This window comes from Mauremys mutica, chromosome 3 (genome assembly GCF_020497125.1).
Source record: "Mauremys mutica isolate MM-2020 ecotype Southern chromosome 3, ASM2049712v1, whole genome shotgun sequence".
Classification (NCBI taxonomy): domain Eukaryota; kingdom Metazoa; phylum Chordata; order Testudines; family Geoemydidae; genus Mauremys; species Mauremys mutica.
In genome coordinates this window covers 133,907,793-134,026,441 of record NC_059074.1, presented here as the reverse complement: position 1 = coordinate 134,026,441, position 118,649 = coordinate 133,907,793, and the positions used below count along the sequence as shown (strand labels likewise).

Here is a 118,649-nt window from a genome sequence, read left to right as displayed (position 1 = left end):
AGCATTTGAACTGTGTAAGCATTAATCCAGTATCTCTGTAATGAATGAACCTGACTAGAAGCCATTTTAATGTTTAAAAATAATGTATTGTTTCAATTGACAGTGAATTGTTCCATTAAAAGATGGTTATTGTTTGATGATCTATTAGTCAAATGTCTCTCCCTTTTATCATGTCCTTTCTTCCCTCTTAGCTTTGCCTCCCCCCGCCCCTTCAGAGTCAGGTGAGCATTACCTCACTGCAGTTCCAAACTGACCAAAGGAAGGGCGTGACTCCCTGGAGAGTCTAACAGATTCTTTTTTTGCTGCCTAGGCCAGCACCCTTTGTTCCAGTGAGGCTGGGATGGGTTTTGCATTGGATACCTCACAATCATTTTATAAAGATGAACATGGGGGTGTAGGGTGTTCCCCTGAGGTACAGAGCGTCACACACCTCAGCAAGGAGATGGTGGATAACAGGGCCATTTTCTCAGATCTTTCTAAGCTATGTTTGGCACAAGAATGAAGGGAGAGACCTGAGAAAAGACAGCTTTGTGCCTCCCATATTCTAGAGCCTTCTCTGAGGCCTGGTTGGCCTCCAGTGCAAGTTAGAGCAACCTCAAAGCTGCTTAGCTGCAACAACCCCTTGGGGGACCATTCTTCTGACAAGATCAGTCAGAGCCCAGCATGTGCCTCTGGCCAAGGTGCCTCTCTCCCAAACATGCCTCCTTACACCTTAGGCTATGGGGGGACTGGCAGAGAGATATTCTACCAGCTCTATATCACTAAGGCTACGTCTACACTAGAAACTTCAAAGCACTGCTGCGGGAGTGCTCCTGTGGCAGCGCTTTGAAGTGTGAGTGTGGTCACACACGAGCACTGGGAGAGAGCCCTCCCAGCGCTCCTGGTAATCCACCTCTATGAGGGGAATAGCACGGCTCCCAGAGCCTGTCCACGCTAGCGCTTTAAAGCGCTCAAACTTGCTGCACTCAGGGGGGTGATTTTTCACACCCCTGAGCCAGCAAGTTAGAGCGCTATAAAATGTAAGTGTAGACAAGCCCTAAAGGAGCCCCCTTACACTAGTGTTTCCCCAGAGTAGGGTGACCAGATAGCAAATGTGAAAAATTGGGACAGGGTGGGGGGGTGTTTAAAAAGTGCCTATATAAGAAAAAGCCCCAAATATTGGGACTGTCCCAGAGGCTGCTTCCACACAGTTTACAACTCCTTTTTCTTTCCAGAGCAACAGGAAAGAACACAAGAACACAGCCTATTAAGACTCTGGGCTGGGGAGGGTCTCTACATTAAATTCCTGGTTCTGCCATTCAGTTTCTGAATTACCCTGGGCAAGTCACTTAATCTTGCTGTGGTTCGGTTCTCTCATTGTGGAAGTGAGGGAGCACGACTTACCTATCTTCCAAGTGTTTTTAAGTATTAATAGCAGCAGAGGGAGCTGCTAGCATGCAACAACCATAACTAAAGACACTTCCATTGTATAGATATACTGTAGCTATAAAGGAATGATGGTGTATGGTATGGGAAAGGTTTTATAGACACAAGATTGGGATGACCACAGTTTACAACTGATTCTGAGAAAAACTGCCAAGAGGAACACCGGGTTTCTTCCTCAGTTTGAATCCTGGACTCTAAAATAAGCAGGACTTTTTGAAGAATAGCAGACTAAGGGTTCTTTCTATCCAGAATGAAAAAAATGACCATATCTATATTATTCTACAGCTGGGCTTGAGAAACTAACAAAAAATATATAATTGGCAGAGCCCATACCACCAATTAGTTTTTTCTTGGTATTGTATGTAAATAAAAACAGGTAGCTGTATATGATGCTTTCACCTTACAGAATCTAATTTATCTACAATACTTCTAAGATGTCCTATTGCCTTGGTATTTAACTGTCTTGAGAGCGCTTGTCTACGCTGGAAGAAAACCCAATGGCACTGATTACCACCACGGCAAGCATTCTCCAGGAGAGACCAAGAACTGAAGGAGTACAGAGACTGAGCTACCTTCTCATCTCCAGGTCAGGGTTGAATAGAGTTGGCCTGTTTTATATTTTGAAATAAATCCCTTCCTTTCCCCCCCTCCCCACTTGACATCCAAGCAATTCCTACACAACCAAAGCATATGATCAGATAAAATTAAAGTACGTTGCATAAATGGCTTATTTGGCACCAAGCATTAAACATAGGTGACATGTGATGTCCCCTAAAAAAACCCAACCAAACAAAAAAGCTGTCCAATTTCTTCTACACTTTCTTTGAAAAGCAGGCCCTCACTTTAAGGTGTTTTGGCAGACGAGGGAAAGGGGATGCTGGCATGCCAGTGCTCACTCCTAGCCTCGGTTAGGGTGACCAGACAGCAAGTGTGAAAAATCGGGACGGGGGTGGGAGGTAATAGGAGCCTATATAAGAAAAAGACCCAAAAATCGGGACTGTCCCTGTAAAACCGGGACATCTGGTCACCCTAGCCTCGGTAGGCTTTGCACTGGTGCAGTTTACCCCAGAGCACCCCGCACCGGTACAAATCTTGTCAGCGCAATGAGTTTGTCCCAGGGACTAAAACCCCAGCGCGGACAGACCCTGAGCTCTTCAGGACAGAGCCACCAGTTGGGATTTTTAAAAGTAATTAGCGACTTGGGGTGCCCAGCTTGACCCACCTCGACAGAGCCCATCCCCTGAGCACCGGCTCTCAGGTGGGTGTCCGCCCGCCCACCTCCAATGATCGCCGCTGGAAAGCGCGGCCGGCTGCACGCTGCGACCGTGAGGCGTTTGGAAAGAGGCACAAGGCGGGTGACACGCGTGACGCTGCGCGGCTCTGGACAGCAGCGGGGAAATCCCCACGGGCGAGCTTCCCACAGAGACGGAGCCTTTAAGCGCTAGGTGCTCGCTACCCACCCCGCCGGGGGCGAGGGGGCTGCAGGGCAGGGGGCGGCCCGGCGCGGCGCTGGGGGATTGTGGGGATTGTAGTAGGGAGGCGCCGCTCTCCGGGCTCAGGGCGGGACTTCACTTCCCGGCGGCCGCAGGCAGGCGGGGCGAGCCGGGCACAGCTGTGGAGCGGGCGGCGGCGGCGGCGGCCCGGAGCTGCGGGGAGAGCGCGGGGCAGCCCCCGCCTCGGGAAGCCCCCGCCCGGTTGGGGGAGGCGGGGAAGGGGCCGGCGGCCAATGCGAAATTGGCTGGTGCTGCTGTGCCCGTGCGCGGTCGGGGTCGCGCTGCACCTCTGGCTGCTGCTGCTCGGCGGCCCCGGGAGGCTCCCGGCAGGTAGGGGCAGGGCAGGGCGCACGCCCGGGGAAGGGGCGGGCTGCGCACCACGCTTCGTTTGGAGGGGAGACGATGGGGCGCTGCCACCCCCACCCAAGGCGGGCCGGGTACTTGGGGTGGGTGAGGGTGCAGGCACCTTCCCCTGAGGGGGAGCGCTGGGCAGGAGGGGACAGAGGTGTATGCCCGCTGGGAGTGCGGGGTTCACGCTTCCCTCCCATAGCATGCGTCCCTCTAATTCTGTCCCTGTTTTCTCAAAGAAAGAGAGTCCAGGGGGTGTTGTAAGGCCCGCAGAGCACAGAGGTGAGCTGCTAGGAGCAGACCTGGTCAAATGGTCAGGGGGGACTTGCAAATGATTCATTTGAAGACTGATGTGGGAAATTGAAAAATAAATGTCCTGCACAGTATTTGGCCATCTATAGAGCTGATCATAAATAATTAGTTCAATTAAAATAAGTGATAAATCCATTGGTTAGATTATATACAAGAAATGAAGTGACCAATTCTTCTTATCCCCTGAGTTTAGAGAGCTAGCAATGAGTCCCGTCCCCCTCCCCCCCCCGTCCCCGTGTGTAATTTGATTTTGGGAAGTAGTTCTATTAATACAAACACATTGCATTAAAGATCACAATTTTTCCCCTTTTAGGGCAGGGTTGGATGTTGTATAACTCTTTCACTGATTGAGTGAAGAAGCACATGCTGGGCACACAGCTATTCAGGCATTTCTGTGGTTGAGAAATTTCAAGCAGCCTGCATGAAAATATTTGATATATAGGTTTAGTGTGGAGCCAGTAGAATGCTTTTTGGTATTAGATAATCTACAGAGGAAAAGTGCATGAAAAGCTAATGTGGGTTTATAGGAAAACAATGAAGAATTATGTAGGACAGGAGAACAATTTTGTGCCTGTATTTTTAAACTGGAGCTACTTAATTATAATTCAGCAAAGTGATTACTGGCAGTACACTGGAACTTTCTTCATTGAGAGTAATCTGTTTTTTCACAGACTAACTTTAGTTATGAGCCCAATCCTGCTCCCATTCAAGTCACTGACAAAATTCCTCTTGACTTCAGTTGTGTAGGACAAGGCTATATAATATGAATTGCTGTTTGGACTTTGGTGTGTAATCAGAACCAATAAGGATTTGCATTGCCCTTACTATAAAATGGGTTTGCACTAAATCAAGGTGAGTGTAAGTAGGTTTCACTTTATGTTGATACCTGTTGGTCAGAATAGGCACTTTCCTCAACAAATGAGATTACTCTATTGATGGTGGTTGTTAGAAGTTGATGACCATAAATAACTTTCCATGCTACCTGTTAGTGGGTTTCTGAAACTTTGCCATGGAGTTTTATAATTTGTTGGAAATGTTCTTTTTTGAAAAGAGACTAAGTAAAAGTGGTGTTTTATTACTCAGTAGATCTGCTTGGAGTTGTATTTGGAGTCATGGTAGCTAATTTTATTAACAAAAATATGTTTTTACTAGTATTGACTCCTATTAGCTGGACAGAGTCTACACAGCTAAGAAGGAATGAGATGGAGTCTATTCTTTCTTGGGCATTTTTCTGTAGAATTGTTCACTAAATTCAACAGCCACTTAGTAACACCTGTCTAACATGCAATCTCACTAGAGTTATATATATGTCAATTAGGACCTGTTTTGGCATGTAGAACCTGAATGATGGTGATGCCTGAGCAGGAAAAAACCCAGCTTGGTTTTCCAGATCCTAGGTTGAACTTGCAGGACTGTCTGTCGGGGGGGAAATCTTTTTATTTGATCTGGGAGTCATGGAGAGGCAGTAAACATGGAACCCCATGATACCTTTTTAATAGTCACTTTTCAGCATTGCTCTCTAAATGTAAATGTTTTCAAAAGAATATCTAGGAGAAGTGTCCTCAGAGAGAGAGAGAGAGAGAGAGAGAGAAATGCTTTTGGGGGGTTGAAGAAGAATTTTTTAAACACAAGGGTAAGGATAGGCTGTTTATAGTTCCATATCATGTTGCTGGGCCATTTATACTTTTACTGCTCTACTTTTTTCACAAATTGTAGTAAAACTAATAATTTGTATTGAGTGCTTATTAGAGATTTTCTGATTTCCCTGAGGAAGTGATCCAGCAAGAAAAAGAGATTCCTTTCCACCTCCTGCATCTCAGATTTCTGGTGCTGACTTGTATCCTTGGGAAAAAAGGTCATCCTCTCCCCAGGAAGGGCAGATTCACAGTTTCAGAAATGCAGTGGTAGGGTAAATGATATAGTGTTCGTATGTGACTTTTGTTTCCATGCTGTGGATTTCCATTTCTAGGCATCAGTTGCTACTCTTTCCAGAACAAATCCTAGTTCCTTTCAAGCCAATAGCAAAACTCTAATTCACTTCAGTAGGACCAATATTTGGCCCTAAGTGTCCTACTGATGATGATTTTGGTGTTAATCTATTACTATTTTGGGGTCTCAGTCCTGCAAACACTTCTATTACTATCCTTTATGCTCACCATAGCAAGTAGTCCATGTGACTGACTACTTGCACTATGTCAGATAGTAAGTTCTAGCAGGATCAGGCCTTTAGTAGTCAAGCAAGTGCACAGTATTCTCTCTTTGCAGATTTTATTCTGAATTGTGCAGGGCTTGTTAAACAGTAACGAATAGAATAAAGCAGTGAACCTGAGCAAAGAAAAACAAGAAATTTCCCCTGCTATTAAGTGTAAAAATGAAATCTTTCAATGTATGGAATAGTTTCCTAGGGAAAGCATTTTGGAGCACTCTTGCGCAGTAAGTGAAAGGATCATGCACTTAATAGACCTTGAAAGCTTCTAGAAACACATACACTATAGGAAACATTTCTGCATTGCCAGAGGGAGGAAAGATGAGCTAAGAGATTTCTTTCATCTCTGATGTCTATTGTTCTGTGATTTTTGTTCTTCAAAGTGCTTTGTGAACATTAATAAACTGGCGATAGGTTTATATCACAGAGTAGGAAATGGCCTTATTTTTTAGGACAGTTTTTGAAACTTTAATTATTAAGATGGTCTGGTACTGTCTGATAAAACCAGCCCTGTTGCATATTATTGTTGAGTAATTGTGTGTGTGCGCGCCTGCTGCTCATTTGACTTACCACCTGGATTCTTTGGCATGAACAAAAATTGAATTGATTTCAAAAGTGTTTTATAGTAGCTGGGGCATAAAAATGTATTATTGGTGTGTGTGCTGGCATTTAATTAACCTTTGGCATCAGAGCAGTCCCGTAATTAGTCGCTAGCATGGGTCAAAGGTGGCATGATCATAGTGATCAGTCATAACATACTGAGCCAAATTCACCCTAATGTTGCTCTGTTGTGGTAAATAGATTTACACTGGGGAGTATTTTGCTCTTTGAATGGAGGTTACCTCGAGCACTTGAGCTGCATATTGTGTTAACCGTTTGTTCACATTATTTTGGGGCTGGATAGCCTGCATGCATTTTGAAAGAAAGTGGGGGGAGGGATAGCTTAGTGGTTTGAGCCTTGGCCTGCTAAACCCAGGGTTGTGAGTTCAGTCCTTGAAGGGGTCATTTTAGGGAACTGGGGTAAAAAAAATCTGTCTGGGGATTTGTCCTGCTTTGAGCAGGGGGTTGGACTAGATGACCTCCTGAGGTCCCTTCCAACCCTGACATTCTATGAAATAGATCTGGATGTCTAATTACAAAATGAGGGGATGGATGGATCTGTACTTTTCTCTAACACAGATTAATCTAATCCAGGATATCTTTATTTTGGGTAAGGAATGGTGTCCCTAGCCTCTGTTTGTCAGAGGATGGAGATGGATGGCAGGAGAGAGATCACTTGATCATTGCCTGTTAGGTTCACACCCTCTGGGGCACCTGGCATTGGCCACTGTCAATAGACCTTTGGTCTGACCCGGTGCGGCCATTCTTATGTTTATTGTATCTTATTTTATACTGGAAGCATACCAGATAGTGCTAAACTCTTCAACAAATACAGTTCTTTTTGTGGTATGCATATTGAAGAGGAAACTAAAAAGTGAAGAGAAACTACTGTAAAAAGAAAATAGCCCAGATTCATGATTAACTGCACAATGCCTAAATTAACCTGAGTAAAACATGAATCCAAGGACCCTCCAGCAAATATGTGATTTTACAATTTCCCTTTTTGTTGGAGTCCTGAATTTAATGATTTCTCACTCTACCGAGACATTACCAGCCTGCGCTGTGTGTGTGTGTGTGTGTGTGTGTGTGTGATGTCACTTATACCGCTTTGGGCAAGGGTATGGCAAAGAGGTGTCTGCAGGTAGGGATGAGAGAAGCCCATTTTTAACCGTTCAGAAACAGAAATTATCTAAGATTTCCTGTGTGTTCCCTTTCATGAGTTTCATAGTATTTTATAAAATACATTATAAAAATGCTAAAGATAAAACAGCTTCTGAAAAGTTAATTACAACCAGCTCCCCCAATTTGCTTTAATCCCTACAGATAGACTCAGTGCTAAGCATATGTTCAGTTGATAGCCTCTGCCAGTGTTGCCATGTCTAACAGAGTGAGAAGTTGCTTATTGAGGGACTTCAGTATCTCCTCAAGAAGGGAACATACATTACATTTTACAAGGTACACCTTTGCTGAAATGCCCTCTGAGACATTGTTGCACATATATTTATTTGGGCATTTGGCATCTTTTAGAATTGGGCCTCTCTGTGTGTGTGTATAATATCAATCTTCTACTGCCAAATAATTAAAAAACAAAATACAGCACCTACTCTAGCTCCCACATATTGAACGGCACATGAATGCCATTGACCATCATATGGCCTGGTTCAACAGAATACTTAACATGTGCCTAACTTTAGGCATTGACTTGAATGGAATTATGCACCTGCTTTGTTAGGCTCATGCTGAATTAGTGCCATAGTGTGCGTGGACTAGTCTCTGTGTGACATATTGGAGGGAAAGAAAGTGAGTATGGCCTGTGTTTGGATTTTTAGAGGAGAAAGAATTTGTTAAAAAATATATATACACACAAACAACCTCTGAAGTTGTGAGCAAGACCACGTTCTAAAGGGAGAAAATGTCACTTCATAAAAGTGTGTTCCATTTTGGGTCTTAAGTACTTATTGACAGTGTCATTTTAAGTTTTTCATGCATCCTGTCCAGGAAAAAGTTACATTGCTCACTCCAACACTCGATAATTTGTGGAGTGATTTTTTTTTCACATGCTTCTGAAGGGCAGTAGGCCAACAGCCTTAGAGTCTGAAATCGTCTGTCTACAGAACAGATGCAGCACAGGCAGCAGCCACACAAGCATCCCTACAATGGCTTATGTGCCCTTGGCCTATAGGGACTCTAGGGGTGAGGATGATAGCTCCTTCTTCCTGCCCGTTTAGTCCTTCACCTCTTGGCCAAAGGCCAACGAGAGTACCATCGTAGTGAAGTTGATTTGTCAGAAAGACTCATCCACTGGGAATTGTACCAATACCACCAGCTCATTCCTAAATAGGCCACTGAACAGTCTTGAAATGGTAGCAATCTTTTGAGTTTAATTTTTATTCTATGTCTCGAAAAGGCATTCTGTGGCCAAGGCAACCTCAACTAGTAATAATGGGCTAACCTGCCAAATTGTAAGTTCAGCGTTATTGACAAGAGACTTCACAAACAGGACTACTTCTTTTTTTTTTTTAATCTCCATTCCCTACCCCATGGTCATCGCTGGTGGTAGCAGTCTCTGCATCTCTGATCTCTAGTTCAGGGCAAAAAGATCTTTCCAGAGGTTTGAGAGTGCTGTATCATCACTGATACACTACCAGCTGCTATAGCATAATAGCTTCTCCAGTGCTTTTGTCTCCTCTTTACATCTGAGATGGTTACTAGAATTCCTAATGTTCTTGTAAAGGGGTATCATCCACATAAAAACCTCCCTTCTGTCTAAAAAGTTTTTCTCACTGAAGTAACATCTAAGGACTTACCTCCATCCAGGATTTTTGCACTGGTGCAGCTATGTGAGTGCAAACCTCCAGTGTAGGTGTGCTGCACCAACATAAAGTGGAGCCTATATCGATGTAACATATCCCAGTCTCAGTTTGGGGTAAGTCGCACCAGTGCTTGGCACTTACATGGTGGGGGGTTACATTGGCATAGCTAGATCACTGAAGAAATCCCTAAAGCAGGTGAATTCTAAGATTACTATAAATGAATAAGATTGGGGAGAGAGAGAGAATGTCTTTCTCTGCTTTTTCCAGTTCATTTTGTCCATTTGTCAGCACTTTGTGAATAATGAGTTTCTCTGTATACTCAGTTTGTTTGATTCTTGTACACAGCTAGCACAACCCGTGGGAGAGTAAATCATGTAAAAAATAAGAAAATGCGGTTGCATGCAGTAGTACCTGAAACTACTTTTGGTTTGGAAGTTGATGGTATCCCTAGAATCTTTTGTCTTGGCTACTCAGTTCTCAGAATCTTTTGAGTCCATCCCTTTTTTAAATAATAATCAGTAAGGGGCAGACCACTAGCACTGGAATCTTTTATCTTTTCCCCTGGTGATAATGGCAGTAAGTCTGTATTTGGCCGCTGAGTGTGACACTGTGAATAGGAGGCATGTAGTCTCCTAAAGAAAGTAGTAATACAATTAATCTACAATGGAGGTTGTTGAAATCTGGTTGAGGCCAATGTACTGCCTTCCAGTATGTAACCCCTACTGTGGTGGCCTGACTCAGCTCAGCAGTACACATTTTTACAAGGAGTTCTCTGGATGGCAACTATATAACGCAGCGTAGCAGCTGTGAGTGCAGCTGCCTGTTTTATTTTACCGCACTTATTGCCATGAGTTAACTGGGTTAGGCAAAAGAGCAAAGGGAAAGTACTGTGAGTGTTTTGTGCCAAAAGAATGTAGCATGGGAATTGCAGGGGGAGGGGGGCAAGACTTGCAAGGATTCACTGAGAAGCCTAAGGCTCCATAATGTGTCTGAGAGATTCTGTCTTAGGACAGTTCTCAAACTCGATTTCTAATGACTCTGAGACCAACATACCAAAAATCGTTCCTTCTTCTTAGCCCGCCCCCACTATCTGCAGTTACTATAATGTTTTATTTTTTATTGTGCTTTACATCTTCGGAGCACTTCATAGTCATTAACTAATTGGTATTCACACTGCTCCTGTAAGATAGGTAAGTATTTTCTCCGTTTTACAGATGGGAAAACTGAGCAACAGAGTGTGCCTTGCTCAGGGGCATAGCGAGTCAGTGACACAGCCAGGATTAGAATTCCAGAGACCTGGCTTCCAGCCCTGCCCTCAAACCACAATGATTCATTTCTTGTGTTTAAGCTTTTTAGTAACTGCAAGTTGTAAACAGATAGTTACATAATCAGCATACGGTAAGAATAGCATATTATGAGTAGTAATTAATAATAAGATAAACAATAATAGTGACAACATTGGAGGCTACTGTTACATGCATAAAGAAAACTTGTGAATGCTTGGAAACAGTTGTATGATGATGCTGTAAGTTTGTTCACTTCTGAGCTAAAAATAAAATGATTGCATGTATAAATACTTCACCATGATTGACTCAGAGGTCACTAATAGTTTTTTCTGAACTTTTGCTGCAGATCACTTGTCTGCAATGTTCTTGCTTCCTGACTGGTCCATCATAGGTTAATATCTTTTTCTGTACCTTTAGCTTTATTTATTCTTTATATTAGTTTATATTAGTTTAACTGTTACCCTTTCCATTAGAGCTTAATAAATGCTCTTTCCAACTTACCAGTAGTAAATAGGAAGCTTTGCCTGCCAAACAGGGGACTTATTCATAAATTTGAGCAAAATATGTTTTCATTAAAAAAAAAAAAAGTGACTGTCCCTTATGACTGAGAAGTCAACTTTCTGAAAGTATTGATGCGGTGCTGTTTGACTAAATTTATGGACAGAGAAATTAATATTTGCCTCTCTCTAAACCAGGGGTAGGCAACCTATGGCACGGGTGCCGAAGGCTGCATGCAAGCTGATTTTTCAGTGGCACTCACACTGCCTGGTTCCTGGCCACTGGTCTCGGGGGCTCTGGATTTTAATTTAATTTTAAATGAAGCTTCTTAAACATTTTAAAAACCTTATTTACTTTACATCCAACAATAGTTGAGTTATATATTATAGACTTATAGAAAGAGACCTTCTAAAAACGTTAAAATGTATTACTGGCACGTGAAACCTTAAATTAGAGTGAATAAATGAAAACTCGGCACACCACTTCCGAAAGGTTGCTAACCCCTGTTCTAAACCAAAACAAAGAGAGTCTACACTTTTGTTTTACAGTGATTCAACTAAACTGGTTCAAGAACGCATCATTAGTTAAAACAGTGCAAGTGTGTGTGTAAGCAAGGCCTCAGGTCCAGTCTGTGCTACAAATAGCGTCAGTCCTCCCATAGGTAATAGTGCCCTACATTGGATGGCATGTGTGTAAGACTGCCAAAGATATATAAAACATAATGAAATAAATAGAGCAGAACCAGGTAAGAGACGGTATATGTGAGGAGAAGAGGGAAGAGGAGGAATTACAAGAGGAAGTGGGAGCTGCTACTTCTAATATTGCAGTCCCACCAGATATGTGGCTATTTTATAGATACCAGCTAATACGGAATACTGGCAAACTCTAATTATAATATAAATATAAATGTTGATGGGGACATCTAAAACCTCCAGATAATCAGCATTTACCTATATAAGGGAAAACCAAACAGTGTTCTGATAAAAGATTGTTTGACTTGAGCTGGGAATTCTCTCCTCTAACATGCAACAGGCATTACAGACAGAGCATTTATACACACTTATATGCAGCAAACAAATCTCACTCCTGAAACCTTAACCTGCCAAAACTGCAGTGTATGTTTATTTGTTATAAGAGCCATAATAATCAGCTTTAGTGGAAAACATTCAGGTTTCTGAGGAAGAAAAGAAATGCTAGTCTGTGTAGAAAGAAAATGCCTTGAGAGAGTTTTTGTCTCCTTCAGAGTTAGTTCCTAGGTTATGTAAATTCTTTTAATTAAACTAATATCTTAACTTTCTACCTATGGTATGTGAAGATTGAAAGTGTGCTGGAAACATCCATGTTTAAACAGCTTGCAGATGTAAATTTACTTCAAAAACTAATTCTGTCCTTTCTGTGTGGGGGGAGAGAGGGCTCAGTGGTTTGAGCATTGGCCTGCTAAACCCTGGGTTGTGAGTTCAATCCTTGAGGGGGCCATTTGGGGAACTGGGGTAAAAATCTGGGGATTGGTCCTGCTTTGAGCAGGGGGTTGGACTAGATGACCCCCCTGAGGTGCCTTCCAACCCTAATATTCTATGATTCCTGCAAAATGTCTGTTACAGAGACACAATGGGCATAGGATTTTCAGTTACTTCATTTTACTTCTCTTCCACTTCAGTCCCAGGTCACACATGTCCAGTCACCACGACACATGTTTCCTTCTCGGTTTTTAATGAGGGCATTGGTGTAATGGATAGAAGTCTGGCACATAACATTGTGTACTCTGGTTATAATAGGTAACTTGCAGATATTTTTAGACCCTCTAAAATTAGACATCTAACATGACCTTATCTGTATTGTTTGCAGTAGTTGTGTTAAAGAACTCTGGCACTCAGTGATTTTAACTGTTTGGTTTAGGTCTCAAATTAAGGAGCATGAGATGGAAGTGATCCCTCAGCCCTGCTAAATATAAACCTGTCTCTTTCAGATTTAGAATGACTGATGAACCAAACAGTGCAGATTTGTTGTGGGCTCCAAGCCATACTTCTCAGGTTTCTCTGTAGTCAGAATCTCACTTTAAAGGAAGTACCATTTTTATAATCACTAAATTTTAGAAACAGTGCTTAGCAAGAACTAAATGTTATTTATTTCTAGCATTTATGATGAAGCCCATTGCTAGTATCTCTGGGGACAACTCATGCCCACAACTGATCAAGGCAAAAACATTTACCCTCTATAGGGAGATGATGCCCCCTCTCCCTAACTCTTTTTCCCACTCTCACAACTTTACAAGGGCAGAGACTAGGAAGGCCCTGCCAATAAACTAAATGGCAGTGGAAATTGAGCCAGCATGGACGAAGACGTGTCTCTTAACACACTCTGTGACTGCACTCAGCTTAAGTGGATATAATCTAGTGGTGAAAGCCCGATGTCAAGAATTACCAGGCCCCAGGTTTTGTGGTAGGTCAGAGAAGGAAAGGCAGTCCATGAGGCAGCTGAGGCCAGGATATTTAGGATTTTGCAGATTGTAAGCAGCACCTTGAATTTCACCCAGAAGGTTTCTGGTAGCTAATGCAAAATGTGGACAACAGCTGTGATGTGCTCTCAAGGAGCAACTTGCTCAGAAGGCAGTCTCCCTCCCCCCACCCCCCACATAATTGGCTATCCCATCATTCAACCTACAGAGGGATTTTCTCTTGTTTGCTTTGCAGTTGTCATGCACTTGGTTACTTTGGTCATTTTCTCTGTTCTGTCTAGTAATAATTTCACAGCTCTGTAATGGTAGTTGTGGCATGTTGAAAGCATCTTCCAGGCTTTTGACAAACAGTGTGACACAAATGCTGTTTCTGTTTTTTAATGCTGAGGACGCTTAATACACTTACTTTTGATGTATCTTTTAATTACTGTTTACAACTCAGACATGTGGGTTTATAGTTCTATAGTAAATTGTTGTTGTTTTAAACTTCTAGGTCCACTGGCTTTCTTTCCTCAGTGGGAACTGAAACATTACGATGTTATCGTTGGTGTATTATCAGCTCGACACAATCATGAGCTGCGCAATGTTATAAGGAACACTTGGTTCAAGCACTTGAAACAACATCCAGCGCTGAGCCCTCGGTAAACCTTTTATAAATAATTTATATTACTTGGGCTGGGTGAGAAACTAGTAATCAAATGAGTAAATGTTTGGTTTTTATTCTTTATTTTGAAAAAAATAAACATGGCCTCATGTTTGTAAACATCTTTTATTATGGTTGTCAGGGCACTTTCATTCTTAACTCCCCTTAAAATGTTATAAAAATAATATGCATTCTGGATTGAAATGGATTTTTTGAATGTGATTAAAATTTGTTACTTGAATGTGTGCAAGAGTGTTCTTCATCCATTAAGAAATGCTCACCGTGTTGTTCTGTGTAGTTGGATGACACAAGTGAATTTATTTTACAGTGTAGTAATTGGCATGCATGTAACCTTAGTTCTGTTTTGCTGTCAGGAGAAATTTGGTAGCAAGACAAAACAATTATAAAGATGTATTGCTGAGCATGTGCAGCAAAGCTATTTTTGTTGACTGTGTATAGCTGCACCAAGGTACCATCCTCTGTTCATAAAAAGGCTGTTTCTGATGGTGCATTAATTGAAATGTGCTGTTCGTATACAGCCAAATAACCACACTTTCCATGTTTGTTGTGATCATTCACATACAAACAGAGGCTGGGGGGACTTTAAATCATAGGCCCTGAAGTTGTGTGTCTCTAGGAACAGATGGTCCTTGGCACCTTGAAGGATTGAGCCCTTATTAAAGTTTCATGCAGTGCTTGCGTGTTTTACGTTGAGTCAGAGGAGGAAATTAGCAACATTCAGTGTTAATGCATCATCATGGGTCAGGTTTTAATCACATCAAAATCAGGAAATGCAGTTATGGCTTCCACAGCAAACTTACCTTATGCTTAATTGCAGAGATGCGTACATTACGTGACCACTCTGTGTGGCATATTCTTTAGCAGAGAATACTTGGGCACAGGCAGGAGCATGTTTGCTGAGGGAACTATACATTTTGAATTTCCCTTCTTTTGGAACTGAACTCTCAACCTTAAAATTGCCTTAAATTAGGTTTCTGTTTTCTGTATTGAATTGCTTCTTCCTAAAAATTGGAATGTCTAAGTTGAGATGGATGCTCTAATAGTTACAGAACTTGCAGATCTGTCCCATTATTTAATAAAATGAGAAATTAAAAAAAAATGAAAACAGGAAATTCCTCACTCTGCCTGATGTGAATAGTTTCTTAGGGTACGTCTACACTTACCTGCCGGTTCGACGCGGAGAGTTCGACTTTTTGGAGTTCGAACTATCGCGTCTGATCTAGACGCAATAGTTCGAACTCCGGAAGCGCCGCGGTCGACTCCGGTACTCCACCTCGGCAGAAGGAGTTGGCGGAGTCGACGGGGGAGCCGCGGAGTTCGACCCCGCCGCGTCTGGACGGGTGAGTTGTTCGAATTAGGGTACTTCGAATTCAGCTACGCTATTCACGTAGCTGAATTTGCGTACCCTAATTCGAACCCCCTTCTTAGTGTAGACCAGGCCTTAGTTAACTGCCTTTTAAAATGAACTACTAATCCTCTTAAAACAACAGAACCTGGCTGTTTGTGTGTATCAATACAGTGTTTATCGGAGATTAGTGCAGCTAACTCACTAAAATAAATAGATGGTCAAGAATAGGATGTCTAAGCACAATGTTCTTATTAGCCAAGTTCAGTTTTAAATAATATTTATTCTTCTGTCAAACTCCAAATAAACAAAATCACTATTAAAAGGCTTCGTGACTAACGTTTAAGGTGATCAGAAAGCTCAAACTATGGAAGGACAGATCTTTGCATTGAAATTAGCATGTTGAAGATGAAAATAAATTACTGGTGTTAATAAAAACAAATTATTTTAGTGTCCTTGTGAAGTTTATAATAGGTGCACATGGCTGTGGTGTGCCGGTGGAGGACAGAGAAGATCCTTACTCCTGCAAACTTCTGAACATTACTAACCCAGGTATGAATGATAATCTTTTAAACTATTATATCGTATTAAGCAGAATCCTCTTTGTTGTGACACACTGGTTTAGTGGCTGTCCCAGTTAAGGGCCCAATCCTGCAAATACTACTGGACTTGCTCTCTATGTAGGCACTTATATAGCCCACCTCTGAGCACCACATGCAGACATTAATGGGGGAGATTTTCCAAGGCACGAAGGGCAGACCATTGACTTTCATTGGAGTTGGACATCCTTTGTGCCTTTGAAAATCTCCCCCAATTAATTTACCTTTTCAATATCTCTGTCATGTAGGGGCTGTTGTCCCCACCTTACAGACGGGGAACTGAGTCAGAGAGCATTAAATGACTTATTCAAGTTTGCACAAGTCTGTGTTGCATTAGAGCTGAGAACTTAACCCAGACTGTCCAGGTCCAGTGTCATGGCCACAAGACCATGTGAGGACACTTCTACTGAAATGAGTACTACATCTGATAGTGTTTGGAGAATCTGGAGGGATAGCTCAGTGGTTTGAGCATTGGCTTGCTAAACCCAGGGTTGTGAGTTCAATCCTTGAGGGGGCCACTTAGGGATTTGGGGCAAAATCAGTACTTGGTCCTGCTAGTGAAGGCAGGGGGCTGGACTTGATGACCTTTCAAGGTCCCTTCCAGTTCTAGGAGATTGATATATCTCCAATTATTACCTTACCTATTACCTGTTCTTAGGAGGAGGCAATTGTTTAAAATATAAGTGTCAGAAAATACTTGAAATGAAACACTGTCCTCAATAAAATACATAACTAAACTTATATTTTCTGCTTTTCATTTTCATTTTTCCTCCTTTTGAATATTTACTTTGTAACTATTATATTAGAATTTCACAACTATGATCCTAACTCCTGGTAAAAACCACTTGGCCCTTTTGGAATGAGTCACTTTAAATACCACTTCTGCTAATTTTGTTCCAGTTAAGCAGCTGTCGTTGCCATTCAGCTTCCCAAGGATAAATCAGATGGAATAAAACAGCTGTTCTCATTAAGCAGAGCAAGGTGTTATATATAAGTGTGCGCGCACTTCCATTCAGCGGTCTGTACATACACAAGCACTGACTTACAGTTGCTAGTAACCAGCAGGCTACTAAATCATTCTAAGCGTCTCCTTACAGAAGTGTGCAGTCAGTCATCTTTCATCTGGAATTTGATTACCTTTGTGTGCTTTGCCAGCCATGCTGATTATTCATCAGACATTCCCATGTATATACAATTACAAAACGATAAATCTACTCACATTGCTGGTATAATCCTCGTTCCTTTTTCAAAATGCAGTTTTGAATCAAGAAATCGAAGCATTCAGTCTCCCTGAAGATACGCCTTCAGTGCTTTCTGAAGACCGCATTGTCAGTGTGAACTTCCGAGTTCTTTACCCCATTGTCATTACCAGTCTTGGGGTATTCTATGATGCTGATGGTGTGGGATTCCAGAGGAATATCACTGTAAAACTTTACCAGGCAGAACAGGAGGTACAGTATTATAGTTTTCTTACTGAAGGGGGCTAAAGCACATTTTTTCTTTCTATTGTGGATTGAATTCCCGCAGAATGAGATGTATGTGTTAATGGCCTAGCAAATTAATGATTTCACCTATCAAACACTAATAAGAGTGTTTTCTTTCCCACTGCCCTCTTAAGAACTGTCAGATGAATAACTATAAATCTTTCCTATTTCACATTTGTCATCTGGTGAATGTGAAAAACTGGGATTTACAAACTTTTAATATTAAAAATATTATTTTTTCTGTATAACTGTAGACTGCTTTTTTAGATTAGTAATGTGTGGGTTAATAGAAATGCTTCTTGATTAAATGTTCCTTGTAATTCCAAGACAAAACAGTTTTAGTTGAAATTGAGGTTATAAAAGTTTATTGATAACTTAAAGACTTATATGTGTTCAAACAAAAACCACCACCCTTTGAACCTTTAAAAGTAAGGAAATGCTGTAAAGTTAAGCTAGTAATTCTTGTTCTATAGTCTGATCCACTCTCTAGCTAGACATCTAGAAGTTGTTGCACACTGTTATCATTTAGCACATAACCAGTATAATTATCTCTATGTAGTTTTCTAGCTCTGTTATGGACTCAAAACTTTGGGTCATCTGTAGTCATTGTCATCTTCTTTATTTACCTGTTCCAGGTCGGCAACTTTTATAGCTTTCTTCCAAAACCCATGATTGTATGCCTCTCTGTCATGTAAATTGGTCTCTCTAAGGTCCTCTGATATCTGGTCCTTGTACTAAGTCTTTGCCCTCCTCCTTGGTTGTCTTCCGTCCATGGTCATTTCAAGGGCCATCCTACCAATATAACCCATACCAAAGTAGCCTAGCCTCCCTCAACTTGTCTTCAGATGGGCAACCAACATTAGGCCCTCTCAACCTTATTTTGTTTCCTATCATGGAGTCTCCAACCATTTGACTATCTCAACATCTTCATTTCTCTAGTGGAGAGCATACTGATTTCTTGTTGCTGGTCAAGTCTCTGGTACATTAGGATGGGGGTCAAATTACAGTTTTCTACAGTCTACCTTTTAACTTTATTGGTATCTTTTTATCACAGAGAACTTGGGTCAGCTCCCACCATTTGTACCAAGCAGCTTTAGTACGATGCTGGGCATCACTCAGGAGGGCACCACTACCAGCAACCATTCATTGATTATAGGTATTTAAATTCTTTCACTCTTCTAAGATCTCTACCTGTAATATCCTTTATGGTTGGTCCTTCTCCTTCATTGATCAAAACCTCAGTCTTTACCAGTGTTCTGTGTCCTGCCTGCTCCTAACTGTGTTGCCACCTTCGTTTGCAGGGTTTCACAATCTCCTGCACATATCACTAAGTCATCCAGGAACAGCATATTCTGAGGCAGCTCCCTTTGTATATTATCACTTGTCACATCCATGACAGCCGCAAACAAAAAAGGGCTCAGTGCTGATCCTTAATACAGGCCACTTTACTGAAAATTCTCTGTTGGGCAGCCCCATTTGGCTTTGGCTACAGTAGTCACTCTGTCATAAATATCCTGGAGAAAATGGACATATCCTTCTGGCACACCTCTCCATCTCCTGTTCCACCAACCTAATTCTCTTGGTACATGAGCGAACTCCTTCTCCAAGTCCACAAAGGCTATACCCAGTAGCTATCTCTTTTATCTGAACTTCTCCAGGAAGATTCATATAGCAAAATTATGGCATCAGTGATACTCCTTCCCAGCATAAATCCATACTGACCCTTCCAAATTTCACCTATTCCAGGCAGTTATTTTTCAGTAATCTTCTATGCTTTCATACCATGTGCATCAGCTTAATTGGATGATAATTAGTATACAGTGTAATATCTCCTTTCTGTTTAAAAATGGGTACTACCAAGTTTTTACATCATTCATCTGACATTTTCTTTCTCTTAAGAATATCATTGAACAGACTTGTAAAATACATGACGCCTTCCCTTCCTATCGACTTCAGCGAATCCACTCGTAGTTTATCAAGCCCAGGTGCTTTCTCCTTTCTAATTTTCCTAATGCTTGTATAATCTCTTCTTCCTGTGTGCAACCTGTCATGCCCTGGTTCCGCCTAATGTTGTGAGTTCCTCTCTTGGGTTCTCCTCATTCATCTTTTTTTTTTTTCTCCTTCTTCAAAATAATCTCTTCAGACTTTGCTGATTGCTCATTTCTAATATAAGCAAACTCGTTCACATCTTTCATCATTTTCTTCTCTTGCCTTAGCGAGTTTCCAGCTTGTCTTTTCTCCTTCATATCCTCCTAGTAGTTCTATAGCTCATCACAGGCCACATCTGTAGTTGTTGCAACACTTCTTTAGGCCTCCTTTTTTCCCCTCCATATACGCCATCTTATCACTGCACAAGCCATTGGCCAGCCATGGTTTAAAGGTTACCTTTTTCTTCTCAATGGATTCTAATGATGCTGGTATAGTCTGGTGTATAAAGACTTCCTAAACTCTCTCTGTGATGACACATAGATTTTTATAAACTCTGTGGATTTCTCATAGGTTCGTATCAAATGCATCCTATAACTAAGGCTATGATTTTGTCACGGAAGTCATGGAATCTGTGACTTCCGAAGACCTCCGTGATTTCAGCCTGCAGGTGTCTGGGAGCCGTAGGGTCCCGCCGGTGCCCACAACGGCTGGGAGCTGCAGGGGGTAACTTCTGCAGGGTTGTCAGTTCAGCACTTCTCAAGAGCCCTATATCCAGTGTGTATATGTGTGTCGGGGGAATTCAGAACAAAATATTGTTTGGTTTTAAGGGCTATTTCTGCATGAAAAATAGCTAACAACATTGTTTAAAACAAAAAATGCTAGGGGTTGCTTTAAGAGGTTTGTCCTTTCTATTGTGAACAAATTAAGATCATGTAGGCTAGCATTGTTTTACAGCCCTTGTGATTTAAGAATAAGTTTCTTATTTTTGTTTGCCTTTCTTTATTTTGCACACAGGAAGCTCTCTTCAGTGCTCGCTTTAGCCCACCTAGCTGTGGAGTGCAAGTTAACAGATTGTGGTACAAACCTGTAGAACAGTTCATTTTGCCAGAGGTACGTGCAGTATTTAGTTAATTTCCCATGCTGACTTGATTTGTAAGACTGGCATTTACTTTTCATCTATTTATATCTGTTAGTGGCATGAGATGGTGAAATACCCACACTACACATTCGGGATACTAGTATCTCTCTTTAAAGCTAATGCTCTAGAGGTTTTCATTTACTATTCACTGCCTTAAGAAATCTCTTTAAAATGATTCACTGGTGTGGAGCTTTTATGTGAGAATTTGTCTCCAAATCTTGGTCTGTACAGGAAATGCACTAAGATTCTGTGGGATAGTGTTTCCCATACAGCGGGTTATTTCCCCTTCCTTTAGGGGTGAGTGCAAAGGACTATCCAGGGGGCACAGACAGATCTCTCAGTTGTTCTCTTGAGTCTCTGTTTTCATTTTGAAAAAAGTAAGTCTTTAGCTGTTATGGTTGCAAAGAATACCTTCAGAGTATGAGATGAGTGTAAACAATGCAGAAGCATCTGTCTGAGTTTGCAGAGAGTCTGAAACAGTAGCTCTCAAGTGCAAACTTCCCTATTTACTGCAATAGGTATTAATTTGGATACAGATGATGGTACTTCAAATGTGACCATTGTTAGCTGTTATTTTACTGCTCATCAAAGTATGTAAGAAAGGAGAGGAAGCATCACATAATGAATTACGCTATATTAGCGTTTCTCAAAGTAAGGGGGAGTGTGCATGAAATACTAGCCATAGGTTGGAGAGTGCACAGAAGTTGTGTAAATTAAAACACGTATGCCTTTAACAACACATCTGCCAGGGTGCCAGGGGTGCGATTGGTTTCATTTTCCTGAAGTGGGGACTCAGCTTTCAAAAGTTTGGAAAACACCCTGTGTGGGGTGGGTTGGTATTGCTGGTTGTGAGTAGCATTAGCTAAGCTCTAAAGGCGGGGTCCTAGGTTTTGTGATCCCACTTGGGAATGGTGCCTGCATCTTGAGATTGGATTGTACTGTAGGGATATGGTACCAAATGGTGCTTTTCAGGGTTGTACCGGAAGGAAGTGGTTAAACATCATAAAAAAGAGTGTGGGAAGAAAATAGAATTAACATTATTACAGTTAGGGCTTAATCCAACAGTCCTTACTGAAGTAAAACTTCTATTGACTTAAAGTGGGAATGCTGACTGACTGACAGCTCCCAGCTGTGAGGAACAGTTTCAGTGCGAGTTCCTAATCTCTAAATATTTCAGATATAATTTTAAAATTTTGTTTCTTTTAATTTAAGTGTGTTCTCTTATATTGTTAAACCAGAGCTCTAATAACTCTGTCTTGAATAGAAATAGATTTCTGTCACTGGTTTTAGGTCCTGGAAGAAATATAGTGAAGTGGTTTATATGGAAAATGTGGGAGAGAAAATGAATGGCTGAGTAAGTTAGGCATTCCGGGCCAATTTAGTCCTTGACGTTATTCCACTGACTTCACAAGAGTTAATACAGGAATGAATTTGGGCCTCAGTTCCCTGTGAGAGGAAGTAGCAGTTGACTGGTTAGTTTATCTCAGCGTTTCTCCCCCCGGGGGATCCTGACCCAAAAGGGAGTCGCAAGACTATTGTAGTGGGGTCATGAGAGTGGCAGCTGCTGGCCGGGCCCCTAGCTCTGAAGACAGCGCTGCCGCCAGCAGCAGTGCAGAAGTAAGAGTGGGGTGGTATGGGGGCGGAGGTTGTCAGCCTGAAATATTTTCAAAGGGGGGGTCCCAGCCAAAAAAAGTTTGAGAACCCCTGGCTTGTCTCCTTAAACAGTTTACTAGAGAGTAGCATTTTAGTGGTCTCGCTTGTCAAGTAAGCACATTTCTTGCAGTATTTTCTGTATGCAATTTAATGCTGCTTAAATTTCTTCAGGGGTAAGAAATTTAATTTAAAGTGATGTGCAGCAGATGCTGCACGGTTTTAATTATTAGAACATATTTTGCCCAACAGTATAGTGGGATGGGATGGGTTTCTGCACAACTCAAATTTTATTCCTGTAAATCTTTGATTGTTTTTTTCCACTATATTAAATTCCCAGGCACTTGTAATTTTTTCCTCTTATTAATGCATATTCAAGCTGCGACATAAATTTATAGAAATATAGGACTGGAAGAGACCTCCAGAAGTGATCTAGTCCATCCTCTAGTGTTGAGGCAGGACCAAGTAAACCTAGGCCATCCCTGACAGGTGTTTGTCTAACCTGTTCTAAAAACCTCTAATGACAACCTCCCTTGGAAGCCTATTCTAGAGCTTAACTATCCTTATAGTTAGAAAGCTTTTCCTAATATCTAGCCTAAATCTATCTTGCTGCAGATTAAGCCCATTACTACTTGTCCTATCTGCAGTGAGCGATTGATCACCATCCTCTTCATAACAGCCCTTAACATATTTAAAGACTTATAAAGTCCCCTCTCAGTCATCTTTGCTCAAAACTAAACATGCCAGGGTTTGTTTTTTATCCCTTCCTCATAAATCAGGCTTTTAACATCCTTTTGTGATTTTTGTCACGCTCTTCTGGACTCTCTCCAATTGATCCACATGGTTGTTAGAGTGTGGCACCCAGCCTCGCCAGAGCCAAGTAGCGCAGGAGAGTTATCTCCCATGTCTCACATAATACACCCTAGAATGATATTAGCCATTGTTGGCTCATATTCAATTTGTGATCCATTATAACCTGCACGTCCTTTTTGACAGTACTGCTGCCTAGTCAGTTCCCCATTTTGTGGCTGTGCATTTGATTTTTTCCTTTCTAAATGAAACACTTTTCACTTGTCTTTATTGAAGTTAATCTTGTTGAATTCACACCAGTTCTCCAATTTGTCAAGGTCATTTTAAATTCTAATCCTGTCCTCCAAAGTGCTTGCAACCCCTCCCAGTTTGGTGTTTTCTGCAAATTTTATAAACTAATTCTTCACTCCTTTAGCCAAGTCATTCATGAAATATTGAGTAGTACTGGCCCCAGGACAGAGCCCTGCAAGACCCCATTAGGTACGTCCTCCCAGTTTGACAGTGTTTCACTGATACATTTGTGCGTTCTGATTGAAAAAAGGTCTGAAGCATTGTTTAGAAAAGAGACAAACTCCAAGTGCTTTTTATTGATATATTTACTATGTTGTTGGCATTGTATATCTACAGGATGACATGACATTTCTTGTTTGGATTGATGGGGTTTATGCTTTGTCACATAGTCTTTGTGATATTTAAGATGCTGAAGCATTCAGAAGAGATTTAATGCACCACCCAGAAGAGATTTAATGCACATATATTGACATCCAGTTATCTGAGATCTGTTTGCAGTGAAGTGTTTAAGTGCTACAAGATTGGTGCGAGACAATACCTTTCCCTACTCCTCTACGTTAGCAGGAAAGAGTCCTGTGGCACCTTATAGACTAACAGATGAATTGGAGCATGAGCTTTCGTGGGTGAATACCCACTTCGTCGGATGCATGCTCATGCTCCAATACATCTGTTAGTCTATAAGGTGCCACAGGACTCTTTGCTGCTTTTACAGATCCAGACTAACACAGCTACCCCTCTGATCCTCTACATTAAGAAATATTGGATTGTTCAAATTACTTCATCTGTCTTTTAACTAAAGTGCTGGTTTTTGTTGTGGTTTTTTTGGCTCATCCTTGTAAGAGTGAGGAAGGATGGAGGGAAATAACTTCAGAACAAGCAGTTGGCAGGCCAGATTGTCAAAGACAAAATCAGTCGTTCATTTTCCGAATGATTGTGGAAAGAGCAAGTGAGCACAAATCAGCAAACTACTAAGGAGGAGGTAGGGGTTCACAGATAAGTTTTAAAGAAGCATGTATTTTTTTACACAGAGCTCCAGACCACTCAGATGGAATTGAGACTCTGTGCCATATGCAGACTGTTACTAGTGAGAAATAGTCAGAACAACAAAAGACATGGCACTGTAACATTTGGAAAGGAGTTTAACAAGATTACATTATGTCAGTCCACCTGTTCAGTCTTCATAGTAAGTGCCAATCCTCTCCCATTGCAGAGAGGATGGACTGTAAATAGGGAGAAAACAGATGATGTGTGCTGGTAATGTTCTCCTTTCAGCATTTTTACATATGAAATTTCCGTTAGGCAGCTTGGAATAAGAATCACTGAAGGCTAAAGTCGTTAGGGAACTTGCTCACAAATCTCTCAAGATGTAAAGGAATAATATTTGGCACTTCTCGAACACCTTGCATTCAACCATCTCAAGCTCTAATTGATTAAGTGTCTCTCGATGACCTTTTTGAAGTGGGTATAGTAAGTATTTACATATCCTCTTTTACAGAGGAGGAAACTGAGTCACATGCAGGCTGAGTGACTTGCCCAACAGCACATGCAGTCAAATGGCAGAGCTAGAACTAGAACCCAGATGTATTGATCTCTAAAGCAAAAATTGTTACCGTGGGAAAGGGCAGCTACTAAAATACCTTGTAAATACAGATGCTAGATGCGTGCTGCTATCCAGGTTTCAAAGCCTAAGATGATTGGGAATCCTGCCATTGCCATTAAAAAAATTCTAAGTAATGGTCCACTTGTCATATTAGAATGACAAATAATTAGAAGTAAGCAGGGTGGGGGTAGTGAGCACAAAGATCAGACCAGGATGAGTACTGGTTTGGTCTATTGTTCAACTATAAAACGAATTAGAAGCAACAGACGGTGGAGGATATGAGACTTTTGAAATGCGTGGCTGTGACTGAATGTCAAGCATGCTATGGGCATAAAAGACCTATTGGTGGAGGATGTTAAAGAGCTTGAGGAAGTTGTAAAAAATCAAGCTGCACTATTTTGGATCTATCAGTAAGTGGAGACAATCCGGATAAGAGGGGAAGGAAATGAGTTAGGGAAAGGTCGAAGGAGCGGTAACTGGATCTGAGGCATGCAGCGGCAGAGAGTTAGCAAACAGTTCTGAACATTAAGGATCTGTCTGCATTTGTAAATAAGTTTAAAACAAGGTGAGGTGTTTCTGTGCTTGAATAGCTATCTTTATGTACCGTGTGTCAAAATTTTTGCTTTAGAAGATGAGGAATTGATTTAAAGCTATATCACATATTGCTTTAAACAAAATCATTTGCTTTGGTTTAACATTCATGAAACGAATGTTAATGTATTCAGTGTGTAGTCTCTCGACGAGAACAGGATTACTTAAACTATAGAACTTAAAATTACTTTAACTTTTATTTTTATATTGCATCCCCTCGGTCCCTTTCTAACCATCTTAGAGGCTTTCAACAGAAAATAGTAATATTATCTGTACAGTATATCTCAAATGTAGCATTCAGCAGATTGGTTTAAAGATGGACTGAACTGCTTCTTAAAAACTTTTACACATTTATCCTCTTAATGAGGTAGGCTCTTAGGTTTTTTTAAAGTGTCATACAGTTTAAATAAAAAGGGAAAAAAGACAATAATTTCCTCCTTTATAGTAACTCCTCACTTAACGTAGTGATGTTCCTGAAAATGCGACTTTAAGTGAAATGATGTTAAGTGAATCCAATTTCCCCATAAGAATGAATGTAAATGCGGGGGGTTAGGTTCCAGGGAATTTTTTTTTTGCCATACAGTACTATAATTGGGAGGTGCCCCTGCCTTCCCCCACACAGGCACAGCCCACTGGCGCTGCAGACAATGAGGCAGGTAAGGAGGCTGAAGATGCTGTAGACTAGGAGAAGCACGTTGCACAGCAGCAGCGGCAGCTTCCCCTACTCTGCAAGCCCCAGGGGCAGGGGGCTCAACCCTCAGCCTGCCCACGCCACCCCTTCCCCCAAGCCCCCACCCTTAACCCACCTCTTCTCCCCCCACTTCCCCCTTTACTCTGCACCCTGTGTCCTCACTCCTCCCCCCGCCTCCTGCCCACAGCAATCAGCTGGCTTGCAGCATTCAGGAGGCAAGGGGCGGGTGGGAGGAGTGAGGACACAGCTTACAGGCTCCCCCTGAACACCACAAGCCAGCTGATTGCCGTGGGGAGGGAGGGGGAAGGCGCTGATCTGCAGGGTCTGCCAGCGGGCGGGAGGCGCTGTGGGAGGGGGTGTAGGGGAGCTGATAGAAGGGCTGCCAGCTGTGGACAAAGCAGGCAGCCAAATAACGTTATAGCGAAGCATTGCACAACTTTAAAATGGAGCATGTTCTGTAATTGAGCAGGGACGCAAGATCGAAACAATGTTAAGTAAGAGGATGTTAAGTGGGGAGTTACTGTACTTGTATACCAAGAACTGAGGCGAGGGTTCTCTGATTCTCCTGCTACAACTCATGACACCTGTAACGAGGGAAGAAGGAAATTCCCTGTTTCCCTCTAAGTTTTGGTGATGTCAGTGATTGTTGTGGGATCAACAGAGATCCCTAATCTCAGGTCTTGGCAGATAACTAAGAGGCATTGATTTTCAAATTTCTTATAATTATTCTGTTTGTAATATAGGTTTTTATAGTTAATTTTTAAAAATCATTTCAGTTCACCTTTAAATAAAATTTAAAGTTTAAACAAAAAGGGAAAAAATCTTTCATTACAGACTTCTGTTAAAGTTTAATATCATTCCTGATGTAGAAAAATAAGGTATTTGACTTAAAGGCACATTGTCTGGTTCTGTTTCATAGGTGCATCACTTTATTTTTAACTGAATTTATTGCAGTGAAGTCTTAAGTAAAAACATTATACTATATTAAAAAACAGTCAATTTTACATAAATGATGGTTTTATAATTAAAATTGTGATACTTCCATTTGATTCCACTTTCTAAAGTAAGTGTGTGTGTGTGTGTGTGTGTGTATATAAGGCCCTATTTGAATTGCAGGATGATTGTCAAAAAATTGCAGCTGAGTTGCGGACAAACCATGGAAAATTGCAGAAAAGTAATAGCAGCAAAGAGTCCTGTGGCACCTTATAGACTAACAGACGTATTGGAGCATGAGCTTTCGTGGGTGAATACCCACTTCGTCGGATGCATGTAAAGTAATAATGGACCTTATTAATTGCAGTAATAAAGTCCATTATTTTCTGTGATTTTCTGCTGTTGCTCACCCGAGGATGAGCACAGCTGTCAAAATTGCAGTATAAGCCAGATGTTGTGGAATCCGCAATTGCCACAATATTGCAAGTAGGGCCATATGTGTGCATGTGTGTTTTTTGTTTATATATATTTTTCCTGTTAATGGTGAATTGTGGTGTGCTTTCTTAACAGAGTTTTGAAGGTACTATTGTGTGGGAAAGCCAGGACCTTCAAGGCCTTGTTTCTAGGAATCTTCACAAAGTGATAGTTAATGATGGAGGAGGAGTTCTCAGAGTCTCTACGGTGTGTCATCTCTTCATACTACTTATGTTCCAATCATAAACTTTTACCAAAAAATAATTGAACTTAAGATCTTTTTTCTGTCCCATTTCCCTGTGCTCCCTAGGTGTCTCTGTAAATGTCCAGTCATTTCAGGTGACATCAGTCTGGCTTCCTCTGTTGGTTTAATTTTCAACTTACCCCCACCTTGGGATCCAGCCCTTTGATGTACAAAGAAAATGATGCCACTGACTGTATTAAAGACCTATTTTCCACTCAGCATGGAAATAAAGTTCACCCCTCCCTTTTGTGGACTTCAAAGATAATGGGTCAAATTCGCTGCAGCTGAATCTTCCAGCAGTGAATTCTGCCCGTTACTGCAATCCTAAGCTAACAAATTCTCTTTCCTTGTCACCACTTTCTGCTGATTCACAAACAGCATGCTGCGCCATTATAGTTTAACCATTTCAAGTTTAACCCTTTCCTCTTAATTTCAAATCTAGCTTTCCAATGTTATCTGAGGATGGAATAGAAGACAGAAATTAATGCTACAATTTCCAAAGCTGCTGCCGTTTTGGATGCCTCATTGCTACTAATTTTAATGTCCACAGAGCACCTGAATACCTTAGGCATTTTTTAAAATCTCATCCTAAAATTATAATTAAAGCCTTAGTCTTTTACATATGCAGATATCTAAAAAAAATGTACTGTACATTGTTGCTGCAGCAAGCTTTGTATTTAGAGAGGGAATTAGCTCAACTTTTGCTACTGACACATTTCTCTTTTTGTAATGTTTTTAATCAATCTCTAATAGACAGGGGAAGGTTCATGGCCACATGAATTCACGGACGGTGTGGAAGGAATAGCAGGAGGCTTTATTTACACTATTCAAGGTAAGTCTGCAAAAAATGTAGTAGAGCATCTCTCTATCCTACAACAGAATATTTAAACGACAGCTCTGACATGAACGATCAATCTGTGTCCAATATTAATTTGATTGACGAAGAAGTTCTACTTTTAGTTTATTCCTCTCATATAAGTCCCGTACTAAATTAAAATTTTGGTGACATGCTGACATCTTTGGTTGCTCCTTATCACCCAGCTAAGCCAATTTTTATCTCTTTGCTGTCTTTTTATTAACACAATAACCTTTTCCCCTTCTGTCCAAACAGATTTCCCTGTTCCCGTCCTTAATTCTTGTTGTCAATAGACCAAGTTAAAGAAAAAAGTTCTACATTGGTTGCCTTTAAGAAGTCAACTTGTTGTAACAGTTACCACTTTTTCCCTGTATTTAGAATAGAAAATAACTGCAGTTTATCTTGCAACACTGTGGAGCAATTGTTGGCTAATGGTGACATTAAAGCTAAAGTGGGCTTGCTTTTCCCAGCAACGCTGTTGCCCTTTGCACCCATTTCAGCAGGTTGTGTGAGAGCCTCTGGGAGCCCTTTCAAACTCTGCATGGTCTCTAGGCCACCTAGCACTCAAGTTGGCATCTAAACTGGCACCACAGAGCAGCTGCTATAATGGAAAAGCTGAAGTGACTCTGTATTAACACTTTTCAAAAGTGAGGCTGGCTTGTCTGCCCTGCATAAGGAAAAGCAGAAATTTATTTTCCTTAAGTAAAATAACTAACTTAGTTTTATAATGTGGTTTGGGGGTACACAAACCAGCTTTAGCCTATAAAAACTTTTCAGTGAATTAAAGCGTCACTACAAGAGGAAAATAAGGGAATAATGGATTCAGTTCTGGGCTTTCCTCTGAGCTAGTAAGTGCCTGTCTACACTACTTTGCTGTAATCAGATTGTAACATGGTTGACTCCACACAACAGTTAATACAGTGTCAGACACCAGACCACATTCAAGCACCATTTCCGTGCTGAGTAGATAGGACTGGCAGGTATGATTGAGCAGTCTAATCTCCCATACATCTCTGCAGGAGGATCTTAAAGTGCATTGAAACCATGTGTAAAACCCGCTTCCTCCTTCTCCCTCTAGTCTTGAAAGTTCAGGTAGTACAGAATACCTGCCCTGATTTTCCCTGAATATGCTTATGCAAAACTGGTTATTCAGTGTGGTAGATGTGGACAGGCCAGCACGACTGTACAATGAAAATTGGTTGTGTTGAGTTGAGCCTTGTCAGAGCAGTATGTGAGACCCTGGTTTTCAGCCTCTGTCTATGCTACAGGTAAATATGCTTAGGATAAACTGACACTAACTTAGGCAGCCCTCCTATTCATCCTGTAAAAAGTAGAGAGTAGAATGCCAGATAATTATTTGTATAAAACATTCTTAAGACTTTTGAATCCTTTCATTGGAGCAAAGAAGCATTCTGTTCCTTTTTCATTAGGGTATATGTAGGGCCCTACCAAATTCATGGCCGTGAAAAATGCATCACGGACCGTGAAATCTGGTCTGTCTTGTGTGTGCTCTTACCCTATACTGTACAGATTTCGTGGGGGAGACCAGTTTCTCAAATTGGGGGTTCTGACCCAAAAGGGATTTGCAAGGGGGGCCACATGCTTATTTTGGGTGGGGGCTCCACGGTATTGCCACCCTTACTTCTGCGCTGCCATCACAACTAGATGGTTGGAGAGCAGTGGTTGTTGGCTGGATGCCCAGCTCTGATGGCAGCCCTGCCGCCACCAGCAGCAGTGCAGAAGTAAAGATGGCAATACCACATTATGCCATCCTTCCTTCTGCACTGCTGCTGGCGGCAGCGCTGCCTTCAGAGCTGGGCAGCAAGCCAGCAGCTGCTGCTCTCCAGCTGCCCAGGTCTGAAGGCAGTGCTGCCACCAGCAGCAATGCAGAAGGGTAGCAGTACTGCAACTTCCCCTACAATAACCTTGCAACCCTGCCCCCCCATAACTCTGCTTGGAGTCAGGACCTCCAACAATTACAACACCATGAAATTTCAGATTTAAATAGCTGAAATCATTACATTTATTATTTTAAAAATCCTCTGACTGTGAAATTGATCAAAATGGACTGTGAATTTGGTATATGTATGACTCCCCCCACCCCCCCACCCCCAAAAACCCTCATTGTCTGCAACTTTTGCTTTTTATCATTCTAAACTTGTAAAATTAGTGCCTTTTGTTTTTTGAAAAAAATTGCAAAATTTCCTAAATCCAGATTTTGGCTGGACGCTTACTAACAAAATAAATATGTAAATATGCTGCTTCTAGTACAAGAACAATATACACAGCTGTATGTAGTGTACTGCACGTGGATATTAACAGATGTGTAATTTTGGCTATGTATAATTTCTCCTCCCTCCCATTCAGAAGGTGATGCTCTTTTACAAAGCCTTCATACTCGCCCTGAGAGGTTTGTAAACCACTTAAAAAACCTTGAAGAAGAGGATGCATTATTGAAGGAAGAAAGCAGCGCCTATGATGATATTGTTTTTGTAGACGTTGTTGACACCTACAGAAATGTTCCAGCCAAATTACTGAACTTCTACCGATGGTAGGTTGGAAAAAAGTACTTTTTATTAAGGATTTCCCTGGTTATTTCTGGTGCCAGATAGTCCTTGAGATGCTGTATTCTGAAAATTTACACAATATAACATAACAAAATTATTTAACTCTTTTCATTGTTTTTGTTTTAAAATTGTATTACACCATCTGGTGATTAAAAGTGAGGGCTCAGTTTTTAGGATTGTTCTTTACTGACTGAACTCCTTCCCTTCCCCACCCCAAATATCTGCTCCACAAATCCAAATATGCAAGTTAGAGGTAAATCATGCCCACAACCCTACCTGGGATGTTTTGCTAGCAGCATGAAATCACAATCTGAAGACCAGCAGCTTAAATTTTAAATGCTGGCTGTCAGCCTGATTACAAACAGAAGGCCTGATCCAAAGACCATGGAAGTCAACAGAGAGACTGGCACTGGCCTCAGTGGGCTTTGGTTCAGGACCAAAGGGTTGAACCCTGTCAGGTCCTGAGCACCCTCAATTTCCATTGCAAGGCAGATTTCAGCTTGAAGTGCTCAGTGCCTCATGGGACCTAGGCTCTAGCCACCCAACATGGAGAGGCTCAGCACTCAGACCAGAAAGGCCTTCCAAATAGCTTTGAGCACCCTTTGTCATCACAACAATCGCACAAGAGCTGCCTGCTACTGCCAGAGCCCTCTGTCTTGTGTGAAAATAGGGTCTAAACATTAATGACTGAAGCATCAATCCAGAACATGAATTGAAAAAGCAATTGATAATACATATAAACTCCTTGGAGTAAAATGTATTTTAAAGGTTTCAATTTCTTGGAGACGTTACCCATAAAAGCTGAAAAAACACAGCCTTTTATTCTAAAAATTAGTTTTTTGGTTTTTTTATTTTAAATTCTGTTTGGTTTCAGTACATTTGCACAACATAAATGTATTGGAAGATATGAATATGAGTAATTATCAAAAACAAATACCAGAGAATTTTGTTCCAGTTCTAAGTTGAGTTTAAAATATATATGGGTATTTATTACTGTTATTTGTAAACCACAATCCCCTCCCCAAAACTCACATTTGATCCCCAAAGGAATGTGCTTAAGCTTGCGCACACATGAGTGAGTAATCCCATTGCAGGATCAAGACCTCAGTGAGTAATACAATCAGAATTGAGTGATTGAAACTTTAAAAACAGCATTGATAATTAACTGGAGAACATTTAACTGAAAAGCTCAAGCATGTTTATATGCAAGAGGTGCTATAAAATAGTCTAAGATCTGTTTAGATATGTGCAGCAAATCTCCTACAACTATGTATATATATTCCAAAATATATGCTTATACATCAGAAAAGACAATGGGCTTGGTTCTCTGTTCACACTCTTGTAAATAAGGAGTAACTACTGAAGCCACTGGAATTAATGTTTAACTTGGGCTGATTCTTTCCTTGTTAAATAATAACTTTAAATGCTACTTGTGGTGTTTGGTTTTTTTAAAGCCACCAAAGGAATGTGCCGAATAGTGTAGAATACACAAATGAGAAACAGAAGAACACTTCTGATTGCTAAAAGGAGAAAGAAAGTTGAAGTCATCTAACTCTCTGTGGTGACTGGTTGCCCATTAGCAGAAAATCATTTCTTGTTCAGTAATAAAGGATTTAAGGAAAACAGTTTGCTCCTTAGGGGAAGTGAATATATAGGCATGTCCTTCAAAACATAGCCTATCTTTCTGGAGAAACCAAGGAATAATCTCACTCTAATTCTTTGAGTTTCTCCCTACAGTCAGCTTTTCTATCTGTAAAATAATGTATGGACCTCACAGGGATGTTAAGGATTTTCCATTTAATACTTGGAGAGAGCTTTACAGAGGGTAAGCACCAAATTATTACTAATCATTCCTTGTAAACTTTCCTAGTTGCACTGCCCTTGAACCAGCTGTTCTCATACAGAAGGCTAGCTGGACCATCAGCCCTTTATACAACCCATGGCATTAATAGCTGTGATGTAGTCCTCAGCAGGAGTTCATATCCTTTTGAGGTCAGTACTGTTCTAGACAGATTCATTGTAAGTTAAACCCATCAGCTGTAAGGGATAGCAAAAATCCTACCTCAGGTTCCTTTCATATAGAAAAAACATTTAAAAGGAAGAGGACAAATGGCTTACCTCTCCAAGGGGTCCTTTCACTGTTTATGTTGCATACAGGTTATATTGCGGAGTTGTAATTCAGTTTAAAAATTTTTCCCAGTAAATCATCACCATTTTTCTTTTGGCAACAGGACAGTAGAATCAGCTAACTTTGATTTGTTGCTGAAGACAGATGATGACTGTTACATAAATTTGGAAGCTGTGTTCAACAGGATAATGCACGAAAAACTCGACAGGCCAAATATCTGGTGGGGCAAGTGAGTCTCAAACTCTTCTGCTTACTGGGTTTTTCATGGATCTTTTAATTTCTCCATGTCTATGGAATGTTTTACTGCTGTAAAATTCAGTTCAGCAGTCTCCTTATGGAGCCCTGCTTGTGCCCACTTCAAGTCACTAGTAAAGCTCCATAACTTCAGTCAGGGCAGGTCTGGATCCCGAGTTGCAGAAGCCAGATGATAATTGTTCTAGAATGTGCTCTTACAATAGCTAGAATTCTTTTTCCCCTCTGATACTGGGCTATAACATGTGTTGGGTGGCACATAACATTTCTCTGTAGCATAAGGAAGTGGTAGGTAATAAATATTTCTGTGCAGAAATAAGGTGACGTTAAAAACTGCAAGCATATACCAACATGCCGTTGTTTTGAATTTTACCGTTTTTTTTAAGGCCAGTATGACTTTTTCTGGCTGATGTTTTGGAAGTGGGTTGTGTACGAGGGGACAAAATTAGCTTTATAGTCTGGTGCCCCATGTATTCTGCAGTTTATACAGGGAGGAAAAAAGTCAATATTGCCGATTTTACTACTGATCGTGTTACCAGAAACATCCAGCTAATGTGCTTATCCCATACCACCTACCACATCATTCTAGTTGCCAAGAAACCCCAGCTGTCCTCTATCCACAAGCTAAAATGCCAGCTTTGCCCCGCTGACAGCTTTACAAGGCAGCTATGGATTGTCAATATAAAATAATCTGTGGCACACTGGAAATTTAATTTACTATTGTAAAAAAGAAATACAAATTTTAACAGTGAAGTTATTTAGTCCTGGGAATTGTTTACCGACAGATATGGTGAATTCCGCATCACTTTAAAATATTTAATCAAGATTGGATGGCTCTCTCTGATATACTGTAGCTCAACCAGGAGTTACTCACTAATTGATGCATCATGTCTGTAACATGGTCTGTGTTGTTCAGGAAGTCAGATTAGATTATCACATTCTCATATTTTAATGAAAATTGGTTTAAAAACACCAGAATGTTCCAAGATGCAACTCCAGTGTGCTAGGGAAACGAGGGGTCTAGGCTCAGAATTTACATTCATCTTGCAGTGGCCTTGCTTATAATGGAAACTCTGTCACCCCATTAAGAACTGCAGACACACAGGACCAGATTAATCTGTGGCATTACTTTCTTGGCTTCAGTGGTGGTGTCCGCAGATATCAATGGCAGGTTGGTCAAATGAGTTTTAAGGATGGCTGCCCTGTGCAACTGATTCTGATCTCCAAGTTGTAAAAGAAGAGTAACTCCTTGAAGTCAAGGGTGTAAAAATGGATGAAAGTTCAGAATTTGGCTCTTTGTTATGAATTAGGATTAAAGAAAAACAGGGGGCTTCAGAGATTTTTAATGATAATAATTAGCAGGCCTTCCCAGGAAAGTCTATCTAACTTTCCAACTGAGAGTCTGTATCAGCTGCATAGAGGAGGTCCCATCCTTACCTTCACGTCCTGGTAACTGACAGGCTTGAAATCTCACTCAGACTTTTTTTTGCAAACTATCACATTGTATGAACCCATTAAGATTCTCGCTACTGTCTACTCCCAACTCAAACCGACTGTTGAGAGCTTTCAGCTTCTCCCAGTTGCCCGTATACTGAGGCCAGTAATTTGTGTATGACTAAAACATCTTCCAAAAAGGCATGCATTCTTGGATCTGAAGATTTGATGAGATGGAGCCACCACGTCCCCTTAACTCTTGCTCCTTTTAGCTATGGTTTTCCTATGATGATACCTAAAAACTACCAGGCACATTGCTCAATTAAATGAAAAATGTGAATTGAGTGAGCTTAATAGAATCCTCTGAAACTGAAGAAAGTATTCAAAATTGAAAGATGCTATTCAGGAAGCAGCCTTGACACCGGCAAAATATTAAGAATCTTAAATTCAGATTAAACTCCACTATTTGTCTCTGTTTACACAGGTTACCTAGTTTCTCCTCTCCAGAAGTACACAGTTCATGCCATATGGTGTTTAACAGGAGGTGCTGTTAACACCTTAAATTACAATAATGTGACTTTAATGGGATGCAGAAATGTTAAACGTAATTTCAGGCTAATCCCTTGGCAGTGTTTTTGTAAACTCTTTCTCACCAGTGATGCTGATGTCTTGGGGATGTCATGATGTTACAGCAGCCCTACTGGACTGGAAGGTGGCTGATTAAAGGTTATGGCTATGCTGCAGTCAGAGGCATGATTTTTAGCATGGGCTGCTATACCCATTCTAGCATGGCTAAAAATAGCAGTGAAGACACAGTGGTGTGGGCTCTCCAAGCATGCTAGAGTCTTACTTGTGGTGCTAGCCTGCACTGCTGCATCTTTACTGCTATTTGTAGCCATGCTAGTTAGGTGAAAGTTCTGCCAGCCTGTGCTGCGATCACACCTGCGATTGCAGCGTGGCCATACTCTTGATACTTCCGGTGCTTGGCACTACGTGACAGAGCCGAAATGTCCTATGAATTTTCTTGAGTAGCTCAGCCATTTCATTTCATTATATAAGCAACCAAGTATCCAAGTTATTGTGTTCTTCAAGCATTGTGTAGGAAAAAACGGAATATGCTAACATTCAGTAAAGACAAAGGCAAGATTGTAAAAACCAAAAATTTTAGCAATAAATTAATTTTATTAATTCCCTATAGAGGCCTATATCCTACATTTGGTACATGGCATTCAGATTTTCTCATGGTAGAATCCATTGTCTGTGATGGATATACAGCAAACAACCATAAATGATTAAATTGCAGTCCTGAATGCATGATGTTTGCCTTCTATCTTGCCAGGGCTTGATGCCATCTAAATATACTTACGGCTTTGCTTAGCAAAACTTATTAAGAATCACTGCTTGTTGGTAACTAGCCTAAGCAGAAAAGGTCTCAGCCACTTGCAGCTCAGTAGTTTTGGGTGAATGTCAGTGCTTATCAACCAGAGATCGCTAACCGTGACTAGAGCCAGCCATTGTGTGGGCATGTAGTGTGATAGTTTCATGCTCACCTCACCTCTGCCAATCCATGTCAGTCTTCATCTTCTGCTGTTCAGTACTAGGCATCTACCCCCCTGCAAATGACATGCCAGTGTGTAATGGCTCTCTGGGCCATAAAAGCTCACTTAGCTTTTGATTGACCTAAGCCATGTTAGGACCTGTTTCTAAATTGTAACAGCCTGGCACATTGACACAATTATGGCAGCTGGCTGTGATTACATCTAGGACCTGTTCATAAAAATACTTAGTTCTTATATAGCACTTTTCAACTGTGCTTCTCAAAACACTGTTTGAAGGTGGGTAAATACTATTATTCCCATGTATAGGGGATTGTCTTTTAAGACTGAGCAAGGAAGAAAAGACACTGGGGCCATATTAAGCCCTTTGAGGGGTTGTATTTTAAAGGACAGACCTGTGAGAGGAAGTGCTCCCAGGGTGGAAGTTTGTGGTTTGAAAAAGAACGCAGGCGACTTGGGACCAGAGCCCCTAGAAGTGTGATTCAATCCATGTTTCCCTCTCAACTGGCCTAGTGTGCTGGGAGGGGGGAACAGTCTCCCTCGCAATAGGAGGGAGCTTGGAGCCTCTGACAGTATGTCGCACAGCAGCTTGGAGCAAGCCTCCCAGCCTGGATAGATGGGCTCATACTAGCTCTGCTCAAGCTAGCATTCCAAATGGAGCTGTGTGGGTGCTGCAGCCTGGCTGCACTGGAGCTACACCATCCACACTGCTATTTTTTAGTTTGCTAGCTTGAGCCCTGCTTAGCCCTTAGGGCAGGCCTGCACAACATGCGGCCCACGTGGGCTCACTGTGTGGCCCACAGGGGGTGAGTAGGCAAGCAGCGGGTGAGGGAGGGGGGCTGAAGAGGTGGGTGGGCAGGCAGTGGCGGGGGGGAGGCTGAGGAGGCGAACGGGCAGGCAGTGGCGGGGACTGAGTAGGTGAGCCGAGGAGAGGTGGGAGGCTGAGGAGGTGAGTTGGCGGGCAATGGCAGGGGGTGAGTAGGCGAGCCGGGGGTGCTGGGGGGCTGAGGAGACGAGCTACAAGTTGGTGGCTGACCTGTTCTACTGATCTGGTCCCTCTCCAAGGTTTGCAGCTATCTGGAGTTGCTGCCTTCCACAGTCACACCTCATTCATTTAACAGGGCAATTGATTACAAAGTTGGGGGAAGATCTTATTCTACTTCTAGCAAAAAGACATTTTTCTTTTACCTTAATTATACTACCTTAGGGGCCCGCTATAACATATTACCAAGGTTCAATACTGTTGTTTCGGTGGGGCAGCGCTGGGGAAGGAGGGTTTGTTTCCGTGAGGCGGGCGGTGCTGGGGGGGGGGGGAAAGTATTTCAGGGGGGTTGGGCAGTGCTTGGGGGGGGTGTTGTGTTTTGAGGGGGCTTGGCGGTGCTGGGGGGGCTTCGGCCCTCAGGTGTTTTCTTTGGAGTAATATGGCCCTCGCCACTTTATGAGTTGTGCAGGCCTGCCTTAGGGTATGTCTATGCAGCTGACTCGGGCTTGCGGGCTGTAAGATTGCAGTGTAGATGTTCAGGTTTGGGTTAGAGCTTGAGCTCTGGGACCCCATGGCTGGGGGGTGGGGTGGGGGGAGAGAGAGTCCTTGAGCCTGAACATCTTCATAGCAATTTTGCAGCCCAAGCCTGAGTCAGCTGACACAGGCCAGCTGTGGGTGTTGAACTACTGTGTAGACATACCCTTAGAGACCAGGAAAGCTCTTTTTTTTTTCCCCTTCCCCTTTAACTGATCTTTGAGGGAAGGGCTGAAGACAGAATCAGGAACAAGGAAGTGAACATGGGGAAGGGGTTATTCTACTGTTTTTAAACTTAGACTTCAGTTTGTATGTTTGTTAGGATTTTACCAGCAGCCTGCTGGGGAGCGTCGGGCCTGTCTGGAGAAAGGAAATCTTGGTGGATAAAACCTGTTGCTTGTTTTGCTAAAAGCACTAAATGGGTGTGACCTGCAGTGAATGTCTGCCTGGTTAGCACCATTTTGCAGATGGGGAAACTGAGGCACAGAGCAGTTCCATGACTTGTCAAGGGTCAAACAGCAAATCAGTGATGCATTTGGAATTAGACACCCGGGTCTTGACAGCTTGACCTGAACACTGTGGTGGCTCACATGAAGAGAGGGAATTTCTATTATTACCAGGATCCCAAATTATTATTTAGATTTCTGCAAAATTAGCCATGTTTGAAGGGTAACAAATATTCCTCTTGCTGCCTGACTCTTCCCCCTTGATTTCTATTTTTAGGAGGACACTTGTTTGGTATCAGTGGACCAATATGTTTATCATCACTGTAACTGCATGCACCTGTTGTATTTGTCATAAGTAAAACGAGAGTACAGAGTAGGGATTTTGACAGGTAGGGCACCATGGTGTTGGTTTAACACATCTCTTGTCAGTGCTTCATTAACCGAAGCTGGTAGCAGTGCAGATGAGCTAAACATGCTAGCATTGCTTTTTTCTGTTAGTGTGTTTACAGATCTTCTTAGAGGAAATAAACAGGGTATAACTGCCTCTTTGAAATTAAATGTTTCAATGATACTCTTATGGTGAAATAGCACTATCTGAATCATAACTCAATGAAAAGTTTTCTACGCTTTTTCTTTCTTAGTTTGCTTCAGTTTTATTGACTAAACTGCATGGATTTTTGGAGCTTTTTATAAATATCTTCTTCAAAAGCGGTTTGCATGATTATTTTGATCTTAAGTTTCAGACTAAATTGGGCAGTTGATCGGACGGGGAAGTGGCAAGAATTGGAGTATCCCAGTCCAGCGTACCCAGCCTTTGCCTGCGGGTCTGGTTATGTTATCTCCAAAGACATTGTTCAGTGGTTGGCAAGCAACTCTGAAAGACTCAAGACATACCAGGTACTTAAGCCCCCTGCTAAAACCCCCCCCACAAAGTCTTAGGGTCTCCCACTCCCCCTACCCTTCTCTCACACCACACCTTTGATTCTGGAATTAGACTTGTTAACATAAAAATCTACAAATTAGCCAGAGCTGAGAGAGATGTGAGAGTTGGGATTAGGAGCTCCATGTTGCCTTGGGAGTCACTGTGGCCATATTTGCCTTAGTTTCCTAACCTGTAAAATCCACCATTTTAATAGACAGCTTCCTCAGCAATGTTGGGAGGAGTGGGTGATTATTTTAAAAGATGCACAGAAGAAACTACATTTAAGAAATAATACTAACATTTTACTTGTTCAGTCAGTGGACAAGAGACTTTGGTGCATTTCCAAGTAATTATTTCCCAGGGCTAATGTTTGTTTTTTAAAATGCATCTACAGGGTGAAGATGTGAGTATGGGCATTTGGATGGCAGCTATAGGGCCTAAGCGGTATCAGGTGAGCAAGTCTGCAGAAATTGTTTTTCATGGTATAGTAGTATGGCTCTTAATCCAAGTTGGGCAGCCCTTAGAAATCTTTGTATATTGTATTTTCCATTACACCTTCTCCCATCTAATTAAAAAATAATTCTTTCTTGGTGCATATAGAATAAAATCTTAAATTATTACTGAGTGACTTTCTTTTCATTAAATAGCTAAATCTCAAATTTTTCAGTCTCTATTTGTTATCTTACATATATCATACTAACCTGAGGGGTTATATGAATACATTGTTTGGGGCACTTGTCTTTTCAATTTCCAACAGCTCTCCTATTGCCAACAGTTCATCAAGAGTTTCTACTCAATGTCTGGTTAAACAATCAGGCTTCAGTGGTAACATGATAGGAATTGCCTGACCAGATCAGACCAGTAGTATAGACTTAAGAGGAAAATGTAAGTGCACCCATCCCCGTATACATATTTCAATCCATGGGAAAATTTCTAGCACCCATCAGATAGGGGCTGGCTTATGCTCTGATGCATCTGTAAGCTGTCTGTTCTCAGATGATCAAATTGTCAGACACAATAAGAGCCTTGCAGTTTTATTTATATACACACTGCCTACATTCTGTTAATTACTGACACATTAACAAGCATCCCACACCATGAAATACTGATTTCTGATAGCATGTCTGTGATTTAGTGCATGTAAAATACTGTCCCTTTCCAAAAAAAATCCCACTGAAATCATTGTCTTTAAATAGGACAGCCTCTGGTTGTGTGAGAAGACATGTGAAACTGGAATGCTGTCTTCCCCTCAGTATTCCCCACAGGAACTAACAGAGCTCTGGAAAGTGAAGGAATTATGTGGAGATCCTTGTAGATGTGAGGAAAGATGATAAAGACTTGGAGATACACAATCAGGACTACTAAGGTGGTGGTTAATAGTGGAAATTTCACCTATGTAATTAATATGTACCCATTCATTTTGACAAAAATGGACTGATACTGTCCAGAGTAGCATTTTTCTATAGACAAAGTGTTTATTAGTTTGACTTTATAAAAAAGAAAATTATCTTAAACTTTTGGTTTTGTCAAAGGACTACTGGTAATTAATGCACATATGAATTTCAACTAGCCTGTTTGAAATGTGTATTTGGAAAATAGTACAGAACCACTGCTATCCATGAGTGTCAGCAGGTGCAAGGTTCCATACCAGCATAAATAACTTAAGACTGGGAAGATGTAAATGGTACTTGCTCATGTGAGGTTAGGATAGTTAGCTTTTAGGATTTATAGAGTTTGTGCATACTTTTCAGTGATTTGGATGAGATTATGATGCAAGATATCAAACTTTGCTTATACCAAATCTTGAACTACAACCAAGATAACCAGATTCAGAGGAATTTGCATCTCTGATAACTATCTAGAAAAATAGTTAAAGTAAAAAGTTTGAGCAACACACCAATAATATGGAGAATATCCATTAAACTGCATAGCTCTGCAATATGCTGACAAGTTATTTTAAATAAATTCTCCAATTCAGCAGCTTAATCTTAATTGTGATTTTTTTCCCCTCGAGCTGTGTAAATAGGATACAGCAACAAGGAGATAATACAGATCTGTCCTAGTTTCTGGAAAAGACACTGATCTAAACTTACCACAAACCTCTCAATATAGAGAGTGGTGTTACATTAAGCTCTGTTCTTTGCTAAAGGATTCCTTAAACTCTGCTTTAAGGAGAGAGGAAATAACGTAAGTGCCCTTTTCTAGTGCAACAGCAGTTGTCCTTGTGGCTTTATGCTTGCAGGTATTACAAATAAAAGTGTCATATGAGATTTTAGATTACACCTTCTGAGTAAAATAAATGCGTGGGTCTGTTTAAAACTGCTTCTTCTATAGAAATTCTCACCAGTGCAGCACAAGACTTGAAGAAACCCTCATGCTAATATTCCATTTAATCTGGGAATTTAAAAGAACCCCTGCAATTATGCACCTCTAACAAACTCACTAAATGACCAGGTACTCTTTTATTGAAAATATACATGCAGGAGTTAAGGACAGAGGGCTATCTGAAATGATGCTTCTGTTTATGAAATCCATGTTAAATATGTACAGGAAAATTGTAGATAATCTCTTGGGGTAGGCTTGGGCTTAACAGCACTGTGCAACTTCAGAAGAGAAGTTACCACCGTACTAACACAGAGTCTCCATTTTCTATAGAGTAAAACTGCAAGGGCTTTAGGTCATTTTCTAGTTCAATTTCTTTGCCTTCCATCTAGAAGAAGAAGAAAAATCAGACTGTGATTTAAAATGTACACTCTTAGGTAAGTCTTCGGCTAACTTTTTCCCCTGACCATCTTTGGACTTGAAAGGAGTTGGATCAGGCCTAAAAATAGCATAAAGACAGATAGCCTTTAAGTGAAATCTGTTTCATTCTATAATATTTTAGAATGCAGTGTTGACCTTTTAAATACAACTTACTTTAGAACTTTCATAGGACAATTTCAGTTCTGAACCAGGAATTTTAAGTAGACGATACAGCAAGCCTTTGACCTTCTGAATAGTCATAGAATCTGTCAAGAAAAATCAAGTAGTTAACCACACAACCTGATTATGTACTTAGATTCTAGCAGCTTTTAAGTTTTACCAGATCATACTGTCAATCAAATATGGTTTTATTTCTGAATCAATTCTAACTTCATTATCTTTGGTAGACTAGACTGATAAGTAACATGCTACTACCTAAAAATATTTTCATCCAACATTGACCTGAAATGAAAACTAAATCATGAAGCTAAGTGACCTTCATGACGTACAGTACAGTTTTCATACATACCACTCAGATTTTGGTGTGATATTTCTTTGGCAACTCCAGTCTCAACTTTTGAAGCACAAAGAAATGAATGTCATTGTGGAACATTTTAATGTAATTAATTCCTGAAACAACATACATTATTATTCCAAACTGCTAGTAGTGTTATGGATTGGTCCATAAAGTGGCAAGGTGATATTTTCATAATGGAACTTTCAGTTTAGTTTGTACAAGAGAGGTTTCCCATTGTGTGTGGCTGGTACAGAGATATTGAATTTTTTTCATTTCTTTGAAGCTTTATCTGAAGGCACAGCAATAGTGAATTATTTCTGTAATATCACACAATGTACTTAAACTATTTTTCTATCAAACATTTTTGTAAAAGCTGTATCTGATTTTATGCAACTTGTGATAATAAATGTTTTTATTTTAGAATAAAACCCGACTAAGTCTTTATTCATAGAACAAATTCAGACATCTGTTGAAAGAGACATTTAGTATATTTAACAACAGTTCTTACCTTGATGTTTGAAGTTGAGTTCTACTAACCTAAACTGTTAAAAAGCCCTGAGTGGAGCATCAGAGGAAGAAGCACATTCTAGTGTAGACATAACTGAATGTATGCTGAGGAAAAGGTCTACTTATAATGAAAGGAGATTCTGTAGATTCTGTAGAATCTCCTTTCATTATAATAGATTAGTCAAGGAAGACTAAGGCAGGAATTTAAATATGCAAGAAACACAGACTTGATGTCCAAGTCAGAATTGGGTTTCTTAGTATCTAACAAAATTTCAGCTCCATAATTTGGAGTGTACGGCCTATAGTGATTTACAACAGTGCTCAGAGAACCCTAGAACTGCATGGAAACTAATTTGGGCTACAATGCTATCACTACACAAGAGTCAATTTTTTTCCCATTTCTGGGAGACTATATATAAATACCTTTCCATCAGTCACATTTACTTACACCACAACTCTTCCTTCAGCACCCATGTTTGACTCTAGTACTTACAAACAGGTTTGAGGGCAACCAAATATGTAATTCCACAAGTACTAACCTTACATTTTTAAAAACGTATTGGTATGAGATTCCCAGCCCCTCTGCATTTGATAAACAAATAATCATGCAGGTTTCCCCTGTCAGTGTTTATAGCCTGACAGCAAATTGGCATATAGACTGAATCATGCTCATACCATCAGTGCCAACTTAAGTCTTGTGATGTAGAAGCAGCCGTTAGGAACTGGAAGGACTATAGCTTGTTTTCCACATGTTACTGAACAGCCATCATATGGTAATGACTGTCATTAGTGACTTTTAACCAGTAACCTTGAGGTGAAAGGTTCCATATCCTGCTAGCAATTGTATACAGAACAAGTTGGTCTTTCCCTCCTCTCAGTAGCTATGCTGATGCATTCTGAAGCAGCTGCCTCCAGATTTCTTCAGGAAAGGGGGGAGAACCACAAAGGAACTGGAGTGGCATTGAAACAAACAATTAACTTTCCTGTGCTTACCTGGTAGTTTCTTTTCTATAGGTTTCTGATCAGGTTTGTCTGGACATTTAATTGTCAAAGCTTTAAAAAAAATTAGACAAAGTCAGTCATAATGAGAAGTGTAACTGAAGTTTGACCACACTTCCATTATATGAACTTTAGATTGACTGGTACCAGGCATTAATTTCGGTTTCTTTAAGTGTGACTACAATTTGCATAAATCCTTTGGGCACTTACTAAGTTGGAATTCCCTGCATGCTAAGTGAACTGCAAACACAAACAGTGAATATGCCAGTTAGGATGGATTAAAAAAAAAAAATGTTCTAAAGTTATTCCTCCCCCCAAGAGGGACATGATACTACTTTTTCCGGGCAGACTTTGACATAATTTTTTGCTCATTTGGGAATGCACATCCCAGAAAGCTAAAACCCAGGCTGCCACTCTCCCAGCCCCCAATAAAAAGGGAGGGTGTTGAATATTAGGCAGCATTTAAAAAAAAAAAGAAACCCTATATAAATGCCCTTCCAATCAATCACATTCAACAACCATAGTATGTGGCAGTCCTAACCTGAACATTTGGTTTCTACTGGCATGGATCCATTGCTCTAGACAAAAGTCCTAAATCATGGGTACTTCTGTTCCCCATTAGACTGGCTGACTCAAACTCATGGCTGGAATCTGGAGCCTGCCTCCCCACCCCAAAAATTAAAAAAGTAATGCTCTGGTTGGAAAGGCAAAGGATAATTACACTCACCTTCACAGACTCAGCCTTACAGATATTAACCTGACTCTTGGGTCTGAGCTCCGTAGCTCAAGGCAGGCTGTAACTACTAGCTCTCACAGATCAGAGTGTTTCTGGCATGCATAGGGGGGATAAGGGGACATGAAGGATCAAAGTAGCCCAGTCTAGCATACCATGGCTGTCATACCATAATACTTCCTCTTCACCCTCCCTGCTGCATCCCAAAAGTCTGCAGGGATCATGCTGTCAAAAATTCACCACTCTCTCAAAAAGTCATACATCCAGATAAGTCACAGTTGTACAGTCTGGGAAGCAGCTACGTGGGACAAGAGTTAAGGCTGTTGGGGGAACTTTTACAAGGGAGATCCTGACACATGTGCCATTCTAATAAATACATCCATAGAGCCTTAACTATCAGTTTGTTTCTGGGAAGTGTTTTCAACTTCAAGATGAACTGGACGGCAATTTTTGTGCCCTTTACTATTCCTTTTGGTGTACAAACTGCTTCAATGGTACTTAAAGCACCTCTTCCTTACTGCTCCAGGGAGAGTATTTTAAATGCAAAATATATAATTTTATTAATTTCTGGCCTCTTACTTAGCAGCTGATTTTTTAGAATGAAAGGCTGTTGTCCCTTCAGTTCACCTTCTTCAGGAGCACCATATTCTGTTAATAAAAAACACACACAAATGAAAACAAACTAGATTAGCGGGAAACAGAAGGAAGGAAAAAAGAACAAAAAGAAAGTTGTGTAGATATTTCAGCTAAAATTCTCTCTCATTGCATAAGAAAACTTCCTGGTAATTGTCTGTGGGACAACATGGTATCCAGGTCATGCAATGACCATGAAACTCTGCCGCCTCTCACTGTTATGCTACCATAGGACCTAAGCAGTTCTGCTTTCCACAGTCCAGGAGCTCAGTAGCTGAGCTCCAGCAGTGCTGTGAGCTAAAAACATCAATTAGCAGATCTCAACTCCTGTAAACATGATAATACTGAGAATAATTTCACTCATTTTCAATAATCACCTTTTTAAAAAACAGAGGCTTATAGAAAATATTTTTCAGCATGGAACAGCAACTTGGATACTGGGCATTTAAAAAGCAAAATAGGCTGCCTAAAGTATTCATCTGTCTGTCAGAACCCAGAACACTTTGCCAACTCTCATCCATTTCTTAGCTGCAGTGAGAGCACCCTGGGAACAAACAGTCTGTGTGCAGCTGTGGCCAGCATGCTCCTGTGCTTTCTGTATTTGCAATAGCACATATCTGAACAATGTTATTGACTAAAGATAACCAAGCAAGAAGGTAGTTATGAAGCAGCGCCAAGGAGCTACAGCACAAAAGTAAGGGTCACAGTTTAACAGCAAGACAGTTCAATCAGTAGAGCAATGCAATTCAAAAATTCAAAGTTCAGTCTGAGGGACTGGATTCCACAAGCCTTTTTGCGAGCTGAAAAAGTGACTGAGAAGGCAGCCTCTCCTATGTCTGTCTTTACTGTAGTGGGATATAATCAGGGACATTATATGGACACTGCTACTGTAGATACTGAAGGAAAATGGAACAAGGAGCTACTTACGTAATGGGAAACAGAGGATTAGAACTTGGTTGGATATGCAAGAAATCAGAAGACAACATACACAAGAAGCTATTTGATTAACTCTACAGAATCTCCTTGTCTTACAATAAATTCAACTGCACTTAACCTATAGATTGTTGGAGGAGCTGCCAGGGCATAGGATCATACTTCCAGCCTGGTGAAGTGCTCCTTTGGCTGAAATTTCTGGAAACAGTTACTAACAGTCATTAAGAAGGACAGGGATGCAACCGCATGCTCCAAGTGTCCCTAACCTGTTGCCAGAAGCTGGGAATGGTCCACAGAGGATGGATCACTTGATTTCCCTTTCCATTCATTCCCTCTGAAGCACCTGGCGGTGGCCACTGTCAGAAGACAGGCTACTGAGCTAGATGGACCATTGGTCTGCTCCAGTATGGCCCCTCGTGTTCTTACTGGAAGACCCCCTAGAAATCAACCAGAAGGTCCTGGTAGGCAGGTGGGCTGTAAATAGCTCCTTAAAGTCAGCTTACCTGACTGCCCAGACAGTGCAGGACTGCAGCAGGGCAGTGAGTATGACAACTTATGGATATTCCTGTCCTGAAAAAACTGTAAACTTAAAGGGAAAGGAGCAGAGTGCCAGCGTCAGAGGGCTGTTTAGGAGAGATTGGGAGAATGACTACAGAACTGTTTACTGTCCTGCAGTTCTGCATGCTGGCCTTTTCCAAACCAGTAGGAGCATGTGGGCAGAAAGGTCCTTATATTGCTTGACCTTGTTTTTGTTTTCTTCCTTTCTCTTCAAATATGTTAAGTTGAAAAAAATAAATGAGGCCTCCAAAACAGAAGGACAAATACACCTCTACCTTGATATAATGCTGTCCTTGGGAGCCAAAAAATCTTACCGCGTTATCGGTGAAACCGTGTTATATCGAACTTGCTTTGATCCACCAGAGTGCGCAGCCCTGCGCCCTCCCCCCCCGGAGCACTGCTTTACCGCATTATATCTGAATTCATGTTATATCGGGTGGCATTATATCGAGGTAGTGGTGTAATTAAAAGATCTCTGCCACCTCTGTACACTGAAAACATCAGAACATACATAATACCAAAGCAGGGAAATCTTCATTTCACCTCCACTGTACTTACTAAGGCAGAGTAACTGGTACCTAGGATGAGCAGCAAGAAATTCCTCATTTGGTCTGTTTTTGTCTGGATTCTGATTCCCACCAGCCATTATCCAGTCATTGCCAAACACTTTGCGATAGTCAAGCTCTGCTCCCTTTCTTTCATCAGGAAAGATCTATATTGACAAATACAAAACACTTACTTTGTCACTAAACTACATTTCCAAAAAACCCAAGTTCATGATCCTTCAAGAGTCAAGATTCCTATATATTAGTTACTTGTATGTTCAGCATCTTATAAAACTGTGAAAAATCTCAACTCCCACAACCGATTCAGATTCAGTTTAGTCAATGTCGTCAGTGCTCTCAGAGCAGTCTGAAAACAATATCATGAGGTATGAACGCTCATAGAGCACAATGATTTCTTAACTATGGAACAAGTCATGTGGTTTTGAAAGTTCTCTGTATATTTTCAACATCTCCCAGCATCAATTAATACAATGATACTGTATTTTGAAAAGGACAACACTGAGGTCATGTGTACATGTGTTATAATTTCTGACCTGAAAAGGGGGAAAGAAAAAATGGCAAGCTACTTTAAATGGTTTTGTTAAACCTATTTAACTCAAAAGTTCTATGTTGGGGGAGAAAAGATCCATTTGTGACATCAATAGGACTTTGGTATTTTTGAAAAATTTACCCTAAATGCCTTGCCCAAGGCTACAATGAGTTAATAGCAAAGCCAAGAACAGAATCCAGGGTTTCCTGACTCTGTCCATTTTCAAAGTGAAGGTTTCCAGCTATACACATGCATTCATTGGGACAGGGAAGAAACTCCAGACACCCTCCCACCTTCCCAAATGCTTTTACAGTGACACTTTTTCCAGAACCCTTTGTGTGATTAGTTGAAAAAAACACCACATACCTCAGATTTGTTCAGAAACTTTAATTGGCCTATTTTGGCAATGATAAGCTGCCTCACTGTCTCTGGGTTCTTCTCTGTGCCCATCAAAGGATTATTCTGACAGTGCAGTGACTGCAAACATTGTAGTTTATCAAGCTCATTGATAAACGACCACTGGAATGAAAAGGGAAAAGAATTGCAAAACTGGATTTTTTTTTTTTAAAAAGAAAACTGTCTGAACAAAACAGCACACAGTCCTGACAGACTCTACCACACAATGACCATCATCATGACACTTCTCGTTAGCCGACCCTAATCTTTTTTTGTTGTTGTTTAAATTTCAACACAACTTGCTTTACTTAGCTTATAAAAATGAAAGACACTTTTAAAGGAACTGAAAGATAAACAGGTGGAAAAGCAAACAGCGCCTGCATGGAGTTTTCAGTGGGTATACATTATCGATACATATTAGAGCATCAGCATTCCAGAAAGGCTTTCTACTCATTGTATGTAGAGATTCCTGGAACTGAGGTGTAAAGCTTGGCTTAGATGTGACATTGCTTTCCATGGCAAAGTTCAATTATTTTGAGGAGCTTTCTGTCCATTTTATTTTTTGAAGTGCCTCCTTACCAATGCACTCAGAGCATGACTGTCTACAGAAACCCATTCATTTAATATTATACTAGGGGATCACATGATGCCAGAGGTAGCAATGTTCTCTGCGGGGTTAGGTGGTGAAGAGACTAGAATTGCAGGGAATCATGCCGGAGAAGGGACAGCAGGGGCCTACGGGTATATCTACACCGCAATTAAAAATCCAGGGCTGGTGAATTTCAGCTGACTCAGGCTCATGGGGCTTGGGCTGCGGGGCTGTTTAACTGCAGTGCAGACGTTTGGGCTCGGGCTGGAGTCTGTGTTCTTGGAGCCTGTGAGGTGGGAGGGTCCCAGAGCTCGGGCTGCAGCTGAGCCCGAACATCTACACCACAATTAAACAGCCCCATGAGCCCAAGTCAGCTGGCCCAGGCCAGCTGCAGGTGTCTAACTGCCATGTAGACATACCCTAAGAGAGCAGGTGAGAGACAGATGATCAAGAACAAGATATGAAAGGTCAGCTGAAAAGAGAAAGTTTGTAACAAATGGTCATGGATGATGAAATGATGAGAAAAAAGAAAGGTCTACGAAGGATGAGTAGGTCCAGGGTGCATGTGTATAATGTAAGTGAAGAAGGGATAGAAAAGTGGAGTTCAGGAATTACAGATAGTTTTGGCCTCTTGATGACTGAGTTTGAAGAAGCTAGGTAAGTGGATAAGAGAATCTGAGATGAAGGCAGATTATGTCATGGGTAGGATGAAAAGTGATAGGGGTTATTTGAACTTGACATTTCCAAGCTCTCAAACCATGGAGGGGAATTAGAAGGAGCTATGTAGCTGTGACCTAAAGATAATTACAGTAGACGTTCATTAGTAGCAATACATCAATGCCCTTTTGCGATGTTACTCCCTAAGCAGCTGTTGCTGTTATGGGGAGTGTTGACAATTCACAATAGTGAAAGTGTTCCCTGGGGAAATGTTGCTTGTACGTGGCGGTTGCTCTTACAAGGTGTTGCTGCAAACAAGCATCTATTGTATTATGATGCCACTTCTGGAACATGAGCATTTGTATTTAATTTTAATTTATCAGAAAAGAAATCCAATTCATTCTCTGCACACACATCTAGTGAGCAATGATTTTACCAATTTCTAACTACAGTTAAGTTAATATCTGTATAGAAAATATAAGCTTTTCCACTAATTTAAAAGGGGACCCAAACAGTGGCAGTGCATCTATACTCGCTAGCAGACACCTGATTCCTATCCAACTTAATGCTCAAGGAACTGCACATCAGGTATGATCATTTTGTCATTGGTTTAGCTTAATCAATCATTTTAAACGATACACGATCACTGTAATCCTTAAAAGAATTTAAATCAAAGAAACCTCTCTCTCAGGATATGCTTCCTTTTGGTATCCGTAAGCCTTGCTATCAAAGATCATGTGGTCCAGGTCCCAATTAACCTTTGAGTAAGTTGGGATAACAACCTCGAAGCCCAACCCTGAAAAGTGCTGAACATCCTCTACTTCCATTAAAGAGACGAAGCCCCTACCACATTATGGGGGCACTAGGACCCAGATGGTGCCCTCCCCCACCCCCTCCCCCAATCTGACCTCAGGGGAAAACTGCAGAGAGGAGCCAGCCAAAGACTCCAGCCAGTTGGGGCAGAAACAGCCAAAGCAGGGACCTCTCGGCATTCCGAGAATTTCCTACAGTTGAAACTTTCTCTGCTCTGTGCTGACTAGCTGTTTGCTCAAATGCTCCCCCTCCCTCAGTCTCTCCACACCCACCCCTCTCACTATCTACTTCCCTGCCCCATCCCCTCGCCCCCTTCCCTTTTCTTTCCATTTAGCTAAGCCTATCCTAAATAAACCACCCCCTCCTCCCCCCCAAAAAATCATGAAACTAACCTGCCATTTGCCACCATCACATTGTTCACTCTGCTTCCCTCACCCTGTGTCAGTCTGGTCTAAATAGCAGATAAGCTCTTCAGGGCAGGGACCATCTACTAATCTGTCTGCACAGTCTGAACACTACTGGCTGGCCACAGGCACTACCATAATAATAATAGTAACTCACTATCAATCAGTCATGGTTAAGTCAACAGGAGAGGACATAAAGCACCTTTCAGCATGGGTCTCTTCTAGGGCTGTCAATTAATCGCAGTTATCTAATGCAATTAACTAAAAAAAATTGCGATCAAAAAATTAATCTTGATTAATCACAGTTTTAATTGCACTGTTAATAAAATACCAATTGAAATTTAAATATTTTGGATGTTTTTCTACATTTTCAAATATATACAATTACAACACAGAATGCAAAATGTGCAGTGCTCACTTTTTACTACAAATATTTGCACTGTAAAAAACTATAAACTAAATAGTATTTTTCAATTCACCTCATACAAGTACTATAGTGCAATCTCTAACGGGAAAGCACATCTTACAAGTAGAATTTGTTATATAAGTGCACTCAAAAACAAAACAATGTAAAACTTTAGAGCCTACAAGTCCACTCAGTACTACTACTTGTTCAGCCAATTGCCAAGACAAACAAGTTTGTTTACATGTACGGGAGATAATGCCTGCTTCTTGTTTACAATGTCACCTGAAAGTGAGAACAGGTGTTTGCATGGCACTTTTATAGCCAGCAAGGTATTTACGTGCCAGATATGCTAAAAATTCATATGCCCCTTCATGCTTCGGCCACCATTCCAGAGGACATGCTTCCATGTCAATGACACTTGTTACAAAAATAATCCATTAATTAAATTTGTGACTGAACTCCTTGGGGGAGAACTGTATGTCTCCTGCTCTGTTTTACCCGCATTCTGCCATATATTCCATGTTATAGCAGTCTTGTATGATGACCCAGCAGTTGTTAGTTTTCAGAACACTTTTACTGCAGATTTGACAAAATGCAAAGAAGGTACCAATGTGAGATTTCTAAAGATAGCTACTCCACTCAACCCAAGGTTTAAGAATCTGAAGTGCCATCCAAAATCTGAGAGGGACGGGGTGTGGAGCATGCTTTCATAAAAGTCTTAAAAGAGCAACACTCTGATGCAAAAATTATAGAAAAAAAGACCTATTTATAAAGAAAACCAACCTTCTGCTGGTGGCTTCAGACTCAGATGATGAAAATGAACATGTGTGGGTCCGCAGTGCTTTGGATCCTTATCAAGCCAAACCCATCATCAGCATGGACACGTCCTCTGAAACGGTGGTTGAAGAATGAAGGGATATATGAATTTTTAGTGCATCTGGCATGTAAATATCTTGCAACGCCAGCTACAACAGAGCCATCCAAACACCTGTTCTCACTTTCAGGTAACCTTGTAAACAAGAAGCGGGCAACATTATCTCCTGCAAATATAAATAAACTTGTTTGTCTGAATGATTGGCTGAACAAGTAGTAGGACTGAGTGGACTTTTAGGCTCTAAAGCTTTATATTGTTTTGTTTTTTAATGCAGGTTTTTTTGTACATAATTCTACATTTGTAAGTTCAACTTTCATGATAAAGATCATACTACATACACTACTTGTATTAGATGAATTGAAAAATACTATTTTGTTTTTTACAGTGCAAATATTTGTAATAAAAATAAATATAAAGTGAGCACTATACACTTCGTATCTTGTGTTGTAATTGAAAACAATATATTTGAAAATGTTGAAAACATCCAAAAATATTTAAATAAATGGTATTCTATTATTGTTTAATCGCGAGATTATTTTTTTTTAATTGCTTGACAACCCTAGCCCCCTTCATATCCTTTTCCAGGAGAGTATACATACAATATAAATAGGTCTTTTGCACATATGCTTTTCACAAAAGCAATGATGATGCAATTTTTTTTGTCAAATAAGAAACATGATAAGCTAGTAGCACAAAAGTAATGTTTCACTTAGAAAGGCAATGGAAAAGACCATGAATAAGAACTTAAGAATGGCCATACCGGGTCAGACCAATGGTCCATCTAGCCCAGTTTCCTGTCTTCCGACAATGGCCAAGGCCAGGTTTCCCAGAAGGAATGAACAGAACAGGTAATCATCAAGTGACCCATCCCATCACCCATTCCCAGCCTCTGGCCCAAAGAGTCTAGGGACACTTCAGAGCATGGTTTTGCATCCCTACCCATCCTGGCTAATAATCATTGATGGACCTATCCTCCAGGAACTTATCTAATTCTTTTTTGAGCCCTGTTATAGTCTTGGCCTTCACAACATCCTCTGGCAAGGAGTTCCACAGGTTGACTGTACGTTGTGTGAAGAAATACTTCCTTTTGTTTTAAACCTGCTGCCTATTAATTTCATTTGGTGACCCCTAGTTCTTGTGTTGTGCGAAGGAGTAAATAATATTTTCTTATTTACTTCCTCCACATCAGTCATGATTTTATAGTCTTCTATCATATCCCCTCTTAGTCGTCTCTTCTCCAAGCTGAAAAGTCCCAATCTTATTAATCCCTTTTCATACGGAAGCAGTTCTATACACCTAATCATTTTTGTTGTCGTTTTCTGTACCTTTTCCAATTCCAATGTATCTTTTTTGAGAAGGGACAACCAGATTTGCATGCAGTATTCAAGATGTGGGCATATCATGGATTTATATAGTGCAGGCCTGGAGCCTCACTGTGCGGCCCGCGGGGGGATTCTAAATCCCCCACACACGGCACTCTGCGGGCAGTCCAGAGCCCTTTGAATCCCAGCCGTGGCAGGGAATCAAAGGGCTCTGGGCTGCCTGCAGGGGCAGGGAGCCCAGAGCCCTTTAAATCCCAGCCGCTCCTGGGAATCAGAGGGCTCTGGGCTGCCGGCAGCCGCAGGGAGCCCAGAGCCCTTTAAATCCCAGCCAGCGGCCGCTGATTGCCCCCTCCCCGGACCCCTGCCCCAACTGCCCCCCAGCACCCCCACCCCCTATCTAAGCACCACTGGTCCTTGTCCCCTGATGCCCCTCTCCCAGGACCCCACCCCTAACTGCCCCCCAGGACTTCACCCCCTATCTAAATGCCGCTGCTCCTTGTCCCCCGATTATCCCCTCCGAAGACCCCTGCCCCTAACTGCCCCTTGGGACCCCAGCCCCTATCTAAGCCTCCCTTCTCCTTGTCCCCAACTGCCCCCTCCTGAGACCCCCTCAACTTCCCCCTAGGACCCCACCCCCTACCTGTCCCCTGATAAACCTCTGGGACTCCCATGCCTATCCAATTGCTGCCTGTCCCCGACTGCCCCTCCGAACCTCCACCCCATCCAACCCCCCCTGCTCCCTGTCCCTTGACTGCCCCCCGGAACTCCCTACCCCTTCTCCAATCCCCAAACCGCTTACTGTGCCACTCAGACCAGCGTGTCTGGCTCCGTGCAGCTCCAGACAGTTGCTGCTATACTCCCCCATGGAGCCCACAGCCCTCTCCCACCCCCAGCACCTGCCTTCCAGATTTGAACACCTCAAAATTCAGGAGTGCTCAAGCTCGGTTTGGGCAGCTTTTACTTCATTTTTCCCAAATCAAATATACTGATCCACTGTAACTTGCTGTAGAAAAAGTAGGATAAAATTGAGCAAGAAATGCTTATTAGGACTGGAATTGCTATTTTCAACAGCCATTGCCTTTTTGTTTGTTTGAAAGGAAGACAGTGATATTGCATTGGCAAATTCCCCATAGAAAGAAAGAGTGGAACAAAAGAATAATAAAGGCACCTCAACTTTTCCTCATTTATGGAGGACAGTCTTATAATATGCATCCAGATATCCTCCAATCACACAAGCTGAAAATTGTTCCACTTTACTGCAGCTCTGTAACCATATGGGAACCAATCCTGTCTGTGTTTTGTGCACATCCAAAATTCCTGCTGAATGACCTGCCCTGGGAGCGTTACCAGTGACCCAGGGCTGGGGCGGCAGGAGGTGGGGGGGGACCCAGGGCTGGGGCAGCAGCAGGGTGGAGGGAGGGCACTGGCGGGGAGGAAAGGGGGAAGCCTAGCGCTGGGGCAGCAGGGGGTGTGTGTGGGTGGGGGGAGAGCCCAGGACTGGGGCAGCAGGCGGGTACGGGGGGAGCCCAGGGCTGGGAAGGGGGGCAGCCAAATTTTTTTTTGCTTGGGGCAGCAAAAAAACCTAGAGCCGGCCCTGCCAGGTTCCCCCAGCCGCTGGAGCCCCGGGCCCTTTAATTTGCCCCTGAGGGCTCCCAGCCACCTCTTTAGCTGGGAGCCCCTGGTTGATTTAAAATAAAGTATCACCTCCCCACCCCCAACCTTCCTTTTTGGCCCACAGCTGTTTTGGTGAGGCGGCGCTGGGGAAGGAGGGTTTGTTTCCGCAGGGCTGGGCGGCCCTGGGGCGGGGTGTTTCCTCGGGCTGGGAGGTTTTGGCCCTCAGCTGTTTTCTTTGGAGGAATGTGGCCCTCGCCGCTTTACAAGTTGTGCAGGCCTGATATAGTGGCATTATGATATTTTCTGTCTTATTATCTATCCCTTTCCTAATGATTCCCAACATTCTGTTTGCTTTTTTGACTGCCACTGCACACTGAGTGGATGTTTTCAGACAACTATCCACAATGACTCCAAGATCTTTCTTGAGGGGTAACAGCTAATTTAGACCCCATCATTTTATATGTATAGTTGGGATTATGTTTTCCAATGTGCACTACTTTGCATTTATCAATGTTGAATTTCATCTGCTATTTTGTTGCCCAGTCATGGTAACTCATGAGACTTCTGCTCTCTGAGTGATAAGTTTCTTATTTGACTGCATTTAGGTAACTTGGGAGGAGAAAATAGTGTTGCATAGGACAAGCAATTTAGAAGCCAGCTGGGCTTAACTTTCTGGTGCCCCTCTAACTGCCAGAGCAAGAAAACTGGCAGAAAAGAGCAACTTTTATCAAGAGGCTAGAGAACATCTGACGAAGAACTTTGTCCTTAGTCTGAAATACTTCATCACTGGAGGAAGAATAAAAGAGTAAACATTGCTAGCCACATGACACCATTGCTTGGAATGGAGAAAAGAGTAAAAACCAAAACCACATCACCAAAACACTACTGTTATTAATGCTAAAGCCACAATCCTTCACACACTGAACTGTGCAAGTCCTTAAGATTTTAGAACCGCAGTCCTTACCTGCTTTTAATTTCTTGTCCCATGACTGAGTAATAGCAAGTGGCACTACTAATTGGGAGAATCATACTCGTACTTCAAACAAATGTACAGTATCACAGAGCTATTCTACAGAAATGGTAAATTCATCAATCTCACAGTCCTCCCACATGACAAGTAAGACACCGTGGGAAAGACATACACTATGCTAGACAATTCATAGATTCCAAGGACAGAAGGGACCATTGCAATCATCTCATCCAACCATCTGTATAACAGAACTTCCTCAAAATAATTCCCAGAGCAGATCTTTTAGAAAAATATCCAATTTTGATTTTAAAATGGTCAGTGATGGAGAATCCACCATGACCCTTGGTAAATTGTTCTAATGGCTAATTACCCTCAGTATAAAATTTACACCTTACTTTCAGTCTGAATTTGTTTAGCTTCAACTTCTAGCCATTGGATCGTGTTATACGTTTCTCTGCTAGACTGAAGAGTCCATTTGTTCCCCATGTCAATTCTTATAGACTAATCGTGTCATCCCTTAACCTTCCCTTTGTTAGACTCAAAGAGCTGAATCTAATTAGCTTATCACAGGCATAGTTTTTAATCCTTTAATCATTCTCATGGCTGTTCCTGAATCCCCTCCAATCCTTCTTGAATTGTAGGCACCAGAACTGGACACAGTATAGCAGCAGTAGTTGCGCCAGTGCCAAACAGAGGTAAAATAACTTCTCTACTCATACTCAAAAGTCCCCTGTTTCTGCATCCAAGCATCCCATTAGCTCTTTTTGCCACAGTGCTACTTTGGGAGCTTATGTTCAGCTGATTATCCACCATGACCCCTAATCTTTTTCAAAGTCACTACTTCCCAGGATAGAGTCCCCCATCACATAAGTACAGCCTTCGTCCTTTGTTCCTAGATGTACACATTTACATTTAGCTGTATTAAAATGCAAAGTGTTTGCTTGCGCCCAGTTTACCAAGCAATCCAGACTGCTCGAATCAGTGACCTGTCCTCTTCTTTATTTACCATTTCCCCAGTTTTAGGTCATCTGCAAATGATCATCAGTGATGATTTTTTGTTTTCTTCCACAGCACAGAAGGGACATTGTCTAGGTAAAATTCTGTTTTTCCCTTCACCAGTTAGCTTGGTTACTAATATCACCACCATGGACTATTAACACTGAAAAATCATTTTGAAATCCAATATAATTTTTCGCCATTTGTTTGTTTACTTTTTGCAATTCACTGAAGCACAAAATAGTTAAACTCTATAGGTCTGTCAATTTCACTTTCAGCTACTCAAGCACTAGAGGAATGCGGAGGTGTTTGGATTCCATTCAATGCATGGGAATGGCCAGAAACAGAGTTCTCAGCAATTTATTTTAAAAAAATAAATAAATAATCATATCTGTTAAAGTGGAGTTTTGAAAAGCTTTTAGAAATCTAACTAAAGCTAGATATTGATCAAAGAATTTGACATAGGGTTTTTTGCCATTACATAATACAGAAATCAGGGAAAATGAAAAAGCAATTTTACAAATTCTTGTTAAACAAAAAATTAAAGAAATGTGAAAATCATCAAAAATCTTTCTTACTTGCAATATTTTATTGTCATCTACTGCAAGACGTTGTAATAAAGGAAACATTTTAGTCTTGCATCCTAGGAAAAGGAGAATAAATTTAAAAGACATCAATGAAGATCTAAAATTTAGAAATATAATACAGTGCTTACTTTACTTACCAAATCCAACATCAGGAAAGTGTATAGAAGAAATTCCAGTGTTTGAAAGAATTAGTTGTTCTAATCTGAAATTTAGAAGTTAAAGTATGTCTGTTAAAAAGCTTTTAGTAAAAATACTCAAGTTTTTACGTGATACAACCCGTGTTAACTTTTTGACAGCAAGCCTTGTGATTTTAAGAACAATGTTACCAACCACCAACTTCACAGCTGGTAACCAAAGTTTAAAACGCAGTTTACGGAAGGACAGCAGTGGAGTTCCAAGCTTTCAAAATGGCAGCTTGCTTTGGAGGTACTAATCTTCAGAATGGCTTGATTTTTTGTTTAAAATAGTCTACTGCTCCCTTCCCTTATGAAAAGACGGTTACTCACCTGTAGTAACTGGTGTTCTTCGAGATGTGTTGCTCCTATCCATTCCATTGTAGGTGTGCGCGCCGCGCGTGCATGGTTCTTCGAAACATTTTTAGCCTAGCAACTCCGGCGGGCCGGCTGGCGCCCCCTGGAGTGGCGCCGCCATGGCGGCTGATATATACCCCAGCCGGCCCGTCCGCTCCTCAGTTCCTTCTTGCCGGCTATTCCGACAGTGGGGAAGGAGGGCGGGTCTGGAATGGATAGGAGCAACACATCTCGAAGAACACCAGTTACTACAGGTGAGTAACCGTCTTTTCTTCTTCGAGTGATTGCTCCTATGCATTCCATTGTAGGTGATTCCCAAGCCTTACCTAGGCGGTGGGGTCGGAATGAGACGTGGCGGAGTGTAATACCGCAGAGCCGAAGGCTGCGTCGTCTCGAGACTGCTGCACCAACGCGTAGTGGGAGGCGAAGGTGTGGACAGAAGACCAGGTGGCCGCTCGACAGATGTCCTGGATGGGAACATGGGCCAGGAAGGCGGCCGACGAGGCGTGCGCCCTGGTCGAGTGCGCCGTGAGTCGGCACGGGGGAACGCGAGCAAGCTCGTAACATGTTCGTATGCAGGCCGTCACCCAGGAGGAAATCCGCTGGGAAGATACAGGCTCGCCTTTCATGCGGTCTGCGATCGCTACAAACAGCTGGGTCGAACGCCGGAAGGGTTTCGTCCGGTCAATGTAGAAAGCGAGGGCCCTGCGGACGTCCAGGGTGTGGAGCTGCTGCTCACGAGGTGAGGCGTGCGGCTTCGGGAAAAAGACCGGGAGGAAGATCTCCTGGTTGAGGTGAAAGGCCGAGACCACCTTGGGGAGGAAGGCCGGGTGCGGTCGAAGCTGCACTTTGTCCCCGTGGAAGACGGTATACGGGGGACCCGCCGTCAGGGCGCGGAGTTCCGAGACTCGTCTGGCGGATGTGATTGCCACGAGGAAGGCCGTCTTCCAGGTGAGATGGAGCAGAGAGCACGTGGCTAAGGGCTCGAAGGGCGGGCCCATCATCTGGGCGAGAACCAGGTTCAGATCCCAAGTCGGAGCAGGAGGACGCACCTGAGGGTAGAGCCGGTCTAACCCTTTAAGGAAGTGGGCAACCATTGGGTTGGAGAAGACGGAGCGACCTCCTATAGCGGGTCGAAAGCGGGTGTACCCTGAGGGACGAGATCGCGAGACCCTGACCTTTCAGGTACCAGAGGTAATCGAGGACGGTCTGGATGGGGGCCGAGAAGGGGTTAAGACTTCGCTGGTCACACCATAGCGCAAAGCGTTTCCACTTCGCGAGGTAAGTAGAGCGCGTGGAAGGCTTTCTGCTTTCCAGCAGAACTTGCTGCACCGCCGCCGAACATCCTCTCTCTGCGTCGGTCAACCACTCAGGAACCAAGCTGTAAGATGCAGCGACTGCAGGTTCGGGTGACAAAGCCTGCCGAGGTCCTGAGTGATGAGATCCGGCCATAGCGGGAGGGGAATGGGATCCCGAACCGACAGCTCGAGCAGCCTGGTGTACCAATGTTGTCTCGGCCAGGCCGGAGCGATGAGTATTACGCGAGCCCTGTCCCTCCGAAGCTTGAGCAGCACTCGGTGGACGAGCGGGAACGGAGGGAACGCGTAAAGGAGGGACTCTGTCCACGGCAGGAGAAACGCATCCGAGAGGGAGCCTGGAGCTTGACCTTGGAAGGAGCAGAACCTGTGGCACTTCCTGTTGGCCCGGGAGGCGAAGAGGTCTATCTGGGGAAACCCCCACCTCTGGAAGATTGTGTAAGCCACATCTGGGCGAAGCGACCACTCGTGGGAGGCGAAGGACCTGCTCAGACGGTCGGCCAACGTGTTCTGCACCCCCGGCAGAAAAAACGCTTCGAGGCGAATCGAGTGGGTCACACAAAGGTCCCAGAGGAGCATTGCCTCCTTGCAAAGCGGGGAGGATCGAGCTCCGCCCTGCTTGTTGACATAGAACATGGCTGTGGTGTTGTCCGTGTACACCGCTACACAGCGGTCCTGAAGGTGAGACAGAAAGGCGAGACACGCCAGACGGATCGCTCTCAACTCCCGGACGTTGATATGGAGGGAGAGCTCCTGGGCCGACCAGAGGCCCTGGGTGTGCAGGTCTCCCATGTGAGCCCGCCATCCAAGTGCCGACGCGTCCGTGGTCAGGGTGATCGACGGCCGAGGAGGGCGGAACGGAACCCCTGCGCAGACTGTCTCCGAATCCAGCCACCAGGTGAGCGACTGGAGAGCGGGACTCGGCACCACCACCACCATATCCAGTGGGTCGCGGTGAGGGCGGTACACCGATGCCAGCCACATTTGGAACTGGCGAAGTCGCAGCCTTGCGTGTGCGGTCACAAACGTACACGCTGCCATGTGACCTAGGAGACGTAGGCAGCACCGCACTGTTGTCGTTGGAAAGGCCTGCAGTGACCGTATCAGGGAGGCCAACGTCTCGTGTCGACCCCGAGGGAGGCAGGCTCTGGCCAGAGTGGAGTCGAGGAGGCTCCTATGAATTCCACTCTTTGAGTCGGAACCAAGTGGGACTTGTCGGCGTTGACAAGCAGGCCGAGGGACCGAAACAGATGCAGTATCTCGGACACCTGAGCTGCTACCAGGTCTTGGGTACGACCACGAATCAGCCAGTCGTTGAGATATGGGTACACATGAATTCGACGACGACGGAGGGCTGCGGCCACGACCGCCATGCATTTGGTGAATACCCTCGGTGCGGTGGAGAGGCCGAAGGGTAACACCGCAAACTGGTAGTGGGTCTCGTTGACCATAAAGCGCAGGTAGCGTCTGTGAGGGGGGTAAATCGCCACATGAAAGTAAGCATCCTTCATGTCGAGGGCGGCAAACCAGTCTCCCGGATCCAAGGAAGGGATAATGGTCCCCAAGGTTACCATCCGAAACTTGAGTTTGCAGAGGTACTTGTTCAGCTCCCTGAGGTCTAAGATGGGACGAAGACCTCCTTTCGCCTTGGGGATGAGAAAATACCTGGAGTAGAATCCCCTGCCCCGCCTGCAGGGGGGCACCTCCTCGATGGCACCCACGCTCAACAGAGACTGGACCTCCTGTAAGAGGACTTGCTCGTCAGAGGGGTCCCTGAAGAGGGACGGGGAAGGTGGGTGGGAGGGAGGGGGCGAAAGAAACTGTAGGCGGTAGCCGTGCTGAATGGTGTTGAGTACCCAGCTGTCTGATGTTAGAGAACACCACGCCTGAAGGAAGCGGGAAAGACGACTTGAAAACAAAGGGGATGGATCCTGGGGTGAGAGTGGTGCGCCGTCCTCGGGCGTCCCATCAAAAGGCCGGCTTGGGGCCTTGAGGGGCCTTGGACGAGCCTTGGGACTGGTTACGCCGCCCGCCCGATGGTCTGCGGCGGAATGGGGCCCTGCGGTTATTAAATGGCCGAGATCTGGCCTGCGGCCCGGGCCGATAGGGTTGTTGCCGGAAGGGACGCCTCTGAGTGGCTGGTGTATGCATCCCCAAAGTGCGGATTGCCACTCGTCCGTCCTTCAGGGTCTGAATTCTGGTGTCAGTTTTCTCAGAAAACAGGCCCTGCATCTCAAAGGGGAGGTCCTGGAGGGTATATTGCACCTCCGGCGGCAAAGTGGACGACTGTAGCCACGCAATGCGCCGCATGGTTACCCCGGACGCCACCGTCCTGGCCCCCGAGTCCGCTGAGTCGACCGCTGCTTTAATCAAGGTCCTGGAGGCCAGCTTGCCCTCTTCTAGGAGGGCCGAGAATTCCCGGCGGGAGTCTTGTGGGGTCCGCTCCGCGAATTTACCCAGGCATCCCAGGATGTTAAACGTATAACGGGATAGCAGGGCCATTTGATTCGCGATGCGGAGTTGGAGGCTGCCCGCTGAGTAAATCTTGCGTCCGAGCAAGTCCATGCGTTTGGACTCCTTAGACTTGGGCGCAGCTGCCGGCTGTCCATTACGCTCCCGGTCGTTCACGGACTGTACGACTAAGGAGTCCGGTGTGGGGTGCACATAAAGGTATTCGTACCCTTTAGGCGGTACGGAATATTTCCTCTCCACGCCGCGTGCCGTGGGAGGGACGGAGGATGGCGATTGCCAAATGGCGGCATTGTTCCGCTGGATTGTGCGGATGAACGGTAACGCCACTCTCACGGGGGCGTCTGCTCCCACTACATCCGTGATGGGGTCATCCACCTCCTGGACCTCTTCGACGGGTAGGTTGATGGCTTTCGCTACCCTCCGCAGAAGGTCCTGGTGCGCCTTCAGGTCAATAGGCGGGGGTTCCGATGTTGACGCCCCTGCCACAGCCTCGTCGGGAGAGGAGGACGAGGATTGACCTGGAAGCACCTCTTCAGGTGCCTGCTCTGCCTCTGGGCGATCAGGTGCCAGTGTCTCCTGCCCCAACGGCGTGCCGTGAGTGGCGGTCTGTGGTGTTGGAGACGGGGGTGGCCTGCTGACAGTGGCCACCGGCACCGAGCGCGCCGAGCCAGGCTGTCTCGGAGGGAGGGGAGGTCCCTGCTCATGTTGGGCCCAGGGCACCCAAAATCCCCACTGCTGGGGTCCATGGTCCTGCGGCAGAGACCCCGCTCTGAAGTCTACCGTGCTGCCCTCAGGAGAAGCAACTGAGGGCTCCCTCGAAGGCCAGGGAGGAGCCGTTGCGGTTCCCGGGCGGACGTCCGGTGCCGGAGTAAACTGTCGCTCCGGTGCCGACGGACGGTGCCGGTCGTCATGCGGTCTGATGGGCGAACGGGATCTCCGCGAAGCGCAGTGCCGGGAGCTCGACCGGCGGTGCCGGGAGTCAGACCTGGATCGGGAGCGACGTCGCCGTGAGTGGCTGCGAGAGTCTCGATATCGCCCGCGATGCCTGGAGCCGGACCTGGTGCGGTGCCGGCGACTTGGTGACCGGGACCTAGAGCGCCACCGGGAGTGCGACCGGTACCGCGATTGCGAGCGGTACCGGGACTGCGACCGGTGACGAGATGGGGAGCGGCGTCTCGACGTTGACCGTCGTGCGGCTCGGCCCCGGTGCATTGGCGACCGCCTTCTAGAGGGAGAACGGGAGCGAGAGCGGATCATGGTGCTCCGATCACCTCGGCCGCCAGGAGACGGAGGGCGCATCATCAATGGCTTCCCGATGGACTTCACTGTCCGCACCGGCGGTGCTGGAAGCTGATGGCCCGTATCGGCCGTGAGGTCGATCAGCTCCCTCGCCGTAGCGAACGCCTCCGGCGTGGACGGGAGCCTCAGCTCCTCCTCGGTCGGCACCGGGGAGCTGGGCGGTGCCGGAGTCGACGGCCCTTGCGGCGCCGGAGTCGACGGCCCGGTGCACTTCTTGTGCACTGTCTCAGCCTGTACCGTTTTGGTCGGTGGCGGCTGGACTAACGGCTTCTGCTGCTGTTTCGCAGTGGCCGTCTTCGGCACCTTTTGCTTCTTCCTCGGGGAGAGCGAGCGGTGCCGGGTCTTCGGAGCAGGGTGCCGAGACGTGTCGGTACCGGAGCGGCTCGGTGCTGCCAGTGCGCTGCTCACGGAGGCCGGTTTCGGTGCCGAAGGAGCTGGTGCCGGAGGTTGGAGAGCCGACTCCATAAGGAGCTGTTTTAACCGAGAGTCCCGCTCCTTCCTGTCCGAGGCTTAAAAGCCACACAAATCAGGCACTTATCTGTCCTGTGCGACTCTCCGAGGCAGCGGAGGCAGGAGTCGTGCGGGTCACTCACTGGCATCGGCCGCTGGCAAGCCACGCAGGGCTTGAATCCCGGTGCTCCGGGCATAAGCCCGCACCGGGGCGGAAGAAGAGGGCTAACCCCTCTAATTCCCTATCACACTATACAACTAACTAAACGACTATAACAAGAAACTTTAACAAAATACTAACAACTATATACACTAAACTATGGAGAAACGCTAGGGCTGTGGAGGTAAGGGAGCACTCCACTGTTCCTACTAGCCGTCACGGGCGGAAAGAAGGAACTGAGGAGCGGACGGGCCGGCTGGGGTATATATCAGCCGCCATGGCGGCGCCACTCCAGGGGGCGCCAGCCGGCCCGCCGGAGTTGCTAGGCTAAAAATGTTCCAAAGAACCGTGCACGCGCGGCGCGCACACCTACAATGGAATGCATAGGAGCAATCACTCGAAGAAGAACCTTATTTTTGGTATAAGAGTTTAAGTAACTTTGCAACTGATCGTTCATCAGGTTCCACATATTTGAATGGACACAGAAGTAGATGAAGTTGAGTAGGGAGAAAACAGTATTTTTTCCTAAATCACATACTCAAGTGCAAAGTGGCATTTCACGCCAGCTCAGCACTGTAAGTACCAAGATGTTGCTGTGCAGGAATCTATGGAACAAGATGATATCACTACAAAAGACCACAGAGCTTTTCAGCATGGTGGAAACATTCTTAAAGCATTCAGTCCAGGACAAATACCAAAGTTTTGATTCCCAGTAATAGGATGCATCAAGATGCTGGGTTGGGTTTTTTTGTTTGTTTGTTTGTTTTTAAATATCAAGGCATTCTTCAGACCAGGATATTACTGCTTTAGGAAAGGTTCTAAATGGGATATTTCCATACAGCCAATTTTGTATTCTTGATTTGTTTGAAATTTCCATTAAAATCCATTCTTCACATAGATTAAGAATGTTAGAAACTTGGATTTTTAACCAAACATATTTTTTTAAAACCCTGCTAACAATTTTGAATACAGCATTCTTTCCACATATTAACAAGATTTCTCCAAAGCTAACAAAGATTTCATTAATAGAATTCATGTCAATCCTAAAACATACATGTTCATAGCCAGTTGAAGATATGTATGACGATCTGAGGCAAGCCGAGTGTAGGACCTGGAAAGCCTTTTCTACAACACGCTCCTATTCAGAAGAAAAGGTGGTCCCAAAACCACAAACCACCTGCACTTGTAGTGTTGCCCTTGAGATGGAGGAGAAAAAGGTGTGGGATTGGAGAACTCTTATAAAAAAGTTCTGACCCGCACACCCTTCTCCTATTTTGGGTATGCCCTCTCTCCCCACCTTGGAGGCACGCAGTCTGCAAGTGTAGCATCACCCAGGGAAGAAGTAAGGAAGGGCCTTAAGGCTGGTCTACATTCGAAAGCTAGGTCGATCTAGCTATGTCACTCAGGGGTGTGAAAAATGAGACATAGTTAACCCTAAGCTGCAGGGTAGACAGTGCTAGAAGTCTTCTACCTCTTGGGGAGGTGGATTCACCACAGCAATGGAAGAACCTCATCCATCACTGTAGTGTCTATATGCTGTAGCATTTCTAGTTTAAGAAAAGGTTACTTAAGGCTTATCTACACAGGGAGATGTGTCAGTATAGCTATAGTGGCATAATTATACTGAAACAGCTATGTTGGTAGAATTCCCCATGTGGATGGACACTCTGTTTTGGGATTTAGGGTACCCTACACCAGGGGTGGGCAAACTACAGCCTGCAGGCCACATCCAGCCCGCCAGATGATTTAATCTGGCCCTCGAGCTCCTGCTGGGGAGCGGGGTCTGGGACTTGCTGCACTCCTGTGCTCCAGGCGGGGAGCAGGATCGGGGGCTGTTCCACGCATGCATGCTGCAGCTCTGCACAGCTCCTGGAAGCAGCAGCATGTCCCCCCTCTGGCTCCTACATTTAGGGGCAGACAGGGGGCTCCGCGTGCTGCTGCTGCTGCTGCCCAAGCACCACCCCTGAAGCTCCCATTGGCCAGGAACTACAGGGGTGGTGCCTGCACATGGGGCAGAGTGCAGAGCTGCCTGGCTGCGCCTCCGCGTAGGAGCCCGAGACCAGACATGCCGCTCGGTTTAACTTATGTCTTTTGGAAGTTGTTAACCTAAACCAAAAAAAAGGCACTTTAAATCCAAAAAGAGAACATCCACACAGGGAATAACAGCAGCAAATATTTATAGTAGTGTAGGTATGGTGGTAAATTTCCCAGTGTGGACAAACTCTTAGGCTTGAACTATACTCACTACTGCGGGATGTGAAAAAAACATGCCCCTGACTGACACAGCTATGCTGACAAAATCCTCATTGTGGAAGCAGCTATACTGACAGAAGAGGGCTTCTATTGGCATAGGTAATGTCATTCAGGAAGATGGTGTTCCTACACCAGCACAGAAACTCCTCCTGTTGGTGTAAGTTACATCTACACTAGGGGGTTATGCTGGCATAGCTATGCTGACATAGGCTCTATAGCGTAGCCATAGTCCTAGTGTTAACTGGGGAGAGGAGCAGGAGGTGGGCGGAAATGAGATTGTAGAGATTAAAAGTGAGGCTCTGCCTCCATCCCTGTCTGATCACCCTTTTTTCAGAAGGAAGGAGAGAAGACAGAAATAATCTTGTGGGATCCTTTCATCTCATGGCTAAAAGATAAGAGATGCCACTCAATTAAACATCTTTGGCTATGTGACCACTTATAAAAATCTCTGGCTGACTGCATGCCAGTCAGAATAGTAATCCATTCAGTGTGTTGCCCAACATAATTTCCCAGAATCAGACCGACATATAGGAAGGGGATGGTCACATGTAGTTGTTAAATACATTAAAACACAACAACAACAACTGGCATTATGTATCCACTACCAAAGAATTGTCCCTCTAAATCAGGAGCAATCTCCAAAGCTCCTCATCATAGGAAGCCCACACAGGTTCTAAGAGCTAGTTGTCCTGAAAAGGGTTTTCTCTAGGTTATGGCCCTTTAATTGCAATATCTGAACGTCAAACTGTTTAAAAAAAAAACACTAATTCCATAAATATCTTCATAGAAACATGCTTTAATTAAACCTTAAAATAAAATTAAATCCTTCCCCTGATTATGTTAAATAGTTCAGATATTCTCCACAAAAGAGAAAAAAACCTTCATTTTCAAAATTCTGTAACCTTCACTAGCAAGACAATATTATCACGTTTCAAACCACAAAGCATATGTGAATGAATCCATTTACAGAGCATGACAAAGAATTTACAGTAAAGTTCTTTAACAATTACCTGGGGAGATATGCTATTAGCTGCAGTTGACTTCCATCAATTAATTGGTTGTTTGAAAGGTCTAACAATTTCAAGGGCTGTAGAACATTAATGGGTCTGTAAGCATTACAAAAATGCAATTATGTTTTTAAATGGTTTTAAAATATTTACAGTCATATACACACAACTATATAATAAAATCAGTGTGTTCACACATAAGTATCCCAAATCACACAGTATTTTAAAATCTCCTTTGCAAGATCACCATGGTAATGGTAATTTAATCCACTACTGGAATTTAGTTTGATTTTTATCAGACATGCCATGTAACTTTATGCATACAGTATATTAATCACAAAAGGATGATTTCAGCATTTAAAGCTAAACCTCATACCTTTCTAAAACTGTAATATCATTAGAAGCAAGGTACAATTCTTCAAGTGCTGGCCACCCTGGAGCACAGAGAAGAACCTAATAGGAAAAACTTTATTTAGTATAACTGTATATATGCCAGAATCTGTGAATCACATAAGTTTTACTTAAAACACATTCAAAATATGCCATAACTATCTAAAATAAGCTATATGGAATACTGTTTATTTCACTAAACCTTCCTATCTAATAGTAGCTATCTCTCTGATCCTGTATCTCATCTGCTAGTACAGACGGTAGTCAGTAGGATTCCACACAGCCACAGGATTCACTGTTACTGGACTGGGATCCATATTTCAAAAAGAAAAGGCTGCAGGGGAACCGACAACATTGCCATTTAAATTGTAACTTTAGGATAGTGCCATCCCATCTTCCCCCATTCTGTGAACCACCATTTTCCATTTGGATTTTCATGTTTGGTTTACAGAATCAAGAACTTGGGAAAACTCTAAGGTTAATCAAACAAGGCTTTTTCTAAGATATAGGGCTCTGAGAAGTCTCCACTGTTTTCTGTGGAATTATGCCAAATTGGCTTAGCCTAGAAACCTCAAGATTTTATTTTAGTCCTGGATGGGATCTAATGCACAGTATTATTTCTGATAAAGGCAGGTTGACAATTTAATCTATCACTTTTAGGCCAGGCTTACGCTAGGGAAAAGGCCCACTGCTGACACCCCTCATCAGCAACATGTCGTCTTCCTAGTGTACACAAGGTGTAAGACGAGAGTAACTAACTGGAAAAGCAATTTGCACGTTTCCATGCATGGAAACAACTCAGACTTTCATTTTCCTATGTTATATCTGAGTTCATAGAAACAGGCTCTATTATACTACCGGATGTTTGTCAGCTCCTTTATAAATACAAGCATATTAAAACACCTACTATACAAAGTGATGCCAGAAACATATTTCATAATGAATCTCAATATGGTTATATCAAAGTGGCTCAGTCACATAAAAATAGCTTTAAAAAAAGTCAGTGTTCTGATCTTTATTAGAAAAGTTGCACCAGTACAACAAACTTAAAATCAATTTACATAGGCACCCCCCCCTAACGTAGACACATTAGAACCAGGTTAACTTCAGATAAACTAAACCTATTTAATTCAGTAATTTACCAAATTACCAATTTAAGTAAATTTACCAATTTAACCTGGTTTAAGTGTCTCTGCATTAGGGTTTCATGCCAGTGTAACAAGCAATTTTAGACTGATTTAATTATACCGGTGCATCTTTTCTCTAATATAGATCAGACTCAACTTTGGAAGATTGTATGATCTAGTGTAAAAGCCCCTATTATGTTTTTATTGACCCATGAAACCAAATGACTAACAAATAAAAACAATTTACTTCATAAATGTAAGAAGCTCATTACCTCTGCCCATGTTACTCCAGTTCGATTAAGTGCCAGAACCCTCAATTTACTAAGTGTACAGGTTATAGAAGCAGAATCAGATGGAAATTTAATCTTGTTTTCACTGTATCAAAAGAATAAATGAGTTCTTATTTCTACAACATAAAACAAACAACTCAAGTATTCAACTAAACCACCAATTTAGAATTACATATTTCAAAACAAAAAGGAACATATAGGATTACATGCCATTAAAGAGAGGCGCATTGTAAAGGACTTTGTATATTTAAAATATTTTCCAACCTATTTAGAAAAATGCCTTGGTAGTTTGAGTGCAAACGCTTTCCTTGCCAATTTTATTTTCCTCCATCATGTATGTATATTTGTTGCCAATCTGAGTTCATCACATATGCTAGCCTGATGGCATTAGGAGTTTTGGGGTTTTTTGGGGGTTTTTTTTGGGGGGGGTGTAGTTTAAGTACTGAAGCATTAAGGTGGGAAAAGAGAATTATTTATTTTGTTACCAGAAATAAAAGTGACAAGTCAAATTTTGGGCCTATCACCCTTGACACTGTATCTTTAGAAGCAGATTTAAATGAGGGTTTCAGCAGGGAATTCTTAAGAGATATTCATTTTATGACAAAATGCCATAGAGATTCCCAGACCTACCCGTCACTTAATGCTCCAGTAAAGCATCTATGTTTTTAACAGAATGACAAATTAATGTATTATTTATTGTTAGCAGCTAGCCTTTGTATCGTACATTATTGGTAAAATAAGACTCCTCTTCCTGTGAAATAGTGGTATAGTAAAATATGGACTCTTCTTGTAATGGGAAAGCTTTCACACCAGATATGTACACAAGAGAAGCGCCAAAAAGAGAATAGCTATTTAGAAACTTATCTACCCTTTTTAGTGTACTCAGAACAGGAGGACTCCCCTATCAGCAAGCCAGAATCCATCTCCAGAACATAAGCCATGAAATTATGGAAAAAAATGGAGCCCCGTCAGGAGGAGTTCTCCTCAGAGTAGGTTCCTCAGTGAAAGCTCCAGTCTCAACCTCTTCAACAGTCAGTATGTGTGCACAACTCATGGGGAGGCTAGGCCCCGGCTCTGCCCCCCTCCCCGCAGCCAGAGTCCCAAGACCCCTCCCTGCCCAGAGGTGCCCCGAGGGCCCCCCCGCACCTGCCTGGAGGTGCCCAGGACCAGCCATAGCCGTGCCACGCCTCCCTTAGCCCCCCATGCAGGTTCAGGGGCTGCTGAGGAAGTGGTATTTGCTACTCAGCTTCCTGGGTGCATCACTAATCTCGCTGGAGCCCAGATACATTACTGATGAACCCAGGAAGCTGAATAGCACCTACTGCCTCTCAGCTGCCTTGCAACCTGCATGGGGAATAATAAAAGCAAAATCTTCCCCCACCAAACCCCGCAACCGGGGGTCTGGTGGCAGCAGCAGTGCCAGGAAAGCCGAGCCTTCTCTTGCCTATTATACCCGCCGCCCATGGTGCAACTACAGTAGAACACCAGAGTTACAAACTAACTGGTCAACCGCATGCCTCATTTGGAATCAGAAGTACGCAATCAGGCAGCAGCAGAGACAAAAAAAGCAAAAAGCACCATACTATGTTAAATGTAAACTATTTTAAAAAGGTAAAGTTTAAAAAAGATTTGACAAGGTAAGGAAACTGTTTTTGTGCTTGTTTCATTAAAATTAAGATAGTTAAAAGCAGCATTTTTCTTCTGCATAATAAGATTTCAAAGCTGTATTAAGTCAGTGTTCAGTTGTAAACTTTTGAAAGAACAATCATAACATTTTGTTCAGAGTTACAAACAACCTCCATATCCGAGGTTTTCATAACTGAGATTCTACTGTACCTAAAAAATACTACTAGATTCATACAAAATATAAAAAGGAGCACATCTCTAGGGCTCCAGTTTCCTCTGCCAAAATTACAAATACAAAATTAGATTGCCCACAGAGCATTAAAGTCCCCTACCTTCCCATCCCATTTCTCTGAGATCTATTTCTAACAATTAGGCCTAAACACACATACAAAAGTGAAATCTCAACTCCCACTTAGGGTATGGCTACACTGGCGATTTGCAGCGCTGGAAAGCCTCCACCAGCGCTGCAATTAGTAAGTGGCCACACCTGCAGGGCACTTCCAGCGCTGCAACTCCCTGGCTGCAGCGCTGGCCGTACACCTCACTCAGCATGGGGAATAAGGATTCCAGCGCTGGTGCTGCAGCGCTGGTCATCAAGTGTGGCCACACACCAGCGCTGTGATTGGCCTCCAGGGTATAAGGTGTATCCCAGAATGCTTTTATAAATTACTCTCTTTGTTTTGTTATGCAGCCTCTCTTTGTTTTGTTGTGAACGAGCTCCGTGCGGAGCTCCGTTGCCGTTGCCGCTTATCTAAAAAACAAACAGAGCTCCTGTTTGCTGTGATCATCTGTACCTGGCTGTAAACAATCAAATGAGATTGCAGGCAGGGAGGGAATGAAACAGCGGGGAGTCGTGTTGGCTGCAGGCTGTTTGCAATTAAGAGTTAAGACTAAGGGGTTGGAAACATGTTCTGATTTTTCAAGTCAGGAAGCTAAACACACAGTGTTGGCTCCAAAAATCCACTCTCTCTCTCCCCCCGCTCCCTGTCACACTAGACCCCACTCCACCCCCCTCTTTTGAAAAGCACGTTGCGGCCACTTGAATGCTGGGATAGCTGCCCATAATACATCACTCCCAGCAGTGCTGCTAATGCTGCAAATGTGGCCACACACCAGCGCTGGTAGCTGTGAGTGTGGCCACACACCAGCGCTGCTCCTACACAGCTGGATGACCAGCGCTGCAAACCGTAAGTGTAGCCATACCCTTAGCTGCCTCTACTCTTCTCCCCTAAGGGGGGTTTTAATGTGCATAGCAGGAATGTGCCAACACATCAATATTGTCACAGATATTTCCCTGCAGTTTTGTCACTGTGATCCACTAGCATTCTTTCAGGTCAGGTGTGGCCTGGGTCCCAGAGAAATCAAGACAGTGCCCCTGAAGCATTTGGGATACTTCAGTATGGTGAAAGATGGACATTTCTGAATAAAACATGATGCTCTAGATAAAAATCAGACTCTTGAACAAAAGCGTACTGGGACAATTGGAGGGGGAAGCGGGCAGGGGGGGGGGCACCAGGATATAGTGTCCTAAGACAGCTAAAAACAATTCAACAAAAGGAAAACAAGTTTGTTGTAAAACCTTCCTAGATTAAAAGAGAAAACTCTAAGTTATCAACTTTACAATACAAGGAAAAATAGGTCTGAAAAACAATGAAAATAGATAATAAATAAAATTAGCTAGTCCAAGTAGCTGCCAAATGAGGTCCCTCAGTGAGGATGAGAGAGTACATTCATAAGGCTTGCAACTGTCACCTTAATTGCAGTAAGGTGGTTTAATGTTTTTCACTGTGAAATTCCATAGGGCCTATCTTACCGTTCTGAGTCAAAAGGATACTATCAACTTGTTTTTTTAAAATATAGTTTCTAAGAGAGCACCCTTTAAATAGTATTTTTCTGAACATTTTAAAAATAGCTTTTCTATAAACCTTTTAAAAGGTTTTTCAGCCCCGTTGATGTTTACAAGGAATTTATTAGTCAATTTCCCCCTTGCCAAGTATATACTAGAAAATGATTAAACTGACTATATATAAGGTACTGTCAAACACAGGAAGTAAACAACCAAAAAAAGAGAAGCAATCACAACAGTCTTAGGAGTTTCTTTCAGCCATAGCACAGGGGTTTTATTTGTAACAATAATATATACTCATTTTTGAGACAGAATTGTGATTTTTAAGTTTATAGTATTCCTTTAAAGCTTTGAGACATGTAGACAAGACATCTACCCTAAACACTTTTGGAGAATTTGATTTTACACAGTCATAAACATCCTTGGGAATCTATTCTTTCCTTGATGTGACACACTATTGGAAGGTATCACACATCCAGAAAAAGACTAGATACCTAATAAAAAAAATAAAAACAAAACAATTTGGAACAATTATGAAACAAAAAAATATATATTCATATATATACCTGAGATCAAGACTTTCCAGATTCTGAACTTGACAAGCAATATCCGTAACTTTCTCCCAGGAAGGCAACAGATTTTTTGATAGATTTATACTCCTGATATCTGATAATTCACTTTAAGAAAAATGTATCAGAATACTGAACTTCTTTTTTCAGAGAATGGAGGTATAACTTTACAACTATTGTGTTCTTGAACCAAAATATAGCAGAGTAAATCTGTTTGAGCTAACAGATACTGCTGCTCAGTTACTCCCTAGTTTGTATCTTGGAATCTGGTACAGAAATAGTACATTAAGACTTATAAAAACTCAGTTCTACAGGTCCAGAAGAGTGTTTATGTCTAGAGTAAAGAACATACAGTTCTTATTTGTTCATTTACTAATACTGTGTACAATTCTTGCTATGAATTTTGGAAACGCAATATGTAAAAAATGGAATGTATTATTATTGATTACATATTCGCAGCCACTGATGCCTATGAATAAAGTGCTTCTCCAGTAACAGCAGAATTTTATGGTCTTATCTACACTAAATTTTTCCTTTGCTACCACCAATGCAGCTCCTGATAAAAGGTGGTAGTTAACAGGATGGATTTGATTTAAATCACTAGTCAGGAAGACTCGATTTAATCATGGATTGCTACATAAAAGTGTATTCTTGTTGGTTGTTATAACCTTAATACATATTCTTCACAACTCAGAGATAGATGTAGGTTTCGTTTTTAGAAGGTACACACTATACATTTTTACAGTGATTTATTTTGAAAGCTTTTCAGATTAGTTTTACAGCTATATCAGAAAATGAATGATTGGTTATTTCATTTAACAAAGGTAACTGAAGCAGATGTTTATGAAGTCATTGGGAGGGGAAACTATCATTAATATTTGGAGGATTTTCTTGCCAGGCTGTATTAGGAGGAGAACATTACCAGACAGACATTTAAACTGTTGTATTTAACTAAAACCACCACCACCACCACATGTATTCTGGATTTTTGTCAACAGCAAACATATAATATTTTAACAAAACAAGCATATGCATTTTTTAATTTAGTTAAACATTAAAAGTTTTTAAAATCAGGTTTGTTTTTGTTAAAATTGTTTTTAACTAAGATAGTTAAATTAAACTTAAAAAAAGGAAATTAAATCGACTATGTCAGCCAGGTCAACATGAGAAACTTTAAATATTGGCTACTGCAGCTAACTCAGGTCGTCTTCACGTTCATTTTCCTGTTTGTTCATAATCTGGAAAAGAAAAACAAGCTGTCCTGCTTTTTCAGGTCCCAGATGATTTCTCAATTTGGAATGAATTAGTCCAAAGGAAGAAAATATTCTTTCTATACCAGCAGAAGAAGATACTGCTGTTAAAAGTGAGATTATCACTTCAACAGTCTCTGAATCCAAGTGTTTAAGTGACTTCCACCAGTTCACTGGTGTGACTGTCTTTAAAACATCATCATCAAATATATATTTATTGAATGGTTCACTCTTAGCGCTGAAATTTATTATAGATGGCATTATGGAAGGATGATTGCTGGTTATCCATCTCATAGCCAACTCTTCTTCTTCAGCAGTTAAGGTTTGACTGAGTGACATTATGAGTGTAATATAATCTCTCATTAAAAAATAACAGGGCCAGAAAAAGTTAATTAACTCACAGACTGACCTAACCCATGGCCGAACTTTAGAAACTGGTTAGAAAAATATGTAAATGAATAGAGCTTTGAAATGCAAGTCTGCATTATTAAAGGTAGAAGGGTAGGTGTTTGCTCAGATCTTGTAATGTAAACAAACAAGTCTTGTCTATTGCTATAGCTTTGATTCAAAGATCAAAAAAGAAATATTAACATTTAGAAAGATACTTAAGTGAAATAGTATTATTGTCTATATGTCTCTTTGAAGGTTGTGGTAACCTGTATCTAAACTGTTTAATGGATAAATTACCCTGTGCTAATTGCCAGGATGTTTGGAAGAAGAAATTAAGCCCATTGTTTTCTCAGGCCAAAAAGGCTGCTAAAAACGTACAAGAACCCTGGGGCACGATCCTACTTCATCTCAGATCAGCTTTGAGTTTCAAGAAAGGAAAACCTCAAGCCATAAGGATTAAAATCCCCAGTCACTGACCGGAGTCACCCTAAATATGGACATTAAACTATAACCTATAAACAATTTCTAAAAGGACTTTTGGCAACTATAAGGTCATCTCTACTATGTATCTAATCCTCAAAAATTAAATTAAATTCTGTCTGTATATTGATCTTTTAACCAACTCTCTCTCCCTTTTCCTTTTTAATAAATTTTAGCTTAGTTAATAAAAATTGGCTAATAGCATGTATTTTGGGTAAGATCTAAGTTATAATTAGACCTGGGTAAGTGGCTAATCCTTTGGGATTGGAAGAACCTTTTCTATGATGAAATAAAATTTTCAGTAATCATCATCATATCTAACGTGTGTGTCTGGATGAAGGCTTGAGGCTGGGCACTTTAAGGAAACTGCGTTGTTTGGACTTCTAAGTAACCAGTAAGATACTACAGAAGCTGTTCTGTGCTGGTTTGGTAAATCTAAGTATTGAAATAACCACCAGCTTCTGGGATTTGTCTGCCCTGTTTTGTTTGCAGTTCACCCTAACTGAGTGACCTCAGCTGGCTCCCCCAGGCAGCACCGTCACACTCTGGTACTGAGTATTGAGAATATTTGCAAGAAAATGAGCTGGAGATCGTGCTTGTCCCATTTGTTTTTTTAATGCTTGTAATTTAACTCTGTCATTGCATATTTCTCTTTTTAAGATCTCACTCAGTTCCTTCCAAATTTCAAGAGCATCAGCAATAAAACAGCTATTTCCCTGCATTTTGTTCAAGGCTACAGAAATAGGCTTCAGGGTACTCAGCATGTGTTCAACATTTCTCTTAATCCCAGTGATGAGAGCTTTGGCTGTGACAGTGCCATCTATTTTTTCACGATTTTGTTCACAAACTATCATCAGATTAGACCAGTTCTTGATCTAGTGCTCAAAACAGTTCACAACTGAGTTCCATCGCATGTCTTGTGGGAGAGTTAGCTTGGTTCCTCCCACTTTTTTCAGAGCAGCTGTTGCAAAGTGGTTGTTACGGAAGTATTTTGCAATTTCAACAACAACAGCAGCCTTTATTTCTGGAACACTGAAGTCTTTGGCTAGGAGGTGCATCAAATGAGCACTGCAACCATATGTTATTAGCTTGGGACTCTCTTCACTCTCTTCTAAATAATTTCTTCTCATCTTGGATACATTTGCAGCATTGTCTGTGACCAAGCTGCGTACTAGACATTTGAATTTTTTTTCACAATTTGTTATAGCTTTTACTGCTACTTCTTGTAGGTATTCTGCTGTGTGCGCATTTCCTGATGTATTGATGGTTTCTGTGAGGAAGACATTCCCTTCTTCTGTTGTCACACAAGAACATACAACAGGATCATTGTGGACATTGCTCCACCCATCAAGACTCAGGTTAACAATTTCACCCTCTAGACCTTTTGCACACTGCACAATTTCTCTTTCATACACTTTATCCAGCAATTTGCCTGCGACATCCGCTCTGTTGGGTGGAGTGTAACCTGGTCTTAATGACTGAACCATGTTAATGACGTGTGGGTTCTCAATCACACAGAAAGGAGAGTTTGTTGCATAAACAAACCGGGCAATTTTTTCATCAATTACCTCTTGTTGTAATCTGCTGGTTCTTATCACAAACTTATCTATAGTTGTTTCTGGATGATGGAGATTTTTTTTTCTTTTTACTACAGGTGATATACTGTGGCTATGTGACATACATGATGTGACTGAAACACTATCATTGGCAGATAAGTCTGAAATGATAGAAAATGATAGTGATCTTGAAGGTGGATAGTCTTCAGAATCCTGTATGTTGAGGATGGATTCTCCTAAACAAAATAAGTCAATGCAGTTAATTATTACCACCATATTGCTCATTTAGTATTACTCATTGCATTCACTGATACTCAGTACTACTTTAAAGGTGAAATTGTAAAAGGAAGAAATGCCTATTTCAGCTATTTATTTTTTATTACAACTGCATCTAATATACTAGTACCACAGAGTAACAACTACACTTTTTGCTCAAACATGAGAATTCAAGAATAGTCCAGAAGGAAGACAGGCAGTCCTTAAGAAAGAAGTATGAAATAAAAAAGTTTACCAACCTGAAGATTCTGCATGTTCAGACGTATTCCTTTCATCATCTTCAATGCAGCTTCCTCCTGAGAAGGAACACTTCTCATGATGTTGTTTCATACGGGCAACCAGACCTTGCATTTCTTTGTTGCACTCTTTGCATTTTGCACTCATGCCTGTCTTTAGAGGAACTTAATTAAAATATTCCCAAACTGGGCCTCTTTTACGGCCTGCTGCCATTATAGGTTTTCCCTTCTAGTGAAAGAATGCTATGGTAGATCTCAGATCAATGAAGGCTACACTCAGAAAGACCTCAAGGAATGTGCTGCTCAAACAGTTTCACTTTTGTTTCTACTGCCTGTCCCTCCCTTCTCACATTTATTTCCAGAGGTCTTCTCCTTGTCCAGATCTAGTCCACCCCCAACAATCTTTTATACATTGAACTTTTTGAAACTTTGCACTTTTAGAGAGAGGTAAGGGACTGATTTTGTGTACACAAACTTGCAGAGGGACAATAGGGTTGAGGTCTGTTATTTTTCACCTCTATTTATTATTTATTTAAAAACATTTTTGCTGTTAACAAGCATGTTATCTCTGGAGACATAAATCCACAGTTTGAGAACTGCAAAAATAAGCATCTCTGATGGTATCTTCTAGACTGAGCACAGAGTCCCACTGGGTAGATAGAAAGATTAACCTAAATAATCTACATACTATAGAATTAGAATTTATAATCCTATTCCATGATGAGATATCTTTGAGCTATAATGTATTAAAACTATCTTTAGATGGGTTTTTCCTCAAAAAAAAAATCTGATTTAAATAAAAAAATTGATTTTAATGATTTTTTTAAAAAAAATCATTTATTTTTATCCACCCTAGTAGTTACCTGAACTGGTATTTAAGAAAACCCTACTTGTGCCCATTATTATGGAATTTCTACCATTCAAAAGCATGTATAGTTAGAGGACAGACTGAATTAAGCTCCTAAATTTAATAAAAATGACCAAAACTGATTTGAAAACAACCTCTGAAAATATGTAAGTTTAATCCCTTAATGTCTGCAGAGTACACCTGGAATGCTTAAAGTGTGTGTTTGATTTATGTAAATAGTAGAACATAATAAAACACCTTTAGAAAAGGATACTAGGACACGTTCTGCTGATTTCCTCTTTCTGACCAGCATGGCTCACTGCACATTCTCTCACTGAGATGTCTACCAATTTGTTCAGTTGACTACATGAAAAAATACTGAACGTTAATTTATATACCAAACAGAGAAAAATAGCACAGATTATATATTGTATAAAAGCACCCAGATATTAAATCTAAACACTATGCATTTCACATCCCTTTTACAATTACTATTATACAAACACTATATTACCAGATAGTGGTATCATCTTCATCTAAATCACAGAAATGCTATAATGAAATACCCTTCAGCAACATTACAGAACAGTTTGTAAAAGCAACAAAGAAAATGACCTTATCAGATATAAATCAGAGTAATTCAAGCAGGCAAAATTTAGTAACCTAATTTGGAATTTGGGACATCCAGGCTCTTACAAAAAGAGCTACAAGAATGTTAATAATTATAAATGATCAGTACCTTTGGTTTTAAGTCTCTTCTGAAAAAAATGGTATTTTCAACTGTTCAGTAGCCTCTAATGACACTGGAGGGGTGGGGGGAATTGATTCAGTATCAGCTTACAGGAGGAGAAGAGTGCCATCTACAGAATCAAGACCACACAACTGCTGCAGGAGTTCCATGGAGACATCAGCATATATGCAGCCTTTTCCATACACCACCCCAATTATCAACAAATAACTAAATTTCCTCCTCCTCTTCTTTCCCAGATAGAAGAATGAGAGCCACTTAGAATAGGTGAAGACAATTCCTCACTACTGGTACTGTGGGCTTTCAACCCTTGATTTTTTTATTCACAGAATATAGTCACCACTAAGCTGAGTTGATACCGACATTAAAACACTAACAAATCATACACCATACAACAGCCCCCTATCCAACCCCTCGCTCCCACCCCCTGCCCCCTTACCGCCCTGCCTAGAGCACCAGTGGCTGGCAGCGCTACAGCCGCGCCACCCAGCTGAAGCCGGGCCACGCTACCGCCGCCGCCACCACCACACAGCACAGAGCACTGGGTCAGGCAGGGCTCTGCAGCTGCGCTGTCCCAGGAGCTCACAGCTCTGCCGCCCAGAGCATTGCGCTAGCAGCAGAGCAAGCGAGCTGAGGCTGTGAGGGAGGGGGACCAGTAGGGGAGGGGCCAGGGGTTAGCCTCCTGGGCCAGGAGCTTGGGGGCCAGGCAGGATGTCTGCCCACCCCTGCCCTAGCACAATGTTGTTGAGTTCACAATACTAAACAAATGTTTAAATCCCCCCGCCAAAGAAAAAGTTCCAGCAAAAAACAAGAGATATAAATGTTTATTGAAAAGATTGCTCTCATAAGTTTTTAAAAAATAGATGCCCAAAAGCTATGCTATAGGCTCAAGTCATCCAATCCCCGGAGTCTGTGAATATCTAATACAGAATCATGGTTATAATTCCCAGACAAAAACTGTTAAAATACAGTTAATGCTGTGAAGGCATATCAGTAATTCAGCATAAAATATGTTACAGGCATGCTGCAATTATCCCAAACCAAGTGTTATCAACCCAGAAAATTCACTGTTAAGGTTAAACTTAATCCCCATCCCAAACATGTTAAAACTATGGAAATACACAATTAGGGCACCCAATCCAATTTTAACTGTTTGCACTGTCACAGACCTTTCAACTTCCCAAATAGTAAAAACTCCCTAAAATTTTGTGCACAAGCTACATGTGGATTATTATTTCTACGTTTAACTATCATTTCCCCCCCATTTTTCCCCATAATGGAAAGTTTCTCCTTTGGCAGAAACCTTAACACAATAGTGTTTGTGGACCCAGACTCGATTAAATTTTCAGTTATGAAAAATTACAGGAGGAAAATATTAATCCTACAAATTATTCAAATGTACCCTAGGCACAAGACTTCAGTGTGTTTTAACTTTTTGGAAAGTTTGATGAGTCTGCTATATTGGGTACGTCAAGACTACCCGCCGTATCGGCGGGTAGTGATCGATTTCTTGGGGATTGATATATCGTGTCTCATCTAGACATGATACATCGATCCCCGAACGTGCTCCCGTCAACTCCGGAACTCCACCAGCGCGAACGGCGGTAGCAGAGTCGACAGGGGGAGCCACGGACGTCGATCCCGCACCGTGAGGACGAGAGGTAAATCGATCTAAGATACTTCGAATTCAGCCACGCTATTCACGTAGCTGAAGTTGCATATCTTAGATCGATTCCCCCACCGGTGTAGACCGGCCCATTGTTACTGAGACTTTTAAAAGGCAAAAAATGTCTGACACTAGGTGCTATATATTTTAAAAGGACACATTTTTAATTAATTTTAATTTCTAAACTAATTAACAGATTCATTTGTAAATTCTCAGGAAAAAAGATCTGTTTTATTTTTGAGGAGGCTACACAAGTTTTCATATATAACAAAGAAGCTGAATTCCTGATTTAAAGGACAAAACTCTACTCAGCCTTAACCATGGAGTCAATATCAATACCTCTATAATATAACTCAGATTTACATATATAAATTACACTTGCCTTTGTTGTTCTATAATAGAATCAAAACCAACAAGTTCCACAGTCTTCTTTCCAAAGACTAATGCATTCTCTTTCTCACATTCAACATCTTGCTCAACATTCAATCCATAGCGGTTCTTTACTGCAGTAAGAAAATCCACACCAAAATTTCCCTTGTTTGGGCGGATAAAGGATCCTCCTGTAGGGTGACTGGAAGGGTGGGAAGAGAGAGGATGTGTACCAAAAGAGGAAATACAAAATAGCAGTCAGTCTTCTGGTAATAGTTTCCTGATCTCAGAGTACTTTTTAAATTATTTGTACTTTGAGAAACATTAGAAAAAATATGGAATTCTCATTCTACTACTGGTGTGGAATTATGCAGTTGTGAAGTATCAGGCAGCACATGCACCCCTTACTGCAGTCAACAGAAGTCAGTATAATCTCCAACTCCCCCCAGTAGATGTTATTAGCAGCACTTGTACCAATGTTATGAGATAATAACACATGAGAACTAAATTCTTCGTAACTCAACTCCTTAAAAAAAAATCTTTATTTCTAGAAAAGCAGAAAGGAACTGTATCCACAGCAATGGGTTACTTCTGGGTATTGTTAAAATTAAAGTAACTGTTTTAAAAGAATCATAACTAAAAATATCATCCATCTCAGATAAGTGTAAAATGATCATATTAACAATACACAGGGCTTTGTGTATTCCACAGATAGCTGTAGAATTCCTTGCTATAGTATCGTGCCCCAGAACCAAAGACAACAGTCATCTACCTGTACAGTAGCTGCTGTTCTTTGAGATGTGGGTACAGATGTATACTCCACTCAGGTGTGCATGCACCCAGTGCACCAAAGCCAGAGAACTTTGCTTATCAGTACCCATAGGTGCACCATTTGCATCCTGTTGCCCTCCCCTGGCTGTTAAAGGACAATGCCACCCCAATCCCCCGAGTTCCTTCACACTGAACATCAAGAATTGAAACTCCAATGCAGAGAGGAGAGAAGGTGGGTCATGGAATACACATCTGCCTCCACATCTCAAAGAACAACAGTTACTGTACAGGTAGGTAACCACCTTTTCTTCAAGTGGTTGCAGATATGTATTCCGCTCAGGTGACTCATAAGCAGTATCAGTAGGATGGAGTCGGAGACTACTTGAACGACCACAGAACTGCGTTTCCAAAATTTGCACCTGATCGAAATGCAGTCACAATAGCATAATGCTTGGTAGAAGTATGTATGGAAGACCATGTAGCAGCTCAGCAAAATGTCCAATATTGAAACGTCACTGAGAAATGCAACTGAGATGCTTGGGCCCCTGTTGAATGAACTCAAACTTTGTGAGGTGGTGGCAAAGCTATCCCATACACTGTTATAACACAGGATGTTATCCACCTGGAAATCATTTGTACAGAGAATACTTGACTCTTCAACTGATCTGCAAAGGAAACAAAAAAGGCTCAGTTCTTTCAAAATAAAACACCAAGCATAGTCTCATACCCAAGGAATGAAGACGCTGTTTGTCTGCATTTGAATGAGGCTTGGGAAAAAATACAGTTAAATATATTATCTGGTTAAGATGAAATTGTGACACCATTTTAGAGAAAACTTGGAAAGAGCCCTCAAGGCCACCCTTTCTTTGAAAAACTTGGCATACAGAGGGTCTGACATTATGGATCACACCTCACTAACTCTTCTTGTGGAAATTATGTCCACAAGAAACATTGTTTTGGTAGAGGAGGAGTACAATCCGTGAGTTTACAGGTTCATTAAAAATTCTTGCTAATGGGCTTGCAATTTCATGTGCCAGTTCCTTTAATATTCTTGGATGAAGATTATCTACCCCCCCACACCCCGATTTAGTCCCATTAAACTGTTCAAGTTTAGCTTCTGCCTCAGATGTGGTAATATCTACCTCCATATTCTCATTTCCATTTGTCATCCTACCATTATCCCTAAGCTCCTTGTGATGATGTATCCCATAACACTTTATGGGAATATGATATAACTGGAGTATGTTTTATGCTACATGCTTCATCCTATTTGTATGCATGTATCATTTTTGTACTTGAAGTTATGAACATTGTCTGTATACTTGCTTGATTTCTAAGTAAGCTTTGTAAGGCATTTGGTCATCTTCTTTAGAAAGGAATTTGCAAAGTTAAGTGCCCATTCAAGAAGCACTTAAGGAACAATGGATCTTGGAAGGCTCCAATCCACATAAGAAGTCTACTTGAGGACGTTCAAGGTAGCATGTGAACCATGGCTGCTACCTGTAGTTCTGAGTCATGCATGGACATGTGACTTGCCCACGTGACTCCAAAACTTCATCTTGGAGCTAGACTTTGCATAGGAGTGAGGAGGGGGTCTCCACCCACAAGAGAAAGTCTATTTAAACCCCCAGGAGACCTCTCCATTTTGGCTTCAGCTGGATAAAAAGAGAGCCTCTCCACCCCCAAGGATACCTGAAAGGAACTGGAACAAAGGACAGTAACTACAGGGGGTGTGAGTGATTGCTGGACCAGATTAGAAGGAGACTAGTCTGTAAAAGGAAGCTTACTGGGTGAGATTTTATTTGTATTCAGTTTCTTAGACAAACTAGTGTATTCTATTTTAATTTACTTGGTAATTCACTTTGTTCTATCTGTTACTACTTGGAACCACTTAAATCCTACTTTCTGTATTTAATAAAATCACTCTTTACTTATTAACCCACCCAGAGTATTTATTAATACCTGGGGGGGGGGGGCAAACAGCCGTGCATCTCTCTCTATCAGTGTTATAGAGGGCGAACAATTCATGAGTTTACCCTGTATAAACTTTATACTGGGTAAAACGGATTTTTTAGGTTTAGACACCACTGGGAGTTGGGCATCTGAGTGTTAAAGACAGGAACACTTCTGTTAGCTGCTTTCAGTTAAGTCTGCAGCTTTGGGGCAAGTAATTCAGACCCTGGGTCTGTGTTGGAGCAGACGGGAGTGTCTGGCTCAGCAAGACAGGGTGCTGGGGTCCTGAGCTGGCAGGGAAAGCAGGGGCAGAAGTAGTCTTGGCACATCAGTTGGCGGTTCCCAAGGAGGTTTCTGTGATCCAACCCATCACACTCCTCATTAGCCTCATTAAAGACTGAGGCAAAATATGTGTTTAGATATTGGGGCATGCCTAATTATCCTTAACCTCCACTCCATCCTCAATGTTTAGCGGTCCCACTTCTTTCTTTGTTTTCTTCTTATGTATTTATCCCACAATCCTACATCACTTTCCAGGCTTCTGTGGATGCCAAAAAGCCCTAACCAACTGCTCTCTATCTGTTGACAAAACCTCCAGCTTCCCTCTGACAACTTCTATGTTACAGTTTTGTTTTCAGAACAAAAATCTGCAGTAAACTGAAATCTGAAAGAGTGGGGACAGTAGGAAATTAAATAGACTATCAAAACAGACACAGACTACTGCACTGACTAGGTTATTCATTTTCCTATTTAATTAAATAGAACCTCAATTTTCAATTTATCTGAAATTGCTGCAGAATTTCTAGTCTGCTGCACCAGAATGCCAGCAAAATTAAAGGATCTTGTCACAGTTTAGATCCACCTTGTCACTGAGTACACAGGACTTTGCCTATTAATTAAGTCAGAGAATATTTGTACTAACACCAAAGACAAAAATCTCTCATTTAACAGTATTCCACGAGATAGCACAAATCAAAGACAAGTCACTTTTGAAACAAATGAATCAATATTCAAACTGCTTTACAATTTAAAACTGTATATTCACTGACTAACAAATGTGTACATTTACATGTGGTTTATCTGTACATAGCATTGTAACCTAGCCAGTTCAAAACATTGCAACCCTGATTCATTCAATGACATCAAAGTCTGAATATGGATTAATTTTATGCTTTCAAAAAAGTAATGTTCATGTAGAACCATTATATATAAAGAAAGATTTGAATGATTATATTTACCAAGGGAGAACTCCTTTTTTTAAAGCAATAAATGCCTACAGCAAAAGAGCACCTAGATTCCTGTGTCACATTTTCTGCTACATTTTAAGTACAAATTTGATTCTCTGAACCCTGGTGCTAGGAAAACCTGGAGACTCTGATAAGGTTGGATGGATGCAACTGGCTGACGGATGGTATATTGTGCTGTATATCATTTCCAGAGGTAGCTCAAGTTTAGTATTATGAGAGGAAAAGTTAGAGCAACGCAGGACAAGAAGAAAAGTGAGCTGCACAAACATTATAATGAATGAGAGCTGTAAACAGCTAGACTCTAGAGGAAATTTAAGAAACATATCCATGGGATAAGAAACGTTTCTTCAGAAATAAAATTGTCTGCCCGATATAACAAACAATAGATTTTTCCTGATTTGTTAGCCATGAATTATCTCCTTGGAAAAAACTGAGTATCACTAATTTTGCAGATCTATTTAGCAAGAATTGTCTAATATGCCAATTCTTGATAAGCATTTTCTGTGTTCTAGATATAGACAAATTCTGCTGCTCCATTACCCTGTTCTAGAATTTAGGAATGGAGCCATCTGGTTACTTTATGTAACTAATTCTATAGTAAGTCTGTGTTATATACTTTTGCTAATTTTGATAGCTGTGTATTGTTCAACAAAAACAATAAAATCTTTACTGAAATTTATGAAAATAATATATATAAGGGACTTGCTATAGTTAAATATGCCTTTGTTATTGAGAGATTAAATTGCTGTAATGTGCTCTGTAAGAGGCTATGACCTGGAACCATACAGAAGCTGAAGCTAATGCAAAATGCTATGAACCACTTATTAAAGCACAGTTGCATTTTGAGAGCACGAGGCCAGTGGTTTGAGATCCGCATTAACTCCTAATAAGCTTTTAGATGGAATTCAATGTGTGGGTTTTAATCTATGAAGTCTTAAATGGTTTGGGACCTGGTTACCTCTCCCTGAGCCATACTATTATGCTTGAGATCAGCAGAGACATTCAAGATGAAGTCCTCTCAATATAAATGAGAGGGACTGTGGGCAGGATGTTCTCTGTGAGGGGTCCACAGTCTTGAAACTTGCACCCCTTCCTCACTCTGTCCATCAGAAATCAGATGTGTTAACCTTTTAGGCATGCTGCAAAACTCATTTTTCCCCCCCTCAAGCTATATTAAGGGGCCTGATATTAGATCATCATTAGTAGACAACAGACCACCTCTAAAAACAAACTAAAAATGACCACAGCAGCCTAGTATGAGATCAACTCACCCCTTCTTCCCTGGATTTTCTAAAATACTTAGGGGTGAGGAGAAAAAATCAGACAGGGAGTAGCAAGAGAGCTGGGTAGTGAAAGTTCACAGACAGAAGAAGGAAGAATTAGCAGAGACCAACGGGGAAAAATGCTGTGGGAAGCAGCATCATGTGGAGAGGGCTAGAAAGACACACCTTTTTGGGGAATGGGAAAAAAACCATAGTGGAAAGGTAGGAGATGAGGAAAAAACTGGAGGAACAAGGAAGACAGCAAGTGTGTGCAAGCCAGAGGTATATCCAGGGAACAGAAGGTGGCAATGGGTATAGCAAAGATCCCCAAATTGAGGGGCATGGAGAAACATTGGGGGGCACAGCTGGGGCGGGGGACAGGGAGGGAGCACCCCCCAGCTCCACTCCTGGCCCCAGCTGTCAGCCCCCTTACCTCTGTTCATGTCCCCTGCTCCCGGCATGGACAGGGGTAAGTGGGAATGTAAGGTAAAAAGTTTGGGGACCACTGGGATGTAGGGATAAGTAGTAATGGGTGTCACGCTGCCTAGTATGGGACACAGCTAAGAGAGCCAATTTCAGGTCAGACTGCAAGGAAACAAGGCATGTACCCCAAACTGGTGGTATAGTCTCATGAGATTCCACCAAGCCAGTAATAAATGTGTGCTTCCAAAATACTATACTAGTATTATGAAGCTACAGACAGTCCCTTTCAGGCTCTCTAACTCCTCATGCACCATCTGGACAAACCAGACTTCTGTGATAAAAGATTATTAAAAACAAAAATCACATATTAGATTCTTTCAGTTCCAAAGAACCAGGCACACATCCCCGGTGAAAATATACTTCAGATCTTAGCCAAAAACCACGCTGGTAGCCAATCCTTTGGAAACTAAAAAAATAAAGGTTTATTAATATAAAAAAAGGAAGAGTGTTATTAAGAGGTTAAAATAAATCATATACATTACAGTTGATTTCAGAGAGTTTGCAGATCCGCATGAGAGCAGTGATGTTAAATTTGCCAGTTTATAATAAGTCTTTGATTCATCCAAAAGATTGGAATCCAAATGACAACTTAAATGTAGAGTCTTTCCATGAATCTTTTGGGGCATCCCAAGTAATTAGTTGGGGATCTCCATCCAATGGCTCAAACTTTCCCTGTTAAAGTTAAGCAGACTAGAAATGGCAGGATAGTGCCTGAGGTTTTTCTTTTATAGCTGAAACATGCTGCCAAGTTTCTTAAGCACAGCATGCATCCTCTTAGCTGAGCCCAAGGCTCACCCTTTGAAATGACCATTCTATTTCCTATGCATACACAGGTAATCCAGCTACACTGATTTACATAAGACAATTGATGGTTATTCATTATAGCAGGGATAGATAAGCTGAAGACAATATAGGTCAGGGGTCGGCAACCTTTCAGAAGTGGTGTGCCGAGTCTTCATTTATTCACTTTAATTTAAGGTTTCGCATGCCGGTAACACATTTTAATGTTTTTTAGAAGATCTCTCTCTATAAGTCTATATATTATATAACTAAACTAGTGTAGTATTGTAAAATAAACAAGGTTTTCAAAATTTTTAAGAAGCTTCATTTAAAATTAAATTAAAATGCTGATCTTATGCTGCTGGCCCGCTCAGCCCGCTGCTCGTCTGGGGTTCTGTTCACATAGGCCGGCAGCAGGCTGAGCGGGGCCTGCAGCCAGGACCCCGGCTGGGAAGGGTCCGGCAGCCAGAACCCCAGAGCGACAGCGGGCTGTGCGGGGCCGGGACCCCAGACTGACAGTGGGCTGAGCGGCTCAACCCACTGCCACTCAGGGGTTCCATCTGCCGGCTCCTGCCAGCCGGGATCCCGGCTGCCGGACCCGCTCAGCCCGCTTCCGGTCTGGGGTCCCGGCCCTGCCCACATACAGTGGGTATCTACCTTCTCCCTGGTTCTGGCCCATTCTCTTCCTCTCTCTGCACTGAGCTGAGGGTGGGAGTGCACTGAGCTCAGGGCTGGGGGTGAAGGGTCTGGCCAGAAGCTAGAATGAGGGAGGAGGCTCAGGGTTGGGGCATGAGGTTTGCGTGTGGGGCACTTACCTGGGCAGCTCCCATTTGGTGCGAGGGATGCAGGTGGGAATGTGTGTGTGTGGGGGGGTGCAGGACCTCCTATTTGGTGCTCAGGGTGGGGGTGGGGATGTGGGGGGTGCAAGAGTCAGGATGTGGAGGGTGCATGGGGGCTACGTATGTGGGGGGTGCAAGAGTCAGGGCAGAGGGCATGTGAGGGGGTGCAGGTGTCAGGGCAGGGGGGTCTGGGTATGTGTGGGGGTGCCAGAATCAGGGCTGGGGTCATGGTGTATGTGTGAAGGAGTCAAGCAGAGGGCTGGGTGTGTATGAGGGGGTACAGGGCTCAGGGCAGGGGCCTGGGGTGTGTGCGGGGCACAGGGCTTGGGGCACGGGCCTGGGGGTGTGCGGGGCTGCGGGGCTCAGGGCAGAGGGCTGGGTGTGTGTGAGGGGAGGTCAGGGCAGAGGGCTGGGGAGGTGTGGGGGGCATGTGAGGGGGGGTCAGGGCAAGGGGCTGGAGGGGATATGCCCCTATTCCCCCCCCAAGGCCCTGACCCCACTTCTTCTCTGCCTCCGCCAGGAGCAGCGAGCAAGCTGACTCCACTCCTTCTCGACCCCCTCCCTCGCAAGGGCCATCAGCTGATTGGCCGGCAGGGAGGGAGGGACGGAGAGGCAGAGGAGAGGCAGGAACCCAGCACACTACAGGAAGAGGCGGAGGAGCTGACAGGACCAAGCTTCTGCCCATAGGCATGCGCAGCACATTTCATTAGGGTGTGCACCCAGGGAGCCCTGCCCTAGTTCTGCCCCCACCATGCCCTAGCCCTGCCCCATCCACTCCCTCCTACTTCCTGCCCCCTGACTGCCCCCCTCAGAACCCCCAACCCCCCTGCTTCGTGTCCCCTGACTATCCCCCCAGGATCCCACCCCCTATCTAAGCCTCCCTGCTCCTTGTCCACTGACTGCCCCCCAGGACCTTACCCCCTACCTGTCCCCTGACTGCCCCAACCCTTATCCACACCCCCACCCCCAGACAGACCCCCGGGACTCCCATACCCCATCCAACTGCTCCCTGCCCTGACAGGACCCCCAGAACTCCCGACTCATCCAACCCCCCCAGCTCCTTGTCCCCTGACCACCCCTCCAGAGACCCCCCACCCTAACTGCCCCCCCCCAGGACCCTCCTTGCTCCCTGTCCCCTGACTGCCCTGACCCCTATCCACACCCCACCCCCTGACAGACCCCAGGACTCCCATACCCCATCCAACCCCTCCTGCTCCCTGACTGCCCCCTCCAGAGACCCCCCTGCCCCTAACCCCCCCCCCCCAGGATCCCACCCCCTATCCAACCCACCCTGCTCCCTGACTTCCCCCTCCCCTATCCTACCCCGCCCCAGACCCCTTACCATGAGGCGCCTAGCAGCATGTTCTGCTCCGCGCAGAGCCAGACACGCTGCCCCGCAGGAGCAGGCAGCCCGCCACTCAGAGCGCTGCGCATGGCAGCATGGCTCCGGGGAGGGGGGAAGGTGGCGGAGGGGCTGGCAGCTTGCTGCCAGGAACACGGACCCTGCGGCTTGCCGCCCTGGGAGTGTGGGGCCATTTGCCCACCCCTGCATCAGAGTGTGCCTGGGCACACACATGCGCACACCTATGCTTCTGCCCCCGCAGGGACTGGGGGGGAGCAGAGGGCAGAGAAGAGTGGGCCGGGCCAGACTGGGCAGGATTTTTAATGGCACGTTGCTGCCTTCCGGGACTCCAGCAGGCAGCAGCGTGCCATTAAAAATTGGCTTGCGTGCTGTCTTTGGCACACGTGCCATAGGTTGTCGACCCCTGATATAGGTAATATTCATTAGATTCATGCGGTATATACTATTCTCCTGAGGGAATTCTGTGCCCAAAAAAAAATTCGGCAAAATTCTAAATATTTTTATTTGTCAATAAATAAATGCTGAGGCTCCAGCATGGCGGCAGGGAGCACAGGCCACCAGCTGAACAGAGGTGGAAGATCATCCCGCAGGCATCTCTCCCCCACCCACAACGGGACACAGACTTGGCAATGAGGCTGCAACAGTGCAAGGGCTGGGCCTGCCCCAGAAACACCCACCCCCTGTCCCAGAAGCACCAAGATAGCAAGCAAGGAGGGCAGGGAGAGTGGGGGTTGGAGGACTTGGTGGAGGGTTCTGGGTATAGGGGGTCCAGATGCACAGGGGTTGGGCAGACAGTGGAGCTGCTCCCCACCCAGTGACCCCACCCCCGTGGCTGAGGAGCAATGGAGGCAGGAAGTGGTGGGGAGGGGTGCAGACCTTCTTGCAGCTGGGAGAGCTTTCTGGGGGGCAGGTCTGATCTGGCCCCAGCCACTCCTTGCAGGGGAAGAGGAAGTCCTGTCCTCCCCCAGCTCAGCCAGAACTAGCAGCTGAGCCCAGCACAGGATAGGGGCCACTGGGGCTTCCCCAGCCCCGCGGTGATTTAACTCTCCACCAGCTGCTCCAAACGTCATGTCCATGCTGCTGGGGAGTGGTGTGTGACCACTCTTGTGGCTTCCCTTTGCTTCCCCGTCCTTTTTGTGTGGGGAAGCAAAGAAATCTGCAGGGGACAAGAATTCTGCCTGCGCAGAATGGCACAGAATTCCTCCAGGAGTACTATATACATCTTTGATCTTAAGGTTATTTAGAATTACAGGATATAGGCTTTGGCTACACTTACACTTCAAAGCGCTGCCGCGGCAGCGCTTTGAAGCGCTAAGTGTAGTCAAAGCGCCAGCGCTGGGAGAAATCTCTCCCAGCGCTGTCCGTACTCCACCTCCCTGTGGGGAATAACGGACAGCGCTGGGAGCCGCGCTCCCAGCCCTGGGGCTTTGACTACACTGGCGCTTTGTAGCGCCGCAATTTGCAGCGCTGCAGAGGGTGTGTTTTCACACCCTGCTGCAGCGCTGCAAATTTGTAAGTGTAGCCAAGCCCACACACAGCATCTTCCTTGATTCCTTATCAACACGAATTAATGGGCCTAGCATATTAGCCCCTTTAAGCATCTTTTGATGGCAATGCACAAGTGAATTGTCCTGATTACAATTACAATGCCTCTCAATTAGTCTTTAAGGGTCACACACAGGTTACTTGGCTGCAGATTTTAACCCGTGCTGGTTTGCTAATGTCACAGTGTGTAAATATGGAAGCAGACAGGACACACAGCAAAAGCAAGTAGCAGCAGCTGGCAGAGGAATAGAGCAGCAGGTCAGCTAGGAGGCAGCAGCAGAGGGCAAGCTGTGGAAGAAGTATCACAAGGCAGATGGGAAAGAAGGAAGATCTGCTGGCAGACAGGTGGAGAACACAGCAGGAAGTAAATGAGCAGTTAGGATGTCAGCTGGGAGGCAGTCTGGAAACTTGCATTTGTTGGTGGGGAGGTAACTGGGAGGGAGTAACCAGCTATGTAAACAAAGACTGTCATCAACGTAATAGCATGTCAAGGTGAAAGGATTAATCAGCCAATCAGAACATAGCAAAAAAACCTCTATAAAATTCAAGACATACTGTTTCTCAAATTTAACTACACCAGGTGCTTTAGCAATCATGTTGTGCGTACTGACATGATGATCTTGAGAAATTATGGGGCTACCAAGAGCAGGGGAAATCGTTTGGGCATCATGCATCCAATTGTTCAGTTGGAAATTACAAACCTGTCCTAATGATAAATTTAGTACTGGCAGCAGGTTTTCCCCCAATTTATTCACAAATGTTCCAAATAGCTCCACAGGATAAGACAGTACTTGAAAAAGTATCTGGATAACAGTGTATCTTATTTAAAAACTACTTCTAAACTGGTTTTGTAAAACATACAATAGTGAATTGAAGATTATGGTAGTTACAAAAGATGCATCAAAAATACTTTCACATAATATACATAATCTCCTACTTATCTAGCTAATTTCATTGTTCTTTTATAAATATAAAAGCCTAATAATTCTAACCACATCACTACCTACAATTGTTTTTCACATCATATTAAGCTCTCTCACTCAAAACCCCTGAAAGTTTGAAAACATATGATCAATTTAAATGCTCAGCTTTCCCACTCATCCAAAAAAAAATCACTATTACGTATCACAACTCAAAACAGTTTCTTCAAGCAAAAAAATCACAGCACTTTTACAATAACTGTCTTAATCACCACATCTCTCACATGCAAACCACAACACAAATTGCAAATGGCTTTGGTAAAAGCAGCAAAGAGTCCTGTGGCACCTTATAGACTAACAGACATTTTGGAGCATGAGCTTTCGTGGGTGAATACCCACTTCATCGGACCAGCATGGGATCCTGCTTAGGGATCTGAGACTGGTGTATAGCACTTTTTTTTTTTTTTTTTTAATTATTCTGACCATCTACCACACCCCTTTTCTGTATCAGAGCATCTGTCATCCTCCTCCTTTCACCCTTCCTTCCTCCTTACTGGCTCCAAATCCCCTTGCTCACTACCCTCATGACTCTACAGTTCTCATTAGCTCCACCTGCACCTCTTCCCCTCTCGGCCAGTGTGACATTATTGACATAACCTGCAACCACTGTTGTACAATATTTGCTGCAAATATAGTACGTCAGTTGTCGTGTAAGGCAGCGCTTCTTAAAGTCGGGCCGCTGCTTGTTCAGGGAAAACCCCTGGCGGTCAGGGACAGTTTGTTTACCTGCCACGTCCGCAGGTTCGGCCGATCACAGCTCCCACTGGCCGCTGTTCGGTGTTCCAGGCCAATGGGAGCTGCGGGAAGGGTGGCCAGCACATCCCTCGGCCCGGACCGCTTCCCGCAGCCCCATTGGCCTGGGACAGCGAACCACGGCCAGTGGGAGCTGTGATCGGCCAAACCTGCGGACGTGGCAGGTAAACAAACCGGCCCGGCCTGCCAGGGGCTTTCCCTGAACAAGCGGTGGACTGGCTTTGAGAACCACTGGTGTAAGGTGTCTATGGGAAGGTTATGATTTGCTGGTTATGATTATGCTATATGTATGCATGCATCATTTTTGTAGCTGAAGTTATGAATATTAGCTACGTACTTGTATATCAGTGTGTGTTAATTCTAAAGTAGCCTTAGTAAAGCATTTGGTCAGCTTCTTGAGAAAGGAGTTTGCAAGTTAAGTGACCAATCAAGAAACACTTCCTGGGGATGTTCAAGATAGCATGTGGGCAATGGCTGCCACCTGTAAAGAACTGAGTCATGCATGGACATGTGACTTGCCCATGTGACTCCAAACTCCATTTTGTGGTAATTTTCCACAGTAAGAACAAAGAGGTGTCCTTACACCTGGAAGAGACTATAAAAGGCAGCTGCCTCATCTCCATCTCGTCTTCAATCCTGCTCTGGAGGTACTTTGCTGCAAACTGAAGCTTTAAACAAAGTACTGAATGACCCATCCCAGCTGTGGATGTACTCCAGAGACTTGATTTCAACCTGCAGTTTATTCTATCATTGCTACAAGCCTGAACCAAGAACTTTGCCATTACTGTATGTAATTGAGTCCATTTAACCAGTTCTAGCTCTCATCTATATCTTCTTCCTTCTATAAATAAACCTTTAGATTCTAAAGGATTGGCGATAGCGTGATTTGTGGGTAAGATCTGATTTGTATATTGACCTGGGTCTGGGGCTTGGTCCTTTGGGATCAAGAGAACCTTTTTTTCTTTTACTGGGGTATTGGTTTTCATAACCATTTGTCCCCATAACGAGTAGCACTGGTGGTGATACTGGGAAACTGGAGTATCTAAGGGAATTGCTTGTGTGACTTATGGTTAGCCACTGGGGTGAAACCAAAGTCCTCTCTGGCTGGCTGGTTTGGTGTGCCTTAATAGTAAAGGAACCCCAGCCTTGGGCTGTAACTGCCCTGCTTTGAGCAATTTGTCCTGAATTGGCACTCTCAGTTGGGTCCCACCAGAACCAACATCGTTACAGCCAGTCAGCACAAATCTAGGTCCCACATGCACATCTTCCTCACCACCTCTGACATTTGCCCCACTCCTAGCCCCCGCTTCATCTCAGCTCTCGCCACACCCACACCCATCCCCACCACAGCCTCCCTGATGCCACCATTCCTATCCTCCCCTGCATTACCCTCCTTCCCCACGACCTCCTCAATCCTTTCTCTTGTTGTGTCTGGAACTCCTACCCCACTTCTAAAGAGCACAGCCATCCACAATCTTTCATAGCTCATTCTCCCTAGCTCCTGGCTTTCATGGACACATGGATTCCTTCATCTCACACTGCCTCTGCAGCTACCTTTTCTTTATACTCCCGACCCTGGGTCAAGCTGTCAATCAGGCTGATTACCAGGATCAATCATCCACTCTAGTATTCTCCAGAAAGATCTTCCCAAGTTACAGAAACAATGGTTCTGAGGAAGAAAAGTGAATGCCTCACCTTCAATTTAAAAACTCTGCATTGATGAGTGGAGAATATGGACCAATTATTACCAGAGAAACACTAATTAAAGCACAGTTCTGAAAAGAGGTATTGAACAGATTTAAATAATGCACAAAATTATTTTCAATTTGATAGAAACTGTGCAAATTCTCCTATCATAGTCTCTCAAAGATTTCCTTTCCATCGAATCACAATATCTGGTATTAGAGAAATTACAGCTGCATCATCTTTGGGTATTTTTACATAATCATTTGAGACATTTTAGAGTATGTACTGCTTTGTCAGTTGCCTGTTCAGGCTGGACACCTTACACAGACACAAACTGCACACACTTGTATTATGTCTTTCTCCTAAGGCAGGGTGTAGCTAATTATGCCTTGGAAACCACAGGAGCTCGTACTTTTTTCTTCAACTGAATTCAAAGCATTTGGGCCACTTCCATTACTAATTACATTATTTAAGAAGTATGGCAGTCCTGAAACTCTCAACTGGAATTCTTCTGCTAACAGGAGTTCAGTAATGTGTAATTCTTTTTTCTTCCATTAAGAATGGCCTTATCTTCATTAAGCCTAATTTTATTAGTTACTATTATTAGATATAGGGCAAAAGAGTATCCATCCCTCAGAGCTGTATAATTTTCCCACTTTTCCTTTCCTCTTCTAAAGAATAAACTTAACTTTATCACCTCATTTTCTGATAATGAAACTTCTTGGGCTTCCATGCCAGACAAGTCCTGAATTTTAGAAGATACAGGCTAAAAGCTGTGATTTACAATAGCAAACAGAATCCATCCCTTCTATTTCTGCCTCTTTGCTAAGGGTGAGCAATAGCTATTTTGGAATCCTTCAGGGGGACCTTAGCTTATTTTTCATTTGAGTCATTAAACAAAATAATGGGTAAACTCTTCTGCAGCTTCAAGCAGAGGCTGAACTGCGGTCCCTCATTAAGAATTCAGAACAAAAGGTTTCCTGAAGCAGAGAAGCAAGTTCTTTAGAGAGCCTTGTAATGCTACTGAATTCTAGATACAACTGTAAGAATCACCCTTCACCTTGATGTTTCCTGTTTGATTCCAACAGCTCTCTTGGCACATGTGACCTGGGAGTAAACTAGATCCAGTTTCTTTCTCAATAAACACAGAAATATGCTTCATCTCATGCAGTGCTGTTTCTATAGGACACCCTAAAATAGTGATTCAGCCTTTTCCATACCATAACCCCATTCTAACAAAAGACAATGGCAAGACTCTTCCCATCTAGTCATAAGGAAAGATGGATGATCATATCCCCCACACCAGGCCTGGCTGCAGCCTACAAGTTGAGAACTGATATTTGGGAGGTACTTGGAGAACAGCTACGTATTGTGCTTGGGCTGGGGAGGGAGGGAAGAGAACAAAGTGTCTCAAATATCACATATCTTTTGTTACAAGAGTAAGAGTAAGGCAGGTATTGCCAGTTTTCACTCATTTTTGTGAAGGAAATCCTTACCATGAAGTCAAGTATCAGAGGGGTAGCCGTGTTAGTCTGGTTCTGTAGAAGCAGCAAAGAATCCTGTGGCACCTTATAGACTAACAGACGTTTTGCAGCATGAGCTTTCGTGGGTGAATACCCACTTCTTCGGATGCAAGTAGTGGAAATTTCCAGGGGCAGGTATATATAAGCAAGCAAGAAGCAAGCTAGAGATAACGAGGTTAGTTCAATCAGGGAGGATGAGGCCCTGTTCTAGCAGTTGAGTGAAAACCAAGGGAGGAGAAACTGGTTCTGTAGTTGGCAAGCCATTCACAGTCTTTGTTTAATCCTGAGCTGATGGTGTCAAATTTGCAGATGAACTGGAGCTCAGCAGTTTCTCTTTGAAGTCTGGTCCTGAAGTAACCTACCGACCGCTATGCCTACCTTCATGCCTCCAGCTTCCATCCCGGGCACACCACAAGATCCATTGTCTACAGCCAAGTACTGAGGTACAACCGCATCTGCTCTAACCCCACAGACAGAGACCAACACCTACAAAATCTCCACCAAGCATTCTCAAAACTACAGTACCCGCACGAGGAAATAAGGAAACAGATCAACAGAGCCAGACGTGTACCCAGAAGCCTCCTACTGCAAGACAAACCCAAGAAAGAAACCAACAGGACTCCACTGGCCATCACATACAGTCCCCAGCTAAAACCCCTCCAGCGCATCATCAGGGAACTACAACCCATCCTGGACAATGATCCCACACTTTCACAGGCCTTGGGTGGCAGGCCAGTCCTTGCCCACAGACAACCTGCCAACCTGAAGCATATTCTCTCCAGTAACTGCACACCGCACCATAGTAACTCTAACTCAGGAACCAATCCATGCAACAAACCTCGATGCCAACTCTGCCCACATATCTACACCAGCGACACCATCACAGGACCTAACCAGATCAGCCACACCATCACCGGTTCATTCACCTGCACGTCCACCAATGTAATATATGCCATCATATGCCAGCAATGCCCCTCTGCTATGTACATCGGCCAAACTGGACAGTCTCTAAGGAAAAGGATAAATGGACACAAATCAGATATTAGGAATGGCAATATACAAAAACCTGTAGGAGAACACTTCAACCTCCCTGGCCACACAATAGCAAATCTTAAGGTGGCCATCCTGCAGCAAAAAAACTTCAGGACCAGACTTCAAAGAGAAACTGCTGAGCTCCAGTTCATCTGCAAATTTGACACCATCAGCTCAGGATTAAACAAAGACTGTGAATGGCTTGCCAACTACAGAACCAGTTTCTCCTCCCTTGGTTTTCACTCAACTGCTAGAACAGAGCCTCATCCTCCCTGATTGAACTAACCTCGTTATCTCTAGCTTGCTTCTTGCTTGCATATATAAACCTGCCCCTGGAAATTTCCACTACTTGCATCCGAAGAAGTGGGTATTCACCCACGAAAGCTCATGCTGCAAAACGTCTGTTAGTCTATAAGGTGCCACAGGATTCTTTGCTGCCCTTACCATGAAGTACTTCTCTCATTGGTTGTGCATTGGGAGAGAGATTACAAACTTTTCCTACTGATTTGAGCTAGATGTGTCATACACAAGTCAAAAATTCATCATCTGCAGATGCCAAGAAGTTTCAATTTCTAAAATCAACTAGCATGAGCAGATGGCCATTCAGATTTGTTATGGGGATGGCAGTCTGTTTACTTCGTACATCAAATATAAGCATAAAGTTTCCACTGCAAAACTATAGATAGTATTTAAGTTAAGTTGTCTTATATTTTGTCACTTGGCTGCAGCAGTCATTTCCAATAGTAAAAACACAAAAGACTAAAATTAAAAAATTCACAGAAAAAAACAAAAAAAAGAAAATCTGAATAGAAAAAACTGGCCCTTCCACTCCAAATATTCATGGCAATACATTTGATTATTTAGTTTGATAAAAAAAGCTTGTTACTCTTTTTAACAGTACTAAATTTTGGTTAACATTTTTTTAGTATTGACAATAGGTTAATTCCTCTGCAGCAATTATTGAGAACCTTAGGAGGCAAGAAGGTGATAAAGCATCAGGGAATCTCTTCTCTGGAGATCTCCAAAGACTTTAAAACACTGGTGATGGGCAGATCCTAGCTTTGCACAAGGGAAGGGAAAATTTGTGGTGACAATCCATCGTTTCCAACATTAGTCACTTCCACGATAATAAAAAGAGGTCTTCTACACAGAACTCTTATTACAGAGGAGCATTATGATGTCAAGAGGTCAGAATAATTTTCCTTTTAAAAATTTCTACCAGAATTTTTAATCTTAATTTCAGAGACCCACAAATCAGGAAACTGAAGATTTAAGGTTTGCATAAAAATATTAACTTGTGCTTCATCATATGTCATGTACTTTGAGTACAATTTTTACCCCTGTAACCTGTACCAAAATACTCCATATGTACAATTTGAGCAACTTAACACTGCCATGAGAACCTTGCCTTCTGCAATTCTTGACTTGGTAGTGTTATTTATAACCTTAATGTTACATCAATGTAGACATTAAATACAAAAAAAAAAACCCCAAAAAACAAAAACCCACCACACCACTTACACTGATACAAGTATTCCCTATTTGATCCAGACTGGAGAAATTGTACAAGGATAACAATTTGTATTTCTGAAGGGTTTTCTTGGGAGCACAGAAGAGTAAAACATCCGCAAGTTTTCCCTCTCTTTCTAACCACACAACATTACAAAATACTAACTGTATTTTTAAATACGGTAAGGTAATTTTAACAATGGCAGGCAAAAATAGTAACATCAGACAAGAATTAAAGAAGGGAAGAATAAAAGACTGGTATTACACAGAGTGGAAGTAAAAGATATTACGCTTGTTCTCACCAGACTTTGTTACAATAAAAAAAGAAAAGAAAAAAAAAGAAATGCATGCCAATATGGTCCATTAAATGCATCAGACAAACATCTTCTCCACCCTCCCCCAAACCAAAGAGAAAGAATCGGTAGTACAGTAACACTTAGTATACCCCCTTAAAGTGCATTTATGAATAATTTTAAATCTGAATTCTAGCCATATTCAAGGCAGTAAATGAAGACTAAACACCACCACAGAATTGCATAAGGAGACAGTCAGCAGAACACAATGATTTTCCCGCTATACTACGGGGCCTAAACGCCATTCTACTCCTTTCATAAACAGAGCCGCCAAAGACCACCTGTAATAGTGCCCAGAAGTCAAACCTTTTAGATGCATGAGAACCTCCAGGCAGGCAGCTCAATATTAGTCTATTGGTTAGATCTGCAACTGGATCCACCTGGGTGCAAGATGCCTATGAGTGGAGCCAGAAGTAGAATCTAGCTTTTAAAATTTAAAATAACTTCAATGGCCCTTGGAACAAGCCCTAAATACTGAGGGACAGAACTTTGAGTATTTTGCTAATATTCACCATTTCTATTGTTCCTGGGTATGGTCAGTATTTCTCTTCCTCTTCCCACTTTGTGTCTTGGTCAAATATGTAATCTTCTTAAGAAGATACTTACCTGCATTTAAAATACTGTACTCCTTCATGGCTGCCATTATGCTTTCCTCTTTGAGGATTGTCCCATTCTACTCCAAGCCAAAGTCCTTAAAAAATAAAAATAATAATATATTGATTCAAAAAATAGAAGTTTGGAGTTCAGACATTTTCTGCCCACTACATCTGATTCGTTATGGGTATATAACCTTTCTCTATAGTACTAATTTCCAATATAAAGTCCTACTTATAAGCCCACCTATAATTTTGGCATTCAAAAATTGATTTGGACTGAAAGTTGCCACACTTACTTTGAAGGCAATGAAAAACATTTCTGCAAAGTTCCTCCTTCTAGTTCTCAAAATGTATTGTTATTAATATTTTTAACAAAAACTATATGTTGGATGAGATTGTTAATGTGGAACTGTTAAAGGAATTCCTCGGAAAGGCTCAAGCATCTGGAAAGACAGAAAACAGGAGCCGAGAAAGGGGTCCAGGGCTATGCAGACTCCTATAGAAAGGTAGGAGAAGGACTACAGTCTCTCCCAGGACCATAAATGGGAGTCTGTGCCAGCACAGCGAGAATCCTCAAACTTTACAAGTGCTAGGAAAATTATGCATCTATACCCTCTCTCCTGGGCTAATGAGTTACAAAGTCATTGACCTAGCAGTTTGTTTAGCCCAGGATGTTATTACCTCAATCAGAAAGCATCCTCAAAATTAAAGTAATGTCAAAAAGTATTTTGTTTAGGAAATCACATACCCCAAAGCTCTAATAGAAAGAGTTCTGGAGACACCACACACTTTTGTTGTTTGTGTAGGACATGAGAACTCCAAGAAAACTAATTTTAATCTATGAGTTTATTGCAAGATAGTCACCCTAGGCCTAAACTTCCTTTAAGCTGCATGGCTGGGCAGCCGCCCAGCAGGTGATCAAGTGCCATCACTTCTGGTGTAGCACTTCAGGTGCCCCTCCCATTGGCCCCCCCATTTCCACAGAGCAGGGGTGGGAGGGCTTGACAGGGCTCAGGAGGGAGGGAGCTTGCTGGCAGCTGCTACTGCATTTCAACCTGTTGATCTACTTAAAAGGGCAGTGTACTTAAAATGAGGTCAGCATCCTTAAAAGGGCAACGCGCATCTCTCACACTCACTCACACACACACACACAGTGTCACTGTCTCCCACACACTGTCTTTCACACTCATCTCCCAACACATACTTGTATTATTGTTGTTGTTACTTCTTGATACTTCTGTCAAAGTGTGTTATTTTAGTTTTTTGCCTGGTCTATGCATTCATAATTTTTATTTCTCTTATGCTTAAATTTAACTCTTTCAGTTGTGAGTTCTAAAATACCTAACCTGTCCTGGCAAGAGTAACTATCCCTATGGTAACTTTTTAAAAATACATATATCTAGGTTTTTGGTTTCTGCTGGTGGTGCACATCCGCACACTACCTCAACATGGTGCACATAACAAAATTCATTCCGCACATGGATGGAAAAAATTAGAGAGAGCACTGCCCTAGGCCATCTCTTGTCCTCTCCCTTCAGCATTCCCTGGCTACCCCACTCACTGAGTATTTTCCAAGAGAGTAATGGGCCTCTCCGAAGTAGGGCTGCTATAATTGGTATGCCCAAGATAGCATTTATCCATATTGGAAGGTGTGGTGAAGCAAGAGATCCTGCAATAACGTGACATTCCAAGAAGGTAAGTACATGTAAAGGGATCACTATCCTAAGAACAAGATCGTTTGCTATACGGACGAGGCTTTTGGTCATTGGAATCAGTTTCTCCCCTTCCTAAAATACTGTTATGACTCCACCACATCATCAGTTATATTAAAAAATCATTCCATTTCACTTTAGGTATTAGGAAACCATTGGAAGTTTTAGTATTAATGGGACTGTCCTGAAGCTAACTGTATTTTGCAAAGTTACCAGAGCCGCTCAATGAAGTAGGCCAATCTGCATCAATTAGTAAACAAAACCAGACAGATAGCAAATGGCACTATGATCTGCAGCTAGTAGTTTCTCATGCAAAAGTTAACCTTTACATTTACAAAACATTAACTTTACCTGTTGTGGGAGGAACACTACCAGCATACCGCACAGTTGCATATTCTGTATCACACAGGATTCTTTGACCAAGCACATCAGAAGGCACACTACTAGTCATTGTGAGAAATCTGCAGTCCAAGCAAGGCACTTATTTAACGATCTGGAGAAAGGGAAACAACACTGTTGACAAATACACACAAGTGCTTTTAAGTTACAATTTTTGTGTTTGTTTTTCATTGTTCACAATTTCCTTTTAGAGACAAGAAAATAAAATTCTTCCTCTATCAATCTTATACCTTTCAGTCTGGCAAATACAGATTCTCCCCTGCATCTCACTATGATTTTTCTGTTACTGTTGCTGGAATAGCTATGGAAGTGACACTTATTACTCGGCAAGTTTTTTAGTCACAGGCATTTTCTTATTGTGGTTTATCTCCTAATTCTGCTTTTCATGATGATTTTTTTTCATCATGATGATTTTCACTCTTGAGTTTCACGCCTCTGGTAATGCAGAAAACTCCACCAAGTTTTTAAAATTGATCTTCTAATCCAGTGGTTTTCAACCTGGGGGTCCAAAGTCTATGTTTAAGGGGTCCACAAAAAGTTGTTACCATAGAAGAGTGGTTTTCAACCTGTGAGACGCAGAACATCCCTGGGAGTCAGCAGACTACGTCTAAGACTTCCAAAGGGGTCCGCACCTCAATTTGAAATATTTTAACGGTCCACAAATGAAAAAAAGGTTGAAAACCACTGCCCTAATCTAGCAAAGAATCCTGTGGCACCTTATAGACTAACAGACGTTTTGCAGCATGAGCTTTCGTGGGTGAATGCATCCGACGAAGCTCATGCTGCAAAACGTCTGTTAGTCTATAAGGTGCCACAGGATTCTTTGCTGCTTTTACAGAACCAGACTAACACGGCTACCTCTCTGATACTTGCCCTAATCTAGGGATTCTCAAACTTCATCGCACCACAACCCCCTTCTGACATTAAAAATTATTACACGACCCCGGAGGGGGGGATCAAAGCCTGAGACTGCCCAAGCCCTGTGCCCCAGAATGGGGGAGGGGGTAAAGCCCCACTGCAGGAGGGGCCAAAACTGAAGACCAAGGCTTCAGCCCCGGGCCAGGGGCCTGTAACCTAAGCCCTGCCACCCAAGGCTGAAGCCCTGAGGCTTCATGCCCAGGTGGTGGGGCTCAGGCTTCAGCTTCGGCCCTGGGCCTCAGCAAATCTAAGCCAGCCCTGGCAACCCCACTAAAACGGGATCATGACCCACTTTGGGGTCCCAACCCACAGTTAGGTAGTCTGCTGCGCAGCGGTTCTCAATCTCAAAGACTCTGTCTTGCTGTGCATACCCCAGCCTCAGAGCGTTCCTGCTAACTAGTGCCTTTCAAGAACAGGAAGCAAGAGCTCCCCTAATTGCATATCTGAGAATGAGATTCACATCATATATGCTCAAAGAAGCAGAATTATAAGGGCAGGGAATTATCCTCTCTCCTAAGATACAATCCGTGCAGAATTCCTAATGAACAGTACAGTGCTTACTATTGCACCATCCATTAAGAACAGAGCCAAAGCCAGGCAATTAACACAAAAGATATTTTCTTTTTTGTTTAATGGTGGATAAGATCTATAACCCCTGTAGCAGGGTTGAATACAGTAAACCTGACCAGTGTGTTCTGACAGACAATGAAACTCTCCAGAGCAATGGTTCTCAACCTATTTACCCGTGGGCCATATATGCAGCTCTCCATGTGTTATGTGGGCCGCATCCACACTATCACACTATACCAGGGGTCAGCAATCTTTCAGAATTGGTGTGCCAAGCCTTCATTTATGCACTGTAATTTAAAGTTTCATGCGCTAGTAATACATTTTAACATTTTTAGAAGGTCTCTCTCTATAAGTCTATATAATATAACTAAACTATTGTTGTATGTAAAGTAAACAAGGTTTTTAAAATGTTTAAGAAGCTTCATTTAAAATTAAACTAAAATGCAGATCTGATCAGTTTAGTGCAGTGGTTCTTAATCTGGGGTGCACGCACCCCCTGGGGGTGTGAGATGCCCTTTCTGGGGGTGCGAGACATGCGAGATTTTTTTTTTTTAAGCTGGAGGCAGCTGCAGAGCCCTGGGCTGGCTGCTGGTACCCCAGCCTGGCAGCAGGCTGAGCAGGACCGAAGGCCCGGACCCCGGCTAGCAGGGGGCCGGGCAGCTGGAACCCCAGACCAGCGGTGAGGTGAGTGAGGCCGGAGGCTGGTATCCCAGGCCAGCAGCAGGCTGAGCAGGGCCGATGGCCGGGACTCCGGGACTCAAGGGACCAGCAGCCAGAAGCCCAATGGCAGACTGGCGGCCAGAACCCTGGCTGGCAGTAGCGTGCCAGTAAAAATCGGCTTGCGTGCTGCAGGCTGCCAACCCTTGGTCTATATTCTATACTATCTTTATGGCCCTGCGGATGTCACAGGGGCTGCAGCTGGGTGCTGACTGGGCTGTGGGTTGAGAACCACTGCTCCAGAAATTTAAGCAGCTCTAGTGATGGCCGGGCTGGGTGACAATCTTTGTATGGGGGGGTGGGGGTGGTGAGAGAGCTTGAACCGGAAGCAGGTTTCCCAGTTCTCCCTAGAGACCAAATCCAAACAAGGGCGCTTTGGAAGCTGGGCCCGCTTTGGAGGCCGCCCTCCTTTGGGGGAACGTGCCCGTCAAACCTTCGGCTGCAGCAGGGAGGCCCCAGAGAGTCCCCCTCCCCCGCCCCCGCCGGGGTCCGCGCGGTGCGGTCCTGCGAGGGGGCAGGGGCTGGAAACACGGGGCAGGCGGGCGGGCTCGGCTGGGACGGGACAGACCCGCTGAGGCCACCGCCCCGCGCTGCCGGGAGGAGGAGGAGGCGGCCCCGGGGGCAGGCAGTGGGCGGCGCCGCCAGGGCACAGCGGCGAGGGCGGCCCGCGCGGAACGGGGCAGCGGGTGACTCAGCGGAGCGGGGGCCGCCCCCGGGGGCTCAGCGCTCCCCAGGGCGGGGTCGCTGCGTGGCCCCTCCCGGGGGTCCCGAACCCCCGCCCGGCTCCCGCTAGCCGCTGTGGCCGGTACCTGAATCCCGCCGCGGCCCCGGCCGGCTGAAGCCCTCCCGGTAAGGGTCGCTCCCTCCCCAAACAACCCGCAGGGCAGAGACCCGCCCCGCCGCCTTCCCATTGGTTCAATCGCTCAAGGCCCGCCTATTTCCCCCCGCCTCCCATTGGTCGCCCCATCGGAAACACTAAACCGCTCCTCCTCCTTTCATAGTCACAGAATGGGCGCCGTAGAGGCTCCTGGGTAACGTAGTTCTTCAGTCACTCTTCATCGGGAGCCCCGAGGTACCCGGACCACAAATCCCATGATGCATCGCGGGGAGACGCGGCAGAGGAACGTGTGCGGATAGCTCTTTTCTGAGTGGCTGTTGGTTGTGGCGCGTTTCCTGATTGGGCGAACAGTTTCCAGCCTGTTGCGTCGCGTGGGATGCAGTGAGCAGCCTGGGCCAGCGCGTGGGCAGCTGCGGCCATGCGAGGCACCTGCCCGCCAAGGCATCAGGCTGATCAGCTGGTTGGCCAGAGTGGATAAAAATTGATATTTTTTTTAATTGGATTTTAATTAAACATCAATTTATTTCAGAAAAATAAACCTACTTAAATTAAATGTGACATTATTACAACTTATGGTAACGCCTAAACTTTCATCTGTTAAAATAGTTAAGTACATGTGTGCTGCCACTTTTTAAAGCAAGTCTAGCCCCTGAAACCAGGGTTAGTCACAGCCTAAGCACTTGGAACCACAGTTTGTTGAAGTGCTAAACCACTTTTCTACAGGTGCAAAAACCATTCTCTTTTATTTCAGTTTATTCAACAATTTAGGTTCAATTACTAGTTTATTCAAAGTTAAAAAACAAACTGGAAGTTGAGAAAGGCAGAAAAGCTTGGTTTCCTCATCCAAAAATATGAATACAAACTAGGTTTGTGAGGATGAGATTGACTAGTTCTAAAATCTTGAACGTGGTAACCAGAAACAATTAATTCATTAGCAACAGATTAATTTATTAGACAAAAAGTGTTTTATTATAAAACATGTTTTGATACTTTTGAGAACATTTTATATCTAACTTATTTAAGAGTTTTATTTAAGTAATTAAAACATTTTAAATTGCTGGGCTTGTGAATTTTTTATTTTATTTGAATTTCTAACCAAATAGAGCTTGAAACAAATCATGAGTAAAAAAATAATCAGAAGAAATAAATACATCATTCACCATTTTCTAACAAAAATATAAACATTAAAAATTGCACAAATGTAAGTTAAACTATAAAATTCCTTAATTGTGTATAAATTTGGTGTGTATCCTCCTGGTTAGCAAAAAGCAACACCAAAATTGGTATAAAGACTATATTTAGTGGCAAAACATATGTTAAAGCTTACCAACCAATGAGAATTAACCTTTCAACTAAAAAGTACAAATGTAAAACAAGATTAAAATTGATTATTTAAATCATGGTTTCTTGCTTGCTAATTTAAATCAGTACTAAAATCAGTGATTGAAATCAATCCACCTTGACATTGGTACTTTGGGAGGGAATTACTGAACAAATGTCTCACAAGGATGCAGCATCTCCTGTGTGTTCTTATGGATGAGATACTGGACTGGGAATGAGGACTCCTGTGTACCAGGCTCAGACACAGACTCGGTGTGTGACCTTGAGCAAGTTACAGGTAAAATATTTCTGAAGTGAAAGCAGATTGTAGGTGCTCAAATTAAGATACCTTGGACCTAATTTTCAGATAATATATTGTTCCAACTAACTTCAACTGTCATTTAAAACTCAAGGCAACTTTCCAATCATAGGATCTTTTGAAAGGAACACAATGAACAGAACAGTCTATTTTATATCATTGTGACTAGTCAAAAACATTCTAATAATATTTCTCTACCTGTAAAATCATATCTGAACCCCCCCTCCCCCGAATTCAGAAAATTGTTTGCAGTATAATCATGATTGTCCTAATAGGGGACACAGATTTTATTTGGATAATTAGGAGTTTGGATAATCAAGAGGGCAGGAGCACCAGCGCAGGGAGCCCTCTGTAGCTCTGCTGTCACAGACCCGCTCACTTACTCCTATAACAGCAGGTCTGCACAGGGCTCCCTGCACTGCTGCTCTTGCCCTTTCAATTATTACAGGTCCTGGGGTTGGGGAGGCTTTGGCTCAGGTGGGGCAGAGCAGAAACTCCCAGCTCTGTCCCACTAGGACCACAGCCTTCCCTGCACCTTGCACCTGCAGGGATTGGGTGTCATCAGCCCTACGGCAGCACAGGGAGCCCTCTGCAGCTCTACTGTCACAGCCCTATTCAATCACTCAAATGACAGTAGGGCTGCAGAGGGCTGCTCCCTGCTTTGCAGCAGGAGCCATTCAGCAGTGGGATGGCCTCCCATAAATCAATGCCACAGACTCATCTGGAATACTGTGTGCAGTACTGCTCCACTTCAGCTAAAAAAGATATTGCAGGGTTAGAGGGGATTCAGAGAATGATCAGGGAGCATGAAAAACTCTCATATGAAAGACTGAAAAAATTGGGATTGTTTACATTGCAAAAGGAAACACAAAAGAGGGGACATGATAAAAGTAAAATAATGAAGGGTATACAATAGTGTAGATTGGGAGTTTACATTCGCCTGTCTCATAACACAAGAAACAAGGGGACATTCAATTAAATCTAAACGTGTAAAGTGTAAAACTAATAAAAGGAAATACATCTAATTAGAAATGAAATCATTGAGGCCAAGAACTTGGCAAGATTCAAAAAGGGATTGGACATTTATGTGGAGATATAGGAAGAGGGGGACACACAACAGGGCCCAAATGGGGCTCTCGGTGATTGCTACTTCTCACCACCCAACCCAGATGTAATGAGATTAAATGCTGTCCATATAAAGAAATTAAAACTACTGATTATTCCTCAAGATAGGCCTTTAATGACTTACGGCTATAAATGCAACATAGACAGAATACGAAAAGAAAAATTAAAGACCAGCATTGAATAAGGATTAATATAAATGACAAATTATATTGCAAACAAGCACAACTACAGGTAATGTTATGCATTAACTACTTATTACTATAAAAGCATGTTCTTAACATTGCCAGTTTTTACTGATGACAGGCACGAGTACATGCAAAGTTATTGCTTATTAACTATTAACCTTACAAGTTTTATAAGTATAAGTACTTATACTTATACTTATAAGTAAGTATAAGTACAAACAAAGATACTATAAATTAACAACTTTCTACTATTTTTAAACAATTTAACACTAGTATTAAACTTTTACTACTATTTTTAATACTGCAGTATTAATATAATCTGAGATCAAATTATGCCAACACTACTATTCTTAATACTATAGTGTCAGTACAACTTGAGATCAAAACAGCTCAAGCAACCCAGACTTCTTTACTCCGTTGCCTTATTTTGCATGCAACCAGACAATTTTACTGTAAAACCTTACCCTGCCAAGAATAAGTTACCCTTTAGTCGACCGCTCTTTGCATTGGCCAGGTGCAGATAGTCGGTGCAGTTCAAGTTTCCTCGGTTCAGGGGGTGCGGGTCAGACCGATCAAAGAGAATAACTTCTTAGACCAAGACACACACACACACAGCCACCTGAGGCTCTTCACATTTAATCTCATCTGCCCGCTGTGTTTTGAAGCAGGTTAACCAATCAGGTTAGGCCAAATTTAGTGTTGTCGCTTTGGCTGTATAATTCATGCTTACTTATTTTCTTGTAGCCAATTATTGTTTTAGTTTATAAGTTATGCTCAAGGAGATAGCTTACTTGTATAAAGCCCACTGTCTTGACTGTGGTTTTCCTTAGTTTTCTAGGTAACTTACCTCTAAATGGGCTATTGGCTTGATTGTGAGTAAGGTTATCTTGATAACCTATGCCTAAAGGCCTAACCCATCAAACCCACATAGGAATAATTTTTTTGGCTGCAGCATCTCTTAATCACAAGTTCCAAAGGTGGTTTCAATAAGTCGTACCCGGGAGCATGACCTATTATACCATATAGGAGTCAACATAAAATGTTGTCTGGTTGTAGGTGTCTTTTGACCACAAGTTGCAGCTTAATTTTGCAAAGCTTGTTTGTTTTTTGTTTTAAGATTATTTTGCAAAGCTCACTCTATAAAGCTTCTGGAAGTTTTAGGCCTAACACTGACAATGCCGTTGTTCATCTTAAGCTTGATAACACTCTTGCTCAAATTAATCACAATTTATATGGGTGACAAGAATATCCAGAGTTATAAGTAATGGTAACACAATTTTTGGAAGGGATATTAAGCCTCAGCATCAGCACACAAGCCAGTTTTTAACTACTAGAAATCAGGATGAGATCGAATATGGGTTGCAGTGTCAGGAATCAGGGTCTGCAACAGATCCAGTCTCTGGGCCACCTAACAAACACAGCTGGCCTGTAGAAAGCTGCCTGACTGGCTACACTGCTAGGTTGGTTGGAAGAGTCACAAGAGTAGACCATCTCTAAAACCCAGCTACAGCAGTTACTCCTGGGGGAATTCTACACCAAAAAATTCTGTGCACAACATTTTAAAATTCTGCAAATGTTATTAGTCAAAATAACACCATCTAATCACACCAGTTTCAATTATTTTGGTAATTTATTTCAAAATACCTGTCAGCAAGTATATCTGTAACAATACAGACAAAAGATTCAGGAAATGTTTTTTGACACATAGATTCCCTACTAGGCATATTAATACAGAACTCTGAGTAATAATTCATTTAAACTACAATACAGAAACATATTCCCTGCTCCCCTGAGAAGCAGTGCAAAAGCTTGGGGGAGTCAGGGGTAATGGAGGAGGGAAGTAATTTGCTGGGAAGGAACCTGGAGGGTTGTTGGGTGTGGGAAGTATGGAAGTTTATTTTGGAGGGGGGAGGGATTGTTAGGGAGTTGGGGAGCCTCCCCCAGGCAGACCCTAGCTGACCCCTAGCCTCCCCCATTCAGTCAGGCACATCTACCCTGTCCTCATGTGTCCCTTCACCCCCATTCCCATGTGGACCTGCACCCCCACTCAGCCACCCCCTGTCCCCACATGGCCCTGCATCCCCACTCCCATTCAGCTCCTGCCCCGGTCTGTCCCCCCACTAGCCCTTCTGAAACCATCTGCATGACCCTACCCTCTATGTGCCCCACTGTCTGTCTCCCCATATCCCAAGTCTCCCACCCTGCAGGCATGGTGCTGTCAGTAATGCAGCCTCTAACCCCTCCCTATCGGCTGCTAACTGCTACAGTTGGCAGGTTGGCTGCCCTGTGTTCTGGCACCACAGAAGCCTCTGTGGGCAAAAGGTGTAACTGCAGTGCATCTCCAGTAGAATGTATTTTCTGCAGAGAAAACAAAATCTGCGGGGAACATGAATTGTGTGTGTGCGCAGTGACGCAGAATTTCCCCAGGAATAAGTAATTCAGTAGATGTTAAAAAAAAACATTTGCTAACAGCTGTGATAGCTCCTATGCCTGCATGTTCCCAGCCATGTTCCAGCCCTCCTGTCTTGGCCCTAGCCTTTCCTCACTCTAGATAACCTGGGTGTGACTCTTGGCTCCAATTCCTGATCTCTCACTCTGTCTCTGGCCTGGAGCATCTGGCCCCTGACTATTGGTCTGACCCTGGGTGCTGATGTCTGACCATCCTGGTCACTAACATGCAGATTCTCTACATCTGCCTACTTCAGGGTTCTTCCACCTTTCTCTGCACTATCTGGTACTGGGTACTCTTGGAAGCAGGGTAGTGGATTAGAAGACCTCTGTCTTGATGCAGTATGGTAATTCCTGTGTTCTTCATTGATATGTGAAACTTCTGAAATTCATTGCTGTACGAGTAGAAACTTTTCTGATTATTCAGGAGCAGTTTGATGGTAAAATACTTTTTATTCTAACAGTAACTAAGGAGACTGTTAAACATTTCCAGCTTTGGTAGCTACTGTTTAAATGAGCAGGTCTGAATATCTTGCATCCGAGTTTTACAAAAGGTTGGCCAGGGAGCTCTGTTGTGCTAATTGGGGCCTGGTGGGCCTCACCCAGTTGTGAACCTTGCTGTGGGAAAGTGGATTAAAAAATTATGAAATGTCACAGTACAATATAAGTGTCGATGGGAAAAAATGCAAGTGGGAGACAGACTGAACTAGCCTAAACAAAAAGGCCTACTGCTATAATTCAGGGACAGTGTTAAATCTTGTCTGGTAAACAAGAGAAGTGTGGGACTAGAAATCTATTAACCAAAACTGGTGTGTCAGAAATTAGGCCTAATTGGTAGACAAAATAATGAGGGGATGGCTATTCTGCCTATCACTCCTTTTGTGGGCCTGAAAAAGAGACTTAGCGGGGCGGGTCGGGGAGGAGGCGAAGGGATGGGGGAAGCTGGCTACTGAAATGGTGGCTGACTGAAAGATGAGAGAAGATGTGAGCTTCACCATCATGTCTGCAACTTTGTCATTTCCTGGAACTTGGCATCTACTATGCCAATCTTTGGCCTTTCTTGTCCTGATCCTGAGAGATGTCCTGACCAAATCAAGACAGAGAGAGGGAACCTGGTGATCTCACCATCTCCACTAGTTCTAACTAAATCCCAACTACCACTTGAGATGTGAGACTTTGTCACCCCCACTTCCTCTGATGTCCTTTTCCTTCCCCACCTTATTTCTTCTTTCCCATCTCTCTCCTTTTGTTTTCTTTTTAACAAGAGTGCGGCTTAGCCAGCCAAGACTATATTTTGCAACACTGTTGTGAGCTTGTGACCAGAAAGATGCAACTAAGTGCAACAGCTTAAACAGCCCAATGCTAGTACAAGTTTGTCAGGCTTCTCAGCGCACTTAATAAAACTGACTGAATGCACCCTGTATTCACACCCTAGACACTACTGTAATCATCTTTGTACAAAATATGCCTGTTGAGGTATCATTTGAAAACTAATAATTCACTGGTCAATATCTTGGTGAAATGTGTGTAGCAACATTATATGTAAAGTTATGAAGATAAGCTGAAATCATGATGAAGTGTGTTTACCAGACAGAAGGGGTAAAGTTGTTCCTTAAAGACAAAGGACAAGCTGATGCCTCTAGCCAGGTGTCATCAAAATTGACTAGGGGACTGCGCTGGATAGAAGCGACTTTGTCTGTACAAAGTGCAAGTTGATCTCCATATTGGAAGAGAAGATTCAAGGTCTGGAGAAACGAATATCAACCCTGCGTTCCATAAAAGAAAATGAGGATTTCCTGGATAGACGTCAGGATCAGCTTCAGCGGGCACAATGTTCCAAAGATTCAGAGCAGGCTACGCAGGGGGGACAGAAGGCCAGCGAGGATAATTGGCGGCATGTGACTTCCAGAAGAGGAAAGAGTACCAGAAATGTCCATGTACCAGAAACACAGATGCAGGTGAGCAACCGTTTTCATGTTCTCTCCGCAGGTACTAGTGCAGAGAGTGGAGTGGATGATACATCTGAGGGAACAGAGCAGAAGGAGACTCCACTGATTGGAAGGCATGAGATGCACCGTCCTAGGGATGGGGGTTCCACGACCACCACTCCCAAGAGGAGGAGGAGGGTGGTGGTGGTGGTGGTGGTGGTGGTCGGGGACTCTCTCCTCAGGGGGACTGAGTCATCTATCTGCCGCCCTGACCGGGAAAACCGAGAGGTGTGCTGCTTGCCAGGGGCTAGGATTCATGATGTGACGGAGAGACTGCCGAGACTCATCAAGCCCTCGGATCGCTACCCCTTCCTGCTTCTCCACGTGGGCACCAATTATACTGCCAAGAATGACCTTGAGCGTATCACTGCAGACTACGTGGCTCTGGGAAGAAGGATAAAGGAGTTTGAGGCGCAAGTAGTGTTCTCGTCTATCCTCCCTGTGGCAGGAAAAGGCCAGGGTAGAGACCGTCGAATCGTGGAAATCAACGAATGGCTACGCAGATGGTGTCGGAGAGAAGGGTTTGGATTCTTTGACCATGGGATGGTCTTCCAAGAAGAAGGATTGTTAGGCAGAGACGGGCTCCACCTCACGAAGAGAGGGAAGAGCATCTTTGCAAGCAGGCTGGCTAACCTAGAGAGGAGGGCTTTAAACTAGGTTCACCGGGGGAAGGAGACCAAAGCCCCGAGGTAAGTGGGGAAGTGGGATTCGGGAGAAAGCACAAGTAGGTGAGTGCAAGAGGGGAGGGCTCCTGCCCCATACTGGGACAGCAGGACGATCAGTGAGTTATCTTACATGCCTATACACAAATGCAAGAAGCCTGGGGAACAAGCAGGGAGAACTAGAAGTCCTGGCACAGTCAAGGAATTATGATGTAATTGGAATAACAGAGACTTGGTGGGATGACTCACATGATTGGAGTACTGTCATGGATGGATATAAACTGTTCAGGAAGGATAGGCAGGGCAGAAAAGGTGGGGGAGTTGCGTTATAGGTAAGAGAGCAGTATGACTGCTCAGAGCTCCAGTATGAAACTGCAGAAAAACCTGAGTCTCTCTGGATTAAATTTAGAAGTATGAACAACAAGTGTAATGTCGTGGTGGGAGTCTGCTACAGACCACCAGACCAGGGGAATAAGGTGGATGAGGCTTTCTTCCAGCAACTAACAGAAGTTGCTAGATCACAGGCCCTGGTTCTCATGGGTGACTTTAATCACCCCGATATCTGCTGGGACAGCAATACAGAAGTGCACAGACAATCCAGGAAGTTTCTGGAAAGTGTAGGGGACAATTTCCTGGTGCAAGTGCTGGAGGAACCAACTAGGGGAAAAGCTCTTCTTGACCTGCTGCTCATAAACAGAAAAGAAATAGTAGAGGAAGCAATAGTGGATGGGAACCTGGGAGGCAGTGACCATGAGATGGTCGAGTTCAGGATCCTGACACAAGGAAGAAAGGAGAGCAGTAGAACAGAGACCCTGGACTTCAGAAAAGCAGACTTCGACTCCCTCAGGGAACTGATGGGCAAGGTCCCCTGGGAGAATAACATGACGGGGAAAGGAGTCGAGGAAAGCTGGCTGTATTTTAAAGAATCCTTATTGAGGTTGCAGGAACAAACCATCCCGATGTGTAGGAAGAAAAGTAAACATGGCAGGCGACCAGCTTGGCTTAACAGTGAAATCCTTGCTCGTCTTAAACACAAAAAAAACGCTTACAAGAAGTGGAAGATTGGACAAATAACCAGGGAGGAGTATAAAAGTATTGTTCAGGCATGCAGGAGTGAAATTAGGAAGGCCAAATCACACTTGGAGTTGCAGCTAGCCAGAGATGTTAGGAGTAACAAGAAGGGTTTTTTCAGGTATGTTAGCAACAAGAAGAAAGTCAAGGAAAGTGTAGGCCCCTTGCTGAATGAGGGAGGGAACCTAGTGACAGAGGATGTGGAGAAAGCTAGTGTACTCAATGCTTTTTTTGCCTCTGTCTTCACAGACAAGGTCAGCTCCCAGACAGCTGCACCCTGCAGCATGGTATGGGGAGGAGGTGACCAGCTCTCTGTGGAGAAAGAAGTAGTTCGGGACTATTTAGAAAAGCTGGATGAGCACAAGTCCATGGGGCCGGATGCACTGCATCTGAGGGTGCTAAAGGAGTTGGCCGATGAGATTGCAGAGCCATTGGCCATTATCTTTGAAAAATCATGGCGATCGGGGGAGGTCCCGGATGACTGGAAAAAAGCTAATGTAGTACCCATCTTTAAAATAGGGAAGAAGGAAGATCCAGGGAACTACAGGCCAGTCAGTCTCACCTCAGTCCCTGGAAAAATCATGGAACAGGTCCTCAAGGAATCCATTCTGAACCACTTAAAGGAGGGGAAAGTGATCAGGAATAGTCAGCATGGATTCACCAAGGGCAAATCATTCCTGACTAACCTAATTGCCTTCTATGATGAGATAACCGGCTCTGTGGATGAGGGGAAAGCAGTGGATGTGCTATTTCTGGATTTTAGCAAAGCTTTTGATACAGTCTCCCACAGTATTCTTGCCAGCAAGTTAAAGAAGTATGGGCTGGATGGACGGTAAGGTGGATAGAAAACTGGCTAGATGGTCGGGCTCAACGGGTAGTGATCAATGGTTCCATGTCTAGTTGGCAGCCGGTATCAAGTGGAGTGCCCCAAGGGTCGGTGCTGGGGCCGGTTTTGTTCAATATCTTCATTAACGATCTGGAGGATGGTGTGGACTGCACCCTTAGCAAGTTTGCAGATGACACTAAACTGGGAGGAGTGGTTGATACGCTGGAGGGTAGGGATAGGATACAGAGGGACCTAGACAAATTAGAGTATTGGGCCAAAAGAAATATGATGAGGTTCAACAAGGACAAGTGCAGAGTCCTGCACTTAGGCGGAAGAATCCCATGCACTGCTACAGACTAGGGACCGAATGGCTGGGCAGCAGTTCTGCAGAAAAGGACCTAGGGGTTACGGTGGACGAAAAGCTGAATATGAGTCAACAGTGTGCCCTTGTTGCCAAGAAGGCTAATGGCATTTCGGGTTGTATAAGTAGGGGCATTTCCAGCAGATCGAGGGATGTGATCATTCCCCTCTATTCAGCACTGGTGAGGCCTCATTTGGAGTACTGTGTCCAGTTTTGGGCCCCACACTACAAGAAGGATGTGGATAAATTGGAGAGAGTCCAGCGGAGGGCAACAAAAATGATTAGGGGGCTGGAGCACATGACTTATGAGGAGAGGCTGAGGGAACTGGGATTGTTTAGCCTGCAAAAGAGAAGAATGAGGGGGGATTTGATAGCTGCTTTCAACTACCTGAAAGGGGGTTCCAAAGAGGATGGATCTAGACTGTTCTCAGTGGTAGAAGATGACAGAACAAGGAGTAATGGTCTCAAGTTGGAGAGGGGGAGTTTTAGGTTGGACATTAGGAAAAACTTTTTCACTAGTAGGGTGGTGAAGAACTGGAATGGGTTACCTAGGGAGGTGGTGGAATCTCCTTCCTTAGAGGTTTTTAAGGTCAGGCTTGACAAAGCCCTGGCTGGGATGATTTAGTTGGGTTTGGTCCTGCTTTGAGCAGGGGGTTGGACTAGATGACCTCCTGAGGTCCCTTCCAACCCTGAGATTCTATGACTCTAAGTGGCATTATTTGGCAAGGGGGGGGGGGGCAGGAACAGATCAATCTGTATTTTAACACACAACAACATGAAACTTTTTTCACCATGAGACTCCATATCTTTGCCCTCCCAGCTAGAAGGAACTTTATCTAGGGGTAACTAGCCCTCCGGAAAATGCATTTCAAAGGGTGACTGGGCTAGAAAAGTGAGGGGCAAACACACCCCGGTGTATTCTCTCTCCCTCTCTCACTGAAGAGGGCAAAGGAACCAACCTTTGGACTTCGGGAGGGGTTCTGGCCTGAGAACTTGGTCAGCACTGTTGCTGGGAACATATGGTAAAGATTTTGTCTTGAACCAAGTCTAGCTTGTTAAGTTTCATTACTGGAAAGTGTTTTTTATCTTGTAACCATTTCTGACTTTAACTCCTTATACTTGTACTCCTTTTTGTAGTTTAAAAAAATTGTTTATCAAAATTAATCCAGTGCTGTATTTAAACTGAACTGTTTGGGTAACTCCAGTTAAAGTAGCAAACTGTTGCATATTTGCCCCTTACAGGGGCAACAGACCTCTAATATCTAAATTGCCCAGAAGAGGGCTGGCCAGTGCAGAACACACGGTTTGAGGCAAATTTGGGACTGGGAAGGTGTTGTGATCATCCTGCATGAAGTAACCAAGGCTACTAGAAGCCAGAATATGGCTGGTGTGTTGCTGACAGGCTGCTAGACTAGGGCTGTAGCTATACTCAGAGTGTGACCTGGATGCTGTTTGTGAGCAGCCCAGGTTTGGGGGCTGACAACAGCAAAGCTTTGTGAGGCACCCAAGGTTGCAGGGTAGGTAGTGACAACCCGTCATGGGTCTGGACTGCACCCCGGAATGTGACAAAAACCATGTGTTTTGCCTGTTTGTGTCAGGCAGGGTGTGGCAAATGAGTGTCGTCAACACTAAAGACAAACTACATTTTTCTGTCTTTGCTGTTCTTCTCTCCCCTTTTGTGTGTGAGAGTTTGTCTTCTAAGAAACAATTTAACACAACAACAACAGCTCCAGCCCAGCTGCCTTCTTTTCTTTCCCCCCCAATAATAATAGTTATCTTTAATACCATCTAAAAGACTGCCAATTGCCAGGGGTGGGGAGGGAGAAGGTCATCCTTCTAAGAACTCCCTTTCCAAAGAGAGAGGAAACAAGGGATGTTGTTAAAATGAAAGTCTTTTACTTAGGGTATGTCTATACTACCCACAGGATCGGCAGGCAGCAATCGATCCAGCGGGGGTCGATTTATCGCGTCTAGTCTAGACGTGATAAATCAACCCCCGCAGAGCTGTAAGAGGCGCAGGCAGAGTCGACGTGGGAGCAGCAGCGGTCGACTCACCGCAGTGAAGACACCGCAGTGAGTAGGTCTAAGTATGTCGACTTCGGCGTAACTTAAATCAATCTCTTTCCCCGCCGCCCCACCGCCAAGTGTAGACCAGGCCTTAGTACTTTACTTTGAAAATGCTTTAACTGTTTTTTCTTTTCTGTATCTTTAATTGTATGTGCTGCTATAGTACTAAAGCAGGCTGAGGGCTCTGTATACCAAACCCCAAATCTTGTTTGTTGGACGCTACCAGGGTTAACACTTTTGGCTCTGTAGGCCCATTTAAAACAGCTCACTGAACTCTTAGTTTGAACGGTTTCCCCCTCCGAAAAGTTTTGGAACACTGGGAAAAATCCAGATGATTGGTACGTCAATAGCTTTTTAAAAAGAGTAATCTAGGCCATCCTGTTAACTATATGTTTGTCACTCTATCAGTGATCCTGGGCAAAATAATGGAACAGCTAATATAGAACTCAACTAAAGAATTAATGGAAGGTGATGTAATTAATGCCAGCTAACATGGGTTTATGGAAAATACTGTATTGTAGAACCTCAGAGCTACAAATACCTTGGGAATGGACGTTGTTTGTAACTCTGAAGTGTTCGTAACTCTGATCAAAACATTATGGTTGTTCTTTCAAAAGTTTACAATTGAACATTGACTTAATACAGCTTTGACACTTTACTAATGCAGAACAAAAAATGCTGCTTTTAACCACCTTAAATAACTAAAACAAGCACAGAAACTGTTTCCTTATCTTGTCAATTTTTTTAAACATTCTCTTTATATTTGTAGTAGTTTATATTTGCCCCCCCCCACACTTTTTTTTTGGTTGATCTCTGCTGGTGTCTGATGGTATACTTCTGGTCCATAATGAGGGGTGTGGTTGACTGGTCAATTCATAACTCTGAAGGTCTACTGTAGATACTGTCTAACAATTTTTAACAAGATCACAAGTTTGATAAAGCTGGAAGTGTTGATGTAACATACTTAGACTTCTATAATGCATTTGACATGGTACTGCACATGATTAAAAAAACCTAGAATATAAATAACATGGGACACCTTAAATGAATTAACAGGCTAACTGATATGTCTCAATGTAATTGTAAACAAGGAATCATCATCAAGCAGGGGTGTTACTAGTGGGGGTCCTGCAAGGATCAGTTCTTGGCCATACAATTTTTAAAACTTATCAGTAACCTGTCAGAAAACAAAGTCATGACTGAAAGTTTGCAGATGACCCAGATTGGGGGAGTGGTAAATAACAAAGAGGACCTGTCACTGATACAGAGCCAGGGGCGGCTCTACCTTTTTGGCCGCCCCAAGCAGTCATGTGCGGGAGGCGCCCCGGAGCCGCGGGAGCAGTGGACCTCCCGCGGGCATGACTGCGGAGGGTCCGCTGGTCGCACGGCTCGGC

General features: G+C 43.1%; 2 protein-coding genes across 8 annotated transcripts; one reads left to right on the top strand and one right to left on the bottom strand.

Moving 5' to 3' along the window:
* Positions 1-3,042: 3,042 nt before the first annotated feature.
* B3GALNT2 (beta-1,3-N-acetylgalactosaminyltransferase 2) lies at positions 3,043-43,243 on the top strand. Of its 2 annotated transcripts, none has more exons than XM_045009366.1 (12): positions 3,043-3,248; positions 13,930-14,077; positions 15,897-15,997; positions 17,302-17,495; positions 20,472-20,567; positions 27,732-27,842; positions 28,633-28,711; positions 31,103-31,286; positions 33,534-33,659; positions 39,378-39,531; positions 39,951-40,007; positions 40,753-43,243. In XM_045009366.1, the coding sequence occupies exons 1-12, from the start codon at positions 3,152-3,154 to the stop codon at positions 40,885-40,887; spliced, it is 1,482 nt and encodes a 493-aa protein (XP_044865301.1). In that variant the 5' UTR covers positions 3,043-3,151; the 3' UTR covers positions 40,888-43,243. The 2 variants fall into 2 exon arrangements, with proteins under 2 accessions (XP_044865301.1, XP_044865299.1); XM_045009364.1 differs by having other exon boundaries at positions 3,045-3,248; positions 39,372-39,531.
* TBCE (tubulin folding cofactor E) lies at positions 36,209-108,906 on the bottom strand. Of its 6 annotated transcripts, none has more exons than XM_045009362.1 (17): positions 108,297-108,906; positions 101,793-101,934; positions 99,740-99,824; positions 81,068-81,256; positions 78,546-78,634; positions 73,234-73,333; positions 69,178-69,280; positions 67,765-67,841; positions 67,392-67,487; positions 58,039-58,103; positions 57,893-57,957; positions 48,640-48,792; positions 47,737-47,890; positions 45,634-45,702; positions 44,316-44,375; positions 42,473-42,564; positions 36,209-36,729 (listed from the first exon to the last, which is right to left on the bottom strand). In XM_045009362.1, the coding sequence occupies exons 2-17, from the start codon at positions 101,890-101,892 to the stop codon at positions 36,694-36,696; spliced, it is 1,533 nt and encodes a 510-aa protein (XP_044865297.1). In that variant the 5' UTR covers positions 101,893-101,934; positions 108,297-108,906; the 3' UTR covers positions 36,209-36,693. The 6 variants fall into 6 exon arrangements, with proteins under 6 accessions (XP_044865297.1, XP_044865298.1, XP_044865293.1 ...); XM_045009363.1 differs by lacking the exon at positions 36,209-36,729 and adding an exon at positions 42,000-42,377 and having other exon boundaries at positions 108,297-108,789; XM_045009358.1 differs by lacking the exon at positions 36,209-36,729 and adding an exon at positions 42,000-42,266 and having other exon boundaries at positions 108,297-108,781.
* Positions 108,907-118,649: the final 9,743 nt, after the last annotated feature.

Bases quoted from the DNA above. Each gene is read 5' to 3' on its own strand.
- B3GALNT2 (XM_045009364.1), top strand. From the start codon at position 3,152: ATGCGAAATTGGCTGGTGCTGCTGTGCCCGTGCGCGGTCGGGGTCGCG. The intron at 20,568-27,731 runs GTACGTGCAGTA...CTTTCTTAACAG, and splicing joins AACAGTTCATTTTGCCAGAG to AGTTTTGAAGGTACTATTGT. The intron at 27,843-28,632 runs GTGTGTCATCTC...AATCTCTAATAG, and splicing joins GAGTTCTCAGAGTCTCTACG to ACAGGGGAAGGTTCATGGCC.
- TBCE (XM_045009358.1), bottom strand. From the start codon at position 101,892: ATGACTAGTAGTGTGCCTTCTGATGTGCTTGGTCAAAGAATCCTGTGT. The intron at 69,281-73,233 runs GTATATATATGA...CTTTTGATACAG, and splicing joins CTGGAAAGTCTTGATCTCAG to TGAAAACAAGATTAAATTTC. The intron at 67,488-67,764 runs GTATGAGGTTTA...TAATGCTTACAG, and splicing joins GATATTACAGTTTTAGAAAG to ACCCATTAATGTTCTACAGC.